This window comes from Gopherus flavomarginatus, chromosome 11 (assembly GCF_025201925.1).
Source record: "Gopherus flavomarginatus isolate rGopFla2 chromosome 11, rGopFla2.mat.asm, whole genome shotgun sequence".
NCBI lineage: Eukaryota > Metazoa > Chordata > Testudines > Testudinidae > Gopherus > Gopherus flavomarginatus.
In genome coordinates, this window is record NC_066627.1 from 36,059,989 (window position 1) to 36,171,596 (window position 111,608).

Below are 111,608 nucleotides of genomic sequence, written 5' to 3' on the forward strand. Positions count from 1 at the left end.
GGAAGAATCACATTGCAGATAATTAGAGGCAATAACCCTGTCCCTAACAGAAAGGCAGTTGTTATTTAGTCCAGATTATCTGGCTGATCTGTCAGCAGCATCTTAATGGAATGCTTCTGGACTCTGCGACTGGCAGACAGAGAAGCACATACGCAGAGCACACTGCTCCATGACTTCCCATGTGAACCAATAAATAAAGATATAATCAGCCAGAAGGCAAAATCTCTTGTGGAACTTTGCCACCTGAGTTGGGCAGGCACCGAATCACATTTCAATCTACCTCACACCTTCTTGGATTTCCTCATGTCCAATCCTGATGACGAGGAGAAAGATACTGCCAGATACAAACGCCTCACTGAGTGGCATAACCAGCCTCAGGTACCTGGTCACTGTACCTTTCTTCTGATACTCTGGCTATTGACTCCAAGGGGTGTAGGCAGAATGTGGGCCCAAGACTTCACTACTAAGCTGGTTTGTCTTCTGTAGGATTAATGAAACCTCCTGAGTTTCCCCAGGAGATCATGTTTTCCTTTGGTGGAGCAGTTTGCTAGGCCAGCGAACAAATAGTTATTCATGATTCAGTGATGAATCAATAGGACAGCCCCTGCTCTGAGAGAGGCCGGAATGGCATATCCTCCCATAGGTTTAAAGCTGTATTTTGTGCATGTGAAAGGTGCTGGATAGGCAACCCTGGACCCTCTTTAGCAACAGAGCATATACACCTCGGGCAGCAGCAGCTTCCTTATATATGCTCTTTTTCCACCCTGCCCTCTATCTCCATGGCCCATCCAAGCCTTGGTTTTCCTGAGACTGCCAACCAAGTGACACCTGTTGGTATAGTTTTTGGGATATGGACACTTGTCCACTGAGAACTGGACTGAGACCCACACGCTCAGCCAGCTGGCAGTACCTGTCACCTTCCTAACTTAGGCCCTGGTTGGAAGAAGCGATGGAGGGTGATAGACTGCATCCTTGCATCACTATTCTGTCTTTTGCAACTAACTTTCTCCCTTCTCTGATGTTATGCCAATAAAAAGCTTTCACCACAACCAGACTAGTCAGTGCCTAGGAATGATCAATTACCTCGCCTGCTCAATTCCACTTGAAATATGTTGAAATTGATACCGAGAGATTAAGGCACAAAGGGAGAACATTTCCATTACAACACCAGTCCTATGGGATCACTGTCAGAAGCTCAGTGGAGAACAGAGAATGTAGTTTCAAAACTACCCTTAATCAGATATTTAAAACTGAACAAAACCCTTGAGAGATTGGTTCCACAGAGCAGGCCAGCAACCACATGAAGTGGGCGGATAACAAAACACACTCCTAATCTGACTCAGTGACTTTAAAAGCATCACTTTCGATAACAGCATTAAAAGTTATTGTAAGCTTGAAGAAGCACATTACCCCATAGCCAAGAGTTACACGCACAATGAGTGGGAGGAAACTGCAATGAAGGAAAGGGAATGATGAAGAAAAGAAACCAGCTAATTATCTGTACAGTAAGTGTTTTTCAGGTGGTGTTGTGCACACATACCGTCCCCTCTAAGTGCATGTGCCCAGTACACTTGAGCTGGAGACTTTTACCAGCAGTACCTTTAGGTGGCGCACGAGCCCCGGCTCCCTTTTTGCTCTCAGGTGAGGGGTAAGTGGGGTATGTTTGCTTCCTCCCTCTCTAAGTTCTCATCACTGTAACCAGAGGCAGATTAAGATTTACTGGGGCCCTGGGCACAAAACATTTGGGCCTCTCACATCGCTCCCAACCATGAGCCCTGTCCCCTGCTCCTCTCCTTCCCCCAAAGTCTCTCCCTCGAAGCTGGGGGCCATCATAAGGACTGCCCAGGGAACCTGGGCCACTATGGGGGAACCCTGGACCCCCCCATCTGCCCTGAGCAGCATCATCCTGGGGCAGGGACTGCTCTCGGGCACCCCAGTCCCCAGCCCAGGGAGGGGTCTTGGGCCAGCTCTGAGCAGAAGGGAAAGAGAGGCGTGAGCCAGCTCCATGTGTGGGGCACTGGGATAAAAGGAGAGGGAGCTCGGCCAGCTCCGTGTGTGGGAGAGTCGGGGGAATATACTCACGCTACACAGGTTCTGTCTTCTGACCTGGCCAGGGCCTCAGGGGGAAGAGGAGAAGCAGAGTGGAGGAGCAGGGCTGATGGGGCGGGGAGAAGGAGCAGCAGGAGTTGGGGGACAGAGTGCTGGTGCTCCTGCCGGGGGCCCCAAATTGGCCAGGGCCCCAGGGCACAGTCCCCATCGGCCCATGCAGTAATCCACCACTGACTGTAACATCTGAAGTAGCAGGGAAGGTGGGAAGATTGTGCACATATTCATTACACAACACCTCGAACAACAGTTACTGTGCAGGTAAAAACAACTGTTTTGTCCTCCTTTGAGTGATTAGGCACATACACAGTCCATGGCAGGAGGCTCATCAGCACAGCCCTTACAGGATCATCTGAACAGAGATTGTAACACTAGCTTGTAAAAGTTGGCATTGTCACAAGGCTCGAGCAATGGCACAACAGGAAAAAGTTACCAGATGCCTTGTAGATATCAGCTACTGGAACACAGCTCAGAAAGGCTGAAGAAGTGGACTGAGCCATTATTCTTGGTGTAAGAGAATCTTGTAGCAGAGCATAATACAACCATAATCCAATGTGAGATTTCCTGAGCTGAAACTGGTTGACAGTCTACACTCGGCATAGGCTACCAAATGCCAGGGAGAAGTCCTCAAAGGCCTAGTGCAATCCAGGTACAAATGCGAAAGCTCTACAAATGCCCAAGATATGAAGTGTTTCTTCAGCTTTAGGAGAATGGGTTTCGGGGAAAAAACCCACAAGCAAATGAATAATTTGGTTCAAGTAGAAAGCTGACACTGTTTTAAGCATAAGTTTAGGCCTAAGGCAATGGCTCTCAACCTTTCCAAACTACTGTACCTCTTTCTGGGGTCTGATTTGTCTTGCATACCCAAGTTTCACCTCACTTTAAAAACTACTTGCTTACAAAAATACAAAAAAAAGTATCACAGCCACTATTACTGAAAATTGGCTTACTTTCTCCTTTTTACCATAGAATAAAAAAAAATCAATTGGAATATAGATATTACAGTTACATTTCAGTATATAATGGATACAGCAGTATAAACAAGTTATTGGCTGTATGAAATTTTAGTTTGTACTGACTTTGCTAGTGCTTTTTACATAGCCTGTTGTAAAACTAGGCAAATATCTAGACAATTTGATGTACCCCCTGGAATACCTCTGCATACTCCGTGGGTCTTCAGCAGCAGGTCCTTTGGTGCCTCCAAACACTGCGCTCCTTACTCCTGGAAAGCAGAAGGCCTCCGAGGAAATGTTGTGACATGTGCATAGATTCCATAGGAGGGTAGCTTCTGGCATCGTTGAGACAATCGAGTGCATTGGACACACACATATACCTGTAGCAGAATGGGCATGCACAAAATCTCTCAAAGGAGGATTCTGTCTTGAAACTAGAATGTCAGCTGTTTGTACCAATGTGTTGGCACTTTAGGCCTGAAAGAAAGTGTTAAAGCTGCAGTAGATAAATTTGTCCTGGTTTGCTAATTGAAACTGATCTCTCCTTTCCCTCTGAAAACAGATGACTAAAGCCAGTTTAGGGAATGGTGAGAGCTCTGGTGTGGCTAAAATCCAACAATACGTTATATTTTAATCTCAAACTGCACTAAAATCCAACAGCAAAATTAGGACACTATGGCAAGAATCCATCCAGAGCAAAGCTGTTCTCCTCCAAAGCAATCAGAGGTCAGCTTCAGTTACAGGCCAAGAGCATTAGACTCACGTGTGCATGTCAAAGGATAATGTTTAATAAACTCTGCTAATGTTGAAGGCCACCTCCCCCTGGGTGGAGGCAGACAACAGCAGCTTGTGAGAAAAGCAATCAAATGACATATAGTTCCGACCTTCATGACACCCACAATCTTTATAACACCTCTTATCGCTAGATAATTTGATTAGGCAAACTCCTTATGTATTACACACGCCCAGACCATCTGAACACGCTGCATCAGATCCAGAGCATAAAGCAAGCACAGGACAGAGCCAGGAACTGTAAGTATGACCCCCAGCAAGACACATAATTAGCATTTAATTTAAGCTTTTCAGGAAGATACATTACAGAGGTGCCATCTTTGTCAAACATCCCCTGCTCTTTCCGCAGAGATTACAGACAGCTGACCACTAGGGGAGTGAGTAGACAAAGGTTCAGATGGGCAGTCTCTAGGACATTTTGCAGCAGTAGATAAAGATCCTGGTGAATCCAGCTCTAATATGGGGTGGGCAAAATCCATCTTGAGGAGCTTCCCCTTTAGTATTAGAGAAAACTGGATGCTCATGAGAGGTTTGAAGGATCTCTTCTATACACAGACTACATGAGAAGCTACCCCACAGTGTCTCCCACCAATTCAGTCCTATTCTATCACGGCTACATCTCCTAAGGAGGCGAGGTGTTCAGCCAGTTGCCTTGGATCAGTGCCAGTTTGAGTGGTGGTAGGCAGTAAACATAGATACCTGCCCACAAGTCACTAAATATTCAACTCATTTCACCAGGTCATCAGCCAATCATAACTTGGTGGTAGCAACATCAACCAAATCTGATCCAGACTGCTAACCTTCTGACTGGCAACCTGGCATGCACAAGTCTTTCTCACCTGCAATTGCTGCATTTGAATCACAAAAAGGCAAAGAATCTCCAATTCTTTTTCTGTAGAGCTGTGTGGTTTTCCCCTTCCCTTTGCACAGGTGCTCAGGAGAAGGGCTACAGCTGCTTAGGAAAGGAGGGAATGCCTGTGGGAATGCTAAGCAGCTGATGTGCAAAACTACTAGTTATTTCACTGCTATACGTGCTTCCCCCATGTTTGTTGCATCCACCCGCTGTCTTATCTGTCACTTATATTCAAGTTCTCCAGGGCAATGACCATCCTGATTATGTGTTTGTACAGTGCCAAGCATAAGCAGGCCCTGATCTCAGAAAGAAGCCACTACATGCTGCTGCAATAAAAAACAAACAAACAATGTTTGACTCCATACCCAAGAGCAGATGATTGGGTGGACCCTCACTCGTTTCTGTTTGTTGACATTTTGCTCTGTTCTAAAGACTTACCATTCAAGGTACAGAGACCTCCTCTTCCCATCCTCAGATACAGGCCACAAGCCTCCCCTTCCTCCCCAAAAGAACACAAGAGACTCCACTGCAATTTCTTGGTTCTTGAATATGTATTTTTTTTTTTTTTACTGAAAAATCATTCATAAATTAAATACAAAAATGTACAAACACATGGGTAAATAAATGTAATGATACAAAGAATTGCTCTGCTGAAAAAAGTGTGTGTGTGTGTCTGTGTGTCTTAAAACACTACATTTCAGTGCAAACCTGTACCCTGGCACCTCTTAAAAACATAAGAGTACTTTCAAAAGCCATGATGATGGACGGATACTACTTATGGTTTAACTCCACCTCAGATGGTGGGTGATTAGAAGTGTGAGACGCTTACTCAGTTGGTAAATTTGTTATAGAAGAAGAGGATCTTTTTAAAAAAAAAAAAAAAAAAAAAAAAAGAACTTTAAATAAATATTTTAGCAAATAAAACCCCACATGGCTTGTTAAAAAAGATAAATCAGCATTGAACACGCCCTGACTCCCAGCAAGGTTAGTAGACAATGTTGACATACAAGGGGTACACAAGTGGCCTTGTTGAATTTCAGCTGCCAGAATATGTACAGTTCTTTTTACTATGAGAATTTTTACACCATAACAGCACATGCGCTTGACAAAATGTTTTAACAACTACATTTCTACACAATATTTGACTTAGCTGATAAGATTAACAGTGCACATTTTAAGATATTCCACATTTTAGAGAGAGGGAAAAACTCAACCTGATTGACAAAAAAAATAAATGCAAAAAGTGACATTGATTAGGTGTGAAACGGGTACTTTCAGGCCAACCTTAAATGAGTACATTTCTGAGTAGAGGTAATGCTTTTTTTTTTGTTCAAAACATAGGGTGTAAGAGATTGTAAATATACATTAAAGACCGAGGATTCAAACTCAAATACAGTAACATCTACTCACACATTCATGCACAATTCCTGTGGTGGTGAATTTAGACCATTTGAAATACATTCCTTGTTTGAAGCACCATTAAAGACATCAGTTGCTAGCAACATTTAAAGATTAAAGAAATGAGGGGGAGAGTAAAGGTTCAGCATTTGAAAAGGGTCCACAAGAATTACAGAGATCAAGAATCAGAAGCAAGAGAGTCTTTATTGCTATATGTGCCATAAAAATCAAACTACAAATAACCTTCAAAAAACCATTTTAACGCACATGTATTCCAAGACTTTAAACCTAAATTACAAAAACTTACCAGCACTTTCCAGGGCAGATGCACTGTCCTTTCATGCAGGCTGATAAGATCTACACAACAAGAACTCCATATTTTCTAAACCTAAGTTCTTCTCGAGAGACAAAAAAGAGCCCTGGTCAATCACACCCACAGCAGATGTGTATGGGGATCATATGTCCAGGGAACCAAGAAAATAATGTAAACCATAAGAGTTAAGGAAACAGAAGGCAAACAATGCAATAAAAGAAAGTTCAAGAACTTCTGAGCTTAAATACTCCCAATCTGTATATATAGATATATAAAAAAGCAACCCAAAGCACTTTTACCATATAGAAGTCGAGTAAAAGTGAGTTTGTACATACTGTATAAGTGATGGATTGGTTTTAAACCAGAAAAAAACAAAACAACCCTAAAACAGGCACAACCCAAGGAGAACAGTTCAGAAAAAAACCTAACCCTGTAAAACTGGATGGGAACATCAACCAAGCACTTCAGTTCTGGAGACTCATGTTTTCGTGAACTAATTAGAATGCCCTTCGTTTTTTCTCATTATGATTTTACATCTGTGGATAAATCTAGCTCACTATTTGTATTTGTGGAATGCATTCCCTGGCTAAGGATTATAACCAAGGGTTCTACCTACAGTTAGAATGTACATTAGTTCAGTGTTCTGTTCAATTTACACAATAAATATATCAAAATATTTCATGAAACAAAAACGTTACATTAGAGGAATCTCTGTAGAACGTTGCCAATTTAGGGGGAGTTTTAATAAGCTGCAGCTGACTGCCCAAAACCAAAAGACAGTGACTGAGGAGGGAAGGTAAGAATTTTGGGATTTGTGCATGGAAACCACACAGGCCTACTGGTGAATTCTGGGGGGAGAGAGAGAAGAGGAGGGATGTGTTTAAATAAGTCTAGAAGCTAAGCTTGCACTTGCCACCACTGTGGAATAGAGGGTAATGGGCAATGAAAACCCAACAGGAATAAAATGGAAAAACTCCATAATTTACGCATTATCTACCACACAATGATATGAGCTGGATATTTGTTCTTTCATGAAGTTTCCCTTATCCCTCCCTTCTCTCAAAAGCCCCCGCCATTTCTGTAGTAAGCAATGCTGTGGCTCCATATTTCTGAACCCCGGCATCCTACCAACTAAGGCCCCTATCTTGTAAACATTTAAGCTTAAATTTACATCACTGGGTCTACTCACATGAATAGAGGGACTTGCTCTGGAGTAAAGTTACGTATGTGTTTACAGGACTGGGGCCTAAATGAGTGACCTTAATATGTAAACCTTTAGCTTGAGTTTGAATTGTAAAAGAAAATAAAAAAGGCATTTTTCACAGCTTATTTACACTTGCACTTCTTTAAGAAGCGATTCTGTTGTATATACTTCAAGCAGGTCATTAAAAAAAACACACAAATGTAGAAGAATGGTATCATCTTAAGTTTCATTTGATCTCCTATTAGGGCAGTTGCCTATTGGATTGCTTCTGGCATCCAAACTCAAGAAGCCAACAGAGTCATTCAGCCAAACTGGTTCTGTGAGAAGAAAGTACGTCAGATCACTGTTGTGTTATTTGAGATTGTTGGAGGAGACGGAATGCAGAGATGAGAGCAGCAGGTCACACCATTGTTCATAAAACCAGAAAGCGAGTGAAGTCCCCGAGTTTGTTGCACAAACAACCGGATTGGGCCAGACGATTTGTGCGTGCACTTTCAATTTTATTCTTCAAAATACTGTGATCCTTCATTAGACAATGCGTTTCTTGTCCTTGGTAACCCTATAAAAGAATGTCAAATGCGTTGCTTTCTTGGTGAAGGGCAAAGCAAACTTATTTTCTCCTCTCAGTATTCGTTTACCAGAGCCAGCTCTGGTGTCAGGTTAACAGTTACGTTTTTATACAAGGCGTCATATGTAATGTTTGGGAAGTAGTTCAAGTTACTGAGACCGTCCAGGACCTGCCTCTCTCTTGACTTCCTCAGCAACGCATACCTGTTTAAAGAGAACGAAAGATGAACGTATCCACTCCCAACACTGCTCACGGCTGCAGAAATTTAGACTGAGAGCTACTACACACAGTCTGAACAAGAACAAGAAAAAACTAACATGAGAAAATCCTCCTGAACACAGATCCCTTAAGATATATGTATAAGAGACAACTCCAGCATTTAGACACAGAAATATTTAAGCAGCAAAGAATCCTGTGGCACCTTATAGACTAACAGATGTTTTGGAGCATGAGCTTTCGTGGGTGAATACCCACTTAGTCAGATGCATGTCACTAATATTTAATACACTTTGCAGAAATAAATTTTTGATCCACTGTCTGGAGTGATGCATAGCACAGACCAGAATCAGATGAGTGTTATTTTTCTAGGCTAGTATGTTGTGTGTGTGTTCAGTTGGCACAGTTTGTCAAACTGTCAATATGCACAGAAATAAGAATTGATAACTTCCTTCCCAAAACCCGAAGATCATGCTGACACAAAGCAGCTGAATTACTTCAGGTGTTTTCTGCATGCCTCTATACAAGAATAAGACATGGCCTTCATCCCACAGAACCTACCATCTAAGGGAGACAGAACAAATGGGGGGGAAGGAGGGAAGACAAAATAAACCACTCACAAAAAGCAGGAGCAAACAGCATTGGACTAGCCTAGAGGCTAGGGGTGGGCAGAAGCCAAAAGAACTGAATTTGAGGAGGGGGAGAGCAAAGGTTCTTGGCACCTCATTTCAGAGTTGGGGGCAGCATGGAAAAGAGTCGCAAAGGTACATGAGAGCACAAGGTGTGAGAAGGAACAGATGGAAACATACAGGCAGGGTAGGTTCTTTGGTACTTGCACAGCTCTCATTACTGTAGTATCTACGTGTTTCACAATCTTTTAATGTTTTTCCAGAGGGGGTATTAAAGTAGAGCATGAAGACTTTGAACTCAGTTCAGTGAAATATTAAATTGGTAAAGGAACATGGAGGTGAAGGAGCAGCAAGAAGAAATTTATCTGGAGCACGCTGGATAGACTGAAGAGGGGGAAGAAGTGAGTCCAGAATGAAGATGATTACAGTACCCAAGCAGGAGAAAAACAGTAGCATGAGATAGAGTTTTAGCAGTGGGGATGGAAAGGACACAGCAGAGGGAAAAGTAGCAGCGAAGATCTGGCAAGAGATTGGGTGTGGGGAAATTGACAATCAGCTGAAGGTTTGAGTGAACAGATTACGAGTGCGTCAGTAAGGACAGGGCACAGGGAAGTGAAGTTCCATTTGATCAATTAAAGTCTGAGGAACAGTGGGATCCAGGAGGAAATGTGAGGAGGCTGGAGGTTCCTCAGCACAGGGCTCTGACATTACAGCAGCGGTCATCAGGCAAAGCTGTTTACACCAATGACATCAATGTAAAGCAAGGCTAAGTTGCATCGGGGCAAAGACCAGCTTTGGCCCACCTACACTAGGGAGCACCCTCGAGTAAATACATTGGTGGCTCTAACCAGACCCCATACTGGATCAAGCCCTAGTGTACAGAAAAAAGGGGAATAAAAGAAAGCGTTAATTCAAAGCCTTTGAACTGAGTCAGGTAGGCCTTTGTCACTGCAAGCTTTACAGTCAGCGCTGGGCTACGATGTTATGCTCTGATCTGTAATACCTCCAACTAGCAAGCTGAATGGCTTAAAAAAAATAAAATCACACTGCTTCAGAACCCTCTGAAAGATACTATCAGGTAGCAACGCACTCCAAGTGACTGTTGCCAAATAAGTGACAGCAGTTCACTGGATGCACCCTGACCATCAGCCTACAATATTCCAGATCTGATTAAACAAAGGAGGCAGATCTAAAGCTCTCATTTCCACTGCACTGTAAGCCCTTTGATACTTCAGAGAAACTGAACAATTGTGACATTTCCCCCTGAAATTGACTTCCTTGGTTCAGCTTCAGAGAATTGAAATGGTAGAAACTTATTTTCCTCACCCTAATCTGTTTGGTAGCAAAATGAAAGCTAGATATAGAGAGGAAAAAGATTTTTATCTCTATCCACTGGAAGCTCAGAGAACAGGAAAGTTGATGCTGGAAAGAGGCCCAGAGCTTAACGAACTGCTGGTTCATTCCCTGCTTGAATTTGCAGTTAATTCAAAAAGTATTAGCAAGGTGAGCTTTGTGAGTTTCTCTTCCAGAGCTCTCCTAGCAGTTCCTGTTCTGGTATTAGTAGTGGGTCATACAATTTATAGCTGATTGCCATTCTAAACAAACAGTTGTAGCTTGTGAGGTGTTAAGTCATGTAATTGTTCACAAATAAATCATTCCCACTGGTTCTGTTAAACAAGCTCTTTCGTACCATTGTGTACTGCTTGCTCACACTCCTCCGGGGGCCCCCTGGAAAATAAGGGACAGCACGTGTGCATTTATGCTTCCAAAAACAGCTCTCTGGGCCCTGTTGGAATGCCAATCCTGATATACAATCTAACTCTTTACATCCTCTTGAACAGGAACAAAACCGAATGATGTGGAGCTTTTCCTGGTGACTCAGCATACTGTTTCACCTAAACTATAAACTTTGCGGAGCAAGGCACTGTTTTGTTACTTATCTTTACAGTCCTAGCATAATGGAGCCCTGATCTTTGGTTCACATTCCTAGACACTACTGTAAAATCAAAATCAAAATCAGTTAGCAGGATGGAAAATCTTGCTCACTTTAAAATTATGGCAAAATATATTTTCTCCTATTGCAGCTAGCTTTTACTCGGGGGGTGGGGGAAGAAAGAAAGCCGACTGAGGTGTTATTTCACCTCAAACAAAACTGGAGCAAAACTGCTATGAAGCACATGACACAGACATATTGCTTTTGCAATGGAAGCTACCTGCATGATGCAAATATAAGAGTTTGAAATCCCTCATAAACCAGGTATAATAGAAACAGGGACAGAGGTTGTTATAGTAACTATAACACCCAAGGCTGTGGATCCTGCTACAATGCCTTTTGCAGGCTAAGCAGGGCTGGCCTGGTTTGATGTTTGGATGAGAACCTTCAAGGAAAACAAATGTTGCTTCAGTATGTGGCACTGACTATTCCACGAGAGGCTCGCGTTCTTCAGAGTACAGAGCCAGGGCCACAGTTTGTTGCCAAAAGGTTCTAAACTGCTGAAGTCCACTCTTTTGGAAAAGCAACAATCACTAAAGAGGACCTTAGAATAAAGAGTCCAGGGTACTAACCATGCCAGTTTGGGTTACTACATCTTGCCTCTCTGCAGTTCCGATTATCCCCTTCCTGTCCTAAGACTGTTGTGAAAAAATTCTGTGCATTGCTTGACAGCTGCCACATATCACCCTGAAGTAAATGCAATGAGCCTCTTATACAGTATGAATGCTAATTTGTGAAGTGCTTTAGTATATAACATTAGAACATACAAGCTGCCACATGGAGTCAGACAATGGCCCATCTTGCCTAGCATCCTGTCTCTGACAGTGGCCCATATCGAAGCTTCACAGGCAATGTAGCAAACAGGGCAATTTTGCAGTGATACACTCCTGTCTACCACACCCAACTTCTGGTAGTCAGAAACTTAGGGTCACCCTGACCGTCTTGGCTAACAGTTATTGATGGATCTATCCTCCATAAACTTACTACCCAGTTCTTTTCTGAACCCAGTTATACTTTTGGCTCTCACAACATCCCACGATAACGAGTTCCACAGGTTAGTAGTGCATTGTGTGAAAAAGTACTTTCTCTGGTTTGTGTTAAACCTGCAACCTATTAATTTAATCAGGTGACCCCTGGTTTTTCTATTGTGTGAAAAGGTAAATAACACATCTCAATTCACTTTCTCCACATCAGTTATGATTTTATAGATCTGTCATATCGCCCCTTAGTCATCTCTTTTCTAAGCTGAACAGCCCTAGTCTTCTTACTCTCCTCTCGTATGGAAGCTGTTCCATACCCTTGATCTTTTTTGCCACCTTTTTCTTAATTTTTTCCAGTTTCACTACACCCTTTTTCAGATGTGTTAACCAGAACTGGACTCAGTATTCAAGGTGTGGGCACATCAGTGGCATGATGATTTGGGGATCCTTCTGAATAAAACATAAATCTTCAATAATGAAAATCTCACTTGCCTTCCCAGGAACTGCACTTCGCCTCGATGATGGTGCGGAATTGATTTGTATTTTCCTGTGACTCCTCTTGGTCGAGTCACTGAGTAGCCTGCATACTGCACCCTGTATTACAAAGATCAGACTGTTGCATTTGCTCCAAATTCAATACTCGCCAAGGCTGAACAATCATGAGCCACAACAGACTCATAGTCTGCAGTAAGCACAAGTTTCCATTAGCGAGCTAAATAAAGGAAGAAGATTTCAACCAGTTCAGGCTTTGGGCAAACTAAGCTGCTTTCAGTACATTAAATTTTAATTGAGTAGTCAAACGGATCTTCAGATGAATATCAACATGAGAAATAATGCCCAAGGCCAACAATTTCACAAAGTTACCTATGGCAAGAACAATACTTCCTCATTCTCTGTTAGTTACGACCTTCCAGTCCAATTTGCTTTAGTAGAATGGAATGAAACCTCAATGTATTCATTTATCAGGATCACACTCTCGAGGACGTGATCATCTCCTCCCCCTCCTCACATGTGAAGAGGACATGGAATAGCTCCAGAGCCAATCCACACTGCCTGGGGTGGGAAGGGGCAGCTTTGCTTCACATGTTGTGTAAATCCCCTCTCCAGGTGATTGCAAGGCTGGAGATGTCTGAAAGCTGCTCAACCAAATTAAGGCTTTCAGGGGGCAGGCTTAGAGCCAGTTCACAGCAGCAGGGAAGATATCTATATTTTATTTCACTCAGAACACAGCAGGCAGAACCCTGAGGAGTGTCCACTGCCAAGAAGCTGGGTGCATGCACTGTATGCCTGAGGAAATATATCCCCAACCCGTGTGGTAGCACATTCCTGTACCCGACCAGCCACTACTGTATTATCAGTGATGGTAGTTTGTACAACACACATCAGGTGTCGCGAGTTAGATGCTGTTACAAGAACTCATCAATGAACAGAAGAGTCACACCCTAGGAAAGTCAGCATGGACTTATCCCCCTATCCTTTGGGAAGTGGACTCAAGCCAAGACACACACCATTACCTGTTCCAAAGATCGTCATCCTCTCCGCCCCAGCCCCAGAACGCATTAGGAAAGCCATTGATTTTCTTAAACTGTTCCACTGTTAAGCCACTCACTCCACCAAAGAACTCATTATAAGGGAGCCTAAACAAAAGACAGCACATTAGTCACCACAGGTGTGAACAGTGTCTCAGATCAGGGCTGATGCAGTTTCCTGCTCACAGCCTGTAAGAGCAGCCATTTTCCCGGATGGAGCTGAATGAAGCTATTGGGAGGTTTGCCTCTATTTTTACTATGTTTACTTGCACAAAACATGGAAACCAAACTGAAATGAATCTTTCTAAAATCTAGCTATTGACTTTTTACTCATTATTGCATGAAGGGGGACTATAGGTGCTTACAGATACATATATTTGTCCAGCTTGGCTGCAAAGTGTCTTGGCATCTGTCCACATCCATAATAGTTACGGTCATTTTCTGGTATATGGTCCACATCATGAAAGATCAAACAATCCCAGTCCAAGTCCTTCATTGCTTCCCGAAAGCCAATATTGAAGAGCATGGCACGGTTAAATGGTTGGTTACCAGCCTAGGAAATAGAGTTATTTCTCAGAAGCAGCTCAATATAACACACACACACTCTCACATACACTCTCTCTCGGTACACTGCAAGTACATGTTTGGAAATCAGTCATTCTTTTCATGACCTCCTACACAAACTCAAGGGGAAAAACTCCCTTAAATTCCTGCTTTTGTAACCCTCTTGCCCTGGTTTAACAATAGAGGTATGTGCTAAACAAACCTCATGTATTCTAATACATTTTAATTTCCCAGCAGCTTTCAGAAAGTGCCTGTGTCCAACATAGCATTCAGGTGAATGGCATATTATGAGAAGCTAGGTGCTGTACACATATCAATGTTCGGCAGTAACCTTTGAAAGCCTATGATAGATACGTACTCTGCCTGATAAACAAAAGCACAAAGAACACACTTGGGAGATTTGACATTACTGTGCAATAACTGGGGGCAGAAGGTAGTAAATAGCTTTTTATATGTGGGATGCGTTGGGCAGCAAATCAGTCACACAATAGCAAGTTTCATGTTCCAGTGGTTATTCTCACTGATGGTAGATTAGCCCGTAAAAATACATTGCATATACATGGGAAGTGACTCACTTGTTCAATGACATAAAACGCGAACTGTAAACGTTGGCGCTGCAGCATTGGAATAAGGTGCCTAAAGAGAACTGGAAGATGCTCATAACGATTGCGGAATGGTATCAGGATTGCCACCTAAGAGATGGAAGACATCAGATAGTTATTACTATATCTGGAAACCAGCTTTCACTTTGGCAGCCCACAAACCTTCAGCTCAGGGCACTGGGTGTGCCTGAAGCCATGTGTATGTGTGTTTATAATCACAGGACCATAGACAATGTTGATGGAAAAGGACTAACAGATCTAACCCATTTCCTGGGGCTTCAATGAAAGATTATTTTATAGTGCAACATACAACATGGAGCACACAATTGTGTGTTGGCCATTCACTCTCATGCCTCCTTTATTTTGTGCATTTCGGTACTCTAGCTTTTTAAAATAGATACTACTTTGGAAAGGAAGTTTCTTTCAAATATTAACTAAATTTCATGTTGGGTTAGGGGACAGAGACTGACTGCACTGGAGACTTAAATCCTCTACCAACTGAATAGGTAGGGCATGATTCTCTTATACCATGGTCAATGTGTCTCCACCCTCACAAGCAGGGAACTCCTCTAGCAAAGATAAATTCATGGTCTCCAAGGTCCATGCTACCCTTGGTCTTTCTGGGCTAATTCTTGCTCAAAACCAGAGGTAATTTTGGTGATCTAGATACCTATCAGCTAGAAACCAATTAATTGCACAAACCATTAAACAGCCATCTGCACACAACACATTTCAGACACTATCAGCTGAGCTGGATTTGAACTGTTACAGAGCTGACAGGCTCCACTTCCAATCAGCAACACCCTCCCCCCACCCAAATTTTCTTATAAAAGAAATGAAGTGCTGACCCATCTGTCACTAGGTAACAGGCTCCTGAAGCTAGGGGTTTATAGAGGACTGCTGTAGCCAGACAAGAAATACCTACATTACAGGCAGCCCTACGGTATCTGTGATGCAACTCAAGATATTTTTCTTTAGAAGGGCAAAATGTAACCATAGCCCTTTTCTTGCCAATACCATTGTTTGTACTCCTTTGTACTACACAATGGCATCACATTTTAATGAAGCTTGTGGCTGTTTTGAGGCTACAGTTTACCTTCCAGCGAGGCAGGCAGTCATCAGGTTTCCAATGGCCTCCTAGCTTGATACCCGGGTCTTTAGAGAATAATTGATGGATATCCTCCATTCTGATTTCACTCATATTTACATCAATTGGGCCCTCTGTGTACACAATAGAAAGAAGAGGTCAATATTCCAGTCCCAGCAAGAGAAGGTACATCGCAGGCTTCTCACACACTTCAGTCTCACAGTCCTACATCAGTGTGCATGCTTCTTCCCACTTCACTTTTCATACACTTATTACTAGGGCTGACTGCAAAATGGGTCTTTTCCTGTCGACTATCAAAAAATGATTAGAAAATGCTGCCACAGTACCTCATGATCTCATTCTCCTTTATTGGTTGGGCTCCCTGGTCAGACTACATCTCCCATGATGCATCATGATCTTCCCTCTTGTAGAGAGGCAGTGCATCATGGGAGACTCTGGTTGTGAGGCATAGTAGGAGTTGTTGTCTGGCCAGGGAGCCCAACCTCTAGAAGAGAATGAGAGGACAAGGCACAGCGACAGCATTTCTAAATCAAAATAATGAGATTCAATTAAAATATATTTTATAACAATCTTCAGCAGAAAGACGCTTCTCACAGAAAAGCTTTGTTTTATCAAAAGTCAATTTTCAATTTAAAACAGTTGACATTTTTTCTAGTTTCTTCTTTCCTCACTAGCATTTGGCTTCCCAACACCCCAGCTAAGTCACTATTTTCTGACGATAGCTCAAGGAAGAGAGACATGCCCAGTGAAATTCAAAATAGAATTTTTAGAGGATAGTTTGGTGGTCCAAATCATCATATTCCATTGCTCTGTTTCTGGGACTAGTCCAGGTTGGCAAATATTGCAGTAACCCCTGTGAAGAGATAAGGAGCAAGCACTTCTATCATTCCCTTAAAAAAAAAAAAAACGGTCTCAGACAAAGATTGATTAGTTTTGGGAGTCTGGTAAAAATGATTTACAGCTTCTGTGCTCGCAGAACAACATTTCTATTCATTCCCCACCCTCCTAACATAGCTAAATAGAAGAAGGTGCAGTACAGAAGTCAGGAGGTAGAAAAATGGTACTAGAACACACCATCCAAAAACATGCAGGAACAGACAACAGGGACTCTGGAGCAGTTAGGTAAAGCGGTGAAGATCTCCCAGAAACCCACATGTGGGGATATGAGGATATTCTAGTTGTTATCAGCATAGCTGCTGAACTCCCAAAGACTGCAGTGTACACCACACTGGGATGGTGCAGAACCTGTAATAAAACAGTACGCTCTTCCTACCTCCTCCCACTCCCACAGGAAACAGATTTTATAGGTTGTAACCTGGAAGGAGGGGGTAGCATGGAGATAGAGTCTAGGGAGGGGAGGAAGATAACGAGTCACAGCACTACTCACTCATAGAAGGGAGTCTCTCGGGACAGGTATGGTTTGGGAAGTAGGTAAAATCTTCAGGAAGAAAAGTTGTGGTTTGCAGAAAGGTTTCACTGTGGTTCAAATCAAGAGGATAATCTAGGGAGGGGAAAAGAAAAAGCTACTTGAGCTATAGGTTTTTCCATTCTCCAATATTCTATTACTAATGTAAAAGTAAAATAAATTATATTGTAAGAATAGAAAGAATTAAAAAAAATGTTGTCTGTACCTTTAAGCAAATTGTTGAAATGTTGCAATCCAGGTGTCAGGAATACAGACATTAACATAAAACAATCGCACCGTTTAAGGGCAATTGGTAAAGTATTAGCCTTAGATTGATAACAGTTAGTAAGAAAATAAAATATGCATGCTGTGCCACAGGTAAATTTTACTGTTTTGCTTTCTTTGTCCCTTTGTCTAATTCCCACTCTTTTATCTGTATAAATAAGACTGTTTGGGCCTTGCATGGCCACTCACATATTCTGAATGTTATTGGCGGAGCGCTGCGCTAATAAACAGAGTGGTCTGACAAATTGCGAGTCCTGATTCTAACTTTAACAAGTTGGAGGTTCCACTGAGATGGCAACCGTCTTCACTGGGGCTGTGTGATTCCTGACCGTTTTTGTAGGACGAATGTGGCAGCCGGCACCTGGGCACTTGGCCCAGGCGGTCCTCCACTAGAACGGAAAGGTGCACGACCACAGTGAAGTCTATGCCATCGAACCTGTTGGTTCCCACTCTGTTCTGGTAGGGATCCCGGGATCTGACATCAGGAATCTGGTCAGGTAATTATTTCTGTGTTTTGTCCGGACTGAGGACTGTCCTGTCTCTGTGTCTATCCATACTCCCTGTGGAGTGTTTGAGTCTGGGTGCCATCTCCGTCCGGGGATCGGCCGACCAAAGGGTTCCTGTCTCTGCGGTCTGAGTGAGTGAAATCTGCACAATCGCAGCCGCACCGCACCTTGGGTAAAACCCTTAGTGTGAAAGCAAGGGCGACGGAGGCAGTAGCCTGTGGGCTCCTTTTGTGTGTTGCACTGGGCATCACTCTGACGAACCCTAATTTCCTTCTTGTGTGATTGGTGTGTGAAGTTCTCCTGTATGGGTAACCAGACGTCTAAGCCGGGGCAGCTCCCTAAAGGAACTCCGGCTCATTTTATGTATTTTAGGAAGGGCCTGGACTCCTGTAAGTTTCTGGAAAAATGGTCTAGGCTAACTCAGGAAGATCCCAAAACTCAGTGGCCACTGTTAGGATCTTGGGATAAGGATCGAGTAGATGTCTTAAAAGACAAACTCGGCCAATCTAAAACTAAATTGGCAAAAGGAGAGGTCGATTGTTTCATGCAATGGTGGGAAGAGGCAAATCGTAGATGGACAGAATCGAAACTCGCCTCTCTCAAAGATTCAAATGATAAGTTAAAAGCTTTATTGGAAACCTCCTCTCCCACCACTAGACCGAGCGCTCCCCTTTACCCTGTTCTCCAAGCAGACCCCCCTTCATACTCCTGTCTCCGGGTGGGAAAAGATGAAGAAAACCCCTTGCTAGATTCCGGGGACGAGGATGAAGAAGATGCATTAATTGGCCTGGCAGCCTTGCGTCGAATCAATAGACGGCCAACCATGCCCCCAGCTCAGGAACAACTGTTACTAGATCTCCCAGATCAGGAACAATTCCCAGAGATCTCCAGTTCAGACCCGTCCGGATCATCCAGTACTGCCGAGGCCCATTCCTCTGGACTCACTCTGCCTCGTAAAAGCTCGCGCTTGGGCCTTAAAAATATCCAGGCTCCCCTCCGAATCCTGCATACTGGGGGCCAGGACGGGGGTCCCACTTGGAGCTATAAACCCTGGACTCGCACTGAGCTCCTTTCAATTATAAAAGGCTTTCCAAAGCCCGAAGAAAATCCTACCAAATTTGCAGAGGAATTTTTGTTAGTGTGTGATACCTATGAACCCTCTGAGGCAGACCTCCTGCAGCTGTGCAAGCTACTTGTAGCAGCCCCTAGTGAGCATGAAAAATGGCTCACAGCAGCAGATTGGCTCGCTGCTGACCACCACTCTTCTTTGCCAGACACTGGTCCTAATGCTGAATACCGAAAAAAGTGTAAGGAACGAGGTAAAAATCTATTTGAAGCCATCCCTCGGGTATGGACTCCTAAAACCAACTGGACGGCCATAAATAGCTGTAAGCAACGACAGGGAGAAAACCCGGGCGACTATCGCACCCGGCTAACTGACATTTTTCTGCAACATTCTGGTATACAGCAACCAGATACAAATGGACAGGGCGCCCTGGCTAGTGCATTTGTTAATGGCCTCCTGCCTGCTACTGGCAATCTGCTAAAACGAATAAGTGTTGGATGGGAGACCAAAACCATGGACAAATTGCAAATAGTGGCAGAGCACTGCCAACGTACTTTAAAAGGAAAGGAAGAACAATCAGCTCAGCAGTTAATAGCCTTGCAAATACAGCATTATTCAGGGCAGGGCAAACAGTACCTGGGACGGGGAAAATACCAGGGACCGGACGTGGTCGTGGGAGGGGACAGGGAACTGGATTTTCGGGTTACGGGGATGTTTGTAATTACTGTAAACAGCCGGGACATTGGAAGAATGAGTGTCCAAGCCGGCCTGGTAACTCTGTGAACAATCAGTTAAACTCCCTGCCAGCACAGCCAGTCAGCACCCAGCCTTACTTTGCCCCACAACAATGACGGGACACCGGGGAACCTCAGGAAATTTTAGCCCCTTTACTACCTCTCACTCCCATGGGTGAGTGTGTGTTAACTATCAATGATCTTTCTCTCCCTTTCCTTGTTAATACGGGAGCTTCGCTCTCTGCAGTTCGTACTACTGACCTGCCTGAGGTTCCCCGCTCTGGAAAAACCATGTCCGCTGTGGGCATTATGGGAGTCCCAGCCCCTTATCCCCTTTCAAAACCTCTACCGGTCCCGGTTGGTCTCCTTTCTGCAGATCATGCCTTCCTTCTCTCTAATTCCACTCCGGTAAACCTTTTGGGTCGGGATCTGTTATGTAAGCTTAGCTGCACCATATACTGTTCCTCGGATGGGGTCTATTCACAAATTCTCCAGTCTTCCCTGAGTGATTCTGTAGCCTCCCTGCTGTCTGAAACGTCCCTTTCTACTCCGGTCCCTTGAGCACCTAATTTCGCAGGTCCCATCCTCTCTGTGGCCAACCCATCCCTCTGAGGTGAGCCGCTTAAATACTGATCCTGTCTGCATTACTGTTAACTCTTTCAAACCCCTGCCTCGCCTATCCCAGTACCCTTTAAACCCTGAGGCAGAGGCTGGCATTGCTCCGGTGATAACTGCCCTGCAGGAGCAAGGCATTATTGTTCCCTGTTCCAGTCCCCTGTAACACTCCTATCCTCCCCGTTCGAAAAGCTGATGGCAAATTATGGTGATTTGTTCAGGACCTTCGAGCCATTAATCATATTGTCATACCCGCTTTTCCTGTTGTCCCAAACCCAGCAACGATCCTGGCTTCTATCCCACCAGCTGCAACTCATTTTACTGTTGTTGATTTGTGTTCTGCTTTCTTTTCTGTTCTGGTTCACCCTGACTCCCAGTACCTCTTTGCCTTTTCCTACAGGGGACAGCAATATACATGGACCACGCTCCCTCAGGGGTATACGGAAAGTCCATCTTATTTCTCCCAGGCATTAGCCCGAGACCTAGCTGACCTTGTTTTCCCATCCGGGTCCACTCTAGTCCAATATGTAGATGATCTGCTCCTCTGTTCCCCCTTGTTATCTTCCTCAGAAACTGATTCTTTAGTGCTCCTTACTGCCCTAGCAAACAAAGGTCACAAGGCTTCTCGCTCTAAACTACAGCTCTGTCAAACCTCTGTCACATACCTTGGTGTTCTCCTCTCCCAGGGTTCCCGTGCGCTTTCTCCCACCCGCGTCCAGGCTATCCTTAGCTTTCCCCGACCCTGCACTCCACGCCAGGTCCGAAAATTTTTGGGCATGGCTGGATTTTGCAGGCAATGGATTCCCCAATATGCCTCCCTTGCAAAAACTCCACAGGAACTCACTCTATTCTCTGTGCCTAATCCCATGCCATGGCCACCTGAAGCAGACTCTGCCTTTGTTTCCCTCAAACAAGGTTTGGCTTCTGCCTCCACTTTAGGGTTGCCAGACTATTCTAAGCCTTTTACCCTTTTCTGCCATGAACAAACTGAATGTGCACTTGGAGTTCTCACTCAGGTGCACGGAGGCAAGAACTGCCCAGTAGCTTATTTCTCCGCCACTTTGGACCCTGTGGCCCAAGGCCTGCCCCCCTGCCTGCGTGCTGTGGCTGCCGCAGCACGCCTAGTCGAAATGTCTGAATCCCTTGTCCTTCGCTCCCCCCTTACTCCCATGGTCCCTCACTCTGTAAAAACTCTGATGTTACAACGCAATACAAGCCACCTCTCCTCCGCTCGCCTTACCAGGTATGAACTGCTACTGCTGTCGGCCTCATATATCACTATAAAGCGCTGTTCTCAGTTAAATCCTGCCACTCTCCTTCATCTAATGACGGTGATCCTCACGACTGCCGTGCAACTGTCTCTGCTATCACTGTCCCGTGCTCTGACCTTTCTGATGTCCCTCTCCCTAACTCTGACCTTGTTTTGTTTACTGATGGTTCCTGTTTTCGAGACAACCAAGGTCGTCTCCTTGCAGGATACGCTGTAGTGTCACTCTCTAAAACCCTAGAAGCTGCGCCTTTACCTTCTGTAACCTCAGCACAAGTTGCTGAATTAGTTGCCCTCACCCGTGCCTGCTTTTTGGTGGAGGGAGGCTCCACCACCATTTACACTGACTCCCGCTATGCTTATTTGGTACCCTCTGGCAAGCTCGGGGTTTCCTTACATCTGCCGGTACCCCTATTAAGAACGGCCCCTATATCGCTGCTCTCCTGTATGCAGTTTTACTTCCCTCTGCCCTGGCTATTGTTAAGTGCCCTGGCCACTCCATGGCAGACACTGATGTTGCTAAGGGTAATGCATTTGCAGATGCCTCTGCTAAACATGCTGCTGCCATAGAACCTTCCCCAGATGCATTTCTAGGTTCTCTCTCTGTTTCTATACCACCACTGTCCCGCAGTGACCTCACCCTGCTCCAGGACTCTGCCCCAGAAACTGAAAGACTCCTGGGTTGCCCAGGGTTGCTCTCTACATCCTGATTCCCTTTGTAGCCCCCTTTTCATTCTACTCATCTGGTGCCTTTGTAGCCCCCTTTTCATTCTACCCATCGCTGGCCACCCTGCTACAGTGTCTCACATGTCGGAAAGGAGGGAATGGTCTCTGCTCTAACTAAGGCGGGATGGTGGGCTCCCCATTTCAGCTCTTTTGCAGCCTGCCACTGTGCCGCCTGCACCACTTGCCAAAGCCACAATATTGGTAAACCTGTAAAAGTGGCTCAGGGATTCCGGGGCTTGCCCCAAGCACCTTTCTTGCATTGGGAACTTGATTTTGTACAAATGCCTAAGTGTCAACGATTTGAATTTATGTTGGTTATGGTATGTTTATTTTCTAGTTGGATTGAAGCCTTTCCTTGTCGCAAGGCTGACTCACTGTCCGTTGCTAAATGTTAAACCATATTATGCCTGCCAAGGAAATTCCTGCCACTCTGTCCAGTGACTGGGGTACACACTTTACCGGACAAATTGTTCAACACCTGGATAGTATATTACATGTCACACACCTGCTGCACTGTCCCTACCACCCACAAAGTGCAGGTGCTGTGGAAAGCCAAAATGGTGTACTTAAGAATAGCCTTGCTAAGATTTGTAACTCCACAGGGTTAAGCTGGCCAGCAACTTTACCACTAGCCCTTATAAAAATGCGATCCACTCCATCCCAAAGGCATAAACTGAGTCCTTTTGAAATCGTTATGGGACGCCCTGTGCGAACTGTGGCTACCATTACTCCAGTCCCAGACTTGAACTTGACTCACAGTACTCTCCTTCAATATTGCAAGAGATTAATGCAAGCTGTAAGTCACTTCCATTCACAGGTTCAAGCTGCCTGGCCGATAGAAACCACCTCTGACGCCTGCCACAATCTTGAGCCAGGTGACTGGGTCTACGTACGGCATCACCATCGAAAACACGCCTTGGAACCTTGGTGGAAGGGTCCTCATCAGGTACTGCTTACTACCCAGACAGCTGTTAAGCTATCTGGCATCGCAGCGTGGATACATGCTTCACAGTGTAAAAAGACACCCTCCCCGGCAAACCATTCAACACCTCAGGACTGCGTAGAGTCAGTTTTAACTCCAGAAGAAGACGTAGAGAAAGCCTGCAATACCTTACAATCTACGCTCTCGTAAGGGTTACCAGAAGCAGACGACGACCTAAAGCAAGGCCCAAGAAGCAGCAGTAGCGAGCCTAGCGCCTGCTGCCTGGTGGACATAAAACCGCGACTGCGGTTCCCTCATTTGAGGTTGTCAGAACCAGAAGGGCCTTGCCTCCAACATGAGCCTCTGGTGGCACATGTTCCTCGGCTGCTGGTGTCTTAAGGTCTGGGGAGCCCACAATGACAATTCTTTTATCCAGCAGCAAGTGTGAATAGCTCAGACTCTTACTATTTCTGAATGCTGGGTCTGCAGCCACATCCCAGCCCAGTCTCAAGCTGGTGTTCCTGTCCTGGCTATCCCACTGAATTCCCCAGACCTCACTGGAGGACCTTGTCCATTTAACAAAACATGAAACAGCAATGACACTTGGAAAGCAGTGGGAATAAATGTATCTAAGGGCTTGTCTACATCAGAAAGTTGCAGCGCTGGTGAGGGAGTTACAGCGCTGCAACTTAGGAGGTGTACACATCTGCAGGGCACCACCAGCGCTGCAACTCCCTGTTTGCAGCGCTGGCCGTACTCCCGTTTTGTCTCGGGTGTAGAGGATCCAGCGCTGGTGATCCAGCGCTGGTAATCAAGTAAAGACACTTACCAGCGCTTTTCTTGACCTCCGTGGAATAAGCAGGTATCCCAGCATACCTGAGGAAGCCTCTGGTAATCAAGCTGGTCTCCTTCCCCGGCTTGCTCTCGCGTTCCCCGAACCCCGAGCAAGCAGGTCTCCGTCCCTGCGGTTTGCAGGGTGGTTCCGGGAACGCGAGAGCAAACCGGGGAAGGAGACCAGCTTCGCCGCGGTTTGCTCTCGCGTTCCGCGAACCACCCTGCAAACCGCAGGGACGGAGACCTGCTTGCTCGGCGGTTCGGGGAACGCGAGAGCAAACCGGGGAAGGAGACCAGCTTCGCCGCGGTTTGCTCTCGCGTTCCCCGAACAAGCAGGTCTCCTTCCCTGCGGTTTGCAGGGTGGTTCGCGGAACGCGAGAGCAAACCGCGGCGAAGCTGGTCTCCTTCCCCGGTTTGCTCTCGCGTTCCCCGAAACCCCTTGAAGCCGCCCAACAGCGCTGCAGTGTGGCCACATCTAACACCACTTGCAGCGCTGGTTGCTGTAAGTGTGGCCACTCTGCAGCGCTGGCCCTATACAGCTGTACTAATACAGCTGTAACAACCAGCGCTGCAAAATTTTAGATGTAGACATGGCCTAAATGAATAAGTGTGGTGGGGGGAAAAGGTCATTGGTGTTGGGTGTGTAATGGGACAGGGCTGGATCTGGGAAAAAGCCGTTGCCTTCAGCATATTGCGGCAAATGGCGGATGGGATTATTTAAACAAAATTAAAGAGTGGTGGGCTGGCTATGGGGATATAAATTTTTTCTCAACCTGGAATCAAACAGAAAAATCAATCTCATGTTCCCCCTACAGTAATCTTAGTAAAAATAATACAGTCTTCCAATGCCATACAAACACTACCACTTCTTGTAAGGAGGATTACCCTGTGCCCTTTGGAGGATATTACTCCTCATTTGCAAATACCTATGTAACAAATGGATGCAATCAACCCTTCCTGGCCTTAATAGGCCATCATTGGGTTTGTGGAACCAAAGCTTATACTGTATTACCAGCTAACTGGTCAGGTATCTGTTATCCCGCCCAACTCTTCCCACAATTCCGGGTACTAGAGTCCCTCCCACGAGAACACCTCCGTAATTTCAGGCGAAAAAGAAGGGACTTACTAAATGCTCAATGGTATATACATAACATAAGCCCCTTAACTTGGGAAGAGGCCATTGGCACTTCCTTTATCCCACTTGGGGAAGTAATACACCACGCAAAAAAACTCCTAAGGTTACAAGCAGTGGTTAAAATAATGGCAAACGAAACCGGAGAAAGTTTAAAAACCCTGGTCAAAACAACAGGGGTAATCAGACAGGTGGCCCTCCAAAACTGTCAGGCATTAGACATAGTTCTGGCGGCCAAAGGAGGAACCTGTGCTATCATTGGGAAAGAATGTTGTGTGTTTATACCTAACAATACCAATGAGGTAATAAATCACGCTAGCCACTTAGAACAAATCGCATATCTTCCCCATAAAGGCTAAGTTCTCTATGGAAGTGGCTAAGTAACCTTTTCAATTTCTCTGGCATAGAAAACTGGTTGTTTCAGGGAGCCCTAACTATCCTGTTTGAAATCTTAGTAATTTTTGTATGCTTTCAGTTAATCTCCTGTTGTATCCAAAATTGTGTCACCCAGATAACTGCCCCAAAACAGAGTGCTAATATAATAATTTTAAATATCACTGATAAACAAAGAGATAAGGAACGGTTAATTTGTGGAACCCATTAAGGGTTGGTCATGGCGTACGCCTGACCAAAAGGAGGGATTGTAAAAGTAAAATAAATTATATTGTAAGAATAGAAAGGATTAAAAAAATGTCTGTACCTTTAAGCAAATTGTTGGAATGTTGCAATCCAGGTGTCAGGAATACAGACATTAACATAAAACAATTGCACCGTTTAAGGGCAATTGGTAAAGTATTAGCCTTAAATCAATAACAGTTAGTAAAAAAAAAAAAAAAAAAATAGAATATGCATGCTGTGCCACAGGTAAATTTTACTGTTTTGCTTTCTTTGTCCCTTTGTCTAATTCCCGCTCTTTTATCTGTATAAATAAGACTGTTTGGGCCTTGCATGGCCACTCACATATTCTAGATGTTATTGGCGGAGCGCTGCGCTAACAAACAGAGTGGTCTGACAAACTGTGAGTCCTGATTCTAACTTTAACACTAACAAAGCCATTTAGCTGACTATTTCACAACTACAGTGTATTGATGGAACTTCAACTACAATGAACTGCAGACATTTCCACAAAGCTTTATTCCTTGATATGTCATGATCACCAGACTAGAGTTACTTGGCCTGGCCATTTCAACAGACAGCGTGCACATGACAACAGGTGGACATTTAGGAACTGTCCCAACATTTCTGCTAGGCAGAACAGCTGAGCCTGAAGGACCACAAGAGATGCATATAGGCCAAGTTATGCAGAAGGTTAGATTAGACTATCATAATGATCCCTTCCGGTTTTGCAACCTATGAATTATTTGAGTTACATCTTTTCTTATTAGAAAAAATCAGACTGAAACAGAAGGTTGGGTGAAAGAGAAGCAAGCACTGCTTGGGTCATGCTTTTCCTAAGGGCACGCATGCCAATTCCATCTCCAGATCTATCCTCCAAGCCTGGCAACTTCACTCATGAAAGAAAGGTTGCATATCTTGCATAATTCTACTTCTCATTTTCATAATGTGCCACTTAAAAAAAAGTCCAACATTAGGTACAGCCTTTTATGAACTAAAAATAAAGTGCAAGTGAAGCTGACACTTCAGTAGGCCACGACTATCTCAAGAGCATGTTTCTCCAAAGCAGCTCTCTTATTTCTCAGTTAAGTGTAAACACATTTATCACTTTGAGTTTCATTTATTTTAAAAAGGTTCTGGGCCTCCAAGAAGTGTATTTCTGTTTTCTACAGACAATGCAGGCGCCATTCTTTTCCAAAGTAAGTGTTTCACAAATAGCCGCTTTAGGCACTGCTGAGATCAAAGGGGAAGTTCTAATGTTTGAAAGCAATTGTGAGAAACTTCTAAATTAGCTGTGCCAAACAAGACCCCTAAATCACAACACTGTACCTCTCATAAGTTAAGGGTTTGGGGGTCAAAGGGGAAAAAGCCAGGGGACTGGGTTTTATGTCTGCCTCCTTTCCCCACTTAGAGTTATGGACAAGTCATTTAACACCTCTTTGCCTAACTTGGAGGAAACAGTTTCCAAATTGTGTTAAGTGCTGTGCAAACAGAACAAAATGACAGTTCCTGTCCCAAAGAGTTTACAGTTTAAACAGAGGCCATACAAATACATTGTATGATCTGTTAACATCACATGGCCAGAACTGATTCTTGCTGGACACTAAATCAGTCCAGATAACTATTTTATAAATCAGGGATTTTTTAATTTATTTTTTTTAAATGAACTCCATTTGAAATTAACAACCTGTGTTAATACCTAAATTATAATTTATTAAAATTATTTAAATAAATGATCATACTGAGTCAATGAACCCTCAAATTTTAATGAATTAAAGGGAGCTGCTTTTTTTTTTTTTAATTATATATAAAAATCAAGGGGAAAACAATTTATGTCAACTCAAGCCTTAAATAACATCTCAGTGATATGCATCGCATTAAGTACCTATATTCTTTTCAGTCATTATAATGGAGCAAATGCTGGTATTTACATTTTTCCAAAGCAAGCGCTTTCAGTTTGTTGTGGAAAAAGTTGTTGCCTTAATTATTTTTGGTTCAGACAAGCTGGCAAATGTAGAGAGACAATTTTCTTCATTTGGATTATTTCATTTAAAGTTGAAAAACCAGCTGGGAATTGAAAAAGCAGGAAAGCTTATTTTCTTCTCCCAATCCATGAATAAAAACCAGGTGGACAAGGATGAAACCCACCATTTTTTAGAATTAGGTGGTGATGGGGCCAGATTTTTGAAGCTATTTAAGCACATAAAAACGCAGATAGATGCAAACTTGAATTTTCAAAAGAAAATAAGGAAGTTAGGTGATTAACTCCCATTGGTTTCAACTTTGATTTAAATGAGAGTTAGGTATCTCATCTGCCTAAGTGCTTTTGAAAATCCCACGAGGCATTTATCTGCATCTTTAGGCACCTAAATACTTTGAAAATCTGGCCCATGGTGACCAGAAACATTTATTAAATCTGCTTTAAATACAAAATGTGCTTTGTTACACTTTTTTCCTTTGTGTATACTGTATATTTAAAAGGTAGTTTATTTAACAAAAAACAGTTTTAAAATGCTCTTTTTGTACATTTACTTGAATTTCAATTTCTACCCAAATGCAACTTGACACAAATCCGGAGGGGGAAAAAACGTAGTACAGAATAAATTTGTTAGAAAATAGTGAACAAGGTATGTAAAAATTAAGAACCCGTATAAGTGTTTAAGCTATATAATTGCTTGAATACCTATGGATGTAGTGTAACCACCTTCTAGCAAAACAAAAGTACCTAATTCATTGTAAAAGATACATTTGGTTTCAAATCAACGTGTTTTAATGGTTACACGAAACAAAGAAAACAAACTTTTCTTTAGAAACTAACGAAAGTACAAATGCAAAACAAGATTAAAATCAGTTATTTAAATCAAAGTTTCCTGCTTGCTGCTTTAGATCATGCTTAAAATAGGTGATTAAAATAATTTTGAATAAAATAAATCCATCCTGCACTAAATTAACTACAATTCACTGCTTCAATATTTCAGGTTCCTTCCTCTCACTACTGTATGGCATTCCCATGCAATTAGTTCAGTTTATCAGAGCGAGTAGTAATTGTAGTCTTATTCAAACTAGAAAGTGAAAGAGGCCAAGATGGAACTGCAAATAAACACTGACAGCCCAGGGCATACTATTAGAGTCCAGATGAGCCAATTTATCTTGGACACTTGTTATTGCTATGACAAAACAAATTCCCAGTAAAACTACACTGGCAGTACACCCTCTATATCAGGGATGGCCAAACTGTGGCTCGTGAGCCACATGCGGTTCTTTTACTGTTAAAGTGCGGCTCGCTGAGCCCCCCACAGCCCTCCCATTCTGCACCTATCAGACTGGGGGTGGGGAAGCAGCTCGGGACCTCTACCTTGCAGCGCGGTGGTGGGGTAAGGGCTTCTGCCCAGTGAGAAGGGGGGTCTTGGACACAGGCACCGACTTTCCAAACTGCTAGGGGGTGCTCAACCCCCAGCTCTGCCCCAAGCTGTGCCCTCCCTCAGCCCCTTCCCCCAAGGCCCAACCTGACCCCTTCCCACCCAGTTCTCCCCCTCCCCAGTGTGCCATGTCCTCGCTCCTCCCTCCCAGAGCCTACTGAAGACAGCAAAACAGCTGATTGTGGCAAGCGCAGGGAGGGAGGGGGGAGGAGCCTGATCTGTGGGGCCTGCTGGCAAGTGAGAGGCAGTGGGGGGGATGTGGCCCTGGGGTATTTGTAGGGCAGGCCCTGTCCCTGCACTATGTCAGGGTTGGGTGCAGCCTCACAGCTAAGTCCATGTCCCGGGGAGGGAGCTACACAGTGATCTCCCACCTCTGCGCAGCCAGTGGCCTGTGTTCCCCAATGCCATGCTGGAGTCTCCGTATTCGGTTGACAAATAAAATTTGCAGAATTTTAAAATATGTGCAGATTTTTTGTTGTTGTTGTTGTTGTTGGCGCAAAATACCCTTAAGACTAATGATACACTGTATATGCCAGTAGTTTTCAACCTTTAATTTGCAGACCCCTAAAAGTTTTTTAATAGAGGTGTGGACCCCCTTAGAAATTCAACCTGTGGTCTGTGGACCCCTATTATAGAAGCCTTAGACTAAAATATGACTGAATAGAATTCAACTATAAATGCTGCACATGCTCGGCATGGCATTTGATGAATTTTGAGAAAAGGCACTAAACGCTGGGCTTCTATGGTGACAACAGTTCTGGGTTTTGATCTGTAGGCGGGGGTTTTTACATACTTTTGATTGATCAGAAAAACAGAATTCCTTTTCCGGAATCTGAAATTTTATTTTCATAGACACCTTTCGCACACCCCTTAGACGTGGTCTGCAGACCACAGACTGAAAATCACTGGTATACGCCACTGAACACAAAGCCAACCAGATCTCCTGTTCAATAGCTAAAAACTGCATTCTACAGCAGTGGTCACCAATCCGTAGATCGTGATTGACTGGAAAATCCTGGAGACTCTCCCAATTGATCACGATCTCCGGCCATTAAAAGTCTGGTGGTGCAGCAGCGCTGCTGCTAAGGCAGGCTTCCTGCCTGCCCTGCCCTGGCCCCTCACTGCTCCCAGATGCAGCCAGCTTTCCCCCTTGTCCAGGGGCGGGGGAGGGGCCAGGGCTCTCCACATGCTGCTCCTGCCTACAAGCACTGCCCCCATTGGTCGGGGATGGGGAACTGTGGCCAATGGGAGCTGCGGGAGTGGTGCCTGCAGAGAGGGGCAGCACACAGAGCCACGTCTCCTCCCATTGGCTCCTTCTGGGAGCCGTGTGGAGCTGGGGCAGGCAAGGAGCCTGCCTTAGCCCAGCTGCACCATGACCAAGAGCCGCCTGAGGTAAATGCTACTTGGTAGGAGCCTGCACCCCAACCCTGAGCTCCCTCCTGGAGCCATCACCCCATATCCCCTCCTGCATCCCAAGCCCTGAGCCCTCTCAGAGCCAGCACCCCAACCCTCCTCCTGCACCCCAACCTCTGACCCCCCCCCCCCGGAGCCAGCACCCTACACCCCCCCCTGCACCCAAACTCTCTCCCACAGCTTGCACTCCTCACCTCCTTCTGCCCCGCAACCCCCTGCCCCAGGCTCAGCCTGTAGCTCCCTCCCACACTCCGAACACCTTAGCCTCAGCCCAGAGCCCACACACCCCTCCCAAACCACAAACCCCTGCCCCAGCCCAGTCAATGTGAGTGAGGGTGGGGAAAAGCACGCGACAGAGAGAGGGAGAAATTGAGTGAGCAGGGCGGGGAAGATCCTGGGTTGCACTTAAATTCAAAAAGTGATCTTGTGTGTAAAAAGGTTGGAGACCACTGTTATACAAGATCCTGTTACCATGCCAGGCTGTTTCATAACAACTTTGTTCTAAAATTGTACCACTAAAAGTGTTGTGTTAGGGAAACAAGGTGGTGATTTGATTCGACCAACTTCTGTTGTGTAGTGCAAAAGTTTGTCTTTCACCAACAGAAGATAGTCCAATAAAAGATATTACCACCTTTTCCTTGTCTCTAACATCCTGGGACCAAGATGGCTACAAAACAATGCAAACAATTATGTTAGCAAAGACCTATGTAGTGGATTTGTAGCAACTCAAAAAACCACGTGTCTGGTTTGAAGTCTACCCTAGAGAGATCCACTTTCTTTATATTCTAAAAAATGAAGCTACGTTCTACAGAATTGTTAGGATCCTAATCCCTATTCTATTCAAGCTCCTACACAGTGCTCATCACCATAGTATCCACTTGCCTTCCAGATGTGTATGGGTGTGACTAGCATCTGTCATATATGTCCCTCTTTCTCCCTTCCTCTCCTTAGGGGACAAACATATGGGGATTTTTTTCTTCTTTTAATTATATGTACATTATGATGTATGTTTATATTACCAAAGGCAAGACCAAAAAGAGATGTGCCTTGGAACAAAAGGTGTTAGGCATGCCCCATTGTGGGGAATGCAAAGAATTAGGTGAGGGGTGCAGATGGAGTTCCATCGTTCTCCGAAGTCTCCATGTTCATTTAAAAATAAAGTTTCTCATTGTTATGGTTGTAAAGAAAACCTTCAAAGCGAGAAATAAGTGTCACTGAGACAGAGGGCTTGTCTACACTGGCACTTTACAGCACTGCAACTTTCTGGCTCAGGGGTGTGAAAAAACCATCCCCTGAGTGCAGCAAGTTTCAGCGCTGTAAAGCCCCTGTGTAGACTGTGCTCCCAGCATTGGTAGATACACCCCTCGTGGAGGTGGGTTTTTTTAGAGAGCTGGCTGCACCCTGACCACACAAGGCATGTTAAAGCGCAGCAGCACTTTAGTGTTGCCAGCGTAGACTAGCCCTGACACTAGAGCTCTGAGGTGTGAACAAGCCCATTCATTTCAATGGGTGGCAAACCAGACTTTCACAAACTGCAGGGCTCACAAACCAGGAAGGGCCCAAAGAACTAACTGAGGAGGGGCACAACAGAAGTATAAGATATGTAAGGCCTGGTGTACACGGTGGGGGAGAACAGCATAGCTGAAGTTGACGTAGCTTAGACTGAATTAAAATTACTTACTCTGCGTCCTCGCAGCATTGGATTGACAGCCACAGCTCCCCTGTCGACTTTGCTTCCGCCTCTCGCACTGCTGGAGTTCAGCAGTCGATGGGAGAGCAATCAGGGATCGATTTATTGGGTCTACACTACACGCAATAAATTGATCCCCGATAGATCAATTGCTACCCACCTATCTGGCGGGTAGTGTAGATGTACCCTAACACTTTACCACCACATGGAACAGTAGAGGAAGGAAGGGGTTCAATTGGTTTCTTTTTCCTTAACGTGTGGGCTTAGCTTTCAGAAGTTAGATTAAAACAGATTTTTCCAATTTTCACATATAAAAATAGACTGAACTGAGTTGCCATATCTAGTGGAAATTCTAGTCTTTTAATCAGGTAGTGAAGACTAAGTATGTGGTGAGCTACCTGTTGCTTGGGTAATTTGTGAATGCATTAACAATCTAATTTTACAGTAGAAAAGCTTAAGAAAGGATGTGACCTATCCAACACCGCGGCAACTCCCACTCCCTATTTAAAAAGGTGAGGCAGAGTGAGTATCCTGGATTTTATTCATAAAAGTAACATTTATCTTGTAACACTTTTGATCCACTTGTTCTCACTACCGAAACCCAGTGACACAGCAGGGATTTGTCCTCATGAGGTGCAATGCTTATCTGAAACTGACATTATTCCAGCCTGATACTGCATGAAGGTAGGTCGAGACTTTCGCAGTAGTGACTCACTTGTACTGTGTTAACACTGAAAGGAGCAGTTTCAATGGGACATCAGTTTGCCTAATTCTTAGTTTTAGAAAGAAATGCTGTCAGTGCTTCATTATAAGTAACCATTTACATTTAGAAAGGGTTTGCTAGTATAGTTTATACCATTTCCCCCAAACAAAATAAGCTATAGAAACAAAGGGGCTTTTTGCCTGTATAACTGTGTCTATTTATAGTAGGGATTTTGCTGGCACAGCCAGGTTGGTCAGGCCTGGGGGGTGTGCATGTGACCAAATTAGCTATGCTGGTAAAAGTTCCAAGTTTGAATTCTTTATGTAGCCAGAAAAGCAAGACATGCTATATATTACCTAAACCAGTAGCCCCAAGTTTCTCCTCATTTACAAACTACTTGTTTACAAAAATCAGACAAAAATACAAAAAAAAGTGTCACAGCCACTATTACTAACAAATTGCTGACGCTCTCATTTTTACCATATAATTATAAAATAAATCAACTGGAATATAAATATGGTACTTACATTTCAGTGTATGCATATAGAGCAGTATAATCAAGTCACTGACTGTATGAAATTTTAGTTTGTACTGACTTCGCTAATGCTTTTTATGTAGCCTGCTGTAAAACTAGGCAAATATCTATATGAGTTGATGTACCCCCTGGAAGACCTCTGGGTACCCCTGGTTGAGAACCACTGACCTAGACCAGTAGTTTTCAAACTTATCTGATCGCAACCCCCTAATCTGTGTCTGTAGTTGCCGTGGTAGGGTGAGCACAATTTCTAAAAGGAAAATAGAACACCATGTTGGGCTCGCCCAAACCCTCCTTTCCCTCCCACCACACAGAGCTGGTCTGAGCCCCTCCCACCTCCGATAGCTCCACTGCTCATCCCCCCGAATCCTTTTTTGGCTAAACTGGGTATTTGTCCCATTTGCTCTTGCCAGGGCTTAAAAAGGGGATGGTCCCAGCCAAAACGGGCCATATGATCACCCTTGGCTGTGGTAAGAGCTACCCAGAGAGCCCAGGCTGCTATGGGAAGCCCCAGATATTCCACCTGCCCTGTGGAGTGTGCCAGGCACCCGAGAGCAGCCGCCCCAGGGCACACTGCCCAGAGCAGGTGAAGGGGCTGGGGTTCCTCACAGTGGCCCAGGATCCCTAGGCAACTCTTACCACAGCTTAGATCTGGCTTCTGGCCTGGCCAGGGACAGGGCCTTTGGGGGGAAGGGGAGGAGCAGGGGGCCTCATGGTGATGGGGAGTTGGGGGAACCCAAGTGTTCTTTGTGCCCAGGGCCACCATAAATCTTAATCCACCTCTGCACAGCAGACACGGCTACAGCAATTTTACATACACTGCCATAGGTTTGGCTTGGGCTACCTAAATTAAAATACAATTGGGCACCTAAATTCGCTCTCTTCTGGGCTGCAAGTTTTGTTGTGTGTTTCCTAGGAACACAAAATTGCACTACTTGTCTAAAGAAAAAAAAAAAAGATAAAAAAGATGGAAGACCAGATTAAGAGAACTGGCAGAGAAATTTCTCAGGGGAAATTTAAATATAGGCCACTTTTGGAGGAGGAAGATGGGTATGTATGAAGAGCAATTTGGTTCAAATGGATCACTAAAATACAAAGGTGGTATATCCAAAGCTGTCAAACTAGCATTACATTAGATCAGCGGTCCCCAACCTTTTTGTCTGGTGGGCACCAGACGAAGGACTGTGGTGGCGGTCGAGCATCCGCTGAAATGCAGCCAAATTTCGGTGGCATTTCAGCGGCGACGCCTCTCAATGATGCCGAATTTCAGTGGCATTTCAGCGAATGCTTGACTGCTGGCCAGGACGCGGGCACCATGGCGCCCGCGGGCACCGCGTTGGGGACCGCTGCATTAGAGGGAATACAGTGTAAGCAGTTTAAACAAAAACAAAAAACAAAAAAACCAGGGGCCTGTAGTCAGAACCCCTGTATCTATTCCCACTTCTGAAACAAAAACAATTTAGGGCAACTTCAGGTCCTTTCTTCCATGTAAATAGTGAGGCTCATAAGCATATGCATTTCTGTGCTACCCCTTCAAGAAAACAAAATGGGATTTCACACGTCACTCACTGTATCTCTAGAAAGCAGATGGAAGGAAAATGATGCAACCCATTCTTGTCTTGTTTTGTAAATACCTCAGTTACTAGAGGCATCTGAGGAAAGGGCCATATAGACTCCATAATATAATATGGAGGGTGATCTAAATAGAATAAAGAGGGTGACCTAAAAGCAAACTCTCCTCTTGTGTCATTCCCCTAAGAAAAACTGTTTAGACTTTCCTATGGTAATGGGAACTCTAATCAAATTGACTTAATTACTAAAAATATACCTGAGTCATTCATGCTGCTGTTCCTCTTGGCATAGGCACTGCGGACCACCTGCTCATAAACCTGCGCTCCTATTGTTCTCATATTCTCACGAATCATGATGCCTTGGGCTTGCATCATGAAGAGGTAGGTGTTCACTGAAAGAAAAAACCAGAGAAATTAAATTAGCAGCAAATTTTATAGGTAAGAGAAACTCAAATACTTAACCCTTTTTGGAACCATTCTGCTTCCCCTCAGTTTCCTTGTGTCAAGAAGCTCTTTGGGGGACACATGACCAAGTTACCAGACATGGGATGGGAAAGATCATACAATTTCACATGACTACATCTAAGGCATATTTCAAAAAGTATCTGGAACAATAAAAGGAATTTTAACTATTTAGCCCTAAAATCCAGGACTGTATTTTATAGTTAGAGGCTACATTCCTACTAAACCCTGACACCACTGGGTCACGTTTTTAGTAAACCAGGAAATATAGGACTTTGTAAATGGGGAACTTTAATAAGAGTGAATTTAGGGTTTTGGTGCTGATGGTGCACTACTGCCTGATTAGTAACAGAAATCAGCACATAAACATGGAATTTATTCCATTTTCATTAGGCTTGAAGCTCACCTTTAGTCAGTATACTAGCAAAGCGTGTCTGTTGGGATGCTTAGAACTAGACTAGTAAGTTGTAATAACTCTACCTTTACTCATCATGTATCTTTTTACATGTTGTTAAGTCCTCTGCTGCCTTTTGTCTGGTCCCCTTCTGCCTTTTCCAAGGCCTCTACATATCATGTTTGTACATATGCATTTTTGTGCCACCAGTCATTCTGGACAAAAAGGGATTTTTTAAAAATAGATTTACCTTTACTGGCAGCATTACTAATAAATACAGATGACATATGCCTTTCCTGGCTTTCTGAGGAACATACAGAAAACTTACAGCAGCACAGCTGTAAGATCTCCTGCTTAGCTGCTCTATCCCAATGGGAGAGCTCTCTCATTGACATCATTAAACCATCCCCAACAAGCAGCGGCAGGTATGTTGGCAGGGAGGCTCTCATGCCGTCACAGTACTGTTCACATTTACACCGACAAAAGTGCCACTTATGTCTCTCACTGGGGTGTTTTTTCACACCTTGGTGCAACATAAGTTATACCAATAAGAGTGCTAGCTTATACACAGCCTCAGACAATTTCTAAATAAAATCTATTTGAACAACTTCACCAAGGCCACAGATTATTAATGACAAAGATCCTAGAAGCAAGTTACATTGTATAGGGCCGAGTTGTTCTATGGCCACCTTTAAAAACAAAAACAAAGAAACAACTCTTTTGGACAACTTTGAAAGCACAGAGCAGAGCATCCCACTCCATAGGCTGCCACTAGCCTGATAGCAGAAATCCCTACCACAAGGAGGGGGTTAGTCATGTGGAATGGAATAAGGGACAGGCATGTAATAGTCTGTGAGGAGATTTCTATCTATTTTTAAAGAAAATTGCTAAAAGGATTGTGTAGAAAGAATATTTTATACCTGGTCCAAAATTAAAAGATAAATTAGGCTCACTGACAAATTTACATAGGTTTTGTAAAAAATGTGATAAAGTCTACATACATTCTCCTTCTGATTTTATCTTTCATTTACATTTTAATATGCTACAATGAATAATGCCACAAAAGGCCATGGGTTGGCTCAGGAAAATGTGATGTAACTTAATAGTCTGACAGACAATTCTGCAAAAGGTAATGTATTAAAAAATACCTTCTGATGGCTCAGCTGACGAGGCATGATTTTTGGCAAGGTCCTAGAAGCAGCAGGGGTTTCTGCCATTTGGATAGTGACAATTTATGGAGTGAGATGCCTTTTTTCCTTTCTGAGCTTTGTAAAAACTCCTTTTGGACAATTCAGAGAAGAGGGTACAATGACCCAGGTGTCAGCCTTGGCACATAAAAGCTCTCTTCAGTGTACATGCCATGGCAGCACTTTAACATGGCTTGTGTAGTCACAGCAGAGCTGGTGCACTGTTCACTGTCACTTAACAGCGCTGAAACTTGCTGCACTCAGGGGGTGTTTTTCCACACCCCTGAGCGAGAAAATTGTAGTGCTGTAAATTGCCAGCGTAGACAAGCCTGAGTATTACTGCTCTAAACCATGCAGTCTCTTCTCTGCTTTGAGCAAAATTCTATCGAATCAGCACTGTCTCTAATCTGTTTTTCAGCACTTCTGAAGATGGTCACACCCTTATTTCAAGAGACTGTTTTCCTTATAGCCTAGCAGCCCTCAGTGAGGAGTGTCTTCCTCTGTGGCCTGGTTCACACTACACTGCTAAACCGATTTTAACAGCATTAAATCAATTTAACGCTGCACCCGTCCACACTACACTGCTCTTTATATCGAGTTAAAGGGCTCTTTAAATCGATTTCTGTACTCCTACAAAACAAGAGGAGTAACGCTAAAATCGATATTACTATATCGATTTAGGGTTAGTGTGGACGCAAATCGACGTTATTGGCCTCATTCTTTTACAGTAGCTACCCACAATGCACCGCTCCAGAAATCGACGCTAGCCTCGGACCACGGACGCACACCACCGAATTAATGTGCCTAGTGTGGACGCGCACAACTGACTTTATAATATCTGTTTTATAAAACCGGTTTTAGCTAATTCGAATTTATCCTGTAGTGTAGACGTACCCTGTGACTGGAATGTTCCCAAAGTCTAAGATCATGACTCTATTTTACCTCTGCCCCAGAAGACAATAACTCCTTTTAACCTCAGATAAAATGTTGTACAGCACCTTGAGGGTGAAGCATTATGTAAACACTATGCATTTGTTATTGTATTCTCCAACCCTTTAATCAGGTTTCTTGCGGGCTAAAAGAATTCATTTTCACTAATCTTTTCAACATCAGATCTTCAGTTCCCTTTTGCCAGTTTGCATCACAATTCTAATGAGATTTAAAATGTTTGTATTCATTTTGAGGGATTGAATAGAGGAAAAAACAGAGTGTTTGAAAGTAGAGGAAAAATGCAGGTTAAATTAACCCAACACAGGTAAATGATTTAAACAAGAGTATTTAAAAAAGTGACCCAAGGCCCCCTGAAGCAGTGAGATGGAAAAGCTATAAGGAGAGATGAAAATACTAACAAGTTAAGCAAAGATGACATCATTCATTAAAAAGGAGGCCCTCAGCACAAGGGTGAGCAGTAAACCAACAAAATACCTTTGAACCCAAGGACAAGGACCATGCTTGTTACAAAACTATAACTGGCTTTCTATTGCAACATACAGAACAACAGCTTAACTTGGAAAAACAAAGGTTGGCTCATACCAGAAAGCTCCAAAGCTTATTATGCACCCACTCAGTCATTGAAAGTCCAGGTTAGAAAGGTTACTCTAGGGCAGTGGTCTCCAAAGTGGGGTGTGCAAGAGGAATGCCACTTCCCCCCTTCCCCCGACCCCCTTCTCAGCAGTTCAGCCAGGAGTCCGAGCGGCTTTTTTTTTTTTTTCTTCTTCAATAGTTCGGCCAGGAGCAGGGGGTGCGTGCTCAAAAATATTTTACTGATGGGGTGCCCGATCAAAAAAGTTTGGAGACCACTGCTCTAGGGCAGTGGTTCTACTGTGCCCCTTTCTGAGTCTGATTTGTCTTGCGTACCCCCAAGTTTCACCTCACTTAAGCTACTGGCTTACAAAATCAGACAAAAATACAAAAAAGTGTCCCAGCACGTTATTACTGAAAAAATGCTTATTTTCTCAATTTTACCATAAAATTATCAAATAATTTAATTGGAATATAAATTTTGTACATATATTTCAGAGCAGTATAACAAAGTAATTGTATAACATTTTAGTTGGTAAGGACTCCACTAGTGCTTTTTACATAGCCTGCCATAAAAATAGGCAAACATCTAGATGAATTGATATACCCCCAGAAGACCTCTGTATACTCCCAGGCACTAGGGCACTGCACCCACATTCCCCAATACAAAGTTCTAAACTGAGGGTATGTCTACACTACAAACACTACAATGGCCCAGCTGCAGCACTGCAACTACATCATTGTACCCCTCAAAAGAGGGTTGTTAATGGCAGAATTCTTCCATTGACCTAGCTGTGTCTACAATGGGGGTTAGGTCAACCTAACAATGTGGCACAGGTAAGGCTGCGAATTTTTCACGGAGGTCACGGATTCCATGACTTTCTGTGCCTTCTGCAGTGGCCAGTACGCCTGGCCCAGGGGTTGCCTGAGCAACTCAGGCAGCTCTTGAGCCAGTCGCACCAGCCACTGCTGGGGCAGTCTCAGGCCACCGCCTCCCTCCCCCACACTCCTGCAGAAGCAGGAGTTCGGGTGTGGGCGGGGGCTTAGGGTAGCACTTACTGCAGGGGGCTCCCCAGAAGCGGTGACATCCCACTGTCAGTTCCTAGGTGGAGGCGTGACTAGACAGCTATACACGCTGCCTCCACCTGCAAGCACCACCCCCGCAGCTCCCATTGGCCACAGTTCCTGGCCAATGGGAGCTGCGGAGCCAATGCTTGTAGTGGAGGCAGTGTGCAGAGCTGCCTGGCCACACCTCCGCCTAGGAGCTGGGAAAGAGGGATGTCGTCGCTACTAGGGAGGCGCGGTGCCCCGCAGGAATGCAGTCCCCCTCCTCCAAGCACCCACGGTGCCCTCCAGACTACCCCCCACCCCAAAGATTTAGTCAGGGATATATAGTATAAGTCATGGATCACAGGCCATGAATTTGTGTTTACTGCCCGTGACCAGTCCATGACTTTTACTAAAAATACCATGACTAAAATCACGGGCAGCAAGTATAATAGGCCAGGGGAGAATCTGCCTCCTCTGGTGCTGCTGCGGCAGCCGGACCCCCGGTTGTGGGATTTGGTGACAAAGTTTTTGTTTATTATGCCCCATGTAGATTCCGAGACTGTCTCCTCAGCTGCCCTGCTGGGGCCAGGGAAGGGGCGCCTATCCTGAAGCCCCAGCCCCAGCCCTCCCGCAGCAGGGACAGGCACTTCTCCCTCGCATCCCAGGTGCTGCTGCAGGAGACAGCGCTGGGGGAGTCCTCTCTCCTAGCAGTAACCCCAGAACACCCTCATACACCCCAAACCCCTCATCCCCAGCCCCACTCCAGAGCCTGCACTCCCAGCCAGAGCCAGAGCCCTCACCCCCTGCACCCAATCTTCTGCCCCAGCCCTGAACCCCTCAACCCTGGCCCCAGCCAGAACCTTCACACCTCTGCAACGCCAACCCTCTGTCCCAGCCCTGAGCCCCCTCCTACAAGAACCCCTCGGCCCCACCCCCACCACATGAATTTGTTATGTGTAGCAATATGAAGGTGATCTGTCACAAATCACTTCCATATTGGTGCACATAACAAAATTCATTCCGCACATAGTTGGGAAAAATTAGAGGGAACACTGCCAGAGTGAGAGACCATGATGCGTGGGGTTGTTTTTGTCTACCCTTGTAACACTGCCACAGAGCATGCAATGCCATTTAATGTAATGAGCAACTGAAGGAAGGCCAGATCTCTGCGAGACTGTGACATTTTGCACAAAGTCAAACTACTTTATGCTCAGGGCTTGGCACTGATAGCACATATGGAATGCCTCTAGCTGCTCCAAGTCTGCCTGTAAGGGACTCCAGGTTTCTTATCCATATAGTAATGTGGATAGTACAGAGGACTGATTGATCCTGTTTGGCTACACTTGCAGGTGTGCAGCGCTCGGAGTTACAGCTGTCTTTGTACAGCTGTGTAGGGAAAGCGCTGGAGTGTGGCCACACTGACAACTTATGTGGCCACATTTGCAGCGGTGTTGGGAGTGGTGCATTATGGGCAGCTATCCCACAGAGCACCTCATTCCATTTTGGTGCTGTGGGAAGGGGGCGGAGGGTGCAGGTCATTCTGCTTCCTGTCCCAACGCCCCGTGACGCATTGCTTCACATCCCAGCAATCTGTTTTTCTGTCCACGTTTGGCGCCATCTTGACTCTCTCAACGGTTTCTGTGCAGCGCAATTTCTGTGGGAAAGGGAGCCCAAACTGCTGAAGAGTATGCTGAAGAGTCTCCCCAGCGCATCACGTTTGGCAGTTGAACTATTCCTTAAGATCCAAAGCGATGAGGAGTCTGACGATGATAGCGAGTCGCCTGATGCGTATGACACTAAATTGCTTCTGGCATTCACAGAAATGCTCAGCACCGTGGAACGTCGCTTTTGGGCTCGGGAAACAAGCACTGAATGGTGCGATCACATTGTCATGGAAGTCTGGGATGATGAGCAGTGGCTGCAGAACTTTCGGATGAGAAAAGCCACTTTCATGGGACTGTGTGAGGAGCTCACCCCCACCCTGTGGCGCAAGGACACGAGATTGAGAGCTGCCCTGCCGGTGGAGTAGCAGGTGGCTATTTCAGTCTGGAAGCTGGCAACTCCAGAGAGCTACCGATCGGTCAGGAAGCAGTTAGGAGTGGGAAAGTCGACTGTTGGAATCGTGTTGATGCAAGTTTGCAGGGCCATTAATCGCATCCTGCTAAGAAGAACTGTGACTCTGGGGAACGTGCAGGACATTGTGGATGGCTTTGCACAAATGGGTTTCCTTAACTGTGGAGGGACGATAGATGGGACGCATATTCCTATTCTGGCACCAGCCCACCTAGCATCCGAGTACATTAAGCGGAAGGGGTATTTCTCTATGGTTCCCCAGGTGCTTGTGGATCACCATGGGCATTTCATTGACACTAACACAGGCTGGCCTGGAAAGGTGCATGATGCACGCATCTTTAGGAACACTGGCCTGTTCAGAAAGCTGCAGGCAGGGACTATTTTCCCAGATCGCAAGATCACAGTAGGGGACGTCGAAATGCCCATTGTGATCCTTGGAGACCTCGCTTACCTGTTAATGCCTTGGCTTATGAAACCGTATACAGGGAAGCTTGACAGGAGCAAGGACCGGTTCAACTACAGGCTGAGCCAGCGCCAAATGACTGTGGTGTGTGCTTTTGGCCGTTTAAAGAGGCGCTGGTGATCTCTGTATGGGAAGCTAGACTTGGGGGAAAGCAGCATCCCAGCGGTTATATCCGCATGCTGTACCCTCCATAATATTTGTGAAGGGAAGGGTGAAAAATTCAGTCAGGCATGGACCTCCGAGGTTCAGCGCCTGGAGGCTGAATTTGCACAGCCAGAGAGCAGGGCTACTAGAGAGGCCCAGCACAGGGCTGCAAGGATTAGGGATACCTTGAGGGAGGAATTTGAGGCTGAAAACCAACAGTAATGTTTGGTGCCTTGCACGGGAGTGAAGTGCAGTGGTTACAATGTTAGTAGGAATCTGTTTTTCCTAAGCTGATTTGCAGTGCCTGTTTCTTTCCTGGGCTAAGGTATCTTTGACTTTCTGCAATAACAAAGACTGTTTTCAAAGCCAAGAATTCATTTATTGAAAAGAAAATAACTTTATTGACAGAGACACAACATTTTGGGAACCTAAAAGGGCAGGGGGGTGGGGTGGGGAACTGTACAGTCACAGGTTTGAATGTGTCCTGTCTGGAGTGCTGTGCAATAACTGCTGCACTTCAGGATGCCTATACTGCATGGTGATGGGGGTTGAGTGCGGAGGGTAAGGGTCATAGTGCTCATGGCTGGTTTGTAAACGTACAGGTGTTGGAGGCAGCTGGTGGTGGTAAGAACCTGGATGCTGGGGAAGGGGTTTTGAGCTGACATTGGGGCACAAGGAAAGAAAGAGCTTTGGGACGGGGGCGGGGGGCTGGCGCGGTAGTGCTCTGCTTGCATGGCTACGAGCGCCTGGATAGAGTCCACTTGGTGCGTCAGGATTCTTATCAGCTGCTTTGTGCTTTTCTTCCTGGCCGCTGCGTTGGTACTTGGTGGATAAAGACCACCTTAAGGTCGCTTCAACCTCCCTGGCCACACTATAGCAGACCTTAAGGTGCCCATCCTGCAGCAAAAAAAGGTTCAGGACCAGACTCCAAAGAGAGACTGCTTAGCTTCAGTTCATCTGCAAATTTGACACCATCAGCTCAGGATTAAACAAAGACTGTGAATGGCTTGCCATCTACAAAACCAGTTTCTCCTCCCTTGGTTTTCACACCCCAACTGCTAGAATAGGGCCTCATCCTCCCTGATTGAACTAACCTCGTTATCTCTAGCTTGCTTGCATATATATACCTGCCCCTGGAAATTTCCACTACATGCATCTGACGAAGTGGGTATTCACCCACGAAAGCTCATGCTCCACAATGTCTGTTAGTCTATAAGGTGCCACAAGATTCTTTGCTGCTTTTACAGATCCAGACTAACACGGCTACCCCTCTGATACTTGACAGCATTTTGTTTTTAAACGAAAGACCTCCAGTCTTGGTTTATAATCTTCAGGTGATGAAGAATGTACAACAACTCACAGTAAATTGTTCCAGTGGTTATTTGGGACGATTTAACTTCAAGAGAACTAGCTTCTAAAATACATACTGTTCATTTGAATGTGCCTTTCATCCAGGGACCTCAAAGTTGATGTATTAAATCTCAAACTCTCTGAGGTAGCTGAGTTGTTATATGATTAACCATAAAAACTGGGAGCCAGAATTCTAATCCTAGCTCTAGTACATACTTGATGTGTGGCCCCAAGTAAGTAATCCCCCAAGGGTAAACTATGTCCTGGATCTTCCATCTATAAGAGGAGGGAATAACTGCTCCTTGCCATAAATCAGTATGGTCATACAGCGCTATGAAGGTGTAGGGGTGCTGTTTTTAACATATTATTAGCTACGCGTATACTGTCATTTTCTGAATGGCCAACAGGCACATAATTTAAACTACTTGTCTACTGTAAGTACCACACCAGTCAGAAATAAAACCCAGTCCTGATTCCCAGTCTCCTGCTACAATTACTAAACCTTTCCTCACGAAAAGTGATACACCTAGGAGGAAAAAAATATGGAGCACCTCAAACATTTGCCTAAATTAATGATTACCCTTCCTAGCAAAAAGAACGAGGAGTCCTTGTGGCACCTTAGCGACTAAAATTTACCTGGGCACAAGCTTTCCTGGGCTAAAACCCACTTCATCAGATGCATGCCTTCCTAGCAAGATTCTGATTCTCTTATTTTAAGGTAATTAGAGTTCATGAAGAGATGCAATTCCACATTAGCTTGCCTCTTGTTTACATTCCTTCCCTCCCCCTTCACAACTATGCAGATGTCATTGTCTCTCCATTTACTGTAATCAATCAAGGACAGAGAGTTAAGAGATCAGATTACCTTCTTGCTAGGGTTTCTCTTTCTCCTGGACCAGTAACACTGCCTCTAAGAGGAAGGGAAACATCAGCTGCAGATCCAATTTTCCACTAAGCAAAGGAAAGTAATGCTACTGTGTCCAATTAGGACTTATGGGCATTACACAGTTAAGTCTATAATGCCACAGACTCTCTCTTCAATGAGCCGAGTACCAATATCAGTGACCAACACCTTATCTCTTCTCAACGTGGCACCACCTACACACTGTTGAGAACCTGAACTCTGGCAAAGGCTTACAGTTCAGCATGCAGGAAACGGCAAGAGCCGCGCAGAGTCCCAAACACCACCTCAGAACTGCTTTTATTGTAAGACCTTTGTAAATCCGTCATTCACTGAGCACTGATTCCTCACTATCCTTAGGCAGAGTGGGATCTTTAACTTACAGAGCCATCTGCTTTCAATAAACAAGTTTCTGGTCAGAAAGAGAGGGACCAATGCTCTCCATTAAATGCAAGAGATCCAACTAGTTAGTTCCTACTACCACCCTCATTCCTCGGGCCAGAAGGTGGCAAGAACGCCACGGAGGCAAAAACCTTTTAAGAGAGAGCACCAAATGCCTCTAAAGGAATGCTCAGGTCAATCCACAGTCAGCCTCAACTAGATCTAAGAAAGGATCTCTTGAACTCCTGGACCAGGGGAGGGTGTATGTATAATGTCATTCATTCCCCTCCCCAAACCAAGAAAGCACCATGTTTTAGGCCGTCTTTCAGTTTCACTTTCAAGTTCTGGATACCAAGAAAATCATACAGAACGGAGGCTAAATTTGAGCTATTTCCTGCACTTCTTCAAAATCAAGCCACTACCTTTATTTATATGGTGTTTCTAGCCGTGTTGACCTTTGCAGGCTCAAAATTCAGACACTCTGGAGCAGGCTGCTACATCCAGAGCAGAATAGACAATAGAAATCATCTTCCCAAAAATATAAAGCCACTATCTATATCACATTCAAATTAAAGAAAAATAGCATTTGGACTTGCTAAATCCTTTAAATTAGAAAAAGATTATCTATGCCCAGGAGAGATTATAAATTATTTTTAGCCTGGAAGATTTTAACAGACTAATGGGTTTATCTGGTTTGGTGGATTAAATAAAGCCTTGCCATCTAATCCAATCCAATCCTAGCTTCCTAACCAAGTTATAGCACCCCAGCCATAAGAATTAAACAGTTTATGGCATGCAGTCATTTGGGACATTCCACATTTATCAGACAGGAGTAAGATACTTGACATACTTCACCAGTAGTGAATTGAAACTGCACTGCTGAGGTGAAATGAATCTAAGCTGTTACAACAAACTAAGAGCTGTGGCTGCAACTGAACTATTCTTATGGAGGCCAAATGTGTGTGTTTCTCATCGGTTGTCAAATAATAGGTGTCTTACCCCCACCAGGGGTCTAGGTTTAATTCAAATTCTGATTAAGCTCTTTTACCTAATGAGAAAACTATAGACTTGACTGATTAACATTCAAGTCTCATGCAAGAATGTTAAAGTTAATAATGCAAAAGGAAAGCACACACTCTAAATTCTCCAGCGCAAGTGCAAGGCTTGCAATTAATTTTTTTTTTAAACATGGAAATGGAACATATTTTCTCTACAGTTATTGAAACACACATGGGATCTCATGATGACATTTTTAAGAGTAGAACTAGGTCCTAAAATATTTGAATATTCTTTCCATCTTCAAAACTTGGGTTGAAAAACTCTGTGCCAAAGCCAAAAGGGATTATGAGGCAGTGCGCACAGCTTCGAGGGTTGCATTGTTTGTCTCCAGTGTGGCAAAACTGAAGAAAATTTGAGATTCAGCCTCTAACTTCAACATCCACTCAGTATGTAGCAGCAGTCAAAAAAGCGAACAGAATGTTGGGAATCATTAAGAAAGGGACAGATAAGAAGACAGAAAATAGCATATTGCCTGTATATAAATCCATGGTACACCCACATCTTGAATACTGTGTGCAGATGTGGTTGCCCCATCTCAAAAGAGATATACTGGAATTGGAAAAGGTTCAGAAAAGGGCAACAAAAATTATTAGGTGTATGGAACAGCTGCTGTACGAGGAGAGACAAGTAAGACTGGTACTTTTCAGCTTGGAAAACAGATGACTAAGGGGGGATATGATACAGACCTAAAATCATGACTGGGGTGGAGAAAGTAAATAAGGACGTGTTATTTACTCCTCATAACTCAAGAACTAGGGATCACCAACTGAAATTAACAGCAGTTGGTTTAAAAGAAACAACAGGAAGTATTTCTTCACACAACGCACAGTCAATCTGTAAAAGCAGCAAAGAATCCTGTGGCACCTTATAGACTAACAGACATTTCAGAGCGTGAGCTTTCGTGGGTGAATACCACTTCGTCAGATGCATGTACTCACCCACGAAAGCTCATGCTCCAAAACGTGTTAGTCTATAAGGTGCCACAGGATTCTTTGCTGCTTTTACAGATCCAGACTAATATGGCTACCCCTCTGATATTAGTCAACCTGTAGAACTCTTTGTCAGAGGATGTTGTGAAGGCCAAGACTATAACAGGGTTCAAAAAAGAACTAGATAAATTCATGGAGGATAGGTCCATCAAACCTGGGAATGGGCAGCAAGGGACGGGTCACTTGATGATTACCCATTCTGTTCATTCCCTCTGGGACACCTGGCACTGGCTACTGTAAGAAGATAGGACAATGGGCTAGATGGACCTTTGGTCTGACCCAGTATGGCCATTCTTATGTTGACACTGCATATGAACCACAACACTATTCCTATTTCACAGAAATGTGTTTATTCCCTAAAAGCAATATAAAAATCTAAAACAAAAAAAATCTCCTGCCAAGGTTTCAAACACTCATAATGGGGCTAAAGAGTCAAGACACAACAGGGGCATGGAGCTCAGTATTTCAGATAAGATTCTGATTTCAAGGCAGATACAATTAACCTAGTAAAACTTAGTATAGCTTCAAGGCTCCTTTGTGGTAAAGGGACTTTAACCTTTTTTATCTTAACTGCACCTAATGACTCATATCTTGCTTATTATTTACTTCAGTCATTGTTAAACATGGTGGAAAATAAAAGACATTTCAATATGCATTTTTTCTAAATCTTTTCAGTCCTCTGGCTTGAAATTTGTTAAGTTTCACTGTTGGATTCACACCACTTCCAATTTTTTGAATGATTTATTTTATTTTTTAATCACATGGATGACTGTGCCAACAGTTTGATGCCTCTCATCAAACAAATGGGTCACTTACTTTTCACAATATAGTAGAAGTTTCCCGTTGGGAAGACATTCCCCACAGAATGTCAGAACTACAACTGCAGAGTAAACCTATGGCCCAAAACAAATTTCAGACTTCTGGTCTACTTCACTACAGCAGAGTTTCCTGTCAGCAAGGTCCACTATACTTATGGAAAGTTTTTTAAAAAAAGTTTGGCTTCAAAACCAGGGCCGCCCAGAGGATTCCGGGGGCCTGGGGCCATCGGCGGCAGGCGGCTCTGGTGGACCTCCTGCAAGCGTGCCTGCGGAGGGTCTGCTGGTCCCGTGGCTCCGGTGGAGCATCCGCAGGCATGCCTGCGGGAGGTCCACCGGAGCCGCGGGACCGGCAAGCGGCAGGGCGCCCCCCATGCTGCGAAATTCTAGAGCCGGTCCTGTTCGGCGGCGGGGGGCCCTTCCGTTCTGGGACCCGCTGCCGAAGTGCCCCGAAGACCCGTGGCAGGGGCCCTCCGCTGGCGAATTACTAGCAAAGCAGGACCTGCCGCTGAAGTGCAGCCCACTCTTCGGCGGTAATTCGGTGGCGGAGGACCCCTGCCGCGGGTCTTCGGGGCACTTCGGCAGCGGGTCCCGGAACGGAAGGGTCCCCCCACCGCTGAATTACCGCCGAAGACCGGGTTGCACTTCAGCGACAGGTCCCGCTTCGGCGGTAATTCGCTGGCGGGGGGTCCTTCCCCCCGGAGCGGATGGTCCCCCCCGCGGGCAAAGACCGGGAGTGGAAGCAGCTCTGGGGCCCGGAAAACTCTTGCAAGTGAAGGACCCCGCTCCAGGGGACCCGAAAAACTCTCGTGGGGGCCCCTGGGGAGCCCGGGGCAAATTGCTCCTCTTGCCCCCCCCCCCGGGCGGCCCTGTTCAAAACAAAAGAACACATTTAACAATGTATTGAGGTCAACAGACTAAGTTACTTCTAGATTTAAAATCTAATGACTGTGTTCCAATGCAGCTACAAAAATCATACAAAGTATCCAGGTGCTGCATAAGATTTCAGAAGGATTCTTATTGTCTGACGTTAAAAACTGCAACACTGTAACAAAACTGCTGCAACTGCTATAACAGAAGAAAGATGCAACCTTGATGCTTTGGTATCAAGGCTGCTATTTCATATAAGAAACATGTGGTTATGTGATAGGTGTTTATATTAAGCTTTATCAGGAATTATTTATGTAGACTTTGGATAACTTTAAAATATTTCTTCCACTGGCTGGCAAACAGCTGATAGAGATGGCATTATTCAGAAGATCCAACTCACTGCTAAAGGATATAGTTGCTATTTGGTAAGGAAGGAGTTATTCTTCTACCCATGATGAATTTCTTTATCCCGTCCAGTTAACAAATGCACCAGACATTCATTCGCAGGAAAGCAGAGATCAGGACCAGCCAGACCCAAGTTTAGGCAGCTTAATTTCAGGTGAACGAGGATTGTGCTCTAGACCAGAGCTAATGATAGCTGGGTCCTTATTTCTGAACTGCCTATTTTGTGAGAACATTCAGAAAAGGACATTTTATGGGGATACAAAGTTGTCCGTCTATGAAGCCTATGTTCTCAGGAATTTTTTAGCGCAACAGGCAATATAAGCACAAGCTGTTATTGTTATACAGGAAGGCAACGTTTATTTAATCAACTGCCAGTTCAACTTTTAGTATTGAGAACGTTATCTTTCCATTTTAGGTTCAGTGTTTCCAATATTCATTAGCAGGTTTTCAATGTCAAAATATGAATGTAATTTACAAAGCTTACTCCACGGATATCCTTACTTTCATGGCTGAAACAATGTTTTTTTGTTTCCAATCCCTTTGGGGAAAGTGGAGGAGAGGAATGGAAAAAAGATGAGGTTCTCTCTCTCCTTCCCCCAACAAGAGACAGACAGACGCACACTCTTTTAAAGACCAAACATATATTCAATGTAAGCAATTGGAATTCTAAATAGATAACTGGTATCTGAAGGTGAGTAGAGACGTATTTACATATTTTTATTTAATAAATCCCTATTTTTGAAGTGGCCACTGCATACGCTCAGTTATTTTGTTTACAGGAGGTGGTTTCTAGAAGCCATCATAATTTCCCCCCAATAGTTCCCATGTCCTTTTGGCCATGGAAAGCTATGTTTACCAAAACTACTGCCTGAAATGATCAGACGTGATACTGTAAGACTAGTATGCCCCCTCCTTCACAGCAGGAACAAAATGCATTGCAGGTTAGGCAAAAGCACTACTAGACTTTACCATCACCAACATACTTACAACATTATTTTTAACCTGTTACAATTGAATTAAAAAATTTTTTTACAGTCTGATGTTAAGTGTTAACAAGGCTACCCTGGGAGACTGAAACAAGGAGGAGTCCTTGGGGCACCTTAGAGACTTATTTATTTGCCCAAATAAATTTGTTAGTCTCTAAGGTGCCACAAGGACTCTTCGTTGTTTTTGCTGATACAGACTAACACTGCTTCCACTTTGAAACCTGGGAGACTAAGTTTATCAAGGGGAATAAGTACCTCATCACCACTACCTTATAATCAGACTTCAGAATGCACCCTGAAGGCAATTAAGCAGTCCCCACCACAGCCTGCTGCTTTCTCTACAGCACAAAGACTTGTGTGCTACAAAATTCAGTTACCAGAATCCACTATTCTAAATTAGCTCTAGCCAGTGGAGTTGCTAGTGGTACTGTATGTTCTGTCGTTTGTCCAAACAGAAAAAAAGTAACCAATAAAATGCTACACCACTGCCATGTGGTCAAAAAAAAATAACCATCTTGTGGTGCATTTTATCCATTTTGTGGAATTTTAGAAAGTAAACTTGTTAAGAGCCAAGGCACTATACTTGACATTCTTGACCAATTCCAATACATTGTGCCTCCCTAAATTCCTCCTACAGCTTCAAGGATAGGGTATTCCACCCTTCCTATTCTCAACTATTCCATTGTGTTGATGTGAATTATTAAACTGTTGCCATGGTCCACTCCAGAGGCCACTCACACTTTTTTATTTGGGGGGGGGGAGAATAGCCTCTTAATTACCTCTTCATTATATTATGAAGCTGCTTAGCTAATGGCTCTTAGAGAACTTTGAGATCTCAAATGAAAGGTGCTAGATGAGTGCAAAGAATTATTAGTACTCTCGCAAATTATCAAAACTTCAGGCTCCTCAAATCTACTATATTACTGGAATTCTGTTAAATCCACATTTTTGCATCTGAGCTACTAAAACTTAAGACTTTACTGCATGACACTGATAGGGATAGGGATGGAAGATTCAAAGTTTTAAAAGATTTCTCTTCCTGTTTCATGAATGATTCAGAATTCTCACTGACTGATAGAAGAACAAGACAAAAATTGATAGAGCATAAACTGAAATTAAGTTTGACAAGACAATTCGTCAAATAATGTCAACTATTATTCGACCATGATCAAATCTCGTCCAGTATTCCAGCAATGTAGATTGTGGCCTACTTTTCTGATTGCATCATAGTGCCACCTGTTAGCAAGCCTCCTTAAATGTCTCAATCACTCACTTGACTAAAAGTTAACACCGCTTGTTGAGAAATGAGTGAACTAACCCCATCCTGACTGACTGGAATCTTATAGAACACTACAGTATATTTATATCTGTATATCTTTGTTTGTACACTAGGTCATCAATGTACATGGTAAAAAAGGTAACCCCTGCCCTGAAGAGTTTACCTTCTAAACTGACTACAGCCGTACAGAAATTCACACAGAATGGAGTGGTGGGAGGTAAATAACAGTTCAGTCATTAACCCTCCTCCCTAACTAGAGAAAAGATGTACAGCCATCAAGCTCTACGAAAAATTGGCTCTCTGTCCACCTAGTGTAAGTGCATTTAAAAATGACTTTTCTTTTATAGTTACTATGCATTAATTCTCTTTTTTTTAATAACGGCTCTGTCTTAAATAAATTTCAAATTTAAATGCTAACCTAACAAAAATGTTAAGTACTACTATTCTTTAGAGCAGGGGTAGGCAACCTATGGCACGGGTGCCAAAGGGGGCAAGCGAGCTGATTTTCAGCGACACTCATACTGCCCGGGTCTTGGCCACCCGTCCAGAGGCTCTGCATTTTAATTTAATTTTAAATGAAGCTTCTTAAACATTTTTAAAACCTTATTTATTTTACATACAACAATAATTTAGTTATATATTATAGACTTATAGAAAGAGACCTTCCAAAAACGTTAAAATTATTACTAGCACGCGAAACCTTAAATCAGAGTGAATAAGTGAAGACTCATCACAGCACTTCTGAAAGGTTGCCGACCCCTGCTTTAGAGCTTCACTTCATTGTGGAGTTTTGTTTTTTTTTTGGTAGTTAAAATAACTCAGGTAAGTAACTTGGGGTTTTTTATAATTAGGCATAAGTATTTAAGGCTAAACCCAGTGGAGACCATACAGTCTTGTTCTTCTTTTGTTATTGTTAGTAACAATAGTGAGGCAGACAATGAAGCACAACCTTTGGAAAGTGGGGAGGGCCCTAGATAGATACCAAAGGTGAGCTCCCATTCCTCCTACAAGGTATAATCAAAGTAGTTATAAGTACCAGGAGAAAACTGCAGTGTATCACACCTAATGCTTGTAAGGGTATGTGCTGCTCCTGTGGAGTCTCACAATAAACAAATGTACCAGCTGCAAAATTAAGTCCTTCACACCTTGTGTCAAACCTTAGTCCCAGACTTGGACCTTAGCGTCCAAAATATGGGGGTTAGCATGAAAACCTCCAAGCTTAGTTACCAGCTTGGACCTGGTACTTGCTGCCACCACCCAAAAAATTAGAGTGTTTTGGGGCACTCTGGTCCCCCTGAAAAACCTTCCCTGGGGACCCCAAGACCCAAATCCCTTGAGTCTCACAACAAAGGGAAATAATCCTTTTCCCTTCCTGGAGAGATACACAGACACAAGCTCTGTGAAACTACACAGAGTGACTCCCCCTCTCTGTTCCCAGTCCTGGAAACAAAAAGTACTTTCCTCTTCACCCAGAGGGAATGCAAAATCAGGCTAGCAAATTCAACACACACAGATTTCCCCCTGATTTCTTCCTCCCACCAATTCCCTGGTGAGTGCAGACTCAATTTCCCTGAAATTTCCCAGAAAAGAAAACTTCAACAGGTCTTAAAAGAAAGCTTTATATAAAAAAGAAAGAAAAAATACATACAAATGGTCTCTCTGTATTAAGGTGACAAAATACAGGGTCAATTGCTTAAAAGAATATTGAATAAACAGCCTTATTCAAAAAGAATACAAATTAAAGCACTCCAGCACTTATATTCATGCAAATACCAAAGAAAAGAAACCATATAACTTACTATCTGATCTCTTTGTCCTTACACTTAGAAACAGAAGATTAGAAAGCAGAACTACTTCTCCAAAGCTCAGAGAAAGCAGGCAGACAGAAAACAAAGACCTTAGACACAAAATTCCCTCCACCCAAAGTTGAAAAAAAAATCCGGTTTCCTGATTGGTCCTCTGGTCAGGTGCTTCAGGTGAAAGAGACATTAACCCTTAGCTATCTGTTTATGACACCTTGTCACTCAGTGATCCACTGAAAGGGTGAGATGGGATTCAGAGTGAAGCCAAAATTCTTGACTTCTGGTTTCTAAAGATGAACACAAAAACCCTTCACTCACAAATGCTATGTCTATGTCTACACTAGAGACCTGACAACGGCACTGCTGTACCGATGCAGCTGGCATTGCTGCAAGATCTCTCATGTAGCTGCTCTATGCTGACAGGAGAGAGCTCTCCCATTGACATAATTCAACCACCCCCAACAAGCAGCAGTAGCTATGTTGGTGGGAGAAGCTTTCCTGCCGACATAACGCTGTGCACACTACCACTTATGCCAGCAAAACATATGTTGCCCAGGGAGGGATGTTTTTTCACACTCCTGAGTGTCAAACTTTTCTGACACAAGTGGTAGTGTAGACATAGGCTAAGAGTGATCTCTCACAGTAACAGTCTCCTGCTCACACAGAAGTTTGGTCTCCTAAAGAGTAATTTCTGATTAAACAAATGGAATAGTGAGTCCTTAGTTCCAGTAGTCAGGGCTTAAAGCATTTACCCAACATTTACTGCCTCATGGACTAAGCCTCACATCCAGGGTGGAGAGTGCCCCCAAAGCCACTGCAATTAAAGAGTGCTGCATTGTGCACCATATGAAGTAAATTTCAATTTAATAGATTTTATTTAAATGACACTATATATTTTGCTTCCAAGTCTCAGTCTCTTGGGTATCCATTCCCATCTCTGACACTGATTGTCTTAACTACAAGGCACTTCTCCAGCATCCGTAAAATGAGGACTAGACTACTTATCTACTATAGTGGTGTTTAGGAAGCTAAACCCATTAGACTAAAGCACTATGAGCTCCTTGAATGGAGGACAGAATGGAAAAGTTTTCACTCATGGTCACCATTATCTTTTTGTTTTGTCCTCCCTTTAGTATTCAAACATTTTAGAGATATAGAAGGGTATTGCTGCCATTGTACATTCCTGTCTGAATTTCAGGTATTAGGTTGCTGGCTAAACTACTATACTTAAATAAAGGAGGGCTGTCCCCTGTTACCCTCTTTGCTGAAATGCAGTCAAATATTTTAGCTTGAGAGCTAGTCTCAAAGCTGGCATTTTCAGGGGTTTGCTCCATTTAAAATAAGGCAATGAGCTTATCCCTTGATTAAATACATAGCATAATCCACCTAAATCTTGTTAGCTGAGAAGCAAGTCAATCGTCTTGCTAGTCGTAGGTTGTGTTTTATTTTGCTGCCAGGAAAGCACTGAAGACGTCTTACTAACTGAAACCGCAACTGAGAAACTCACCTGCATATTACAGCAAAGGAGAAAGTGCTGAGCAAACAATTCTGAGCAGAGGTTTCAACATTTACTGAAACAAAACAATTCAGTGCATCTGCTGCAGGGAGGTTTAGATTGATTCAAGGCACTGGAGATTGTGGGTTTCTTTTATAATCCTACAAAATGGGATCTATATCTGCAATAGACAGCAATCAGTGAAAAGCAGCGGCGGCTCCAGGCAGCATGCCTGGGGCGGCAAGCCATGGGGGGCACCCTGCCAGTCTCGGCAAGGGCAGCAGTCAGGCTGCCTTCAGAGGCTTTCCTGCAGGAGGTCCCCGGTCCCGCGGATTCGGAGGCAGTTCAGCAGTGGCTACACCGAATCTGCGGGACAGACGGACCTCCCACAGGCATGCCACCAAAGGCAGCCTGCTGCCGTGCTTGGGGCAGCAAAAAAGCTAGAGCCGGCCCTAGTCAAAAGATGCAGATTCATCTCAACATAGGCAACATAACAGATTGCCTACAGACTACTTCCTTCAGTGACTGGGGTCTCAATGGCTCTTTGGTGTATCTTAGCTTGGTCAGCATTAGGGATTCCACTGTCTACCTCTTAGTTAGGATTTTCAATAGCGTCACTGAATACAATGCGGGGGGAACGGGGGACCACAATTTTATTAATAAAGAATGGGATTTGTATGGAGCAGCTGGTATTTAATGGAGGGGAAAACTGAAAGCAAAAATGATGCATTTTAAAGAAAAACAGGAAGGCCTGGTCTCCACTTAAAAATTGCACTGGTATAACCATGTTGGTTAGGTGTGTAATTTTTTTGTTTTAAATCAAAATTGTCATATCACTAAAAGCCCTAGTATGGACACAGTTGAACCAGTATAAAGGTGCTTTATACCAGTGCAACATTCCCCTTCCTGTACATAAATAGCTATAATGTGTAAAACACCTTCATCCCAAGGACTGTGTCCACAGTAGGAGAACTGTACTGCTATCCTGGTACAGTTAAAGCAGTTCAACTTTCTAGTGTGGACAACGCCTAAGTCTCTCTCTTCTACCACATTTCCCAGAAACCCCCGAGACACTGCTGTGCAAGCAAAGCAAGCTGACTCTTAGCTCCTTGTCCACGTTGTGAGGGGAATACAGGCTGGGGAGCAGGGAGACAGTCCACTCTGGGATTCCAATGTTAGTCACTGACATTAAATAGATGATAAAATAAACTGACTAAAAATCCCTTTCCCTCTGAGTTGCTTACCCTTCATTCCTTTGGCTTTTGTGAGGTTATCCTTTCAACAGTGCACCAGTTAGGGTCTTGCAAACTGGACAAGATGAGTTTCTACTAGTAAAAATAATCAGGAATTCTCTCTCTTTTCAAGCTTCTAAAGAAATAAGAGGCACAAATCCTCTTTTTCCCCTTGCGTTCACTTTCAACATGTTTTTTCCATCTCTATCCTTACAGTACAATTCTATTCTGAAGAAAGCTCCATGTTTCAGTGATTTCTGCAGCAATGAACTCAGTGAGACTCAATGAGCTCTGTTTGCCTCCAAGAATCAAGCTAGGTTCTTTTCTCACTCTTCACCAACAAAGGTTCCACAAGCCAAATTATGTCCTCTCTATCTGTGGTGTAAAGCTAGTATCTTCACTGGGGCTGCACAGGTGTAACTGGGTGAAAATTGACAAAGAACTCTATTGATCATTCATAAGAAGGGGCAGAATCCAGTTCACTCACAGTTGTGTTGGCTCAGCAGAACTAGTAGGAATAATAAAAAGATAATGACTCACAACAATGTTGCAAGTCGTTAAGTTAGCAGATCTGCACTGATGCATGCATCAATACATTAACAGATTTGTTAACAAACATACAAATTTGTATATAAATTAAAGTCTGAAAGTAGCTAAACAGACACAGAGAATGAAATACTTTCAGAATAAGCACAGTATACTTTTTGATGCCTCAGATAAATGAAGTGCAAATTTCCCATTCAAAAGAAGGATCTATTCTCAGAATAGGCTTGTTTAAAAGGAAATTGCTTTTGCACCAAAATGTTGCATATAAGGCATCTGGTCTCAGCCCTGGTCTACACTACAGAGTTTGTAAGCTTTTGTAAGAGTTCGTAACTTGTCCACTACACCGACTTAACTCCGCCTTCATGGAGAGGCATAGTGCTTAAGTCAACATAGTTAAGGTCAATGCAGTGTCAGTGTAGACACTGCACTGCTTAAACTGACTGTTGCTGCCTTTCAGAAGCCATCCCACAATGCCCCAAATTGATAGTGAAATTGGTGCAAGCACTCCTGGTGAGGACATGAACAGTTGACACAAAGAGCGTAGTGTGGACATGCAAAGCAAGTTTAATTACTGTGTGGTAGTTGTAAGTCAAAGTAACTTAGGTAGACTTAATTTTGTACTGTAGACTTGCCCTCAGGAATGTAACTGCATGCTAGGTACTTCTTCAATGAAGTGTTTTTAATCATAAAATATTAGGGTTGTAAGGGACCTCAGGAGGTCATCTAGTCCAACCCCCTGCTCAAAGCAGGACCAATCCCCAGATTTTTATCCCAATTCCCTAAATGGTCCCCTCAAGGATTGAGCTCCCAACCCTAGGTTTAGCAGGCCAATGCTCAAACCACTGAGCTATCCCTCCCAGACACTTTAAAGTTTGAGTGCTCTGAAAACCGAGGTCCTGAAGAGTCACACTCCTCAGCTACGTAAATATTGCTCCCACTTTGCAGTAACCACACCCAGTTAGCCTGAGTCTAATCATGTGAGCTCAGAAATGGAAATAAATCCAAGCTTCTACACAGCATTCGCAGCACTGATGCTGGTTACTGCTGTCAGCCAGACACATTCTGACAGCTACCGAAAGGATTCAAATTTATTTAATAAACGTAGCATACTATGTGGGTTCTGTAATCTCAATGACCTTGAAGAGCCCATAAACACAGGTGGGGAGGGAGATCACCATAAACTGATGAACAATCCTACAGACAGGCATAAAGAAAAACTTCAAAAGGACAATTTTAAAAACAAAGAAGGAGATAACTTGTATCTTTTAATCAGATACACAAAGCAGTTCCTCTTGGAGAAACTCTCGTACGTAGTATGCAGGGTTCTCTAATCATTTGCTGATGTTACAGCAATGTTCCTTTGGCATCTGTATCTCCAGCTGGAGTATCTGAGGAGAAGGGCTTCCTGGAAACTAACCCTGCATGATAAATTACAGCACTGCAGAGGGATTTCACTGCTTTGGAGACTGCTGCTGTAACAGACTTCTCTGACTCAGCAGCTGAAAGGGATGCTGGGAAGGAAGCACAAAAAAAAGTCATGTATTATTAATATTGACTCTAGCAGCAGGGTGTGAGTTGGAAAAACACTGAAGAAACAAATGACTGCAGAACAAGACAAAGCTACATCCATTTAAGCATTTCACACTATCCTGTTTACATTTCCCATTCGGAATCTGGCTATATAAGATACTTCACTCCGGAGTCACACCCGGGGGTGATGGGACACACATACTGATATCACCCAGCTTTTAGAGTTCCTGTCACAGTGCCTCTGATCAGCAGGTGATGCACCTTTGCTGTGAGGGCCCACAGGACTTTATTTCCCCTGGATCATCTGGCTCAGCCTCAATACTGAAAACAGAGGAGTTGGCCAATGCTGCTTTGATTTGGGCTTTTTCTCATTTTGATTTATGTCTGTTGTGACAATTTTTAACTGCATTATATGTCAGCATGAGGCACCATATAGTTATTTTCTTTTATTTGCCCTTTATTCCACTACTAAATCCCCTTCCCGGCTCATGACCCCCAGCTTTCCCTCCCAGTCGTGTCCAAGAAGCCCATTATGTCACGAGCTTGAGGCACTGCATTAGCCACACTGCAGACAGCTCTGCCTTGAACATAGACTAGTTTTATGTAGGGAGAAGCAGATAGTCTATAGACTTCAAGGTCACACATGAAACACTGAATACATCAGCAACAGGTTCCCTTTTTGGAATCACAAACTACAACTCTAAAGGCCAAGTCCTGGATTCTGCAACACATGCAAGACTGCCACTAAACTTGTGGAAGAAATAATGCAGGTCAGCCCCAAATTTAGCACTGGCAATAAAATATTAGACAAATATACCAGCAAGTTGGTTTGTTATTGGCCAATTCAATGCCCTCAGCTGGGGAAAGGGGGGGGAAAAAACCCAAAACACACCAATCTTGATTTTGCTTTCAATTCTCTCCTGACCCTAAAAATCCACAGGCATTTGTCACAATAGATGGCAGATCATCAACATTACCAAAGAGATGAGCAAAATACATCATTTGTACATTATTCATATGCAACAGGATGATAATCTTAGCCAAAAGGCCCTAATAAAATAGCAGGTGCTGAAATACATACAGGTGCTCCCTTCACACACAGGGTGCATAAGCAGGACACAATCACCACCTGACTACCCAGTGATTACATTTAAGCTTTTTATTGTTCTTGTATAGGTCTTGTACCTTTTTCCTATGTGCTTTGGGCATGTTAATACACACACTTCTTGCTTCACTCTACACCTAAACATTTAGCAGGACAGGTGTTGACACACAGCAACACTACAGCAGGTTAGCACAAGAAGCAAAGACGACAAATAATTCCACGCTGATAGATGTTGCAATGACAACTTGTATGTAAGCCACTGAGTCATCCTAATTTTCACAGGGGACTATAGATCTCTTCTTGTAAGAAAAGAAATTCAACTTCCTATTGACAGATTTAAACATATCCACAGTATGTTCTTGGCCCTTCTGTTAAATGTCTACACTGTAATTAGACACTTGCAGGTGGCCTGTGCCAGCTGACTTGGACTCACAGGGTTTGAGGTAAAGGGAGGTTTAATCGCGGTGTTGACATTTTGGGTCAGGATGCAGCCTGAGCTCTCTTAACCCTCCTCCCTCGTAGGTTTCTCAAATCCAGAAGTCTACACCTGAGTCAACTGGCATGGGCCAGCCACTTGTAGTGTAGACATATCCTAAGCTACAAAGCCATGATACTGGCAACAGCAAACAGATGGGAGCGTAATGCAACACCAGTATCTGTTTCGGTAGCACATGATAAATTACTGTTGTATACTAGGGGCTCCATAATCCATATCAGAACTGCTCAACTACTTGCCAGGAAATTCCCCACCCACGTAAAGAAAGAGCCACACTTCAAGGCCTTCATACATACACAATCTTACCAGAAGAAGAAAGAATAGCTCTCCCTGAAGAGACATTTAGTATATAGTTTGGAACCACAATCTCCAGAGAGGTATTCAATATTAAATTTTCAGCCATCCTAAAGTTGTCCCATACTATCATTCCATTGCATTGTTTGGTAATTTAGGCCTTTGTTTTTAAGAGGAGGTTTACAAATTCCTATAATTTGTAATTTTAAAAAACTAAATAAAAAGGATCAATTTAATCATTCCCCAGCACTGTTTACAGCTCAGAAATTAACAGATTTACACAGCTAGTAGCTAACAAAAATCCAGAAAAAAAAACACTCTGTGCAAGCAAGTAGCACACAAAAGTGACCTCCACAAACTTCAACAAACAAGTCAAAAAAGGGGGTGAAAAGTGAGAACAGTTTAGCATAACATACAAAATAACTCAAACTCTCCATCACCACAGTTGGAACACACCGATTTCACAGAGCTGGGAATGTTGGGGAACTTGTAACCCAGACACAGATTGTGATGGGCAAGATGTACATTTGGTCAGTCCAACCAATAGTGTTTTGAAAGTTACGCAGATGCCCTGCTGGCCTCCAACTTGTTCCCTTCCAGAAGGCTAGCTGGGGAAGCTGACATTCCTCTGACTCAATGAGCTTTAACATGAGCTTGGAGTTGTAGGCCTACCAAGGAAGTGCAAGCAGCTAGCTATTTAAACATGATTCTCTTGGAAATTGCTTGACCTACCGCACTACTGTAGTATCAAATGACTCAAGAGCTGGATGGATGTTCTCCGATCTCTAAGCCTCTCCAGATGAAAAAGTTAAGGTTTTTTTAGAAGCAGTGTTTGTGGATAGGCATGCAGGTGCAGCAAACGCTTAGCAAGATGATTTATTAGGTGGAATTTGACACCAACTTTGGAAGGCCTGCAGGAGGAGTCCATAGCAACACGTTAGGCTTATGATGTGTACTGCAGCATCACTCAACCCCGGAAACCTAAAGAACATGCACCATGCATACTGAAGCTGCTGTCATGAGGCAAAAATCTAGAGAACATTATTTCATGAGGCAAAAATCTAGAGAACATTATTTCAGAGAGTGATTCTAAAGGTGGCTCTCTCAGCTTTGAAAGGATCATGTTAAACTTCCCCAACTGTAGGATGCCTAATGGAAGGTTTTAAAGTGCAGCATGACCTTCATGAACCTGATTACCACTTCCATAATGCTGAGAGATCCAACACTACCCAAATTAATTCAGGGAACTAACATAATCCTGACAGGCTGTAGCTAAGGACAGATCTTTAACATCCACACAGCCTCATCTTAAAGTGGCATTGGAAAAACATCATATCAGTTCCAGGAAGCTTATCTACCTCAGAAAGATGAAACACTAAGATAATCATGTCAAGATTTTACTCTATTTCACACAGACTGTAGGTGTTTTTAGAGAGACTTAGACCTTTAAGACACATCCCAACAGAGGATGAGAACATGTGCGTTTTCAGATTAACTATAAATGACCACAAAAAGAACAAACTGGAAATTCTCCATTACTACTGAAGTTAGGCCACAGTCTCTCTGCCTTTTGAATGTTATGCAGTAACTACACACTCCAGAGGCATTTCCTACGGGGACTGATTACATGTACAATCCTTTCATTGCTTCTGGGACTATTCCAGTAACAGATTACGATTCATTTGTGTATCTCCAGGGATACTCTGCTTGGGAAGTTACATCACACTTCAATTATTATTTACATTATCATAGTACCTAAGAGCCCTGGTAAAAAGCCAGAAGACCATTGTGCTAGGCACTAGAAAACAAGACCAAAAAGACAGACCCAGAAGCTAGCAGAGGCAGTCTTTGCCTGCAAAATAAAACAGTTCCAGAAAGATCCAGGAATCCTATAATTTCTTGGAACTGTAACTTTAATGTAAAGTGTGCTAGTTCAACAGGTCCAAAAAATAGGAACCATATAGACTACATCACCATCTTGATCCCAGTCAGAACTTGTGGAGTTTATTCTCCACTCCACCATTTGGGAACAATTTATCTTTTTGTGTTTCAATAGCCTACTGTACAAATAAAGATAAGTTTCAAGATGTCTCTAAGGAAGGAATTACTTTACCATTGATAAAGTACTTTGAGCTCTTTATGTGGAAGATGTTCAAGTATTATCACCACCACACAAATGCTTCACTGTTCAAAGTATAGCTAGCCAGATGGAAAACCTGGTATGGAAACATCTCTCTTTCTAAGGCGTTCCGTCTGATCAGTAAATTAGTTACACACACAGAGCGGCCTTTTATGAGTCCAGTTGTTCAGTGACAATTGTTTTTATCCTGCCCTTAGACAACTATCGCATTTTCTCTATTTGAATACCAGTGTAAGCACTGTGCTTGGAGGAATAATCCATAAGAGTCCATAAAACATCAGCTAGATCGAAATGCACGTCAATAGTAACACATTTATATGTAGGCATGTGCGGCCTTTCCACCTCAAAAATCCCACTGTTACCATTCATCCACTTCCGTTCAGCAACTGAGACCCTCAGAAATTTCAGACTGCTTAGCTCTTAAAGATTCATGCTCTGTTTGGAAGTTAAACTTTGCCTACATTATGGCCCTGATAAGGGAAAAGTTGCAACACACATATAGATCCCTATATTTTCATCTCCCTTTCCCTTCCAACCTAGTCTCCAGGGTTTGCTTCAGACGCTGTCTGAGTTAATATAATTAGTCCACCTGGAAAAGACAGACAGTGGGCTCAGAAAACAAGTCAGCAGTTGCCAGACCCTTTGTCTCCACAACTGTAGCCACCGGAATTGTCCAGGACCCTGGCTGACACTGCAGCCTTCCGTGCCGTCAGTTCTAGTTTTTCAGCCTCCAAGACAGCTTATTATTCAGGCATTGATGGCCACAGCTGTGATTCCTCTGCTTCTCTCTGAAACAGGAGGCTGAAGTTCTCCCATAGGGATCCACTGACGCCATAAAAACACAGCTACACCACTCAGTCTATTTAGGAAAAACCCTGAGTGAACCCAGCTAGGAAAAAGCACTCTTGCGGGTAGAGAGAGATGGGCATCAATCTCATAGGCACTGAGTTTTTCTTCCACCCTCCATCCTGAGGGTGTTCCACCCCTGCTCGGCTCCAAGGCCCTGCCTTCAGTCCACCTCTTCCCATCCCAGCTCCCCAAGGCCCTCACTGCTCTCCACCTTCCCCCAAGCCCCTCCCTCAGGCACCAAACAGCTGTTCAGTGGCACACCCAATCAGGTGTGGCTGGTGGGTGCTGAGCACCCACTATGTTTTTCCCCCAGGGGTGCTCAAACCCCATAGCATCCACGGAGTCAGTGCCTATGACCAATCTCCAGGGTTGAACTACTTGTGGTAGGCTATTCATGGAAGATACAGAAAGTTGTTTCCTCAGTCCACTCAGGACAAAATCTGGCAACATTCAGGAAGAAAAGTAATCCATGTCTGTTTACTTTGGTCAGAGAGCGATTTGGCACAATGCTAATTGTGAACATCATCTGATTTCGGCATGCGTTCCTGGAGGTAATTATGATGGATTCAACCACTTTTTGAAATCATGACATTTCTACAGGTTATTCATTCATTTTGCAAATAGCAGAGAGCCAAGCACAACACTACAACTGGTTGGACAGTAGCAATGCCATATAAGGCTTTGCCCACTGCATACTGTTGTGATAAGGCTTTGATCCACATAACTGTTTTACAAGAAAAACCATGAAATAGGAAGCTACTGTGGCTTATTCTATTAGCCTGCATGAATTCCACCTCATGGAGAGAATACAGCAAAGAAGAACATAAGAATGGCCATACTGGGTCAGATCAATGGTCCATGTAGCCCAGTATTCTGTCTTCCTATAGTGGTCACTGCCAGATGCTTCAGAGGGAATGAACCGGGCAATCAATCAAAATTATCTATCCTCTGTCCTCCAATCCCAGCTTCTTCCAGTCAGAGATTTAGGAACACCCGGAGTCTGTGGTTGCACCTCTGACCATCTACGTTAATAGCCAACGATGGATCTACCCTCCATGAACTTATCTAATTTTGTTTTGAACCCTTTTGGCCTTCACAACGTCCCCTGGCAATGAGTTCCACAGAGTGACTGTGCATTGTGTGAAGAAGTACTTATGTTTGTTTTAATCCTACTGTTTTTGTTGGGGGACCTCTGGCTCTTGGGTTTTTATAGGGGGTAAATAACACTTTCTTACTAATTTTCTCTCCATCATTCATGATGGTATAAACCTTTATCATATCACCCTTTAGTCTCTTTTCCAAACTGAACAGTCCCTGCATTTTTAATCTCTCCTCATAGGGAAGCAGTTCCGTACCCCTAATCATTGTTGTTGCCCTTCCATGTACCTTTTCTAATTCTAATAGATCTTTTTTTGAGATGGGGCAATCAGAACTGCACACAGTATTCAAGGTGTGGGTGTATCATGGAATTATATAGTGGCATTATGATATTTTCTGCTTTATCATCTATCCCTTTCCTAATGGTTCCTAACATTGTTAGCTTTTTTGACTGCCACTGCACATTGAACAAATGTTTTCCCGAGAACTATCCACAATGACTCCAAGATCTCTCGAGTGATAACAGCGAATTTAGACTCCATTATTACATGGTTTCTGTTTTTGTAGCCCCTCTAATCTCTCGAGCATTTCACAGTCAGTCACCATCTTGATCAGGTGGTCAGTAGTATATTCTTACTGCTGTACACTTTTTATTCAAGAATATGGTTTCTATCCATAGAGATTCTATGGTACAGTTGGATTCATTTAGATTTTTATTATATTTGACTTCTTTCCTCCACATATTGTGCCACTCCCACACTAGTATGACCTACTCTGTCATCCCCACATATTCTGTATGTTGGTATCACCGTGTCACACTGATTATTGTCTTCCACCAAGTTTCTGTGATGCCTATTATACCAAGATCTTCATTTAATATCAGGCACTCAAGTTCACCCACCTTAGTATTTAGACTTCTAGCATTTGTACATAAGCACTTATAAAATTTGTCAATATTTAGTTGTCTACAGTGAATATCTATTTTTAAACTGTTTAAATCTACAATACTGAGCACCCAACAGAAATCCAAGTCAGATAACACTGTTCAACATAACTGACACCTAACAAGCATACTAAAACACACCAGTAACTTACATTTTTATTGAGCCTGGTATCCAAACATGCAAGTCTTTAGCCTTGCCAAAAAGAATGCTCCCAACTAACATTAAGAAAGAGAGAGAGAGAGAGAGCTGTAGCCCTGACATTCTCTGTCACTTGGGTATTAAGATACAAGCATTGCTTCTGCAGCCGGTGTAATAACTGTGTGTAAACATGGCTGTAGTGTAGACAATTCTCGTACCCAATAGTAAGAAATGGCTGAAGTGGGTCTCCTTAGTTGCATGTTCTTTTAAAAGAAGAGAATCTTTAGTCCTAAAATTAATCTCCGAGACATAAAGCTGGGATTATTTATCATGTTTATTGTCAGTCTTATGCCATGCTTAACATAGTACATCTGTTAACTCTTAATTCTACCACTGAGCAGCATGCTTAGGTAAACCAAGCATTTAAAACTACTCAAGCATTCTGTCCAAGAGTTTTGTACTGTTGCCCATTTCAGTGATAGCTGGCAATAGTAAGATCCCCAGTGGATTTCATAGAAATCTAGTTCTGTTCCTTTATCAGGGTATTAAAAAAACTGTTTGGGGGTACAGTGCTTTTCGTTTGATTTGCTTGAGGTCTTATTTATTTTAATTTTTTTCAGAGGGCCAGGTAGTGATCAATGATACCTCCTGGGAGTCAACTAATCTGGATTTACATTTGTGACCATGGTGAATTAGAAGACTAAACTAACACAAAATTACTGATGCCCATGGGGCAAAGGATGCTCAAGCGCTGCTTGTGTCCTCATTAATTATTTTGCCTTGGGTACATTTCCTGGAGATTTCCCTCCCCCCCATGTAAGAAACAAACAATCACTGATGTCTCTGCTGCCCTTCCCTCTTTCTCTGCTGCAGTAATTCTGGTGTTCTTCTTTCACATCTCCACTTATCTCTGAAGGGGATGAACCTGACAACCTCTTTATAGGACTCAGCTCACCTTATTGTCTCATTGCAAAACAGAGCTCAAGTTACAATTCACTTTTTCCACACTGCTAATAGCTCCTGAGCTGTTTCCAATGGCAATGCTTACCGTCGCAACCCTCCAAGTCTTGTCAGCTATGCCCAGATTCCCTCACCACCTTACTGTAACATTTCCACCACTAACTGCTGAGCATTTGAGATTTGTCAGAATGATACATTATACAATTAAACAGTATCACATCTGACAACAATTAAGTGAGACATTTTACAGGGAAGGACAACAGGTTAAGAGCAATATGTAGAATGGCACATTAGTAGCAATTGTGTAATTTTAGATTCCCTTTTATTGCGCTACTGTTTATTGAGAGAAAATGTCTAAGCACTGGACAGAAAAGAGAAGGTGCACTCCAGAACTTTGCTACCATGCTAAAACCAAGTTCTTTGTTATTTTACCATAACCAGCGTCCCTACTGATGAGTTTGGAACAGATATCTGTTATCCACTATGTTTGGAGAAGTAAAATCAAAGTGAATTACAACTCTACTAGACAGAAAGGGCTTTTTTAACCCAATGATTTAGCTTCTCTGCAATTTCCAGGTTCAGCCAAATGAGACTCCCAAGGCAAGCACAGGTTTAAAGAAAAACCTCCTGTCAAAGGCAAAATCTGAAGGAAAACACTTCTGGAATACAGAAGGCAGTACACAATTACAGTGTGAAGGTCTTTCCTAAGCATTAAGGTCAATGTAGCAACAATCCTGAAAAATAACCAAAAACAAGTTGTTGGAGATGCCTAATTTAAGGTGAAAATGCTCAAGATGAACAATAACTGACTCCACAACTCATTTGTGAAAGCACTGCTATTACTTTGAACTCCGATAGAAAGTTGGAATGTTACTCCCTAATTCCTTTTAAGTTTCAAAACTGCATTTGCAAGAGAGGACTACATTTTTAGGAGAGCTAAACTAGCACTTTGATTATACTAGCATAAAAACCACACCGATTTCTACAGCAATGGCTCAACAAGCAAAAATGTGATAGTTAAGGAACCCACAGTGCAACATAGATTAAAACTTAAAATAAAACTGTTTAGCTCAAACTAAATCTGTGCTTTTGAGAGGCGTGTGTGTGTAGATTTACAACTCCCTGCTTCAGTGTTGGCTTCTGCGTATGTATGCAATTTACACAAATCTACTTCTGGGCATGTGTCCCACTGAAACTGTGCACTATTCTTAATTGGAGGACGCAAGCGTAGACTTGGAAACAAAGCTGGAAAACCCTATTTTCAGAACTTTGGGAGCAGACTGAAGGATATGGATGTGTGGTTCTCTTGTTTATTGCACAGTTAAAGCCAATGCAGTTGCATTTTGTGATGTAAACCACATTTGCTTTATGGCCCTTATTGAAGTTATCAGCTAAACACTGAAATAAGACATGTTCTGAGAAGTAAACAAAAATGTGTCCTATGATTCTCACTAGCGTCCCTTTAACTTATTTATTGCCCTGAGTAGTTTTACCGTAAGTCAATAAAAACAGACTGCTGTTTCAGTAAGAAGCCCAGATATGAAATGGTGGCTCTTTGGGCCTTTGAAACTCTGTCTTTAACAACCAATCCACGTTAATAGTGCCGCTCAGTTTACCATGAGGCATAATGCACAATGGCAATTAATGGTTATGTGGTATTCTCTCTACTAACCCTTTCCAAACCAGAAACAAGACAGTGACAAGAAAGAGCTGAACATTAAATTTCACAGCAGGAGTGGCTCCAGGCACCAGCACAGCAAGCACGTGCCAGGGGCAGCAAGCTGCAGGTGACGGCCTGCCAGTTGCTCTGAGGGTGGCAGTCAGGCAGCTTTCGGCGGCATTTCTGCAGGAGGTCCGCCGGTCCCGCGGTTTCGGCAGCGGGGACGCTGAAGGTGCGGGACCGGCAGATCACCCACAGAACTGCTGCCGAATCTGCGTGACCAGTGGACCTCCCACGGAAATGCTGCCGAAGGCTGCCTGACTGCCATGCTTGGGGTGGCAAAAAACAGAGCCGCCCCTGATTCACAGGTTTCTTGGGATGGGGGAAAACCCACTGGATTTATGCAATCAGCAGAAGTAAATAGTTCTTATGTGGGCCGGGAAGGCAGATTTTATTTAAACACGTGTGTGCACGCAAAGAGTATTTTGTTCAAGTACCAAGGAGAATTAGAGGTTGGGTGTGTTTACTTCATTCTTTCACTCTGTGCAGGCTCTAGCTTGCAGGATGCTAAGGAGGGTAGATGGTTTCATGAACAAGGATGTTTTGTCAAGAACAGGAAAGGGTGGGGCTACCCATGGTTCAGAGGAAAAAAACAGGGGCAAATCCAAATCCCAAGAACTTCAGGTTCCTCATGAATACCTGACAAGTTTGTCTATTTCCAACAAAATTTGACCTTTCATTTCCCTAGGTTTGCCAACAATACAGGCTTGAAGTTCTTCTAAGGATTTCCCACTATTACAGCAAAAATGTTAGTGCTAGCCAAGCTGTCAGCATTTAAACCATATTCATAGATTCCAAGGCCAGAAAGGACCATTGCGATAAACTAGTCTGATCTCCTGTATAACACAGGCCATAGAACTTCCCCAAAATAATTCCTGGAGCATCCCTTGTAGAAAAACATCCAACCCTGATTTAAAATTCACTGATCAAGAAATCCACTCTGACCCTTCATCAATTGTTGCAATGGTTAATTACCCTTGCTGTTACAAATTTACACCTTATTTCCAGTCTGAATTTGTCTGGCTTCAACGTCTTGCCACTGGATCACATTATTCATCAGCTAGACTGAAGAGCCCAGTATCAAATATTTGTTCCCCCATGTCACCAGGCTGTAATCAAGTCACCCCTTAACCTTCTCTTTGTTAAGCTAAATAGATTGAATTCCTGGAGTCTGTCACTATAGACAACTATAGACAAATGGTTGCATAGATCTGTTCAGAGTGGGGTTAGACACTACCTAAAATGGTGGCAGCCACTTGAAGTTCACTCCCACAATTACTCTCATTGGTTGAACTGTACCAGTGAGATATTTCCAATAGCTTAAGGAACGGTCAATGCTAAAAAGACAGCTCTTCTAGTTGTGATGGGAACCGTCAACATGCAAATACACCAACAAGCTTAAATAGCACCAAGGAAGTGTGAATTGTCCTATTAATTCAGGAGAATGTCAATGAACATGCCAACTGATGCCTTGTCTAGGCCCATGGAAATTTTACAAGCAATTAACCAGTTAACTCAAGCAATTAATGCAAAACAAATTAACTAGATTTTAAAAATTTCTTATGCCTCTTCATGCTTTGACTTGCAGATTACAAACATTTGCACTGTAAAAAAAAAAGAGTGCAATCAAAAATATAAAGTGAGCACTTACACTTTGTATTCTGTTATAACTGAAATCAGTATTTGAAAATGCAGAGAATATTCATAAAGATTATTATAAATTTAAATTGGTATTCTGTTACTGTTTAACTGTGTGATTAAACTGTGATTAATCATGACTATTTCTTTAATCTCATGATTGTGAATATCTTTTTTAATAGTTCCACAGCCCTAGTTTTTTCACCATTGTCCCAATTAAATCTCATCAGAGCAAATTTAACTGACATTGTACTAGCAGCCCATCAACACAAAGCCCCCCAGTATGGCTCACACCAGTGCAGCTGAACCAGTGACAATGGTGGAAAATTTTAATCAGAAATTCTTTAGAGCAGTCAAGGCTAAACGGTGAAATTTTCAAGAACTTTATTGTATTAACGTATGCACAGCTGTGCACCTAATTTGCATGTGCACTGGTGACAGCTGGAGGATTTACAGTTGAATCCTGCCCTCCTGCTAGCCACAGCATAAACAGGCAACCCCCAACATACTGTTTAACAGAAGGGGGCTAGAACATTGAGATCTTAAGATTCTCTGGCAACGGGAAAAAGGGAGGCCTGAAGAATGGACACTGAGGGCAGCAGCATCCAGAGAGATCCCAGGGAACAACCAGGAGAGAGAGTTATAGGAAGCCAGGTATCATACGAGAAAAGAACATGGCTGGGAGTGGAAGAGATGGAGAAAGCAGAGAAGTGCATCTCCTGGAAAGTGTCTCCTTGCACCGAGGGTGAGAGGGGATCAAATCCTACCAAATTCTCTCAAGTAATTCTTGCATCTCAGACAATGAGTAGTTAGTTGCAGAGGAGAGGGGGTGGGTTTACCTTTATTTCTAAAGCACGCATTTACCTAGTATTCCAGACACATGAGGGTGATCCGATAAACACGGAAATGTTTCGAGGGGAGGAGGGCGCACAGAGTCAGAAGTGGGATCCTCAGCTCATGCTACACAAAAGAGCATGAGACCACATTAATAGTTTTATCTTGCCGCCAGGCAGGACTCCCCATCCAGACTAACTGGGGAAGAAAGTCTCAAAACTCTTCCCTGCACACATATGGTATTGATGACAACAGGTAGGCTGACTCCCCCATTGTCACTCCAAAAGGGGGAGGGGGGGAAGGGAAGAGAAGACACCTCAGGAACTTCACTGTTTCTGCTGATGTTACCTTGAATGTTCTCAGATGCTATGGTGATGGATGACAGAATAAAATTTTAAGATATGGGTGGGCACTCAGATTCTCTGCTGCCAAAATGCACAAAACAACCTCGCCTACCCAAGACAGGACTTTCAAAACTACTTTCTGGTTTTTGACCCTGGAATTGGCAATACTAACTCCATTCCCTAAGCACGGGCTTACATCTCCTTTAGAATTAGAAGTATCCTTACCAGTGGTTTTAAAATGTGATCAACTATTAACTATTGCTTTAATGTAGACAATTTGCAGAACTTTGTTGTTTTCTACAAAACCTGGTCCAGTACCTGAGGATGCTAGTCATTTATTAGCCTCATTAGTGCCAATGAATTATTCTTTTTGTCTCAAGATTTGGAATTAACCTAGAACAATGTTTTTCACCCTTTCTAGAGCAGGCAGCCCTTTATTCAAAGTCCAATATTTTTAGGACCCCCCACATTTACTGTACAAATCAAAGATGTACAAATAATGATAAGCCTGGACAATTAATCTGTGTGCATGTTTCAAAAGGTTGACAGAAAGTACTTGATCTTGACGGGTCAGTGCATGAGGGGAGAAGGGAAACAAAATTTTATTTGCTTTAGATAATACAATTTTCAATGTCTCATGACCCCCTCAATTGCCTTTTGTGACCCCCTTGGGGGTCATGATCCATCAGTTGAGAAACACTCATCTAGAAGCATAGGACCAAGTAGAATTAACCAACTTCATTGCTCCTTGTTTTTGAGACAATAAAGCAATTCAGACCAAAAAAACAAAAGGATAGTGATATCTCTAACACTGCAATACTTGTTAATACAGTTAATTCTTGATTTTAAAACTTAACTTTCAGGTTCAAGGTTTGCAATTTTGATCAGTTGAGGCCAGCAGGTCTAGTCAACAATGATGATGCAGGATCAGATCAGAGTTAACACCGTTTTTGTCCTGGTGTCAAGTATCTGGAGGGTAGCCGTGTTAGTCTGTATCCACAAAAACAAAAAGGAGTCCAGTGGCACCTTAAAGACTAACAGATTTATTTGGGCATAAGCTTTCGTGGGTAAAAAGCATCACTTCTTCAGATGCATGGAGTGAAAGTTAGAATGACACATAATGCCTGCATCTGTAACTTTCACTCCATGCATCTGAAGAAGTGACGCTTTTTACCCACGAAAGCTTATGCCCAAATAAATCTGTTAGGCCTGGTCTACACTACGATTTTAGGTCAAATTTAGCAGCATTAACTCGATTTAAGCCTGGACCACTCCACACAATGACTTTTTTTTTTTTTTTTTTTTTTTTACTTAAAGGTCTCTTTAAATCGATTTCTTTACTCCACCACCGACCAGGGGATTAGCGCTGAAATCGGCCTTGCTGGGTCGAATTTGGGGTAGTGTAGACCCAATTCGACGGTATTGGCCTCCGGGAGCTATCCCAGAGTGCTCCAACTCAGATGCACTGGCCAGGTAGACAGGAAAAGGCCTGCAAACTTTTGAATCTCATTTCCTGTTTGGCCAGCGTGGCAGGGTGCAGGTGAGTGCAGATCTCATCTGCAGAGGTGACCATGATCGAGTCCCAGGATCGCAAAAGAGCTCCAGCATGGACCGAATGGGAGGTATGGGATTCTGCTCACCATATGGGGAGATGAACCCATGCTAGCTGAACTCCATTCCAGTAAATGAAATGTCAAAACATTAGAAAAAGTTTCAAAGGGCATGAAGGACAGAGGCCATAACAGGGACGGAAAGCAGTGCTGCATGAAAATTAAGGAGCTCATGCAAGCCTACCAAAAAACCAGAGAGGCAAATGGCCACTCCAGATCAGAGTCCCGAACATGCGGCTTCTATGATGAGCTGCATGCCATGCAAGGGGGCGCAGCCACCACTATCCCAACCTTGTGCTTTGACTCTGTCAATGGAGAATCACACAACATGGAAATGGGCTTGGGGGATGAGGAAGATGATGATGAAGAGACTGAAGATAGCTCACAGCAAGGAAGTGGAGAAACTAGTTTCCCCAACAGCCAAGATATGTTTCTCACTCTGGACCTGGAGCCAGTAACTCCCAACCCCACCAAAGGCGTGCTCCCAGACCCTGAAGGCAGAGAAGAGACCTCTGGTGAGTGTACCTTTGTAAATGTTACACATGGTTTAAAAGCAAGCGTGTTTAATGATTAGTTTGCCCTGGCATTTGCGGCCAGTACTGCTACTGGAAAAGTCTGTTAACATGCATAGGGATGGAGCGGAAATCCTCCAGGGACATCTCCATAAAGCTCTCCTGGATGTACTCCCAAAGCCTTTGCAAAAGGTTTCTGGGGAGGGTGGCTTTATTCTGTCCGCCATGGTAGGACACTTTACCACGCCAGGCCAGGAGCACTGAGTCGGGAATCATTGCATAACAAAGCATGGCAGGCAGGGTATGGTCCCGGTGTTTGCTGGCATTCAAACAACATCCATTCTGTATCTCGCTGTGTTATCCTCAGGAGAGTGATCTCATTCATGGTCACCTGGTTGAAATAGGGTTCTTTTATTAAGGGGACATTCAGAGGTGCCCGTTCCTGCTGGGCTGTTGCTGAACAGAAATGTTCCCTGCTGTTAGCCACACGGTGCGGGGGAGGGGTGAAGCGTGAGTGATCTCTCGCTCCAAACTAGCAGACCCTCAATACAAGAGGCAAAATGCAACCTTGTAACAAAAGCACGTGCTGTGTAATGTGAACAGCAAGGTTTAACATGAAACAGTGTACCCATTGTTCCCTAAAATGTGTCTTTTTAACTATCACTCTCCCTTTTCCTCCACCCGCTGCAAAAGTTTCTCCTTCCCGGGGGCTAGCGAAGATTAGAAGGCGAAAAAAAACACACTTGGGATGAAATGTTCTCTGAACTCCTGCTATCCTCCTACTCTGACAGAGCACAGCAGAATGTGTGGAGGCAGACAATGTCAGAGTGCAGGAAAGCACAAGAGAACGTGAGGACAGGTGGCGACCTGAAGAGAATAAGTAGCGTCAGCTTGCTGACAGAAGGCAAGAGTCAATGCTCAAGCAGCTGGAAGATCAAACTCATATGCTCCAGCATATGGCTGAGCTGCAGGAAAGGCAGCAGGAGCACAGACCGTTGCTATAGTCCCTCTGTAACCAACAGCCCTCCTCCCCAAGTTCCATAGCCTCCTCACCCAGACGCCCAAGGACGCGGGGGGGGGGAGGGGGGCCTCCAGCCACCCAGCCAGTCCACCCCAGAGGATTGCCCAAGCAACAGAAGGCTGGCTTTCAAAAAGTTTTTAAGTTTTAGAGTGCAGTGTGGCCTTGTCCTTCCCTCCTCCTCCACCCCTCCCGGGCTACCTTGGCAGTTATCCTCCTATTTGTGTGATGAATTAATAAAGAATGCATGAATATGAAGCAACAACGACTTTACTGCCTCTGCAAGCGGTGATCGAAGCGGGGAGGGGAGGGTGGCTAGCTTACAGGGAAGTAGAGTGAACCAAGATAGGGGGGAGGGGTTCATCAAGGAGAAAAACAGAACTTTCATACGGTAGCCTGGCTAATCATGAAACTGGTTTTCAAAGCTTCTCTCATGCACACCATGTCCTCCTGTACTCTTCCAGCAGCCCTGGTGTCTGGCTGCACGTAATCAGCAGCCAGGCAATTTGCCTCAACCTCCCATCCCACCATAAATGTCTCCCCCTTACTCTCACAGATATTGTGGAGCGCACAGCAAGCAGTAATAACAGTGGGAATACTGGTTTAGCTGAGGTCTATCCAAGTCAGTAAACTGCACCAGAGTGCTTTTAAAAGTCCAAATATACATTCTACCACCATTCTGCACTTGCTAAGCCTATAGTTGAACAGCTCCTGACTACTGTCCAGGCTGCCTGTGTACAGCTTCATGAACCATGGCATTAAGGGGCAGGCTGGGTCCCCAAGGGTAACTATAGGCATTTCAACATCCCCAACGGTTATTTTCTGGTCTGGGAAGAAAGTTCCTTCCTGCAGCTTTTGAAACAGACCAGAGTTCCTGAAGACGCGAGCGTCATGTACCTTTCCCAGCCATCCCACTTTGCTGTTGGTGAAACGTCCCTTGGGATCCACCAGTGCTTGCAGCACCATGGAAAAGTACCCCTTGTGATTTACATACTGGGTGCTCTGGTGCTCCGGTGCCATGATAGGGATATGGGTTCCATCTATCACCCCACCACAGTTAGGAAATCCCATTGCAGCAAAGCCATGCACTCTGACCTGCACATTTCCCAGAGTCACTACCTTTCATAGCAGCAGCTCTTTGACTGCATTGGCTAACTGCATCACAGCAGCCCTCACAATAGATTTGCCTACTCTAAATTGATGCCCGACTGACCAGTAGCTGTCTGACGTTGCAACTTTCACAGGGCTATTGCCACTCGCTTCTCAACTGTGAGGGCTACTCTCATCTTGGTATTCTGGTGCTTCAGGGCAGAGAAAACAAGTCACAAAGTTCCATTAAAGTGTCCTTATGCATGCAAAAGTTTCGTAGCCACTGGGAATCATCCTAGACCTGCAACACTATGCGATCCCACCAGTCTGTGCTTGTTTCCCGGGCCCAGAATCGGCGTTCCACAGCATGAACCTGCCCCATTAACACCATGATGTGCACACTGCCAGGGCCCGTACTTTGGGAGAAGTCTGTGTCCATGTCTATGTCCTCGTCCTCAGCATGCTGCTGTCGCCTCCTCACCTGGTTTTGCTTTGGCAGGTTCTGGTTCTGCATATACTCCAGGATAATGCACATGGTGTTTGCAGTGATCATAATTGCTGCAGTGATCTGAGCAGGCCCCATGATCCCAGTGCTATGGCGTCTGGGCTGAAAAAAGGCGCAACACAATTGTCTGCTCTGACAGAGGGAGGGGCGACTGACAACATGGCTTACAGGAAATTAAAATCCACAAAGGGAGTGGCTTTGCATCGAGGAGAAATACAAACAACTGTCACACAGAACGGCCCCCTCAAGGATTGAACTCAAAACCCTGGGTTTAGCAGGCCGTTCATTTCAGGGAGGGAGGAAGCAAATGAATACAAAACAAATCGGGTCTATTTCTTGTTTTGATTCACTCCATCTACCCTTTACATTTTTAATCTGGCAGCAGATGGTGCAGTAGGACTGCTAGCCATTGTCATGTGCTTGGCAGAAGATAGGAGTGACTCAACCAGGTCATTCCTATGTTTGCCCAGGCGCCCCAACTGACCTCACTGAGGTTGGTTAAAAGAGCACCCAGGAATAAGACGATAACGGCTACCAGTCGTAACGCACCATCTGCTGCCAAAAGGCAATAAGCTGCCGCTGTGTAGCAATGCAGTCCCATGTCTGCCAGCACCCAGGAGACTTACAGTGACGGTGAGCTAAGCGGGCTCCATGCTTGCCATGGTATGGTATCTACTCAGGTAACCCAGGAAAAAAGGCGTGAAATGATTGTGAAAGCAATGGCAGACAGAGGAAGGGAGAGGGGGGCCTGACGACATGTACCCAGAACCACCCACAACACTGTTTTTGCCCCATCAGGCATTGGAATCTCGACCCAGAATTCCAATGGGCGGCGGAGACTGTGGAAACTGTGGGTTAGCTACCCACAGTTCACGTTCCAGAAGTCGACTCTAGCCTCAGTACTGTGGATGCAGTCTGTCGACTTACTGCACTTGGAGCATTTTGTGTGGGGACACACAATCGACTGTATAAAAATGATTTCTAAAAAACCAACTTCTATAAATTTGACCTAATTTCATAGTGTAGACGTACCCTATGTTGCAATAATAGGTCTTATTAGGAGAAATAACTACAGTCTAATGTAAACAGATGGCTGGCACTTCAAACAAAGGCATTTCGAAAGCACAAGTATGTATGTGCAACACTGTACACTTAAAATCCTGTTTATAGATGAAGTCTAATTTGTAGTGCATGTACACACTGAGCAGAACCCAGAAGTCACCCCCTACTACTTCTGAAGAAAAGAAAACAAAAATGAACCTAGAGCAACCCTGCTCTTTGGACTGAACTCCCCTTTTCCCTAGTTGAAAAATGGGAATCCAAGCCTAAACACTCATAAGCAGCAATCTGGAAACATCTACACAGAAAGTTTATTCGTTTCAGAAAAGACAGCAAGAACAAGAGGAAAAGAACCCAAACCCTTCCCTAAAATAATCTGCATTCACCAACCATCTAGAATTTGTGGTCAAGACTGCAGGTTACTCTACTTCTATATTTTTATTCAAATACAGACTACAAAACAATACAATACAACACAACACAAAGGTGTATTTGACTAAACATTCAGCAGATCAGCCCCACCTTTTATATTCTTTAGCTGACTGACTGCAAGATCTCTCAACCTCTCTTGACTGAGGCATCCAACAGGGGCTAAAACTAGTACAGAGACTTCTCCAGGTTCTTCACAGAGTAAGAAGAAAAAACAGACCGAGCTCAATCCTTTGAATAAGAAAGCCTCAGATCGTTCAAATACTGTTAGAGTTACAGAATAAAAATGTTTACACAGTTTTACTTCACTCCCCATGCAGAAGAGCTATTAAGAACTACAGCACAGTTACTTAAGAACTAGAACACAGCAATATTAACTTTCCCCAAGCCCTTCCTCATCACTTCAGACTCTCCCCAAATAAGAGCTAGACAGTACTTCTGTATTGCTTCCACATTGTCATTTTGGGATTTTATAATTTACCAATGATTGCAGAACTCCCCTCCCTAAGAGCATTAGGTCTAGTTGCCAAGTCAAGAAAGTCATGCTGGTAAATGTGCATATCAAACTCCCAGGTAGCGGTGTAGATTTCTACAGTGGATACAATACAGAGACAGGCCACCATTGCTACCCAAGCCCCAGGTAAGAATAAGGTTTTAGAAAAAAAACAGGACATTAAAGGATTCTCATGGAACTCGGACAACATTTTTGGTGTACTTTACGAACCATAGCATTTTGGTGGGTGGATGCCCATTTCACCATGAGTGTGGTGCACTATGGCTGACTAGCAAGAGGGAAGATTTAGCTCAGGGGTCGGCCACCTTTCAGAAGTGCTGTGCCAAGCCTTCATTCATTCACTCTAATTTAAGGTTCTGCGTGCTGGTAATACATTTTAAAGTTCTTAGAAGGTCTCTTTCTATAAGTCTATAATATAGAACTAAACTATTGTTGCATGTAAAGTAAATAAGGTTTTTAAAATGTTTAAGAAGCTTCATTTAAAATTAAATAAAATGCAGAGCCCCCCCGCCCCCCCAGACTGGTGGCCAGGACCCAGGCACTGACTGCACCACTGAAAATCAGCTCGCGTGCCGCCTTCGGCACCCATGCCATAGGTTGCCTACCCGTTTTAGCTCCTTAGAAGACAGTAGACACTTCACACTAAGACATTCCAAGAATGAGGAGAAGGTTTCTGTTGGAAGGAGTTTAAACCATTAACACTTTTTTGATAATACTTAACTCATTTACAGTGAACTCTCCAACAAACAGGAAATCAGCGGCCTCAGAATTTAACCCATAGCAGGCCATAAATGAGTGCCCAAACTCAACTAACATTCAGAAATCGGAATAGAAGTAATGCAGCCTTGGAAAATTGTGTAATTACCAGCCCATCCTGTAGCAAGGTGGATTGATAAGTGAATAATATATTCTGAATTATCAAAAAAATATTTGTCCTAGGTCAGAGGAAAAGTAGAATTTTGCAAGGCTAGAATAATGCATGACACATACTTTGCATTACAGGTTTTTTATATAAATGGGCTTCTTTTGATTTCCATATTCAGTTATCAAAAAGTTCATGATCTACTTATAAGCCAATAGAAGAAATATTTTCAGTCACTGAAACCATGCATCTGACGAAGTGGGTATTCACTCACGAAAGCTCATGCTCCAAAACGTCTGTTAGTCTATAAGGTGCCACAGGACTCTTCGCTGCTTTTACAGATAAAGACTAACACGGCTACCCCTCTGATACTTGAAACCAAACTGCATGTTAACCAAACAGAAGAAAATAATGGATTAATAATACAAATTTATGGTCATGTTAATCTATGCTCCATTAGGCACCTGTAGTCTCCAAGGTTTAATTTACAGCTACTAAATTTAATACACACAAGGAACATATCTCCCTCCTTCCGGTTTTCTTATTATACTGACAGGACCTAAACCCCTAAGGATCAGTTCTGCATGTTAGAAACAGCGGGTGTTCTAAAGTATGCTGAAGGTGATGAAAATACTAACTTTCTATAACTGATTTCTATAGAAAGCTTGACCATCAACTCAGGACACTCTCAGAACTGCTAGGTAAGCACAGCAGTTGTATTTCATTTCTAACATGATTTTAATCTGTTCACATTAGAAGGTGCAAACCACACCATGAATTTTCAGATCAATAGTTTGCACTAGACTAGACCAGCTTACGTACAAAACACAAGAAAACTGCCTGAGTCCTTTTCTCAGAAAAGGCTTATCAGGATGTGGTGTGGTCTCTGAAGAAGTACGTTCACTCTTTCACAAGATATACCTAGTATACCGTGTACTGGATTAGAAACCAAACTTGTCAAACTAATCAACTGGAGAACATCTGGAAATACAGCATTCTTGGTTTTTTAAAAACAAACAGTTACCATTTTCATAACTCGGTAGTTAGCAGTAAGACCCCTAGTCACCAGACTGAATTAGTAATGGTCTAATTGCACACAGCTAATAGCTGTCCAGTGAACGGCAGTTTGAAAGGGAAAATGGTGTCATTGCTCATTGGCTTTACAAACTTGCTTCCTCTTCCAATGCTCTCCCCGCCCCTCGGCACGAGGGAACACAGCGGACATAGAGGTTGTGTCATTTTCCTATTTTGAAAAGAAAAAAACCACCCCAAGTTCTAGGGTGGATTACGGAGCATTTCCTGCCCTCCCTGCAGTGTTACCCCATTAGCTACCCCTGGCTAAAACCGTACGAGCAGAAACCACCTCCTTTCGGCGGCCTTGCCCCAAGACGTTGGGAAGCCTCGGGGGCAACCCCCAAAGCTGCCTGTTTAGCCACACGCCCTACACAGCCGGGTCTCTGGCCACACCACACGCCCCCGGAGGTGCCAGGTGCCGGCCAGCCCTGGGCGGTGTCACGACCTGGCCAAAGCAGGAGGATTCCGGGACTCCGAGGGGGAACGAGGCTCTCTGGGCCGGGCTCTCTGGAAATTTCTGGCGGGCGCGGATCATGCGGGGTTGGCCCCGCTCCCGCCGGCCCCTGCCGCTGCCCCGGCCCGCTCCGGGGGGCCCGCTCCGGGGAGGGGGGCAGGCGGTCCCGCCCGCGTGAGCGGGGGGAGGGGCAGGGCCACAGGCGACCCCCCAGCCCAGCGCGTCCAGCCCCCCGCGGCCTCTCACCGATGCCGGGCGCCACATAGACGAAGTAGAGGAAGGAGGAGGAGAGCGAGAAGAGGAAGAGCAGGGCCACCAGCGAGCGCCGGGGCAGCAGCCGCCAGGCCCCCCGGAGCCACCGCATGGCCCCCGATCCGCTCCGATCCGCCTGCCCGAGCCCGCGGCCACTCACAGGCGGGGAGGGGGCGGCTCCGCGCTCTACGGCCGATCACCCGCCGCCAGCTCCCAGCCCCGCCGCATGAATGAGGAGCCGGCTGCGCTCCCCCCGCCGAACGGCACCGGCGCGCGGGGCGGGCGGGGCCCGAGAGAGGCGGCGGAGCAGGGACCGTCTGCAAACTCCGCTCCGGCGACACTGCAGAATAGGGACCCGCCCCAACTTCCCCTCTGCCCACACTGCAGAACTGGGACACGCCACAAGCGCCCCTCAGCCTACACTGCAGAACGACTAGGCTTCATCTGCGAAGTCCTTTCTGCCTACACTGCAGTACTGGGAACCATTTGCAAACACCCCTTGTTTTATAATGAAACACTCAGCGGATGTCCACAAACTAAACTCAGTTTACACTGCAGAATTCAGGGACTCCCTGAAAACACCCTTCTACTCACTCTGTAGCACTCTGGGAGTACTATAGTTTGAAAACAAGGGGGTATCTCTTTGCAGCACATATCACTGAGCTACAAGGGCATCTGCTAAGTGCCCTCCATTCTCACTCCAGCATCCAGAGAGCCTCTATAAAGTTCCCCCACTCTTGCTTCAGCTCCTAGAGAGAGTCTACACATTACCCTATGCTCACACTACAGCACTCAGGAATTATCTGCAATTTACCCACCCCTCCCAGTCCTACTGCAATACCCAGGTTGGAACCCTCTGTCAATTCTCTTCTGTTCCCACTCAGGTTACAACACCCAGGGAGCCTCTGAAAAGTATCCCCTCTTCTCCCCCTTGCATTTCAGCATGCACATGTGTCTGCTCCTCTGGGGTTTTACACTGTAACACCCATGCAATGTCTACAAACATCTACAAACTATCCTTCTCTCCCATTCTACACTGGCTGAAAATTATCCTCTGGTGCTGTAGCATCTTCAAATTACCCTTCAATTCAACTCACACTACAGAAGTGTGCTTTTTGCTTTCCTATTACATTGGTTTGTGTATACATGAAATTAATCCAGAATAAAGCAGGATGTGAATTTAAAGCAAATTAACTATTAGCTATTCCTGATTACCTCCTTTTATTGTCTGGTCAAGGTTCAGGGGTGCAATCCAGAGCAGTGAGGGGCTGTGTCACCACTTGTTCCGCAATGCTGAGTGCCTTTACAATGCTTTGCTACTGGACACTCAGCCGGTCTGGGACACTCACAATCAGTCTACAAGAATGCAGATCACACCCTGAGTTTCTGTGTGCTAAATAGCCCTGCTTGAGTAACTCTGACCCCAGCAGCCTGTCTACAGCCCCACAGCCTCACTTTGGCTTCTACCAGTCTTGTTGGTAACAACTAGCAAGGTGGCCCCAACACGATCTCAGTCCTGAATTTCCCCAAAACCATGTGTTCTGAAGTGCCCAGCCCCGTCCTGAATAGCTCAAAGAAATAATAAGAGTAATCACTCCTGTAAAGAGACAAAACCACATCACAGCTTATTAACTTAACTGGGGTAAATACACCCATCCTTTTAAGCACAGCACTGAGTTGGTTTCTAGTAAAATAAAACAAACTTATTAACAATAAGATATAGCTGGAGACAGTGATGCTACATAAAAGGAATAAAGTTAGAAAGGGTTACAAGCAAATAAAAATGAAAACACACATCTAAAAGTCTAAAACTTAATCTAGCAAGATAAAGGCTTTGTTCAAGATGGTTTCTCTCACCAGTTATTCTTCCTCCCGGCAATGGCTGACTTTCCCTCAGTCAGGACCTTCCACAAAGCAAATGGGGTTGGTTTTCCTTCTCTTTGCAGATGAAAGATCTTTGACTAAGCAAATTTCTCACCTATATTCAGTTCCAGAGAATTCAGCTTCTCCTCTCACCCTTTCTTTGAAGGATCCATATTTCTTAGCTTGCAAGAGCTCTGGCCTCTTCTGTCTGTTTAGTGATGGATGCCCAAGATGACTTCCCTCCTTGCTTATACCTTCCAAAGTTCAGTGACTTTCTTTCAAGAGGCAGGATGAACTCATGCTGTTCTTCCCCTACTGTGAGTTTCTCATCCTGCTGTATGATTTCTATGTAAATGAGGCTTCCATTGTTTCTCATTCCACCGTGCTTATTTACATAGGAGACAGGTAGATAGCTTTGACATTCCCAGCTGTCTGGGCAGATTTGTATAGCCTAATATCCATGGCTATACATAATTCCGTACATAGTGTTATTACATACATTTCACAATTATATCAATCACCAATGTGTCATTAGCTTTCGGAAAAGACCTCACTCCATATACCCTTATAATACCATAACATTGTATACAATCAGTTGATTCAGTTGCTTATCACTTGAGATTCAGATCCCCTATCTTTATAGACCTTTGAAATGCATTCTTCTGAGAGTTACCCCTCAAAGTAAAGTTTATTCAAGCAGTGAGGAAGACAACATGGAGTCTGACAGTGAAGGAAGTTCCATGCTCTTTTTTCCCCTACTTGTGTTTCCTGAAATGCAACTTACTCTGTTTCCTGCCATCTCCCCCCCCTGCAGTCTTGAGGGTCTGTCTACTGCTTATGTGTTAACACAGACCTTCATTGTCTTTGTCTGAATACTGGGCTTGTCAGAAAATCAAATACACATTCCTTTGACAGACCTGTTGAACAACTCTCCTGACATAAACGAGGAGTCCGGTGACACCATAAAGACTAACAGATTTATTTGGACATAAGCTTTCATGGGTAAAAAACCACTTCTTCAGGTGCATGGAGTGAAAATTACAGATATAAGCATAAATATACTAGCACATGAAGAGAAGGGAGTTACCTTACAAGTGGAGAACCAGTGATGACAAGGCCAATTCAGTCAGGGTGGATGTAGTCCACTCCCAATAATTGAGGAGGAGGTGTCATCACTTTCTTACCAGGTCCAGGAAAGGCCAAAAGTGATACACTGTTGCCATCAATTTTCTAGCCTGCATATATGTTTAATTGGGAGAGAAACTGCCAGCAGGAGCAGAAACAACAGCTGTAGTAGGGTCGGTCAGACACTGATGTTGTCACCAAAGCCCAGATGCTTATTACAGATTTCACTCTGGACATTCTTTTCTTTCTGCTGATTGGCTATTTGCTTGAGCTCCCTCTTGCCCTAGCCTTCCCAGTCTATTCACTTCCTAGTCTATTTAGTCACCCCTGCCCTCCATGTTCCCCTTCTGCTCCCCTATTTCTTTAGCCCTTCTTCAGCATCCCCTCTCCTGCCCTTTGCCTGTGTGGTTAGCTAATCCCACCTCTCCCCCCAACAAAACTCCATCCAAATAAGTAGAAAAAGAATGAAGCCAGCCAACAAGAACATGATGACACAAACATGATATTTGCAAACCATTACACTGATTACCTGGCTTGTATGTTACACACTGTCTAGTTCAGGGGTGGGCAAACTTTTTGGCCTGAGGGCCGCATTAGGTTTCGGAAATTGGATGGAGGGATGGTTAGGGGAAGCTGTGCCTCCATCAACAGCCAGGCATGGCCCAGTTCCTACCCTCTATCCCCTCCCCCCAGCTTCTCACCCCGATGGCCCCCCGGGACTCCTACCCCATCCAACCCCTCCCATTCCCTGATGGCTCCCCCAGGAGCCCAGCCCCATCCAACACCCTCATTCCCTGATGGCCCCCCCAGGAAGCCAGGCCCCTTCCACCCCCCACACTCCCTGTTTCCTGACCACACCCAGAACACTCACTGACTGTCCCTGCCACCCCATCCAACCCCCTCTCCTTCCTGACTGCCCCCCAGGACTCCTGCACCCATTCTACCCCCCGTTCCCTGCCCTCTGACCGCCCCGACCCCATCCATCTCCAACCACCACCCTGAACTCCCCTGCCCTCTATCCAACCCCCCTGCTCCCTGTGCCCTGACTGCCCCTGAAACCCCTGCCCTAACTGCCCCACACCACCCCATCCAACTCCCCCTCCTTCCTGACTGCCTCCTGGGAACCCTGCCCCCATTCAACCCCCCTGTTCCCTACCTTCTGATCACCCTGACCCCTATCTACACCCTGAATTCCCTGCCCTGTATACAACAACCCGTCCTCCCTGCCACCTTACCGCGCTGCCTGGAGCACTGGTGGCTGGCAGCACTACAGCCGCACCACCCGGCTGGAGCCAGCCACGCCACAGCGCAGCTGCAGAGCACCGAGTCAGGTGCTCAGGGGCTGGGCAGGAGGGTCTCGCAGGCCAAATGTGGCCCGTGGACCATAGTTTGCCCACCTCTGGTCTAGTTAGACTGTAAGCTCTTTGGGGCAGTGGCAGTCTCTCAGGGCTTGTCTACACTTAAAACTTTTTACCAGAACAACTATGTTCGGTAGGGGTGTGAATTTTTGCCAGCATAGCTATGCTGGTAAAAGCCCTAGTGTAGATATATTTATATCAGTATAAAAGTGCCTTATATTGGTATAGCTTTTCTCATTTAGGCTATGCCTACACGACAGACTTCTGCTGGCATAGCTGTGTTGAGCTGGGGTGTAAGAGGTGTGATCTCTGACTGACATAGCTGTGCTGGCAGAAGCCCCTGAGGTAGATGTAGCTACACCAGTAAAACTGTGCTTTTATGCCTGGTATAGCTTGTTTTGCTTATGAGGGGTAGTTTTATTACATTCAGTTTTGCAGCTTTAGGCAGGAATGCTTTGTCAGTATAGTATCCTGGTATTCCTATACTGTCATTTGTTTCTAGTGCAGAGATGGCCTTCCTGAACCAGAATAAACTATACTAGTATAAGCACTTCTATACCATATAACTGCATCCACACTAGGGGGTGGAATCTGGCACTTTAACTATATTGGTATTGGAAGAATAGCAAAACATTTAAGTGGAGGCAAGCCTTTATTCAGTCTGGATCTCAGGTGGAGTTCCTAGGGAGTGACAGGAATACAAATAAGTAATAAATAAATAAAAATAACTATATTTAGTCTGGAGACTTCCACACTAAGAATAACCCCATGAGTCACAAACTTATCTGTAAATTGACAATAATAACCCTCACCTTTCCTTTGAGAAACTTGGTTGGAAGGTATAACATAAAGTCAAAGTATTTACTGATTGTAATTATGTCTCTTGCCCCTCTCAATGTTTATGACTCAGTGCTGCTAAGACCCCATCAGTGATATACGCCTACCCTGCAGTGCTGCTGCTCCTCCACTTTCCTCTGTCTTTCTCTGCTCTTTCACCACACATAAGAGGAAGAGCAGTGGTGCAAGGCTGTTCAGAAAGTGCCTATGAAGGACAGCCACCAGCAGCACACTCAAAATACTTTAAGGAGACGGGGCATCACTCTGTAGAGAGGGGGAGAAGCACATTGCAAGGTACACAGGGCCCTTAATCTGTTCCTTTGATTTTGCTGTTTGATGGACGGAAAGGTAGAAAGCAGGAGTGTTCTGGTGACAGAAATGAGAAGGAAAGGTGAAGAGCAAGTGCAGGGAGGGGGGACAGAAAAGGGGTTGTGGAGGAATGGAGAAGGAAGAAGGCAGAGAGATGAGGAATTTCACATAGGTGAAGCAGAGAGGATACGAATTTTAATATCCAGTAAGCCAGACATCCTCCCAGCAGCCCTGCCTCCCTCTCCTATGCTCTGCTGCTCCCACTCAATTCCTCTTGCACAGTGATTTCCACTTCTTCAGCTCTGCATGATTTGGTGCCTCAGTAGGACATTTCCCGCTATCTAGCAGAGCTGGAGAATTGTCAGCTAGAAAGAGCTGACATCTCAGAGGTGGTGAATACTGAAGGAAATGGGGAAAGGCTAGGACTTCAGGGTCCAAGGAGAAGGGCCCTTTGCTTCTTTGCTCTTCCTCAAATACCTCTACAGCAACGGTTTTCAAACTGTGGGTTGGGACCGCAAAGTGGTTTGTGACCCCATTAAAAGGGGGTTGCCATGGCTGGCTAAGACTTGCTGGGGCCCAGGCCTGAAGCCTGATCCCCACCGCTGGGGCTGAATCTGAAGCATGAGGTCTTCAGCTTTGCCCCACCCCCTCCCACTCAGGGCTGTGGGGTTCAGGTGGGCTCAAGCTTCGGGCCCCCTTCTGGAGTAATATAGTAATTTTTGTTGTTAGAAGGGAGTCGTAGTACAATTAAGTTTGAGACCCCCTGCTCTACAGGGAGCTGCTGTACTTGTCTCTCATATTGCACCTGGGTCTGTTCCAGGCCATATTAGCAACATTATGTCTGCCAGGTAGGTATAGATTCTGCTGGTAACCCAGGCTAGCCTCAGGTTCTGCGGGAAGTCCTGATGGCTTTTTTTAACTGGATCACTGCCTGCCGAAACAGATGCTGTAATAGCATCCCTGCTTAATAGTCTTGTTTGATTGTGTGCATCTAGCCCACAGTGGATGGGGTACCAGCTAGTTTGGTGGTAATAGCCCTGAACAAATAGTTAATATATTCTATTGTGTCAGTAAACACACAGGTTTAATGAAAAGTATAAACTGGTGAATGCAGGGTGCAAATCCAGAACAGATTGACATTTTGGAGCAGGAGGAAGCAGCTAGCAGCATAGAACTATAAAGAGATGAACTGGGCACAATATTTCCACATGCTGCTTCCTGTAAATGTGTAAGAAGGTGCAATAATTTATGAATAAAAGACAATGCAATGAAAGGGATCACATATTTGTCTTTTGACTTTGTCAGTCAGTGCCACAAGCTGCATACAAATATATCGACTTGTTACAGTCCAGATTTGAAGGGTGTATAACTAAGGCTGCACGTACAGGGATAGAAAGGATAAGGAAGAACAAAAATAAAGTTTGTAGACAACATAGACAAGAGTTAGGGTCCCCATTTTCAGAACTGCACCTACACAATTGCTCATGCAAAAGTGTGAGCGTAACCAAACATGCAACTTCTGCAGTTGTTTACTCTGTTGTCCTAAATGCAGGCAAACAACAGTTTAGATTTCTCACTGGCTGTTTACCCGCACAGTAGCCATCACTATATGCACACAACTGCAACAATTACCAATGCAGATTAGTCATGCAGTTGTGCAAACATATTTTTTCATGGGTAATCCTTAGAATTTGGGGCTAAAAGTTTGAAAGCCAAATTGCAATACAATAACTCATCGCTTGACCTGCTAACTCATGTGAAAACTGCAAACTGCCTTAGCTTCACTAGAATTTGACCTCAAGTAAGTTACCACAAGTTAGCAACATCAAGTTAAGAACAGGGCTGGTGCAACCATTTAGGCGACCTAGGTGGTCGCCTAGGGTGTTGGCATTTGGGGAGTGCCATTTTCTTTGGCAGCGACCGCGGCGGCCAGATCTTCAGCCACCCTGATTGCCGCCGGCATTTAGACGGAGGGAGCTGGGGAAGGGGAGCGCGGGGAGGGCCGCCTGCAGCAAGGGAGAAGTGAAGCAGCCACGGCGTGCTTGGGGAGGAGGCGGGGCAGGGGTGAGCTGCTTCACTTCTCCCGTTTCCCAGGCTTGCAGCGCCAATCAGCTTAGGTGCCCCAAGCCTGGGAGGCGGGAGAAGTGAAGCAGCGAAGGTGTGCTCGGGGTGCTTGTGCTTGTGTGCGGAACAGGGGTGAGCTGGGGTGGTGGGGGGTGCCTCAGGGCGGAGGGGGGGAGCTGCCGTGAGGGAGGTGCCTCAGGGTGGGGGCACAGCGGGGGGGAGGGCGCATGGTGGAATTTTCGCCTAGGGCGCAAAACATTCTTGCACCGGCCCTGGTTAAGAACACACCTTTTTTTCCCTAATAAAGACAAGGCCATTGAGAAGAATCTGACCCCATGTGAAGTTCTGTAAGTGTCAATTGGGACTACTTGCAAAGTAAGGTGCTACCAAACATTAGAAAGGGTAGCATAGTGTGGACGTAAAGGAGTAGAAGAAAATAGGTAGAATTCTCAGAGCACTCCTTCACCCCTGAACAAAAATTAACAGCACTTTTTGGAAGTACTCAGCTGGACTTTTATCAAAGTCTGCCTCTGACAGTTTCTACAGACCCCTAGCATGGAACTGGTACCCAGTTTGGGGGGATGATATTTGTTCTGCCAGCTTCAACAAATTACAGAATGGTGCCAGGACATTAAAAGTCCAGCCAGCATTTTATGAGTTTTACCAATATCTTTGTAGATCCCGGCACTTTCAATTCAGGTGTCAAAGAGGAGACTATCTAGTGGTCCAATCCTGTGTGTGTAGAGCACTTCCCCTGTAAGGCTGGTGATGGTCAGCATCTCTCAGCATCTGACTCTTTGTTATTCAGTCCTAGTTAGTTTGCACTTTCATTTTCCCTGCAGCTCTTCCTATTATCACTATCAAATATTTTATTTAAGAGAGATGGTACGTGATGGTAGCTGTGCCATGCAGGGAGTGTCTGAGAGTTACTTTATTTTGCAACCCCAGTCAAAAAAATTCATGATTTTTTCCCATTTTTCAAATACTCAGTTTTGCAATGTTTAGGTCTGATCATGCGCCCTTTAAAGTCAGTGGAAGTATTATAATGGACCATAAGGATATGTGTGTGGTAGCAATGTATACATTTTAAATCAACACACCCACATATACACACAGTGCACAGCATAAATACATAGCATATGGCTCTTCATGCAGGACCACTGAAAAATAATTATTGATGCAGCCATGAATCTAACTTTATAAGTTTTATAAAAGACACAACAGAGTGTGTGCTTAATTTCATAATAAGATCACACCTAGGTGGCATTCGTAGCATGAGACTAAAGGCTGGGTACGGACTAGCACTTAGGTGTACTGTCAATTTATTTAATCTTGTTGTGTCCAGACTAATAGTTAAGAGACTGGAGGCACATAAGTATTTATTAAGATATTTTAATATTTAACTGCAAGAACATCAGAGTTGAAATGTTCTTTTTCCAGGAGGGACTGGTTCAGACCTGTTTTCTGACTGCTCCACCTGGTAAGCTTTCTACCAAGACTATTAAGGCCCTAATCCTGATGGAATTTATGCACGTGCTTAACTTCAAGAATGTGAGTCATCCCACTGAAGTCAATGGGACTAGTCACATGCGTAAAGTTAAGGTGCCTTTGAAAAATCAGGACTGACATCAACAGAAGAGACACAAGGTGGATGAGGTCATATCTTTTACTGGACCAACTTCTGTTAGTGAAAGAGACAAGCTTTCAAGTTACGCAGGATTCTTCTTCAGGTCTGGCAGAAATGGGCATTGGTTTATTGATGACTCTTACACCATGCACTTCCCAAGGAGTGTCTGACAGCTGGCTTTTTTGGAGTTGCCATGGGTGTCACATCCCTCCCCTCCTCCCCCCTGCCTCGCAAGAAGAAAATACCAATCGAAATGTTTTGAAAGAGATACCTTTTCACCTTGAAGTAATTAGCTGTGGATGATAGGTCAAAATATTAAAGAGTTTGTCACTGACCTTTTCAAAAGGTTGAGGTGCTTTCTCGGAGTATGTCTACGTCTACATAACAAAAAACAAAACAAAAACACAAAAACAAAAAGCCTGTGGCAGTGAGTCAACCGACAGGCTCACACTATGGCACTAAAATAGCTGTGTAGACAATCAAGCTTGGGCTGGAGCTTGGGCTCTGAAATCCACCTACCTCCTTGGGCTTCAGAGCCTGAGCTCAAATATCTACATGAATATTTTTGGTATCTGCAGACCTGGGCTCTGAGACTCACTGAGGCAGGGTTTTTCTGCCGTGAAGACATATCAATACTGTCTGTCTCTGATGGTATTAGCCCATCTCTGGATACTGCTAATTTATCCCTACAAGAGATGACTTACCCTAGGGCTCATAAAAATGCCTTGGAGGAGCAAAATCTCTTTTCTGTGGAATGCACCAGATTGCACCAGATAGCAGGTACTTTCAAACATTTTCCAAGGGAAAACATTCCAGGCTCTCCTAGATAGTGGATAAAGGAAATCCAGTGGTTATAGTTTATTTGAATTTTCAAAAAACATTTGACAAAGTCCCTCACAAGAAGCTATTAAATAACAAAGTGGCGATGGCATGAGACATAATGTACTGTCAGAGATTTGAAATTGGCTAACAGGAAAAAAAAAGATTAGGAAAAATGGTCAATTTTCACATGGCAAAAGCTTAACAGTGGAGTGCCAGATGGTTCTGTACTAGGAGTAGTGTTGTTTAATATATTTATTAATGATCTCCGAAAGGGGGTGAACAGTAAGGTGGCAAAAACTACAAGTGACACAAAATTCCCTAGGTTAGCGAAGCCTATGAAAGATTGTGAGGAACTTCAGAGGGACCTCACACAGCTAGGTGAATGGGCAACACAGTGGTAGATGACACTCAGTATTGAATTATGCAAGTCATTGTACACTGGAAGGAAAAATTTTGGACTACTGAGATGCACTGCTAGATTTTAAATTAATAACTTAGAATAAAACCAGAGGTAAAATTCTGGCTCCATTGAACTCAATGGCAAAACTCCCATTTCAAGATTTTACCATACACTGTAAGTATGACAAGCTTAATGGAAACCTCTGCTTGGTAAGCAGTGGAAGTCAAAACAAGCAAAATGTTGGACCGTATAAAAAATGTGATTGAAAATAAATCATGTCAATATTAAAATGCCATTATATAAATCAATGGTATGCCCTCACTTAGAATGCTCAGTTCCTGTCAACCTAACTAAACATATATGCATATATACAGCAAAAATAGAAATGGTCCAAAGATAGGCAATGAAAACTATTAGAGACATGGAACAATTTCCATATGAAGAGAGATGAAAAGATTTATCTTTATATCTATATATCTTTATTTAAAACTGTTTAGTTTAAAGAGGAGATGAATAAGAGGGGACATGATTCAGGTAAACAATATAATGAATTAAACAGATATAATAAATCAGGCACTCCTATTTACCTTCTCATAATATATGACAAAGAGGCTATTCCAGGGGATACTGCAAAAAATATATTTTTTAAACAAAATGCATAATTAACCTGTAGAACTCACTGCCACAAGTCATCACTGAGACTCAGAGCTTCGTAGGATTTTAAAAAAGATTAGACGTGTATGGATAATGAGAATATTCACTGTTACATTAGATAAGATTTGTTTAAAATATGAGATATAAATCCTTCATGGCACAGATTACACACTAACTTCTATAGCTTTCTATTAAGAGGATCTTAACATCTTCCTCTGAAGTGCCTGATTTTGGCTAGTGAGAGAGAGAGATTATTAGACTAAATGTACCACTGGTCTGATCTGATATGTTAATTCCTCTATTTCAACAAGTCTTTCACTCCTGTTCACGTGTTCCACTGAGCAAAGAGTTAAATACAGGCTAGTGGGGGAAATGTTTGTGGGAGGGAGTCTTAACTATTGGCAGCATATCACTTCCAAAATCAAAACAGTCTCAAACTATGTAGGAATTGGAATCCAGTTTTGAATTTCACACCTCAGGCCTATCTTCAGATGTAACCAAGCTCCTGCACCCCTTGCGTTGAAATGAATTCATTTTCGTCTTGTCTCCTTGATTCTGTCCTCATAGTCTTTATTCATGTAACTAAACTCCCCACTTGCCACACAGAAGATATAGTGTGAAGCAGTGGTTCCCAAACTTGTTGCACCACTTGTGCAGGGAAAGCCCCTGGAGGACCAGGCTGGTTTGATTACTTGCCGCGTCCGCAGGTTCGGCTGATTGCGGCTCCCAGTGATGTGGTTCGCTGCTCCAGGCCAATGGGAGCTGCTGGAAGCGGTGGCCAGTATGTCCCTTGGCCTGTGCCGCTTCCAGCAGCTCCCATTTGGCCTGAAGCAGCGAACCATGACCACTGGGAGCCGCGACCGGCTGAATCTGCAGACGTGGCAGGTAAACAAACCAGCCCAGTCCCTCAGGGGCTTTCCTTGCACAAGCGGTGGGACAAGTTTGGGAACCACTAGTGTAAAGAATAGGGGCTGGGAATAAAGATGGTCTGAAATTTAGGAAGTGGCCCACAGCACAGAAAAGTTTAAGAATCATGTCACTTAGCGCTTCAAATGGAAATAATTATTAAAATGCAATTTCCTCTTATCTTGGCCTGCAGGCAGTTTTCACTGAGCTGGGCTGGTTAAACTATGTTCCTCAGTTAGTTTCATTTCTAATCACTTTCACTTTGCGGTTCTCAAGTCCTTAGTGCAACATGACAGAAACTGGACTGAGAAAACACAGCAGGGAAATGTCTACCTTTAAATATTTGTATTTGAATGTAAAAACCAAAACATTTCTGGTAATACTAGCTTTGTTTTTTTTAAATAACCCCTGATCCTGGGCTGAGCTGTGGCCACTTTGCACAACTCCACTGGCACAAAGTGGCTCTAACGCCATTTTAGACAGCCTTAGGGAGATCACTCCAGCATAGATGGATCTTCCACAGGTTCACACAGACGTTTCTATTATTATTGTTATTTTTATTAGTAGTAGTATTGCATTGATGCCTAAGAGCCCCAGTCACAAACCACGGCCCTATTGTGCTAGGTGCTGTACAAACTCAGAACACACCACTCTCCCCCTTTACATCCAATATAGAGGATGTGGCCAAGGGCAAAGGGGTATGGCTGAGCCTCCCTTACTCCCACCTGACCACTATCTTTGGTCACCTGGCACAAATTAGAGCAGCCTTTAGGTGCACAACTGACCCAGGACTGGAGGAGTACAAAGGTGACATAAAACCACTATTACACATTTCCTTCTGAGTTGCACTATATATTCTTTGGGCATAGCCCAAGGTATGGACTCCTGACATTATGATCCAAACTTGCTAGCAGTGCCCTTCCGAGAATTTCTCCCTGCTATTCATTTCTTTATTTGCACCCTGTCATAATCTATTGACATGATCAAGTTGAGCAAGAAATGATTTTTATGCAACTAAATAGTCACTGATTATAAATGCCCACAGAAAAAGTTCACTCCTGGCTTCCTGATACACAAGGCTAGTAAAGGCTAGTGCTGAACTGTTCTAGGGTCTTCCTTAGCTAAGGAAACTATGGAATATTATTGGGGAAAATAAATACATTCAGGAAGCCAAGATGCATCCATGTATCTCACAGAATAAGCATGATAATGCCAGGATCTGAGTAGTAAAGCTACTCAGAACTTGAAGTAAGACTCAAAGCAAAAATATCAGACTCAAAAGGAAATAACATTAACTTGTAACCAAGGAACAAAGTTTGACTGAATGAAGTTCATTCTAAATATAAAATAACCTGTGTTAATCCATATCTGGGATCAAGTGTAATTATAGCATTGGTTTAGTGACTGCAGTAGCAAAGGGGAATGGAAGATGTGGGAAGATACATTCACTGCTATGTCATAACCCCACCAAGTTCTTATTAGAATGTTCCTCAAATAATGTGCACCTCAAGTGCTAATATAATTGTGTCACAGGCACTGAGGGCTTGAGGGCTTGACCTTGTACCCACTGGTGTAAATTGAAGCATTGCTACTCACTTCTATGGGCAAAGGATGAGAAGTTGAAGGCTAAAATTTCAAAGGGGGCTCAGTTCTCAGTGGCGGCTTCAGGCACCCGTGCTCCAAGTGTGTGCCTGGGGCGACAAGCCGCGGGGTGTTCCCTGCTGGTCCCTGCGAGGGCAGCAGTCAGCTGCCTTTGGCGGCTTGCCTGCGGGAGGTCCCCGGTCCCGCAGATTCGGCGGCGGGTACACTGAAGCCGCAGGACCGGCAGACCTCCCGCAGGTGCACTGCTGAAGGCAGCCTGCCTGCCGTGCTTGGGGCGGCAAAAACGCTAGAGCCACCCCTGTCAGTTCTGCCTCTTGTTGTGTATAAGTTGTGTGCAAATGATAGATTTCAGACCTCAGTGATTCTTAATCAGGGGTACATGTACTCCTCGGTATACACAGAGGTCTTCTAGGGGTACATCAACTCATCTAGACATTTGCCTAGTTTTACAACAGGCTACATAAAAAACACTGACAAAGTCAGTAAAAACTTAAATTTCATACAATGACTCATTTATACTGTTCTATATATGAGGGGTGGGAAAATTTACTCACTCTCCAAGCTGCATACAATAATCTTCAGAAGTTCAAGAGCTGAGTGCGCCTGCCGCGGCTTGGGACTCCAACCCCACAAGAGGCACCAGCCAGGGCTCATGGTTCCAGCCCTGCGGGAAAGGGGGTTTCAGGGCTCGAAGCTCCAGCCCTATGGGGAGGCACCGGCTGGGGCTTCTGCCCCACAGGGAGGGGGGATTCAAGGCCCTAGCACTGCAGGAAGGGGCCTGCCAGGGCTTGGGACAGCCTTAGGGACATCACTCAAGCATAGATGGATCCTCTACAGGTTTACACAGCAGTTTCTATTATTATTGTTATATTTATTAGTAGTAGTATTGCACTGATGCCTAAGAGCCCCAGTCACAGACCACGGTCCTATTGTGCTAGGTGCTGTACAAACTCAGAACACACCACTCTCCCCCTTTACATCCAAAATAGAGGATGTGGTCAAGGGGTATGGCTGACCCTCCCTTACTCCCACCTGACCACTATCTTTGGTCACCTGACACAAATTAGAGCAGCCTTCAGGTGCACAGCTGGCCCAGGACTGGAGGAGTACAAAGGTGACATAAAGCCAACATTGCACACCTCCTCCTGAGTTGCATTGTATATTCTTTGGCAATAGCCCAAGGTTTGGACTCCTAAATATTATGATCCAAACTTGCTAGCAGTGCCCTTCTGAGGGTGGGGATGCTGAATGCTCTGAGGTCAGACCCAGGAAGGTCGAAACTGGGTCAGCTTGTTGCCCTGGTGACAATATGCGCAGAGAGAGGATGCATGCTACCCCAGAGTCCTGACTGGCTTTGTATGGAGTAGTTCCAGAGCATTAGCCCGGTGATTCTGTGATACTAGGTAGGTAGGACTAGGCACTGATTCTGTGACACGAGGTAGGCCTTCATGGGACTGGGAGGACAGTTGCAAGCATTAATTAGGAAGCTATTCCAGGCATACAGGCCTGCATGAAAGAAGGCATGGAGTTGGGTGTGGGAGGACGGAACAGTCAAGAGAAAGCACTGGGTGGAGCTAGGCAGTGTAAAGGGGTGTGGGAAGAGATACTTAGCATGCGTGTAGTGCTCCTTGCCAACAAAGGGCTTTACAAATATAAACAAATGAATCCTCACTACTCCCTGCAATACAGCTATTATTATTATTCCATTATACAGATGAGCAACATGAGGCACAGAGATGTTAAGTGACTTGCCCACAGCCACAGAGGGAGTCACTGTCAGGAGTGGGATTAGAGATCAGGTGTTTCTTGTTCCCAGTGGTGTTCTCAATCCAACAGGCTGGTACTGCATCTGATATGAATTGTAGTACACAATCACAGCACAACCCTAGTGGTTTCAAACAGAGCAGGGTTAGGCCCAACAGCACACATTTATTTATGCAAATAAGTCAAGCAGGATTTGGGCCAGGCAATGACCCACACTTCTAGACAAAATAAACCTAGCCACTTTCCCCTCCCCATAAAATAGCTCCATGGACTCACGTGCATTATAAACGACAGGACTCCACCACATCAGCTTAAGTGACAAAATCATTTTTGAGTGATAGTGGTATAAAAGAAACACCTGAACTCAGCAACTCATTGCTTTTGCTCTCCTGTGACTTGAAAACAAAGACACGGTGTTTTTTTGTTCATGTCAGGTTTTAAATCTTGTCTATTTTTTATGGTCTAGCAACAAATGCTGAAATGTGAGGTTTCTATCACAGAAATGGTAACAAACCTTAACATACAGCAGTGCTAGTGGGCACTATTATAATAAAAGAAAGCTCCTGTTTGGATACACATGAAATAGAAAAATTGAGTCCACATTCATCCTGTAAATTAACTCCTCAAATGGGCCAGAGTATTAAAAAGATGAAATTAATTTGTCATAAGAAATCTGAAGTCTTCCAAATATATGGGTGTCAGTTTATACAACCACCACCTTGTCAGGCTTTAAGCAGAAGAATGTGCATAATAGATTTCAAGCACCAAGTACAAGAAATAAAGAGCATGACTGCACCTGCATTGCTTACAGCATTAACCACATTAGCACAGAGGACTGTTCTAGACAGAACCAGAGTTTGAGAACAATAGGCAGAAATATTTGTGAGTGTGCTCACTAAATCCAGAGCTCAGTTTGATCCAGTCATAATCAGACCATTTTTTGTCTGCTTTTCTGCGAACATTGTGCCACTGTGTTGTGTTTGCATAAACACTGCGGAAGTGGTGGTGATGAGGTATTTGTGTGAATACAAGTAGCTGTTAATGATCAAGAGTATTCTCTGTTTATTTGAGGTCAGAAGGTAGAAACCATATCATGTGACTTTGCAGGCCAGTCATCCAGCTCCAACAGTAAACTCTGAATACTCAGTATGAGTAGTTAAAAAAATCCAACAGGCTGAAACATGGTTCCTAAACTCTATTAATCAAATAACAAACAAAACAATTAAAAAGGTCTAAATTTGCCAAATAAATTATTTCTAATGAACAGTTCTTGCAGTTTTACTCAGAAGCTCAGAGCCAGAATTTTCAGATTGATGCATGTACCGATATGCACACAAAAGTAGGTATGGATTTACATGTCTAAATTGCAAGTACTAGCAATACTGTTAGTTGGTTATTTGTGTGTACAAGTTAGATATGCAAATAATTTGCATATTTGAGTGTAATACTGTCCTGGGATATTTTCTTAATATGTCTCGTACAAGGAGCGCAATATCAGCTCTTAGCACAGCACAATTAATTAAAACATAGTTCAGTTAAGTAACTATAAGACTTTCAAGAGCACATTGGACAGAGAAGATGTCAAATTATTCAGATGAACATCCCCTTTTTTATATACAGGGGTTAATAAATACACATTACCAGGGCTAGATATTTTCTTTTCCAAGTTTTGTGATGCTGACCTACAGAGATGGATTTAGCTGCAAAATTCTAAACTAGTGGGTTTGGATTTGGGATGTTCAGTTAGCCCTGAAGTCAATATCATTGCACCTGTGCAAAACTGGTGCAATGTAGTGCAGGCTCAGGGAACCATTAAGTTTTGGAGTATGATCTGGAGTTTGATTTGAGCCCATCTCTGCTGGTTAGTCTCCCAATTTGGCAGCTGCCTTCCTCCCACACTGGGCTGTAGGTGAGTTTCTGCATCTTTAGGCATGGGGAAGGAGACAGTGCTAATGCGCAAAAGAAAGGAAGGATAGTCTATAGCTGACAGGGTCTCTTACACTCTCTCACTACGGTCACTAGAACCTTTCATAAGAACACAAAACTAGGTGACTGAGCAACAAAATAGCAAAACAAGCTAACAATGTTAGAACCATTAGGAAAGGGATAGATCATAAGACAGTAAATATAATAATGTCACTATTTAAAGTCATGGTACCGCCCACACCTTGAATACTGTGTGCAGTTCTGGTTGCCCCATCTTAAAAAAGGATATGTTAGAATTGGAAAAAGTACACAGAAGAGCAACAAAATAATTAGGGGTATGGAACTAATTCTGTATGAGGAGAGATTTAAAAAAACTGGGACTGTTCTGCTTGGAAAATATATGACTAAGGGGAATATGATGGATGTCTATAAAATCATGAATGGTGAGAGAAAGTGAATAAGTAAGTATTATTTATCCCTTCGTATGACACATGAACCAGGGCTCACCAATGAAATTAATAAACAAGTTTAAAACAAACAAAAGAAAGTACTTCTTCACACAACACACAGTCATCCCATTTAACTCATTGCCAGAGGATGTTTTAAAGGCCAAAAGTATAATTGTGTTAAAAAAAAAAAAGATACGTTCATGGAAAATAGGTCTATCAGTGGCTATTAGCTAAGATGATCAGGGGATGCAACCCCATACTCTGGGCATTCTAATTCTCTGACTGCCAGATGCTGGGACTGGATGACAGGGGATGGATCACTCAATGATTGCCTTGGTCTGTTCATTACCTCTGAAGCATCTGGCACCAGCCACTGTTAAAAGACAGGCTACTGGTCTATATGGACCATTGGACTCACCCAGTATGGCCGTTCTCATGTTCTTAAGTTGAGAGCTGAAGCTCCAGCCTGGGGCCACAACTTCAAAGCGCTGTCTACACAGCTATTTTTAGAGCACTAGCGTGAGCCTCACAAGCCAGAGTTTTTCAATCTGGGCTAGGAGGCTCATTGTCATGGACTGTATAGATGTACCCAATGGGTCCTAAGCATGGGCTTAAGAGCTTTGTTGAATTGGGGCTTTAGTGGAAGCATTGCATTGTCTACACAACTATATTCTGATGCTGACACAAGTCATGCATCACTGCTGTGAGCTGTGTAGACATATCCATTGACTTTAGTGGGATTTAAATATGTGCTTAAATGCTTTGATGAATCAGCAATTAAGAGTGCTGATTATCCCCAATGTGGACTACTGCAAACCTAAAGTCTGGTCTATACTAAACTCTAGGTGAAAAATCCATACCCTTGAGTGACATACTTAAGCTGACCTAACTCCTGGTGTAGACAGCCCTAGGTCAATGGAAGAATTCTGCTGACCTAGCTACTGCATCTCAGGAAGGTGTATTACCTATGCTGATGAGAGAACCCCTCTCATCAATGTAGGTAGAAAGTACGCTGAAGCACCACCAGGGTGCAGCTGCAGTGCTCCAGCTGTGCCCCTACAGCATTTCAAGCATAGAAAAGCCCTAAGGGTCATTTTTGGTTCTCTCTCTTCTACCTTTAATTCCTATCTATTCCCAGCATTTAGTACTATTTGCATTTTTACTTTTATTTTTTTCCAAAAGGGAGATTTTACCTCCTCTTTCTATATTTAGTTTATTCCAAGTAAACCCTACTTATTTTCCTCCTTTGCTCAGAATTGTTCATATTAGTGGGGGCGGAGGGAGGGGGTGTCTTGCTGTTCTATAAATATCGAATTCCAAAGTCTTTGCAGGAGAAAGTGTGACAGCATGGAAAAGGTGATGTCAAGCTAGAGAGGCCTTTGGCCTGCTCTGAACACAGCAGCTATGGGTGCTTCTGTTCGAAATGATTTTTACCTCATCTGAAGAACAACGGTTCAAAGACCAGAGTTATTGCCACTAATGATTTACTTGGCTGCACTCATGTTTTGCTGACATACTGTGTAATATTTTTTGCATGGAAGTGTCACTGTGAGGGAAGTTAATTGCTTTTAATGTGGATGGTGATGAGAATGTTTTCAAAAAGCTATTTGCATACATATTCTAGAACATAAAATGTGTAACTCCATCCAAGGCTGTGTGCTCAGGCAGACTCAGATTGTTCCAATGGATTAGTCAGCTTCACAGTATCCATCAGAAAAATTAACTACCAGAAATTTCCCAGCATGAAACATAACTAAAACCAGATCCATTCAGTTGGGATGTAGGGTTACATGTAACAAATAAAATAATAATACTTACTCAGACTATCAAGCCATAAACAATATATATGACATTATAACAAACCATTAGCTACTTAGGGCTTCATAACCACCGCTATGCTGGTCAGTAAGGCCATTCTGAATTTTATAGCAATGGGAATAAAACTCATGGCCTCTTATTTCAAAAGCATAGGCTTCACCCACTTGAGTTCAAGAAACTTGATTAGTTAGTATATCAATATAGGGCCTGTGACACACAGCTAATCTGTTCTGATTCTTTCTAGAAGAGAGAGAGCGAAAGAATACATTCACACACTTCAGTTCATTGCAATACTTTGCAAACAATTTACTATATAGATCCCATTTTTCATGATGTTTATTGTTGAATATACTCCCCATGTTTATTTCTATGCAGATTTTACTACAAGGAGATTTTAATTCTGTGTTGTGTCTGATCCATGCAAACAACTCCCTTTTCCTTTAATGGAACTTTTAAATGTGGCCCAAGGCCAGTGTATCTCTCCAGTTGTCTTGGATATTTATACAGCACCAGCCACTGTATTCTGGCCTAATACTTTTTTACTGAAACACTAAGAATCTCCCTGCCAAATTGCTAAATTTTACAAAAACAGAAAACCTAATGCTTAGAAGCACCAGGTACTGACAGAGATAGGAGTCTGGACCATATGAACCTACTGTGTGGTCTAATCTGGTATGATAATGATCTTGCATTTATATAACATCTTTCTGTGCCAGGAGTTCAAGGCACCTTAAAACTGATTTGTTACTGAAATGCAGCCAGCTCTTCCGGAACTTGCAAGATGCAAAGCACTTCCTGTGAGAGGCTACGTACCTTCAATTCCAAATGAAGTCAATAGGGGTTGTGGATGTTCAGCCTGTCTATCCACCTACCCATCTTATCCATTATGTTGCTCTTGTCACCATTGTATTTGACACCCTGTACTCAGAAGAACACATAGCAATAGTACAAAAGATGGGATAGGATATGTGGAATATCATTTGGCAATAAAAACTCATTGGGAGTTCTAGGGAGGCTGAATGTGATCATCTATGTTGGAATTCGGTCAAGACACCATAGCTAACACTCTGACAGTTATCACAAGTGCCATGTGATCTTGAATGGACACAAGGCATAGCAAGAACCAACAGGTGGAAGCTGAAGCCAGACACATTCAGATTAAATTTATGCACACATTGTTAACAGTGATGATGATTAACCATTGGTACAAACTACCAAGGGAAGTGGTGGATTCTCCATTTCTTAATGTCTTCCAAAAAGCCTCCTGTCTTGATCTGAAGACATGCTTTAACCAATCACAAATTATATTTTAGTCAGATCCAAGCAAAGGTGAAAGTAAGCCAGTCCAGCATACTGGTAAGAGCTGGTGCACAGCCAACCGTACCGGCAGGGCCACTGATGAGGGGGGCCAAAAGGGGCAGCTTCCCTGGGGGCCAGAAATTTAAAAGGGCCCAGGGCTTCCGGCAGTGGCCAGAGCCCCAGGGCTCCCAGCTGCCACTACCACTACCATGGGTTGGTGATTTAAAGGGCCTGGGGCTCCGGCCTTTTTCTTTCTTTTTTTTTAATATGGAGATATACCTATCTCATAGAACTGGAAGGGACCTTGAAGGTCACTGAGTCAAGTCCCCTGCCTTCAATCACTGCTTGAGCCCCAGGGTAGTGCTGGCAGCGGCGGCTGGAAGCCCCTGGCCCTTTAAATCTCCACGAGGCCACACGAATGGCTGGCAGGGGGAGTCTGGCCCCAGCCCCGCCCCTTCCACTCAAGCCCCCGCTTTCTGAGTGAGCCCCTCCACACACGCACACACCTTGCTTGCTCAGGACCCCGGCCCCCTGTGAACCGGTAAGTCCCTTAAGTTACTTTCACCCCTGGATCAAAGGTATTGGGCTCAATAAAGAGATAACTGGATTAGAGTTAACATGACATACCAGAGGTTAGACTAGATGATATAATGTAGAGTTATCATACGTCCAGATTTTCCCAGACATGATCTCTCTTTTTTTTTTGTCCTCCTCCTCCTCTGTCTGAGCAGATATTTGAAATAAGAGGAAATGTCCCGGATTTTTCTGCTCCAGACATTGCACCTCAGAAAGAGCCATCGCCGTGCCCTGATTGGTCCCTCCCCTGCATCCACAGCTGCCGGATCCAGGGCCGCCCAGAGGATTTCGGGGGCCTGAGGTCTTCGGCGGCAGGTCCCAGAATGAATAGACCCCCCGCCACCGAAGTGCCCCAGAGACCCGCAGCGGGGACCCCCCTGCCGCCGAATTATCGCCGAAGCAGGACCCAAAGTGCAGCCAGGTCTTTGGTGGTAATTCGGTGGCGGGGGCCCTCACTGCGGCTCTCTGGGGCACTTCAGCGGCGGGTCCTGGAATGGAAGGACCCCCTGCCGCCGAATTACCGCCGAAGACTCGGCGGCGGGTCCCGCTTCGGTGGTAATTCCAGGAGCCTAGGAGTGGAAGGACCCCCCGCCGGGGAAGACCGGGAGCAGAAGCAGCTCCGGGGGACCGGGCCCTGCAAGAATTTTCCGGGGTCCCTGGAGCGAGTGAAGGACCTCGCTCCAGGGGCCCTGAAAATCTCTCGTGGGGGCTCCTGCGGGACCCGGGGCAAATTGCCCCTCTTGCCCGCCCCCCGTGGCCCTGGCCGGATCCCACCCATGCCGACCCCACCCAGCCCACTAGGTAAGCGGAGCTGTCAGGTGCCTCTTGGCCGGGCTGTCTGCCCCACCACAGGGCCTCAGAGCTTGGCCTGGAGGGGTGACAGGGCCAGGGTGATAGGGCCAGGCCCCAGCTCCCTGCCCTGGGAGGGGGAGAAACCCACAGGGAGGAATTAACTAATGGGCTGGAGCTGCATCCTCAGCCTGCACCAACCACCCTACTACTGTGACAGGGAGTGTGACACTGCCTCCACCTCAAGTGTGAGGCTACAGGTATCCCCTCCAGCACCCCCTAAATACCCCCTTCCAGTACACACACCCCTCCAGCACCCCCAAACACTCCTTCCCACTACATACACACCCCTCCAGCACTCCCAAACTCTCCCTCCCAGTACACACACCCCTCCAGCACCCCCAAACACTCCTTCCCACTACACACACACCCCTCCAGCACTCCCAAACACTCCCTCCCAGTACACACACCCCTCCAGCACCCCCAAACACTCCCTCCCAGTACACACACCCCTCCAGCACCCCCAAACACTCCCTCCCAGTACACACACCCCTCCAGCACCCCCAAACACTCCTTCCCACTACACACACACCCCTCCAGCACCCCCAAACACTCATTCCCACTACACACACACCCCTCCAGCACTCCCAAACACTCCCTCCCAGTACGCACACCTGTCCAGCACCCCCAGATACCTCCTCCAGCAGCCCCCAAATACTCTCCCAGTACTCATACCCCTCCAGCACCCCCAAACACTCCTTCCCAGTACACACACACCTCTCCAGCACCCTCTACCCCCTCCCAGTACACACACCCTCTAGCACCCCCCAACTGTACCTCCTCTCCAGCTTCTCTTCCCTCCAGCAGTGTCCTCTACTGAAATATGGTAACTCTAATATAATGGTCCCTTCTGGCCTTAACATCTATGAATCTATAAGTGATGAGCTCCTAAGGTCATGGTGAGCCATCGGTTCAGTAATAATCCAAAAGGAAGAGTGCTAGCACCACAGCTTGCGTACCAAGGTGCATGGATTTTTATATTCTTAAGTATTGTTGATTCGTTCTTCACAGCTGCTGAATGTTGCTAAAGGCTATAGTTCACTAAATACAGTGCCTTGTAACAATGCGAACTAGATTTTGCTTTTCAATGAGCAATTACAGGAATAAACTCTGAATGTTACATAATCTGTGCTTAAACTATCAAATTTAAAAGGACATTTTAAGCTGACCAAACACATTTAAGTCTATGTCTTGTGGACACTGCAGATTTCTTAGTTTTGCAGTAACTTAAAATCAATAGTGATCCTGTGAAGTAGAGGGGAATGAAACTTCTAACACCAGGCCAAATCCTGAGACTCTGATGCAGATTTTACTCAGTCCTTTCTCTGGTAAACTCCCATTGAAGTCAATGGAAGGCTGCCTCAGTAAAGACCCAGGACCTGATTCTGCAGTCACTTACACTAGCCTCACATAGGCAGAATTCCATTGACTCCTAGCTAGTTACTTCAGAGATGAGGGGGTGAGATCAGAATCAGGCCCTGAGGCAGGACCTCAGCTTCTGGCATAGAGAAAGAGTGGTTGCTGGAAAATCTGTACTGAGGGCTCATTTTTTACACTACAGAGGTGAAGACAAATGAGGCTATAGCTGACATCACTCCTCCGTCAGAAGAGAGGATTCCAAGGAGGATCCCCTCATCTGGCCAAGGAAATAGTCCTATTAACTGGATAACCTCAACCCTTCCTCTTTCTTAAAAGTCCCTCATGAATGTCTTTCCTCTGCACAACATCTCAGCTTTGGAATGCATAGCTACATAGTTTCTATTCCATGTTAATTTGTCATGTTTATTTGTTTCATTAAATCAACTCTGACCTATGATCAGGGCTGCACTAGCTATAGGCAAACTAGGCAGCTGCCTAAGATGGCAGATTCTGCATAGGGTGGCTGGGGCAGCTGGGCCAAACTTGAGTCGTGCTGCAACCCCACATGCCAGGTCAGAATGCCACCCACTCAAATTTTGCCTGGCTGCCCCCTGTCATGACAGAGGGGGAGCTGGGCCAACCCTAAGTGGTGCTACAACCTGCAACTTGACCTCCCCCCCTCGCCACCTCCCTCCGCCTGCACCCCTACCACAAGCACTGGAACATCAGAAGGCTCACTGCATCCCTCCTCCCCTCTCTAGAGTCTATGAGTCTATGAGTCTCTGTTCTAGAGAGCTGGAGTGGGTAGCATACTGAAGTTTTGCCTAGGATAGCAGATTGTCATGAGTGGCCTCTGCCTATTGCTAGTGCTAAGCCTTTATCACTCTGGATTTCTCATTGTATGTCCCTTAAATCTGCACGTCTCCCTCTATCTCAGCTCCAGAGACCAAGGACCCTATTCCAGTCCTTTATTTAGGGCAAGAAAGGCCACACAATGTTGAGAACTGATGTCTCTAGATGTAAAATAGAACCTGTGTGTAGCGTACGAGAAGTGATTTGTATGCTGTGTGTTCATGAGAGCTCTGCTTTAAGAAACATAGCCAATGTTATCCTGAGGAGGAATTACAGAGATAGCCTAAGAAGCAGGACATTCTACTGATGAAAGCATCAGAGATGTGCCCCTGAAAAAAATATTTCTCTAATAAAAAAGGAACAGTGAGAAAGCGTGTAGTTAGAGCAAGAGTCAACACACTGAGTTTCTTATTCCTAGCTCTGCCACTGACTTGCTGTGTCACCTTGGATAAGTGACCTGACCTCATTTTATCCATTAGGAACAATGCTCAACTAGCAGAGGCAGTGTGGTCCAGTGGATGGAGCATTGGCCTGGAAGGCAGAAAACCTGGGTTCTGTACATTGCCTGCAAAATGTTTGACACAATGGAGCATTCATCGAGTGGGGCTCCTAGGTTCTACTGCATTATAAGTAAATATCTTATTATTTATTTATTATTGTGAATAGTTGATATTTACAATGGAGACAGAGGAAATGAGCCTGTGAAATCCCTCAGTGGGTCAATGAGACCTGCACATCAACTGAAGATGGGAGAAGGCTGGGGAAGACACTGATTATGCACATTCCATCAGCCAACTACCAATAAACTCTTCCCTATACTGTCACCCTTTTAATTAACATGCTATCATAAACCTAGTCCCAGATTTAGACCTTAGCGTCCAAAATATGGGGGTTAGCATGAAAACCTCCAAGCTTAGTTACCAGCTTGGACCTGGTAAAGCTGCCACCACCCAAAAAATTAGAGTGTTTTGGGGCACTCTGGTCCCCCCAAACCTTCCCTGGGGACCCCAAGACCCAAATCCCTTGAGTCTCACAACAAAGGGAAATAAACCTTTTCCCTTCCCCCCTTCCAGGTGTTCCTGGAGAGATGCACAGAAGCAAGCTCCGTGAATCTAAACAGAGGGATTCCACCCTCCCCGTTTCCAGCCTTGGAACACAGAAGTACCGAGAGCTAATCTCTCTTCCCCCCTTACCCAGAGGGAATGCAAAGTCAGGCTAGTAAATCTAACACACACAGATTTCCCCCTGACTTTTTCCTCCCACCAATTCCCTGGTGAGCACAGACTTAATTCCCTGGAGTTCCCCCCTAAAGAAAAACTCCAACAGGTCTTAAAAAGAAAGCTTTATAAGAAGAAAGAAAAATACATAAAAATGGTCTCTCTGTATTAAGGTGACAAATACAGGGTCAATTGCTTAAAAGGAATATGAATAAACAGCCTTATTCAAAAAGAATACAATTCAAAACACTCCAGCAACTATAGACATGTAAATACAAAAAAACATATAAATCACTATCTGATCTTTTGTACTTACAACTGGGAAACAGAAGATTAGAAAGGCAGGAGACAGAAAAAATCACTTCTCATAGCTGAGAGAGTACAGGCAGAAGACAAAGAACTCAGACACAAACTTCCCTCCACCCAGATCTGAAAAAGTCTGGTTTCCTGATTGGTCCTCTGGTCAGGTGTTTCAAGTACTTCTTTCCAGGTGTAAGAGACATTAACCCTTAGCTATCTGTTTATGACACATGCCTCAACCCTGACCATGGTCAGAGGGGAGTTCACGGTTCATGGACCACTGTCCTTGGCCATTCTGCTGAGCCTGCCAACAAGGGTGTGATATGACAGCATCCCTGAACAATGTCCTCTCCCTGTGCCCTTTGGATTCCTGTTGGGCTGGATCTGTGTAAGTTTCATTCTTTATTATTTTATGACTGATAATAGTCATAAAGTGTTGATTCTGCTGGTAAATCATGCAAAGCACTACCCACAACCCAGAAGGTGTGATTTATTTACATCTACAACTGTCCTGGATAAACTCAGGATTTATTACTTTAAAATATAGACATATTAAATGAAAAGCAAACAAACTACTGGACTCCAAAGTACCTAAAAATTTTCAAGTAACTAATACAAAGGGTGCAGGAGAGGTGCAATCTGCTGATGGCTCATGCTCAGATCTTTCCAAATATATTTTATTAAGATTAAGATAAGACACATTAAATAGATATAAAAACACATCTATTATGTGAAGGGTTTGAAACAATTTTCAGTATTTAATCAGTCAGCCTGAGAGAATCCTCTCCATGTGCCCCAAAGCAATAAAGCAAGTACATTACATGGCTGTCTCTTCCTCTCCCTTCTTTCAATGGCATGCTTAGCTTTCCTCTCTAAAATTAATACATATCCTGAGTTTGATAGCAAAGGTCATTCATCTTCAGTCCACTAAGCGTACAATGAGTTCTCTTTCCTCAACCCCATTCTGAAGTGTAGGGGTGGGGATGGGAAATAAAATAAGGAACTGCAAGCTGATGATCTTCTGACAAATAGGTAATTTCACAACTGTTCATTAGCATCCACTGTGTCTGGCATGGGTCTGACAGCATTTGAGGAGCTGCTGTGAGCCTGAGCCTGAGGAATGCTGAACACATCTCGGCGCACTGACCACCTCTGAAGTGAAGGTTTTATATCAACAGGATGGATGTTAGAGCACTGCTGGTATAATCAGGGCTTTGGAGTGGAGCCCAGAGCTGGAGCGTGGAGCAGCTCCAGAGCCGTGGAGCTGCAGGTTTTTGCCTAGAGCTGGAGCAGAGCCGGAACACAGCTCCAATGCCCTGGGTATAATCCTTCTATAAACTCACAAACATGCAAGCAAGGGACATGGACCATCTTAGGCCCATTTAAGCTCTGATGTTACATACAATCTTCAGAACACACAACTGATTTTGCCTGCAAAGTAGGCCTGCATCCCATTTTCCACATGCAGCTCCAACAGCCAGCCATTGTCCTGCATGTGCAAAAGTGGGCACCCAAAATCAGAAGCTGACTTGAGGTCAGCTGAAAATTTGATCCCTGTCTTATGTTTACTCAAAGAAAGTAATTCCTTTCACTTACTTTTTCCCATTGCAGAGCCAAGATCGCATGGTAAAGAACATCTTATAAACATATTCGATAAAAAGGCGCAACTTCAGCTATTAGTTTCACTGATGTAAGTATATCTCAGGTTCTCCTATAGCTCCCAATTACCACAATCTTTAATGTATTTATCTACACAACACCTTGTGAGGTAGAGAAGTACTATTTTCTCCATTTTACAGATGGAAAATTGAGCCAGGGAAAGACCAAGTGACTTGGTCAAAGTCACATAGGAAGTTTGTGGCACAGCAGGAACTTGACCCCTGGCTTTCTAAGCCCAAGGCCACTACCCTAACCACTGGATCATCCTTTCTTTCTTCAAGAATAAATCTAAAGTAACTCTGCTGACTGACTATATACTGGTATAACTGAGAAGAGAATTTGCCCTAGATCTGAAGATTAATTATTTCTCCCAGGCTTCCAGTGCACGGGTTACATATAGTCAGGTACTCACGTGTGTCTGCTCTTAATTATAATCATAGTTATTTATTTAGGCTACTCTGTATTATTTAAGAAATAAGATTAAATACAATGATACCTACAGCCACATCATTTTGAATGAATTTTAAACAATTATGAAATTCCTGGGATCTTTTAAAAGAAGCATTTCAACACACACATTTGCCAGCAGATGCTCATTAGACACACATCAAAAAACCACAAATGAAAAATCTGCAGAAAGTCCTGCAAAAAATGATCAGTTTGTGTTGTGCTGGTGTTCTCAGAGCATGAAGAGCCCACATGAGCAATTATGCCAGCCTAGTATTTGGTTCAGTTACTGTCAGTGTCACTGACAGTAAGTTTGTTTTTTGGTTCCTTCAGTGATGTTTCTAGGTCAGAATGTCAAGCACTGTATTATGTTCCACCTCTGAATCAAGAACAGGAAATAAGGATTGTTCCCGTCATCGTCACAGAGTATTATATAGTTTGTAAGCCTATATGGTCTGGGTCCTGGCTGTCTGAGAGAGGTACCAATGAGATCACCTGAGATAACTCTGCTAGCCACTATAGATTTGAAGGCTGAGACTTGATTTCAATGGAGCTATAATAATTTACACCCCTCAAGTTCTGCCCTGGAAACTATAAACTTTCTGTATTTCCCTATCTCCATCTATGTCTTCCCAGTTCCCATACACAAACACCTTATATGCCTCCCCTGGTTCTTTGTATCCCCTTCCAGGTCCATCTCCCTTGCCCACATTCCCTGCCCTCCTTTCCTATGCTCCTGGGGTCCCCCTGCCCATATTGCAACCCTCTTTCCATTCCACGTCAACACCCTGCCCTCCAATTCATCGTCTCCTTCGGCTTTCCTTCAGAGCCCACCCATACTAAGGCTGGGAGCATGGCTCCGTGCCACCCTTCTATGTGTCTCCGATTCTCTATTCTCAGTCCAGGTCCCCCAACTCCCCTCCCCTTTATTCCCCTTCCCAATTTCTTGTCCCAATACATTTGCTCTGGTACACTGTCCCCCCTAATCCATTCCCCACTTCTGCCCCAGTTGAGTCAAGCAGCTGGAGTTAAACTGACCTCCTTCTATATTGTAAACAGTTCTATTACTGGCTCTGCACTTTAGACACATTACAATCCCTTTTTATTAAAGGCTCATCTCTTCAGCAAAGCCAACAAACAAATGTGGAGCTTCTAGAACAGTGGTTCTCAACCAGGGGTACACATATCTTCTGGGAGTGTGCAGAGGTCTTAGGAGGAGTGGGGTTCATCGACTCATCTAGTTACTTGCCTAGTTTTACAACAGGCTACCTAAAAAGCACTAGCGAAATCAGTGCAAACTAACATTTCATACTGACAATGACTTGTTTATACTGCTCTATATACTACAGACTGAAATGTAAGTACTATATTTATATTCCAATTGATTTATTTCATAATGATATGGTAAAAATGAGAAAGTCAACAATTAGTGGCTGTGACACGTTTGCATTTTTATGTCTGATATTGTAAGCAAGTAGTTTTTAAGTACGATAAAACTTTGGGATATGCAAGACAAATCAGACTAGTGAAAGGGGCACAGTAGTCTGGAAAGGTTCAGAGCTACTGACTAGATCACACCAGTCAGGAAATATAATAACCCTAAAAAAAGCACCATAAAAAAGTAAACTCCAGCTAAATTTTCAGACTACCATGGCTAGGTCCAAGGGTCTGTCTTTTTGTGCCAGGCATAGCTCAGGTGACAAGGAAGGGGCACAAGTGGCTATAAGATGCCTTTGTTCCACACCAATCCTAGGACCATCGGATGACTGAAAGATGCTTTATGCTGGGCCAGCTGCCCATAGCTCCCTAGGACCATTCCAGCAGCTAAGGCACATCACTAGGGCACACAACAGCCCTAGCCATGTCCCCTTTTCTCTGGGTATGCTTACTGCACAAGGTTCTGGAGTGGGTGGCATATGAACCCTTACGGTGACTCTAACGCTTCCACTGATCATATCCATCAGCTTTAGAGAAGTATGTTACTACGTAGCCACCCAAAGCTGATTGTACAGGGAAAGTTGTGGGAGTATATCTGACCACAAAAAGACAGGAAGCCTGAGTCATAAACACGACCCTTCTATAAATTGCAAGCATAGTCCTAAAATGGGGGCGGAAGGAATAGCAGCTCCTCCACTTTTAACATTTTTTTTAAACACACCTACATTTTATTACATTTTGATGCATGTTAGAATAACATTCACAAACACATATACAAAGTGAGTATGTAAGTGTCTGCAAAAACCCTAACACATTACTGGATTTTGTATGCATAATGAATAACAATCCCAATTATTAAACTTGGGTTACAGCTTCAAAAGGGCCTCCAGAAATGCACCCAAAATGTGCAGGCACATATGACTGTGTGCACAAATCCAGCCATTTTTTTGAGGCACTCATATTGGAAAGTGAAGTGATAGATCCTTAGATTCCTTGAGGGGCTGAAAAAGAGTCTTACAACGGAATAACATGGCACAGCTATCTAGTTTAGTATTTACACTGTAGTATCTCACCTCCTTACAATCTTCAATGTATTTTTATCCTCACAACACTAAAGCTCTATCATCTCTATTTTACAGATGTAGAACTGTGGCACAGAGAAGCTAAATGACACAGGTTACACAGGAAGTGTGTGGGAAAGCAGAGAATTGAAACTGCATTTCCCAAGTCTCAGGCTTATGCCTTTACCATTCAGTTGACCTTTCCCTTTCTTCTGGCACAATTTGGTGACATTTTTATGAGTTACTGACATTTTCATCCAAGTATGTTTTGACACAGATTTTGATACACAACATTCTGATTCAGCTTGAGGGTAGTTTGATACAATGCTATTTAGAGACAATTGCATTTTGGTTTAGCATCAGGATGAAAGAACCATTCTGACACAACATGAAAATATTTTGAAATGATGGATTATCACACTTCAGTGATTGAATCATAGAAGATTAGGGTTGGAAGAGACCTCAGAAGGTCATCTAGACCAACCTCCTGCTCAAAGCAGGACCAACCCCAACTAAATCATCCCACCCAGGGCTTTGTCAAGCGGGGATAACATCTAATTTCAGTGGTGCTTCCTCCGAACCAATCACTGCATCAAAACATTACCATGATCAGACAAAAATGACACTTGGCCACGCTTCCAGGCACACAGCGTTTCGGTATCATTGAATCGGATCACGGCATAAGGCGACCTGCGAATGCAGAGATGTTTCTTTAGGCAGCACTACACGTAGACGCGGTGTGAGGACACAGCGCGCGGGCACAGCCGCACAATCACACCATCAGCTGACGCAGCGTTGCTGGCCAGCACTTGCAATTGTAGGGTGAGGCTGAAGCTACTGAGTGTTTTCTTACAGCCCCAGCTCCTGCAGCCATGCGATTACACCCGGGGCTCGACTTCCCTCTAGAAGA

The 111,608-nt window shown here is 44.1% G+C and overlaps 1 protein-coding gene and 1 long non-coding RNA gene across 2 annotated transcripts; both read right to left on the reverse strand.

Moving 5' to 3' along the window:
• Positions 1-6,287: 6,287 nt before the first annotated feature.
• B4GALT5 (beta-1,4-galactosyltransferase 5) lies at positions 6,288-80,268 on the reverse strand. Its single transcript, XM_050918142.1, has 9 exons — positions 80,113-80,268; positions 35,504-35,638; positions 17,196-17,309; positions 15,797-15,921; positions 14,674-14,790; positions 13,900-14,087; positions 13,520-13,642; positions 12,498-12,599; positions 6,288-8,390 (listed from the first exon to the last, which is right to left on the reverse strand). Exons 1-9 carry the CDS (start codon positions 80,228-80,230, stop codon positions 8,243-8,245), a joined length of 1,170 nt encoding a protein of 389 aa, XP_050774099.1. The 5' UTR covers positions 80,231-80,268; the 3' UTR covers positions 6,288-8,242.
• A 4,278-nt stretch (positions 80,269-84,546) lies between these two features.
• LOC127031391 (uncharacterized) lies at positions 84,547-90,118 on the reverse strand. Its single transcript, XR_007768541.1, has 3 exons — positions 90,006-90,118; positions 89,637-89,678; positions 84,547-85,145 (listed from the first exon to the last, which is right to left on the reverse strand). It is a non-coding gene; the product is annotated as an uncharacterized LOC127031391 (long non-coding RNA).
• Positions 90,119-111,608: the final 21,490 nt, after the last annotated feature.

Bases quoted from the DNA above. Each gene is read 5' to 3' on its own strand.
- B4GALT5 (XM_050918142.1), bottom strand. From the start codon at position 80,230: ATGCGGTGGCTCCGGGGGGCCTGGCGGCTGCTGCCCCGGCGCTCGCTG. The intron at 13,643-13,899 runs GTAAGCACCTAT...TCTTTTGTTTAG, and splicing joins CTGGACAAATATATGTATCT to GCTCCCTTATAATGAGTTCT. The intron at 8,391-12,497 runs GCAAGTGAGATT...CTCTTTAAACAG, and splicing joins GAAGTGCAGTTCCTGGGAAG to GTATGCGTTGCTGAGGAAGT.